General features: G+C 33.9%; 1 protein-coding gene across 1 annotated transcript; it reads right to left on the minus strand.

Moving 5' to 3' along the window:
- Positions 1-2,940: 2,940 nt before the first annotated feature.
- On the minus strand, positions 2,941-91,712 carry TECRL (trans-2,3-enoyl-CoA reductase like). Its single transcript, XM_037530391.1, has 12 exons — positions 91,479-91,712; positions 61,395-61,446; positions 46,710-46,754; positions 42,880-42,983; positions 31,364-31,479; positions 26,998-27,103; positions 25,641-25,713; positions 21,813-21,856; positions 20,997-21,054; positions 6,397-6,482; positions 5,824-5,869; positions 2,941-3,068 (listed from the first exon to the last, which is right to left on the minus strand). Exons 1-12 carry the CDS (start codon positions 91,710-91,712, stop codon positions 2,941-2,943), a joined length of 1,092 nt encoding a protein of 363 aa, XP_037386288.1.
- Positions 91,713-130,389: the final 38,677 nt, after the last annotated feature.

The raw sequence follows: 130,389 nt of genomic DNA on the forward strand, positions 1-130,389 counted from the left end.
AGTAGTTGGTCAAAAGTACAAGAAATAACAAAAATTCTGATGTTTAAGTTGCGCTTTTTGCTTTATTTGTTTGACATTTGCCAATATTGGAAGGTTCTCAAGATGAAATTCAGTATATATACCTGAGAAGGTAAATTTCATTTTTGGTAAACTTCTTTTTAATACGTAAATCTTATATGAGCAATTCTATAGGTTAGTGTATTTTTCTGTGTTTTTATTCTAAGCTTACTTTCTCCACAAATATTTTTCCTTTGTTTTATGTACATATGATCAATTTTGACATCCACTTTAAAATATTTCCTTTTTGGCTTTACTTTATATTTACAAAAAAATGCTCAGCTTTGGAAACCTTCTAAAACAATTTTCCCTACCCTACCACACACCCTAATAAATATGTTAAGACATCTATCACAAATCTGTGCTATTTCAAATTTGTTTCAAAACGATCCCATGAGTTGAAATTGTTACCTGAAATTAAGTTACCTGGATATGTGGATATGTGGCAAAGAACCACACACATTTATTTTGCATTAAACGACATACAATTTTTAAAACAGTAACTGATTCATTATTTAAATAGTTCTCATAGCATGTTTCATTTAGGAAGTGTCTTTGTATTTAACTCCTGGAGATATCTATCTATCTATCATCTATCTATCTATCTATCTATCTATCTATCTATCTATCTATCTATATTTATATAGATAGATATCTATATTTATATAGATATCTATCTATCTATATTTAGATAGATAGATAGATAGATATAACTCTATATATATATATAGTTCAGAGTCTAGAATGAAGACAATTGGACTAAATAAATTAGGGATAGCTGTCTTGGCAACACTGATGACCTCGAGAAGGAAAAAAAAAAAGTATAAAAGTGATTCCTAAAAAAATCTATGAATGAAGGATAGGTTGTAAAGACAAATAGATATATGTTGCTGCAGGATGACACTTAGAGAATAGTGATAAGCAGAAGATTTAAGTTTATAGGCTTTCTTTTTTTGATGTTTTTGGCAATGGCACCCCAGAAAATAAAAAATAAAAAGTAAAAATAAAGTTTATAATTGAGGTATGCATTAATGATGGTGTGTTTCCCAGTTATAAGGGAATGTTTGATATGGACAAATAAGAGAGTACAACGGGGATAAGGGAATGTAGCCCATGGGAAGTGACATGTCTGTCCTCTATGATCAACCATCATTCCTTGCTGTGTCAGAGATCTTCTGTCTAGTCCTACAAGAATATGCAAATGTCTTGAGTTATTTTCAGTCAGCATTTAGTGAATAAAATAGAAACAACTTTTTGCCTTTCAACAAAGGAAAATTTATCAGATAGGGAATTAAATACATTTATTAGGTATATGTGGTTTAATTCATTTGTACTTATTGTTAAGCAGTTGCTTGATTTCTCACTATTTTGGTGAATGGTTATTAGGGAGATAAATTTGTTCTTCTTTTCTTTTGAGATATTTTAATATTATCTATTTGAGAGTAAAAACAGCAAATCATTTAATGCAACAATTATGATTCCTGCTAAGCTATATCTTTACAACTTCCACTTGGAGTTGTTTTTTTTTTTTTTTTAATTTAAAGAACAGGTTTATTTGGAAGGGATAAAACAGTTAAAGACACTTGCATAGACACAAGTGGGCAGGAAGAGCCATCCCAGAAGGGACAGGATTGCTAAGAGAGGCCTGCATGGTTGCAGGCAGGTGGCCTTGGCAGGTCATGGGCAGGCAGGAAGGCTGCTTCCCTGCAGAGGGAGAGAGTTGGTGAAAAGGGACACCTGCATAGTCACAGGTGGGCAGTGGGAGTGCTTCCCATTTAGAGTTTTTTAAAAAAATAATTAACCATGTATGTTAGTAATAAACACCCACAAAATGTGTGTGTATATGTGTGTATATATATATATATATATATATATATATATATATATAACAAGAGCTTTAATGGGAATATATAAGTATCAGAAGATTGTAAAGTCTCCAGAAATTAACCTAACTAAAGAATCACATTTTAAAATAAAAAATCTCAGAATTTCTTTTAAATATTAATGTATACTTTGATTTTTGTACTCTCAGCCACCTTTCAAAATATATATGTAGGAATTTATGAATTTATGAGTTCAACTTAATATAGTATATTCACATACTTATTTTTAATGATGTGTATCTAAAAGTTATATAAGGTTTATATAATGCAATATTATTTCAATAAAAAAATGTAAAAATAGTGCATAAAGTTTTTCCACTCTAAATCTCAAAAACTTTCTAAGGTATTCTTTCTTCATTATTATGTATAATCCATTTGAAATATATATTTCCATATAAGCTAATTTAGAAATAAATATATTTCAATATTTGTATAGTTTAAAAATGTTTAATATTCGACTTGTTATAGTTTCATGAGAGCATACAATGTATATCTTGTGAATAAATATGACACATGACTTATTACAGATATTTAAATTTTATTATTGTAGGGTTTTCACAATAAATTGAATTAACATAAGATATTTAATACTTCTGAATAACACACTGAATAATAAATGAAAATTAAATTACCACTAGAATATGAAATCCAATTGATTTGTGTCAAAACATCAAAAATATTTATTTCAGAATTCATATATTTTTCATTGTATTATACTCATATGAATTATTTAATGAAGTACTACTTTGTTTAAGAACCAATTATTTGCAAATATAATGAATGCTATTTTTCCTTAGTCATGTCAATAATTTCTACTTATTTGCCTCAAGTTTATTACACTAAATTTAGTTAGGTTGTACCACTTTATATTTTTACTCAGTAAAATCATTGCTGTTTGTTAATTTCTGGAACATCATAATTAACCACCCTTAACTAATTCTGATTTAATGAGTTTACATATTGCTTTTCAGTATATGAAATAGGACCACTTATTTTTTTCTTACAATATAAATGGAATCATTGCTGATTTCCTATGCGTATAGGAATTGAATTTCTTCAGATAAAGCTTATGTTTCTTCTGTGCCCACAAAGACATCTGGATACTCATCAGAAGTGTGAAAATCCCAACTAGAAGAAAAAAAAGAAAGAATTATCTTCTGTTTTTCATTTTATGATGGATTTAGCAAGTTATATTAGAAAAATAAATACTATCATATATAGCTCTTAAAATACTTCTCAGATGTTGCATAGTTCTCTTAGTTGTCTTTATTCATATGCATTGCTAAACATCTATTTAATCAATGTTTATTTTAAAGTTGAGAAAACATAGAAAGTACATAGCAGACATCAAAATACATCTGTATTTTTATATCCCACAACTACAAAATACTCCCAAATATTTTTTCTTTATCAATTATAGTTTTCTGTATGCATATATTATACTTCTACACATACACATACAATCCACAATATTATGATTCAAAATTTATATTTAAGGGCAAAAATATATGTGAAATGGATATTTCACATGTCCCTTCTCATATATGGCATTCATTGCAGTTAAACTTCCACATTTAAACATCCAGCATTCAAGATTTTAAGCTTCCAAAGTAAACTTGTGCATCATTCCTGGTATATCAAGAGTATGAAGATTTTCTAAAGATAATCTGAGACTGATTAGACATCCTACATTCACCAAAGTAATTTATTTTTGTCTGTTTGCCTGCATTTTAACAAGAATTGGTTGACTAATCCTTCTAAAAGAGTCTTACCACACTTTGACATCATGATAATTTGTCACAATAGAAATGTGACAATGTAATGTGGTTAATGAATGCCAGTGAAGAGAATTGTTCTTGTCACTTTTGTTATCAGATATCTAATTTTAGATTAAGCAGCTCAGTCACTCAAAAAAAAAAATCTTTCTCCAATTAATGGTTTGTTTTTGTTTTTCTGTAAGACTTTCTACTCAACAATACTGTACCAGTCTCATTTAACAAACTGTTTACAGTTTCTAAAAAGCATTCAGTCTTTGCCCTCTGGCTCCAATGCTACATGATTTTAAACTCTTGCTTCTGAAGAGTAATGCCTTTTGCCATTAATCTGTTATTGAATCCACCACATTGCTTTGAAGTCAATTTCTGAGGTTCTGATCTGGGAAGAACTTTAGAATCATTTATAGACACAATGTCCCTTGGTAGATCACTTAGGCTACATTTCAGAATCTGATATGGCTAATAAAAACAAGTTAGGATGATAGGGTAGAAATGAGTTTTTATCTCACATTTACAACAAGATTTCACAGACTAAGGTTTTTAGTAAATTTCTTTATTTTCATTTCCTGCTACTCTGGATTTTTAAAATATGCTAACCTAATTTATGTATCACATGGTTTCACATCGTAACTGTTACATTGCTGTAGCTACATACACACTTTTCTTTTTAATTTGGAGAATAGGATTTCTGTAAAGACATGAAACGACTCTGAATCCAAAGGATACGATATATAGTGAAAATGCGTATGGTAATACTGACATTTCAATAGATTTAGACCTTGTTTGAAATAATAGTCTCCTAATCAGGAACTTCACATGTGACAGGAGTCCAAAGCTATGCTGTTCCTCCAAATCTTATTACAGCAGAAAAATTGGACCAATGTGTTACCCTTCATAGAAGGACTGTGAGTCTTCTAAGGTTCTGGAATTCTCACCCTGGATATGGTTTTGCACTATACTCTTAACAGATGTTTCATCAAATAGACTATTATTTTTGCCTGTTAAGTTTTATGTCTACCCTTTTCTGTTACTGTCTTCCTTCTTATACAGTGTTTTCCTATTTGCATCAATCAAAACACTATACATGTTACTATATTTGGTTCTAATGATTTTTAGATTTTGATTTCTTTTAAAGTTAAATGATTTCAATGTTTTATTGTCTTACAGATTACAGGTCAGTCCCCTAACCTGTAAACATAGTTAACTATGTTTCTTGATTGCCTAAAATGTGGATCCATCTTATATCTACATACAGTAACTGTTCTTAGTATTTGAGGAGCCTTTCCACTCTCATAACATTGCTATTATCAGCACTAGAAATAGGAATTTTTGTACTATTTTACAGTGTTTGGACTTGTTTACATAATTAAGTTTCTAAAGTCAGCCTTTCAGCCTTCTTTACCTCAGATAGTTTTACTAAGTTTCACTTTTTAAAACATCATTTGACAATATTCCTTCGGAGGTATTTTAATTTTTACTTTTTGACTAACTGCATTTATATAATAGAAGTATACATCTCCTAACTTTACCTGAAGACTTGAGATTATATCTGTTTCTAAGCACAGTACTTTCTTTCATCACCTTGTATATTTTATCATATTAAATACTTGTCAACTGTTTTAAAGGATTTTACAAGAACCCAATAAGTTTGTATATGTCCGTACTATCAATTATTCTTCCTAAGTTTCAAATGTCTCTAATAAAAAACATACTTCTAGATTAAATAAAAAAGAATTATGCACTCATGCCCCCAGCTTTCCCTCCACAGACACTCAGAAACACTTGGAGACACAACAGACACAGGTCTGTATGATGCAAGAGGAAGGTTCAAGTGAAGTGCATTACCACCTCTACTTTATAAAACAAAGCTTTGTTAACAAAGCCATTTGGACTATATTTTCTAACTTAGATTAAGTTACAATTACATAGAAATGCATTGTAAATGTTGTTCTTATGTATTTTATGAGTGCTAAAAAATAAAAGTTATAATAAAAATGAAAGCATAAAATCCATTTGCAAATACTATAAATTTTAGTATTACAGCAACATGTTCTCAGAAACTTGTTCTTCAAAATGTGCTTCAATTAAATATCACTAAGTGTTCTTACCAGGTAGTGTTTGTGTCATGACTGTGAAACTAATCCATGATCCAATCTGTAGCATTAAAACAGAAATTAACATTTAACTACAGTTAGTCAAGTAATTTGTTCACTTGTAAAATTAAGTAAATAACTTGTAAGTTTAAAATCCTGTGAAAAATTTTATGTAGAAATAATTTTCCTAAAAGTAATAATTTCATTTTCATCATAAGTTATCAACAATCCTATAAGGCATTATATTTACATAAAAACTGAATACATTAATCTAAAAACTTTTATAAAAATTAAAATTCTGATAAATATCACATTTTATATATAAATTGCAAAATTTTCTCTAAATTATACACAAATACACATTTTTTTCTGCCCAGAAAATTAAATTGTGGATGAAATGTTGCAATTTCTTACGCCTATAATTTGAATTATAATTTCTATTATAGTCTATATCTATGATTATACTTATATCTTCAGATAAAACATAATTGTGTCATTGCATATGTTAGCCTATAATACATATAAATACATAAATGTATGCATTTAGTATGTAATCAAGTTCAATTATTTCCTTAATAAGTAGCATACCTCATAAGTGTAATTTGGACATGAAACCAGAAAAAACATCCATGTGAAGGGGTTATAATTTGGACTTGGAAAACAGGCACTATTTCCTGTTAGAAAGGAGAATAAAAGATCAATGATGCTACGTATTGTTGATGTGATCATATACTTATTATATAATTCTAAATTCCCTAAAACAACCATACCACATGAAAAGTGACTATATAGTTATAGAAAACTGCTTCACAAGTTATTCTGAGAAGACCCATTTTCAAATGTTATGAACTTCTGATTCAAATAGAATACTTGTCATTTTCTGACTACATCTAAAGCTATGTTCTGTAAAATTACAGAATACACCGTGATCTTCAATTTTTAAGAGTTTAAAATAAACAATATATACACATTTTGCATATCTTAATAGTGGCAGCAGCATTGCATAATAAATAAATGTATTTTAGAATGTGTCTGTCTCTTCCTTTTCTTCTTTAATGTAAACTAAGATTAATACAATTGAGGTTATTAAATACTTCAAACCTCTCTGTATTAAATTAGTAAAAATCCAAAGGGAATTTTATAAGGATTTCATTTATACCAGAAAAGTATAATAATCTCTCATAAGAAGATTACAGTGAATATCAGTATAGTTCATATTAAAAAATGCCACATACATTATTTCTACTCAACAATAAAAAAATTATTTACATATCTCATTATATTTAGCATATTCTCACTTGATTTTTGTTAGTTTTTTTTTAGCCTTTGAATTTTTTTCAAGAAACTTTTTAGATAGCAGATTTAAAAGGTTATCATTATATTTTTGAATTATAAGAGTACTGCTTATTTGCCATAGCTGAATTTAATCAGATAATGTATCAACAAATCTTTTCATTATAATTGGAGTTATAATGGAATGTCAGTACGTTGTTTTCAAAATTGTAACTGTTGTTGAAATATCAAAGTGAAAAATACACTAGGTACTATGCATACTTCATGCACTGCTCATTTTACATTAAGGCTAAATATGTTTGACATTTAATATTACAGAGTCTCTTGGTAACATTTATGTAAACACCTTTGTATAATATCCATATATTCATGAAAATAAAAAAGAATAACTGAAACTTAACCATGTTACAGTCGTTGAATTCAGAATTTGAAGATTCATAGAGAATAATATGTGTTGAAGCCTCTATTTTATGTGATTCATCACCATGCCACCTCAAGTGGTAGTGGAAGGATCAGGGTCCACGGATACATATTTCTTCTAGATGTAGTTTATAGATAAATAACCAATTGAGTCTTCTCACCCAGAAAAGCATATTCATATAGACATTATTTCAAGGGTCAGTAGTTACTGTTAATTGTAATCATACATTAATTTAGGTGTTACTAATTTAATACCTACATTCCCCATGATATATTTTCTTAACATATTTTCACTGTAATATAGCTTCTAGCAAATAAAATTCTGAAGATTTTTTTTAAATTAAAATGCTAAGCCACAATGAATCTTCTTCAAGTATAAAAGCATCTATTCCTCAGCTTCAGGGAATAAAGTTGGGAGAGAAATTTGAATTTTTAATAATCCTATGAAGATTACCTGACTGAAAAGGAACAATCTTACTCAAGGTCATACTCATGTTTTTATTTAACCTTGATCCTATCTTTGATTTTATGATGATTTAACTCAGAACAAAGTTGTTCATTTAGGGTTTAGAATGTCCTACATATGGTCTCACCTGAGATTCTCTTTAAGAATGCATCACTTTCAATTTCCTACCTAAATTTGATTTCTTTATTCCCATCCATAAAATCACTACATAACAAACTTCCTGAATACTGATCTTATTTCAACATATAGAAAACTGAACCTGTAATAGTTTGAAATAAGATTAGCTTGAAAACAGACTATGCAGTGGGATTTTGGACTTAAATGACCTATTAAAGAGCCTACAATGAGTACCTCATTGTTGATGGCAGGTGCAGAAAAGATAGATGATGGTGGTTCAAGATTGCTGTGCAAGTGTCAAACCATTTACAGTGGTATACTGGTATATAAAATTGGTTCAAAGGAATGCTTTGTTCTGTTGAGTGGAATTAATCACTGTATATTATCAATGTTCTTGACAAATAAAGCTTAAAATGAAAATAATAGTTGACAATTAAAAGTCAACTGTGAAAGTTAGAGGATCTCTTTAGTAGCATACAAAGTGGCTATAATTTCCTGCATTGAAAAAGAGAGAGAGAGAAAGAGAGAGAGAGAGAGAGAGAGAGAAAGCTGAAGACAAAGTCTAAGACTTAATTGCAACAGTAGCTAAATTTCAAATATACAAAGCCAACTCAAATCAGATTTGCTAAATTGCTAAATCCAGGTTGGTGTCCATAAATCTTGGAATACATAGAATTTCAAGTACTTCATGAGTCTATAGATGTTGTCCATTCCTCCCTGTTTAAGTTAGTATACCCCTTTGCTAAAAGGTAATGCACAGAATACAATATTGCAAACAAATCCCCTCTAGGATTTTTTCCCTGTTGTCCTCTTATGTTAACTAGAGTTAAATACAAATATAAATAACCTGATGTTAGTCTGAGTCTGATAATGGTAGAAAATAAAAATGTCTTATTCCCCTAAAAAGGTTATAGGATCCAGATGACATTAACCACCAAATTATAGGAGAATACACATGTAATTAGATTGTCAGGGTGCTTGACAAGAAAGACAAAACACAAAATTGAAGGATAAGTTTATTATAACACTGGATATAGATAATTGAAATGACTTTTAAAGCGGTGAGGCCAGAGGTTTTTGTCTTAGAAAGTACTGCCAAGTCATATGTCCAAAAAAAGTGCTGATATCCAAAATCTACAAAGAGGATATGGATAATTGAAATGACTTTTAAAGCAGTGAGGCCAGAGGTTTTTGTCTTAGAAAGTACTGCCAAGTCATATGTCCAACAAAGTGCTGATATCCAAAATCTACAAAGACCTCATAAAACTTAATTAAAAATAACCAAAAATATTTAAAAATGGAAAGAGGACCTGAATAGACACTCTCCAAAAAAGACAAACATGGTCAATAGGCACATGAAAAAAAAAATGTTTATCATTCTTATTATTAGGGAAATACATATTAAAACAATAATGAGCTATCACATTACTCTTGTGAGAATGAATATGATTAAAAAGACAGTAAACAATAATTAGTGGAAAAGATGTGGAGAGAAGGGGTCACTTATACATTACTGGTACAGCCATTATGAGAAAGCAGTGTGGGGATTCCTAGAAAAATTGAAAATAGAATTCCATACAATTCAGCTATTCCAATTCAGCTATTTCATATCTGGAATTGCATTCCAGATACAATTCAAATATCCATATTTGGATATTTATCCAAAAATCACAAAAGTTCACGTTGAAGATATATACGTAGCCCATGTTTATTGCAGTACTATTTACAATACCCAAGCTATGAAAACAAACTAAGTGCCAAGGATGTTGAAAGAATAAAGATGTTACAACATTCTACACAATGGAAATCTACTCATCTCTTTAAAAATTTGAATTCCTGTCATTTGCAACAATGTGGATGGGACTACTGGAAATACACTTAGTACAATAAGCCAGGTAGAGAAAGACAAATATCATCTCATTTCATTCATGTGATATATCGAGGGAAAAAATGACAGATAAACTAAATAAAACAAAAATAAACTTAAGGACTATAAAAACAATTAGTGGTTACCAAAAGGGAAGGTGGACAAATCTTGGTGAAAGGGTCAGAGGTATGGTAAATGATAGATTTGGACATTTTAGCAGTGAACTTAATGTACCATATACACGTGTCCATTCTTAACAATGAATGTCTGAGCTTAGTAAGGTTATTATGCAACATTACTTCAATTTAAAAAATTATTTATACATAAGAACCTAGATGATAAATTTATACATGGAAAATTCTGATTAATATACAGTTGGCTACCAAAACAGGCCTGCAGATGAAAAAAGGAGAACATTTATGAGAGCTGGAAATTAATTATTACAAGTCAAAAAATTTGTTGTTGTTAGTGAAGTAAAATCCTAAATAATCTATATTCAAACACTTTCACTGAGAGGATATTTACATTAATGTCCCCACATTTTGCTAAAACCAAGAATTCATGAGCTTGAAAAGAGCAGAGATGCTCATCAAAGGGTATTTCATGTTTGGTTCTATTCAGTTTTATTCTTACATAGAACAACAGGAGTATTCAGTAGTCCTAAATCCCAAAGTCAGTTTAGAGAAGTATTATTCAAAAAGGGAATAGAGAGCAACATGGCGGCGAGGAGACGCTGCGAGTAAGATCTCCCATTAAAAAAAGTTAATAGGGAGGAAAAGCGGCAGGTCCCAGTGAGAAGTGGGACACGGAAGATAAACGGGTGACTCCAGCAAACTACCCGAAGAAGAAAGTGGCCATAAAAGAGGACTAGAAGGGAGGGAAGCGCAGAACCCTGCTCCCCTCCCCCGCCCACAGAGGTGGCACTCTCCCACCGGCAGAGAGGAGGAAAACAACAAACTAAAACGACCAACAAGAACAAACGACGCAGCAAGCGGGACTGTGAGTGGAAAGGAACTATGGCAGCCACCACATCCCGTGAACGGGAGCTGAGGCGAACCCTGCAGGATTCGCCGTGGCGGTGAGCGAACGGCTCCGGGCGCCATTAGAGAAGAACAAAGACCCCGGGAGATGCGCACACAGCCTGGGCTGCCGGTAAGCTTGCGCGGAAAGCGGTGCGCTCAGCGCGCTTGAAAAGCAAGTGCAGACTGGGATCAGAGCTGCCCAGGTCCCCGCGCCTGCGACCTAGGCTTGTGGGGAGACGACCTAGGCTTGTGGGGAGACGCGCGGAGGTCCTCACTGAGGTGACGGTCCCTCCCTGAGTAAGCAGGAACCAGGCACCCAGGCACGGGAGCAGTGCAAAAGGCGCCATTCCCGCGCCACTGAACTGGGCTACCGCCCGCGTCCTGGAACTGAGGGCTTTGAACTGAGACCCGGGGCACGAAAATTCGGGGCGTGGGTTCTCCACGACTGTGGGGCACAAGGCAGACACAGCACCCCAAAGCTGTTGAGGTGTACCCTACCATTCCCGCTCTGTTCCCTGTCCCACGGGGTGGGGGGAGGCGAAAAACAGCCCCCCAAGGACAATAGGAGAGATCTCTGGCGCCACCTAGCGACCAGGAAAAAAAAGTCACTAACACCCCATAAAACAGGAAATTTCTTAAGACTGCTTGAAAAGGGCAGAAGGCTTCTGGAGGACCCAGTGGCCAGCCGGGAAGTTATTCCATGCCAGGCCCCTTCCGACCAGCAGTCTGAGCCCACAGAGGGAGCAGGCACCCACGTCCGGGGCAGACCGGGTGCGCAGAAGAGTGTGCCTGAAACCGGAGGCGCAGGGACTGCATCCCGCTTCGCTATTTGAGAACAGGGACATTTCTTCAGTAAAAACTGCCTGAAACCAGCAGAAAGCTCCCCCAGAAGACAGAGATGGCTCCTGGAAGAGCCAGAGGGGAACGGAGAAGTTCACCCAAGATGTCAGTCAGTCCAAGCAACACAGTGTCCCAACGCATACGACAAATTAGAAAACAGACAGTAGGGAGTAGAAGAACCACACGCAACCTAACAACTCCTCAGGAAAGAAGCACACCACAAAAAGAAAACCACTCCCCAGATTGCAACGACAGCAACTTGGAAGAACTTCTGAGCCTTCCAGAAAGAGAATTTAAAATTGCCATGATTAAAAAAGTGATAGATCAGAAGAAGGAAATTGAGTCCCTAAAGAGGGAAAACAATGGTCAGAAGAATGAAATGAGTCCCTAAAGAGGGAAGTAAAAGAAATGAAGGAGATCAAAGAATTAATGGAGGAACTAAAGAACTCCAGGAAAAGCAAGGAAAGCAGAATAGATGAAATGGAAGAACGAATAAGTTCTCTTGAAGACACAGAAATAAAAAGAACCAAAACAGAAAAGGAAAGAGAAGTACGAAGGAAAAAGAATGAAGAAAGACTTCGGGAACTATCTGACTCCATGAGGAAAGGAAATATAAGAGTTATAGGAATTCCAGAAGGAGAGGAGAGAGATGTAGGAACAGAGAAAATATTCCAGGAGATAATTGAAGAGAACTTCCCAAATGTGAAGAAGGAGCTGAAAATTGATATAAAAGAAGCAAGAAGAACACCAAACATCCACGACGAAAGGAAAAACACAGCAAGACACATAATAGTAAAGCTCCCAAGAATCCAGGACAAGGAAAAAATAATGAAGCTGACAAGAGGGAAGAAACAGATAACATTCAAAGGAAAACCAATCAGGCTGACATCAGACTTCTCTGAAGAAACACTACGGGCAAGGAGAGAGTGGAGGGACATAGTCAACAGACTCCAAGAAAACAGATGCCAACCAAGAATACTCTATCCCGCAAAGCTCTCTTTCCTCCATGAAGAAAGAATATGGACCTTCCCAGACAAAGAGAAACTCCGGAATTTCATTACGAATGAACCCCCACTCCAAAAAATACTACAAGGAATCCTAAAGCCAGAACCTCAGAGGGACGAATAACAACGAAAGAAGACCAAAAAAAAAAAAAAGTTATTAAAAGAATAAATAAAATCAAAGGAAAGACAAACATAATGGCAAATACAGATGCTAACATATCAATATTAACTCTAAATGTAAATGGACTAAACTCTTCAATAAAAAGACACAGAGTTGCAGCCTGGATTAAGAAACAAAACCCAACCTTTTGCTGTCTCCAGGAAACACATTTAGCTACAAAAGATAAAAATAGGCTCAAAGTCAAAGGATGGAAAACAATCCTACAAGCAAATGGGCCAAAAAAGAAAGCAGGAACAGCTATACTTATATCAGATAAAACAGACTTCAAACTCAAAAAAATAAAAAGAGACCCCAATGGTCACTACATTATGATTAAGGGGACAATACTTCAAGAAGAAATAACACTCATTAACATATACTCACCAAACGAAAGAGCACCAAAATATATCAGACAACTGTTGTCCTCTCTGAAAACAGACATCAGAGAAAACACACACCTAGTGGGAGACTTCAACACACCACTATCAACAATGGATAGATCAACAAGACAAAAAATAAGTAAAGAAACTAAAGCTCTAAATAAGGACCTAGAGCATTTGGGCTTAACAGACATCTATAGAACACTAAACCCAAAAAAAACGGAGTACACATTTTTCTCAAGCGCACACGGATCCTTCTCCAGGATCGATCACATACTGGGGCACAAGACAAACATCTACAGATGCACCAAGATTGAAATCATACCAACCATCTTTTCTGACCACGAAGGCATCAAACTAGAAATAAATCATAAAAAGAAGGCAAGGAACTATCCTACCTCATGGAGATTAAAAGCCACACTACTGGAAGACCACTGGACTAACGAGGAGATCAAAGAAGAAATTAAAAAATTCTTCGAATTGAATGACAAGGAGGACACCAATATCCTAAATGTATGGGATGCAGCAAAAGCAGTAATAAGAGGAAAATATATAGCAATAGAAGCTCACATCAAAAAACAAGAAAGAACTCAAAGAAACAACCTAATCTCGAAGCTCAAAGATCTAGAAAAAGAACAACAAAAAAACCCCAAAACCAGTAGAAGAAAAGAAATAATAAAAACCAAAGCAGAAATAAATGAAATTGAAACTAAAAAAACAATCCAAAAGATCAATGAAACCAAGAGCTGGTTCTTTGAAAAAATAAATAAAATAGACAAACCCTAGCCAGGCTCACAAAGGAAAAAAGGGAGAAAGCACAAATACACAGGATCATAAATGAAAGAGGAGAAATCACAACGGACACAGCAGAAATCAAAAGAATAATCAGTAACTACTATGAACAGTTATATGGAAACAAGTTCAACAATCTAGTGGAGATGGACAAATTCCTACAACTCTACAATCACCCAAAGCTAGATAAAGAAGAAATAGAACACCTAAACAGACCAATTACAAGCAGCGAAATTGAAATGGTAATCAAAAACCTCCCCAAAAACAAAAGCCCAGGACCTGATGGATTTACAAATGAATTCTACCAAACATTCAGAGACGAATTAGTGCCTATCCTTCACAAACTCTTCCAAAAAATTGAGAAGGAAGGGACAATACCAAACACGTTCTATGAAGCCAATATTACACTAATACCAAAACCGAATAAGGACAACACAAAAAAGGAAAACTATAGGCCAATCTCCCTAATGAACACTGATGCAAAAATCCTCAATAAAATTTTAGCTATCAGAATCCAACAATGTATCCATAAGATAATTCACCACGACCAAGTTGGATTCATTCCAGGGGCACAAGGATGGTTTAACATCCGAAAATCAATCAACGTTATCCAACACATCAACAAAAAGAAATATAAAAACCATATGATAATATCAATAGATGCTGAGAAAGCTTTCGACAAAGTGCAACACCCATTCATGATAAAAGCCCTTGAAATTCTTGGGATACAAGGAACATACCTCAACATCATAAAGGCCATCTATGACAAGCCAACAGCCAGTATCATTCTCAATGGTGAAAAGCTGAAAGCAATTCCATTAAGATCTGGAACAAGACAAGGATGTCCACTCTCACCACTGCTTTTCAATATAATACTGGAAGTCCTAGCCAGAGCAATAAGACAAGAGAAAGACATCCAAGGAATCCAAATAGGAAAAGAAGAAGTCAAACTATCACTATTTGCAGATGATATGATAATATACATAGAGAACCCCAAAATCTCCACAGAAAAACTAATTCAACTCATCAATCAATTCAGTAAAGTGGCAGGATACAAAATCAACACGCAAAAGTCAGTAGCCTTCCTATACACAAACAATAAATCTGAAGAAGAAGAAATCAAAAAAACCACCCCTTTTATTATCGAAACAAAAAAAATCAAATATTTGGGAATAAATCTAACAAAAGAGGTAAAGGACCTATACAAAGAAAACTATAAAACACTGTTAAAAGAAATAGAAGAAGACACAAAGAAATGGAAAGACATCCCCTGCTCATGGATTGGAAGAATAAACATTATTAAAATGGCCATCCTACCAAAAGCAATATACAGATTCAATGCTATTCCAATCAAAATCTCAATGGCATTCTTCAAAGAAATAGAACAATTATTGATGAAATTCATATGGAATCACAAAAAACCCCGAATAGCCAAAGCTCTACTGAAAAAAAAAGAAGGAAATGGAGGCATCACACTCCCAGACTTCAAAGTATACTACAAAGCCATAATCATCAAAACTGCATGGTATTGGAACAAGAACAGACATACAGACCAATGGAATCGAATAGAAAATCTAGAAATAAACCCACAGATTTATGGTCAACTAATCTTTGACAAAGGAGCAAAGACTATGCATTGGAGCAAAGAAAGTTTGTTCAATAAATGGTGCTGGGAAAACTGGGTCGCTACATGCAAAAGAATGAAGCTTGACCACTACCTCACACCATACACAAAAATCAACTCAAAATGGATTAAAGAACTAGACATAAGACCTGAAACCATAAAATATATAGAAGGAAATATAGGCGAAACACTACGGGATTTGCACATCAAAGACATCTTTACAGACACATCACCCAAAGCAGTGATAGTGAAGACAAAGATAAACAGCTGGGACTACATCAAATTAAAGAGCTTCTGCACAGCAAAAGAGACAAAACAAAAACAAAGAGAAACCCCACCAACTGGGAGAACATTTTTGCACCCAACACTAATGATAAAGGACTGATCACAAAAATCTGCAAAGAGCTGATGAGACTCAGCAACAACAAAGAAAATAATCCAGTCAAAAAATGGGCAGAAGAGCTAAAAAGAAACTTCTCTGAAGAGGAAATGCAAATGGCCAACAGACATATGAAAAAATGTTCAACATCACTTGTAATCAGGGAAATGCAAATCAAAACTACCATGAGATACCATCTCACACCAGTGAGAATGGCACATATTAAAAAAACTAGCAACAACAAATGTTGGCGAGGATGTGGAGAAAAAGGAACTCTTCTGCACTGTTGGTGGGAGTGCAAACTGGTTCAACCACTATGGAGAGCTGTGTGGAGATTTCTGGACCTACTAAACATAGAGCTTCCATATGATCCAGCAATTCCACTCCTAGGTATTTACCCAAAGGACACAGAAACATCAATTCCAAAGAGCACCTGCACCCCTATGTTTATAGCAGCACTGTTTACAATAGCTAAGCTTTGGAAACAACCCAAATGCCCAAAAATAGATGACTGGATCAAGAAGATATGGTACATATATACCATGGAATATTACTCAGCATTCAAAAAAGATAAACACATGCAATTTGCAGCAACATGGATGGCGCTGGAAGGGATCATGCTCAGCGAAATAAGCCAAAAAGAAAAAGAAAAATACCGGATGGTCTCACTCATAGCAGGAATCTAGAAAACTTAAATAAGGGACCAGGAAAATGAATATAAGAAAGTGAAAATCAAAATCAACAAAAACTATGAACCAGAGACACTTTTTGGGGGTGGGGGGCGGGAGGGGAAGGATTGGGGTCAGAATGGGGCGTTTGCAATTGTATGGGGGAATATAAAAATAAAATTTAATATTAAAAAAAAACAAAACAAAAAGGGAATAGACACATATTCTACTTTCTCATAGGACAGGAAGAACCATGGTAACATTTTTTATTAAATAAGGTAATATCTGTTTAATCATCCTGTAATTTTTTTCCTTTAAAATGTTAAATTTTGATCTCTTAAGAACAGATAAAAATATAGCCTTAAAATTTAAATGTCCAATAATAAATTATTATGTGAGAGGACAGGAGGAAAATTATTAACTATAAACATATTGCTATATTTTTTCACAGTTTAATTTTGCTTAATTTCTTCATTAATTTGTTATTTATTTCTGACTGTCCATTGTTGTTTTGTTCAAATTATAGAATTGATATAATAGAAAAATAAATTAATAAGTCTTTTTTTTTGGTTCATAAATATATAGTTCTACTGAAAAAGTAAAAGAAGTCTCTGCTTCATAAACAATAGTATATGAAGGCAGCTAAAATGGAGAAGATGTATCTTGGAGGCTTAGAGGAAAGGCCTGGAAAGAGGGAAATAGTTCTGGGAACTAGCAATTTAGAAAACAAGCATGTCTAGGAATCTAAAGACACATTGAAACAATCCCCATCCCTTTTAGAGCAAGCTTTATTCTTTAGAGAATTCACTACAACCACCCCATCTGTAAAAATACTTTGTTATTTCTTTTCAATGAGATTCTGTACCTTTAAAAGTTAATATAAGTCGGTCAGCATTTATATAAGCCTTCTATGTGAATAAAATAGAAAGTGAGAATCTTTTTTCCTGCTAATGAAAGAAAACAGAAAAATTTCAATAGAACACACATACACAAAAGCATTTACAGATATCAAAGAACAAAAACATGAAAAAATTCCAAAATTCCAAGTAGATGTGCACAAAACAGGAAAGAAAAAAAAAAAGAAAAAAATGTCTATAAAATAGTGGAAGATATTCGAATTTTCCTAGAGTTTAATGGTATAGGGGATCTTAACAACATGAACAAAAATAGCCCTCCCAAAAATCTAAAAATAGTACATTATAGACAAATAAGATAGAGGCAGATGTGATATATGCATAACCTCACCCCACAACAGTACACAGTGGAACAAAACATTTCCTTGTATTGATACAAGAAACTCTGTACAACTGAAAAAAAAAAAAAAAAAGACATGAATCACCCTACTGGAAGATTCCATTATGTTCCCTGTGTAATTGACCTGGATATATCAACTTTAAGACACACTTTACAAAATTAACAGAATTTAGTGATAAAGAAAAAAAAATTGAGTCTCCAGGCAAAATGACAAAGTCCATTAACAAAGAAGAGAATATTCGATAGGTATCTGGTTTCTCAAAAGCGTCATAAAAAGCAAGAAATTTTCCAGTAGACACTTTAAAAGAAAGTCTTCATGAATGATTTTAGGCATGTGTGTTTTGAAAACATGGTGATTTAAAATTTTTATTTCATAATGACACCATGTTCCAGATAAATGAGAAAATGTGAACAAGTTCATGTAGTTAGAGAGAATCAAGTTGTAAGGCAATTGGAAAATTATCAGGCTTTTCCGCCCTTCTGCCATTAGCATTAATGATGAATCCTGGTGGTCCTACATGCATGACTAATGGTGGACACTTGGAGTAGGGTGTGAGCATGCATAGGTAGGCACACCTGGGCTGAGACTGGGCTTATAAGGGCGGCATCACTGGGGCATCTGCTGAGGAGGCCAGCAGAATGAGCAATAGAATGATAAGAACCAGCAGAGCAGCAAAGGAAAAGCGGAGACCACTAGAGAACAATAGAGAGCCCACAAAGTGAAGATTCGCCAGGGGCTGGGAGGCCTGTCAGCCTCCTGGCCCCCAGGACCCCCTGCCTTGTAAAGAGCTCAATAAAAGTCTGAAAAAGCCACACGGAGGGCTCCAGGACTCTCCTTTATCCATCTGCCTGGAACATAGAGATTCTGCCCTATGCCATCCTGCCCCTACACAAGTCTAAAATGTGTAATATGGACTCCACCCACAGGATGATGGAAGAGAGTCTGGAATCACCTTTTCCCAAAAAACAGCTATAAAGATTAATATGTGTTCATAAGAAAATTCAAATTGTTAGAACCAGCTATATAGCCCCAGGACTTCCCAAGGAGATTGAGAACTAAAATTGGTGGCTTCTGAGGTAAAAGAACAGGAGGAAGTGACAGGAATCATGTCTGGGATGACAGTCAACTTCCCAAGCTAAGATGGGGAAAACCCAAGGCTTTGCGAAGTTCTCTGGAGAAATTTTGCTGACTGAATGTGGTCCCAGACCCAATCTGTGCAGTGGGCAACAAGGCCTAAAAACTCTCTCCCATTCCAAAAGAGATCAAAGAAAAGCCAGGCTGAGCCAGGCCCACCTCCATAAAAGGCCGAAGAGCAGAAAGAAGGACTTTAGAGTGAAATCCTTTGGGAAAATAACCTGGGGGAATTTATACACCCCAGGCCTGCAGAAGCAGCAGCTGAGGCGAGGGCAGGGCCGTGATGGTCGTTGTGGGCAGCCATTGTGTTAAGTCAACACACGTGTGCCTGAGATACATGGAATGCCACCTCCAAATCAAGTGAAATTAATCTCAGAGTGAGAGCCTGGTGGTCCAGACATTGCCCTTCCCACTGTGAGGCCCAAGGTTCATAGCCATGGAAGAAAGGAACAATAGAGGTGGGGTGGTATGTGAGGACAAACTGAGCACAGAATACATACAGCTTTCTGTAAAATAAAGTGTAGGGTAAGGTAAAAAGTATCAGATTTTTCTGCCCTCCCGCCATTAGGATGGATGACGGAAACCTGTGGTCCCAAATGCATCCCTGATGGCGGGCACCTGAAGTAGGGTGTGGACATATGTACATGGGATTCACCTGGGCTAAGACTGGACTTTTAAGGGTGGCATCACGGGGACCCCAGTAGAAGCCAAGAAAGAGCAGAAACCTAGAGAAGAGAAGCAGAGAGAACACCAGAGAGCCCAGATAGAGTGAGGATTTGCTGGGGGCTGGGTGGACTGCCAGTCTCCCGACCCCCCAGCACTCCTGCCTGCCATATGCCTGGTAAATCTAAATAAAAAACTTGCAAAAGCCACTGAGGGCTCCAGGACTCCTCCTTTATCTGGTCTGCTGGATCAGAAAACCTGCACTGTGTCATTCCTGCCCCTACACAAAGCAAAAGGTTAATGTGACTAATGTCACTCCTCAAACAAAAATTGAATAATAAAGCCCCAGACTCCACTTCTAAATTCATTTCATAATGAGGTAAATTAAGAAGAAAACAGCAGGTAAACGCCCAGTGCCCCAACCACATACACACACAAATAGTGATAAATAAAGCAATATACATGCCTAAAAAGTAGGTACATCTCAACACGAGATGGCAAAGCAAAGTGAAAAAGACAGACATCCAGGGACAAATATAAAGGAGACAGAAACAGATAAACTATATGACAATTACTTCAGAACAACAGTATTAAAAATGTTAGATACGGGAAGGTCAGTCAAAAGCAGACAGACAGGCACAAGATCTAGAAAGGAGATACAGGAACAGAGTTCTTCACCAAAGATGAATATATAAAAAGATCACAAAAGGAGACTCTGAATGAAGTGCAAATTTAGAAAGTGCTTTAAATAGAAATAAAATGGCAGAAAAAGATTTTCAGTTGTAGAAGACTCAAATTAACAAATTAAACATTTAGAACAAGAGAGAGTATCAAGACAAAGGAAAAATGAAATCAGTAGGTTTCATACTACTTTACCTCTTAATCTATTTTTTCACATTGTCTAAGTTATATTGTTGTTTAGGGGGTGTGTGTGTGTGTACATATGTACATATGTGTACTTCATTTAAGAGAAATCATTAATAAGGGTTATAAGGAAAATTTAGACATAAAAGGACAAAAATCAAGTTCCCTTTAAAAATATTGATTTAGACATTTAAAATAATTAATTCACTCTATATGATATTAAAAATGAATGATTCTAACCTGTGTGATTTAGATGAGACAGCACTACATTAATGAAATGATTTCCAGCTTCACAAATCTGCAAAATATTTTAACATTTTAAGTGTAGTATATCTGCATCTCTTAAAAATAAATTGAACCAAAGTTCAATATAACATTACAAAGAATAGGTTACTTTTGCATGAATTCTAAGAATTTGTCAATGGAGCAGGGACAATATCATGGGAGTTAACCTATCAAAGACAGCAATGGGGGTAGAATGTGAACAAGGAATGGACGTATGGAATCATAATGGATATAAAGCTATGTAAATATTTAATAAAATAATGCATTTCAGAAATAATAAAAATCTATTGTGAATTCAAACAATACATATGTGAAGTTAAATAGAATGATCTAAATAATTTGACTAAGAAAAATTAGGAAAGAACTTTGTTTCAATTTTAAAAGACTTTGTTTTACTCACAATTAGTTAAATTAACGATGTCGAAGTGTTTTATGGAAGTGTGTCTGTTGAACATGTAAAACTTTTGCTCTTAGAGATTTATAAGTTAGAGCACAGACAATAGGAAGAAGAATTACTGAGTTTTTTTTTCAAATTTTTATTTAAGATAATTTTAAGCATTCCAATAATGCATAGAATATTATAATTAAAATATTTGGAGAGTTAATGATTTAATTATAGTAAATTATTTGATTAACTTAATTTAATATTGTTAGGTATATGATATAAAATAGAAAAATTTTTTCTGAATGACAAATTCTCAAATACAATCTAGTTTGAAGTCTTAATAATACTACAATTAAACATTAATAGGAAAAAATATAAATACACACCAGGAAGTTGACAGTAGCTACTGTGACTTGCCTACTTCCAAATGCTAGGAAAACAGAAACAAAAATATTATACAAACATTCATATTTTAGGCTTTAACATTATAGACATAATTCAGACAGTGTTTATTGTAGATTACTATCCTGTAAACAAAAGTACAATGTGATATGTTATTGACCTTTGAGAAGATACTTTTGTAATCTAAAGAAACAAAGCTGTTTTTTCTTTCCACATGCAATTTTCTTATAGTAATCTAATGTTATTTAGATTACAAATGGAATCTATTTTAATTTGTATTATTAAACTTTTTGAAATCAAATTTAATCTGTCATATTTGTCACTTTATAGCACATTACAATGACCTAGCATACTCAATCTCTTGCTTTCAAATGTTTAACAATAAAAAGAAAGATGCTTAATAACATTTTTTTATTTTTGTACTAAGGTTTTATATCAGGTTGTATTTTAATTATTTTCATATTAAAAATAAATATGAGCATTGTTGCTATATGAAAGTAAAGAAAATATAGGCTATATATGATCCCATATCATAAAGAGCAATGGATAAACTGGAATTTTTAAAGTACTCTAACATCACTTTGCTCACAGTAGAGATATTGGATTTAGAAATGTTCAAAACAAATGGAATTTTCTGAAAAGCTCATTATCCGTTTTAACATATAAACATATTTCACACACATATATATATATGTGTGTATATACATATATACATACATATACATATATACATATATATACACATACACTTCCCATAGGAAACAATGTTGCCTTGTTCATTTGACTCAATTGTCTAAACATAACAATTTAATGCAGTACACAATAGAAATAGAATATGTTAGAGAAGAGGAATTTCTAACATGTTTAATTAGCATGCTTATTTCATCTTTTGTACATAATTATCTAAAATTGGGATTATGTCTATTTTGCAACTGTAATAATTTTCCTCTTGTTACTTCAGTTTTTTTTTTTACTTTTGTCTTTTCTATAATGTTATTTTAAATTTCACACTTAATAATAGTTGTCTATGAATGTGTCTTCAAGTATATAGTTTTAAATTTGTTTTAAGTGCCCACAAAAATGGTAGTAGAATGTATATTTTACATTATAGGTTTCCATCTTAGTGATATAAATTTGGACTCATTTTTTTCCCAATATTTTCTGTTCCTAAATATTTTATGCAGGTGGTGAGTATAATAAAAGCTAACTTTAGAAAAAGGGAAAATAATAATTTTGGTGTGTTTTAAATTCATGTTTTTTGTGCTTAGCTATGCTTTTAAGGTTTCATTTTGTCTAAAGATAGTATATATTGTAGTTTGTATTATTTCTACTTTTGGGGGAACAACATTGAATTTTCATGCTCTAATATATAATCCACTTTTTTCTATAAAAATATTTAATCTATAAACTAATTAGTTACAAAAGGGAAGAATATAATATTTCAAAAATAATAAATTCCAAGAAAGATATTTATAGCATAGCATAGCTGCCAAAAAAGAAGTGAAATTGTAATGAATAAAGCAAAACCTAATTGATGTCATAAGCTTATGAGAAATTAGAAACAATTATTGGATTCTATTTATTTGCCTGCAGTGTGAACTAATTACCCTAGGCTCACATCACTATTGCTATTGACTGAATGTTGTCTCCATTCGGTCAAAAAATTAGAAGCCTGGATTTCTAATATAGTGGTTTTTGGAGATGGGGCCTTTAGGAGATAATTAAGTTTAGGTAGAGGGACAATAATGAGATTTGTGTTCTAATAAGAAAAGAGAATTTGCTCCTTCCATTGTAAGATCACAGAGAGAAAGCACTGCAAATCAGGACAGAACTGAGTCAGCCAGCACTTTAATTTTGACTTTCAACTTTTCATAACTGTGAAAAAATAAGCCTTACAGTCTGAATATTTTGTTATAGCATTCAACACTGTCTAAAACAACTATCAATTTAAGAATTAGAAACTTCTGCTTAGATGAAAACACCAGTCAAATCAATACGCTCTTTTTTTGTTTGTTTCAGTGGGGGTTGGCTAGCCTTTTACTCAGATTAATGCTTTCTGTATCTAAACTGCATATTTCAGTAATTTGCTGATTGTGAGTAAACTGAATAACAGATGATAGTTACCAATCATCATCAGATATCAGTGATCATAACTAATATTTGTAAGAGTGAAATATGGACTGAAGAGCTAACTGCAAAATTTGTAGGTTATGCAATTGCAATAACATAGGTGGCAACTAATTTGAAGCATGAGTTTGGTGCCTGGCATTATTTACCTAAGCCATAAAAACTGAAATCTGTATGGACAGCTTATCCAAGATATTCCCTCTCCACATGCAAATGCTCTGTATGTTTTCACAGAATTTAGGTCCACTAACATCTGATGCATTTAAGAGACATGAGCACAACAAAATAAAGCTTTTTCCCCCAAGTCTATAGGGAGAAAAAGCTTGTTTATAGCAAGCTATATTACCAATATCATAACATTTCTAATTATAAAAGAAGTTGTAATTTTATATTTCTTGATCTCTATTTAGTTTTCAATAAATGTTTAACATATATGAACACACTAAATCTGTTATTTTGTGCAAATTTGTGACTGCAGCATTTTTCAGAAGTTCCTCTTCTTAAACATAGTATGGAACAAAATTATTAATCTGTTAATGTTCTAAAATAAGTATATATTCTAAAATATATTTTAAATTTCTGTTGGAGGGCCTTCCTGGTGGTGCAAAGTGTTAAGAACCACACCATGAAGCAGTCTGCAGCCTCTGCAGCATGAGTTCGATCCCCGGCCGGCCAGGGAGCAACCCGCATGGTGCAGCAGACCTCTCCTGACTTGCCCGCTGCTCCCCTCAGCAGTGTACTTCAGTCAGTCTGCCTGTTCTGTTCCCCACTGTCTCTGGTGAATCCTCTCACCCCCTGCATTTCTGGCCTGTACCCCAGCTCTTTTATGCATAAATAAATAAATCTGAAAAAAAAAAGAAAAAAAATTCTGTCGGAGTTATATGAGATCAGGACCTGAGGACTGCGATTTTTATCTGCATTTCAATTGCTTGATTAGTTCAAGGGTCAAGACATTCAATAAAGTTATAAATAGGAAAATATATGTCACACAAAAATACCTGTTTTTCATGCCTAATTATAATTAAAATGATAATTAAATATATTTGTATATTTTTTAAATAATAGCTAATTGTATATGATTATATGATTATGAAGAGTTTCTTTTTAATCCTTAATTTCACTGTTGTCATTTGGAGACTTACAATAAACTCGTGTTTCTGCTACAGTTCCTATAGGTTAAAATTAAATCACAGATGTCAGTCAAATTTGATCTTTTAAGATTACAGAAAAATGGAATGAACTGGGACATGGAAATAATTTAAAATGGACATTTTTATTAGTAGTTGCTATCCCTTTTTTTTTAAATCTTTTTTTTTTAAGATTTATTTATTTATTTCTTTTTATAAGCACTGGGTACAGTCAGAAGTCGGGAGGGTGAGAGAATTCACCAGAGCCAGAGCAGAGAGCAGAGCAAGCAGACTGACGAAGTACACTGCTGAAGGAAGCAGCCGGCGGCAGGAGAGGTCTGCGCACCATGTGGGACACTTGCCGGGCGACCGGGGATTGAACCGGCGCTGCAGAGGCTGCGGGCAGCTTCGCAACCCAGCGCTCAACCACTGCGCCACTGGGAAGGCCCTGCTTAGCCCTTTAAATATGCTATGTTACATATAATTTCTATATAGTTTAGAGTAGAATTTTGATTCGTCACTTTAGTAGTGGATAAGTCAAGGAGAAATTCTACGTACATGGTGGTGTATACCGTGGGTGATTAATGTAGTAGGCAATCCAAGAGGTGAATCCCCAATAAAATATACAGCCCTACAAATAATACAAAATAAAAGTTATGTATACAAAATAAAATATATGTATGTATGTGTATGCATATATACACACACATGCACATGCATATATTATACGCAAATGCATACGCGTATATACACATGTTTCACATTATTTGACCACACCATACATTTACATGCCACACAGAAGCATTTTTTGTATGAACAATGGTAAGTTTTCTAAGTTAGAATGAATGGAAGTCTTCTTCACCCATGAAGTACCATTTTATGAGTAACTTTTTTCATCACTAAGGAAATGCAGTCCTTTGTTCCATTTTTATTAACAGAAATGAATATTTGGAATAGGAAAAACATACTGCATTTTATAAAGACTTTGAACAATTTTTTGTCTATCACTTAGTAAACTTGAATACCATAAAAATAATGCATATCTATTACATGATATACTAGTTATAATTTTCTAATGGTAAATAAATAAAATAACCAGTTATTAAAATAATTGCTAGTAATTGGCTGATTCAAAAGAGGAATGGCATGGGATTTAGGAGTGCTGTACTATAGAACTAATCTTGCACTAATATATTAAGTTTTAATATTTTCTGTCAAAAAAGCTACTTTCAATTATTCAGAGGACTCTAAGAAATCTGGAGTTCATTGTTTTATCACAATGACAACTTTGTTGAAATTTTTTGAAAATAGATTATATATAAAAACCAGGAAGATTTTAGTAAGAACAAAATTCCTATTGAAAATAAATTTTGAAATAGAAAAATGAAATGTAGCATTTCTTTAATGTGCATCTGTTTCAATGTTACAAAATTTTTCCCATTTTCCTGAGTTATTTGATGATTGATAACAACAGAATTCACCATTTTTTTTAAGAACAAAGACACTATCATCACACTGAGAACTATCATATATACGGGATATCATCATTTAAATCACACAGAAATACACTTATAAGAAAATTCATGCATAAATTTCTCTTCTGCAAGAGGTATTTGAGGAATCTGAAGGCAATGATAAACATTTCCAAAATTAAAAGGATTCTGAGCTTATATGGCTTACAACATAAGGTCAAGGCAAATCTTTCTATATAGGTTATTGATTGAGAATGGCACTAATTATACAGATCACCTCAGAAATGGCATTTCAGAAGCACAATACCTAAGCTATTCTAATATAGCTAAACAAAAAAAAAAAAAATAGGTTTCAGTGGGAATATGAGTGAAATATTTTACAGATGCTCCAATATTCAAAATTTCTTAATGATAGTAAAATAACAAAACATAGTAAACCCTACCTTTATCAATTTTTTCAAAGGTGTATGTCCTGCAGAAACTTTGTGAACAAATAAGGTTTCCAAAAGACAGCGAATATAGTGTATGCAATGACAGAAGCAGGCCAGGCTGGGAAGAAAATAAACACATTAAATGCCTTTCCCTGAATCTGGCTTCTCTTATTCATAAAATGCTTTATTCATTTTAGTTTATTGCAGTGCTTTATTTATTAAGAAATACCATTTTCAGTCACTAAAACAAAAGTGTTACAACATTTTTTTTAGAAATTTCTAAATTCATTTAACAGTAAAATTATTGTTACAACAGTTTCTCTAAATTTACTTCTGATGACATGATAGTTTGTAATACCAGTAATAAATAGTATACGCACACATGCCTAGTAATGTCTAAAAATATTAATTGCAATGTGCTGATATTGAAAATCCTCAATATTGAAGCACAGGTTTTAAACACATTCAAACCCTACATAGACTGCATTTGACATTTTGTGATATTCAGAACATTTTTTTTCATTTTCTTGTTGAACTTTAGCAAGCACTATAGATTTAAAAGTTTGAATTTCATTTTCTATGGAGACAATGCAGTTTTCGTTTTGTTTAGTTTGTTTTACATTTGGTTTTTTGCCTGAATAACATTGAAATATTTTGTCAATTTGAGTGATTGTTTTGTTGCTGTTCTAAGTTACCACCTTTTCTTGTAATTATTACAACTATTATAAAAATAAAAGTCAAGTGTTATTTACTGAAATAAATTTTCATAATTATACTTGATAACATATTTTCCATAAAATCTGTACTAAATTTGTCATAAATAAAAGTGTAAAATTTCAAAAACTTTGCTATTCAAAAAAATCTATATGAATCAATGATATTATATTTAAACCCTGAAGTTTAAGCATAAAACAACAATGTAATTTACTTTGAAAGTAATCCCTGACTCCCCACTGGGACTATATTTATGATTTCTGGTATTATTAATGGTGACTTTATGGAAAACAAAGACAAACCAAGCTGGTCAAGTAACCAGGAAATTCATAATTATCCATTAATTCATAAAATATAATGTGTACCTATTATATGAAAAACACATTCTTTGTGATATGTGCATTAATGGACAATAGGCAAATTCTGAAAGATGTGAGAGAACAACTGATGTTAATATCAGTTGGGAAAGAGCTTTCTAGACAGCAAGAGAAACAAAGCAAAGTAAGTATCTTAGTACAAAAAGTTGCCTGTGATTTCAAAGGAATAATGAGGGAATTAGCATCTTTCTGAACTTGTTTCTTTTGTAAAGATATTTCTACAACTACCTGTCATAAAGTTTTCCATTTTCTAAGAAAGCAGAAAAATTCTATTATGCACAATCTTAAGTGGGAAATTTAAGTTCAAGATATGACACCTCCAAATTAACTCACTTTATTTCATACTGTATTCTGAGAGCATAGAGGCCAGAATAGCATATACCACTATGCTTTATTATTGGTTACCAAGTTTTATTTAATTCCAAAATATTCTTCATCTATTTAATCTTTGGTCACTTCCTTTCAAACATTGACCCTTTCTCTGTCCAGTACTAAGAGAACTGAATATCCATAAGTAGAATTCTATGCAATTTTTTTTCAATCATATTTGAAAATATCTTATCCTTTATCTAATAAACTTCAAGATATGAGGGATGCAAAAGAAAACACAGTCTAAAGTTTATAGAGTTGCAACAAAAGCAATGTACTAGGTTTATGTTGAGGCAGATAATAAAGGCAATGCCCAAGTACAATGTTACAAATATATTTTGCTACTAATGGATTTTGAACTACAGAGAGCACTGTAGGAGTTCAGTATCTAGGGAGAGCTCAGTCGATACAATAAAAGAGACAGGTAAAGTTGATTGAGATTGTGGAGTTAAAGAGGTGGGTGACCCAAACAGATCTTCAAATATCTAAAGGATCCTCTTACATTCAAGGCTGATAGTGAAACTTTGAATTCTGAGTGAAGGAAAGATCTGAAGGTTATTTTTCCATCCCTGATGATAACATTACCTGTTCTAATGGAGGTGTGGTCCTAGCCACAGTGCAGCAAGCTCATCCTGTCGCTATGATAAGAGACCATGATGCTTTGGGGAATGTATCCTCCATCTTTATTGTTGATTAAATAAAGATCATCTGCATTACATCAACCTTATAACCGGTGAACCACCTTTTCACTATTTGATGTGGATAGAGATCTTGTAGTCATAGTGTGCAGAGATGTTAGAGAGATTCAAAGAAGTTCATGTAATTTTATTGATCTGACTTTAGAATATTTTTTGCTTCTGTGATACAACGCAAAGCAATTTTAGAGAGTTAAACCTGGACTATGCTGCAATCTCAGATGGCATTAAAAAATATATTTTCTTAACCTTGAAAAATGGTATCATCTATTACAGAATTGGGTTGCCTTAGAAGCTTTGTGATTATTTTATAAATTTTTTACTAATCACTTAAATTTCCAAGGAATTTGTGTGTATATACCCTGGAGTGATTTCATATAAAATTAATTGCTGTTTTGAAACAATGTAGCATAAACACATTTATAACTGAGATGTTATAAAACATTCTATATTTGCATTTAAGAATAGTAACCATGTGCCAGTTCATTCCTTTGAGAATGCCACTGGAGAAAAATTGTTCTTTTTTCATGCTGTGCTATATATCTGGTAGGACTTAAAAGTTGGGTCTAAAAAATGAGTGCAATTACACTCTCCTTCTGAACTCTTCACCCCAGACCTTTTTCTAAATAAATTGGACATTCCCTTCACTTAAGAAAAAGAAAAAACACCAAAGTCCTAAAAGGCCCTGAAAAACTTGCCCTCTACTGACCTGGTCATCATCTTTGAAGGTCTATCTCCCTCCGGCCCTTTTCTTCTACTACATTAACTCTACAGTGCACCAAATGGCTTAGCAGTGGCTACAAACAATTTCCATATGAATATTCCTCAAATTTGCTAGGTAAAATCTGACTCATCCTTCTGACATACACACACAAAAAGACAAATTCTGCTTTCCTAGAAAAGCATATCAAAACTCCTATCCAGGTCTGTTTCTTCTTTTTAAACTCCAAAAATATTCAAAGTAAAATACATAAGTATGTAATTGGTTTCATCAGCCTATTCATTCAGTGCATTTTCTTTGAGTATACCCTATAAATCAGATAATGTGTTAAACAGGGAAGTTAGACTATTAAAGTGCATTCATTATAGAGCATTAACTCTAGAGAAGAAAATATACAAAAGTTTCTGTGAATATATAGTTTTAAAGAAATGAATTTTATGAAGAAAAAAGCATTTTAGTAAGATCTTTGTTTAAAAGATGTAGGAAAGACTATCCTGAGTAAGGAATACTGAGTTTTTATTTGAAGTTTGAGTAAGAGATAAGGAAGAAGTAATGAAAATAGAGGAAGAAGAATGGCATGTGTCCATGTCCTATGTGACAGGAACATGGTAAGTATTGGGGAAAGAAAGGACAATTTAGCTAAAGAATAGAAATTCAGGGTTAGGGAAAGCTTGATTTGAGATGAGGGTTGGGAGTCAAATTTGTTCTTTATATTCTAGTATATCTATCACCTAAGTTTTGTTTCTTAATTCACTTAGAGTTCAGTCATTAAATCATATTCTTTTTTCTTTTAAAGCAAATGGTAATCATACTTGTCAATGTGAAATCTTGAATAGTTATCCTCTCTGTCTAACTTTCAAAGAGAGAGAGACAGAGGAGAGAAAAAGAGAGAAAGAGTCAGAGAGAGAGAGGAAGAAAATTTTCACACTATCTTAACTGCCACAGTTATATATACTGCAATGCTTTGATAATTATCCTAGTCTTTTCTTTTTTCTTTTTTGCTTACGTCAAAGGAAAATTTAATTTTGGATTTTGAACTGTTCTCCTCCTTGTGTATTAGTTAGATCATTATTGCTTTCCTATAAGAGATTTTCCATGTTTTTAGAGAAGTATGTATTTCTTTAGCCTTATACATGTCCTCTCAACTGAATAACTTTAAACTTTTTTAAACTTATAATTTCTAAATTTCTTTTTAAAAATTTGATAACTGTTAACTTAAATTACCTCTTTCTTTATATATTAATATATATAGTAAGTATAGTAGATATTATACCTACTTTAAATATTAGATATTTAATATATTATATATATACTATAATTAAAGTATAATTAGTAGTCTTTTATTCAAAAATTTGCGAGTTGATGTATATACAGTACTTATGGTAACCTCAAATATATTTCTCTAAAATTCAATCCATTTAGTTGAGTTTACAAACAATCTTTTAAACATATATCTGCTTACTAGCTCATCTCAAACTATTCGCACTAAACAAATTACTTACTGTACCACTGGATGGCGCATTCTTCTAGCACTCTCTTTTGTGTCATATATATAAGGGGTCCTCAAATAAAACAGTAGATATATTAGCAGAGGTCCTGTGTATTCAGCCAAAAATACCTGAAAATAAGAAGTAAATTTAGATTAAACAATCAAATCTTATAGATGCTATTAAGTTTTAGATATGGTCATAGAATGATCACAAAGCTGGCTACTCTGTGAAATGGTGAAAAAGATCAGCATCTATTCTTTTGTGTGCATTAGACTGAGTGCTAATGCATATAACAAGAAGTCTTCCTGGAAAAACTAGCTGGGATTTAAAGAGAAAGTAAATTTAAAATATATTTAATTTAAAACAACAAACGTTGAGTTTAATGTAAGGATTTCTTCATAAACAGTATGGGCAAATTTTATTTGACTAACAAAATTATTATAAACAAACTCTTCCGATCTCCCCAGCCAAATAAATATATCTTCTATCTGCATTATCCATATTACCAAATGGAATTAGCTGCACTGCCTTTCGTTTTCCATCTTTTGTTTTCCATCTTTCTCCTTCCTTCCTTCCTTCCTTCCTTCCTTCTTCCTTCTTTCCTTCCTTCCTTCCTTACTTCCTCTATTACCTTCCTGCTTTCCTTCATTTCCTTCCAAACCTCTCTCTGTCCTCTTTACCCTCCCTCCCTCTCTTCCTTCTGTTCCAGGGCCATATCATTTAAACTCAGTTGATCTGACCCTATTCAAATAGAAATTTTGCTTTTGAAAATTTTATACTTTATCTCTCATTTTTGAAATGGTATACTTAAACTCAGGTTTGTGTGAGTGGGTAGTTTTAGCTTGCTTTCTAAATTCTAAAGCTGAGGGGTAAACATATATGTAGAGAGAGATAGTCAATTTGTGGAAAAGAAATGAAAAGATTTACAAAAATAATCAGAAACAAAACTATGCAACTGCAAAAAGATTAATTGGCTAACTGGTTTTCTGAATTTGATGGCTGTCCATTATTTGGCTTTACTCTGATGCTAAAATCAAGTTGAAGCCAGTCTGTGGAATTTTCACACAGAGAAAAGAAAATAATTCACCTCTGAGAGAACAGAAAGAATACAGACATGCAAAGATAAGTTTGACTACCATTGCTTTTTGCATTATCTCTGCAAATTTCTATCATTTTCTAATAAAGAAAACTGCATGTATTTGCTCAAATACGTGGGTGTAAATATTGATTAGAAATTATGTTCTTATTTCTAGTGAGAATTTTGTATAACTATATGGTTACTATATGTACATGATTATACACATACATATATGTATACATATGATACTATCAACATAGACATGATACACATATACATGTGCAATCATATATGTATATGTGCATGTATATATAAATAACTGCTTATACATGTAGGTTTCTTTAGTTATTCTTTTTTTTTTAAAGATTTATTTATTTATTTATGTATTTATACAAGCACTGGGTACAGTCAGAAGCGCGGGAGGGTGAGACAATTCACCAGAGCCAGAGCAGGGAGCAGAGCAGGCAGAGGAGGTCTGCGCACCATGCGGGACCCTCCTCCAGTGGCCGGGGAGCAGCCGGGGATTGAACCGGCGCTGCAGAGGCTGAGGGCAGCTTCATAACCCAGTGCTCAACAGCTGCGCCACCGGGGAGGCCCTCTTTAGTTATTCTTTAGTTCACAATATTATGATCTCATAAGCCAAGAAACATTAATGTGAGTGCAAAATAATAAAACATCTGATAAATTCAGTATAAAAGTAGCATTTTTTATTTAAAGACTATTTTAATGTGTAGTATACAACAAGCCCTATTATTTAGATACGAGGAATAAATGTTTGTACTTTTTAATGCCTAAAAGTAGATTCTAGTTAATATTCTAGAATGATGAGATTAATTCTTTTATTGAAATTAAATATGTAAAAGTTTATCTCAAAGTCATCTAATCAAATCAAGCCAAATTTAACAAATTATCTAGTAGTATATTGGAAATAAAAATTGATGTGGAATATAGTTAATCTAGAGCAAATTTCAATCCTTATTAAGTTGAAAAAATTATATCACAAATATGAAGTTTCCTTAGATAAAGGAAATTAAACCAGTCATTTCCATCATCTATAAATAAATTATTGTCTTCTTGTTTATAGTAATATGTTCTTGGAGGTCCAATATTTTATTAGAAGTATTCTTCATGCTGAAACATGGGGATCAAAAAATATGAAAACATGAAGGGTATCTCATGACCAGAAAATCATAGAAAATAAGAAATAATTTTTCATTTGAAGGTGTATAAACTGCTTTTAAATTTTAATTTATTTCCATGCCAAATTGTTTTTGTTTCCCTTTAATAGAAATATCTTGGTATTAAGCTAATGTGTTGTTTAAATGTAAAATTCACTACTTCTACTAGGCAAACTAGGTAAATGTGATTTTCTTTGAACTTCTGTGGAATATTCAAATTGGCATACTATGTCTAAATTGAAAATGAAAAAAATAAATTGAAACATATGACTGCAATCATTGTAAATTGAGTAGGACCCTTATGCTTAGGTTGTATTTAATGTATTTTATACTTTCTAAAAAAATAAAAACCTTTTAATCCTGTCATCATTAGTGTGGTGTTTGCTTCACTTATTTCCTGAAATTGCAACTGAAACATAAAACAAAAATAATTGCACATTTCACACTTGTTGAAAATTAACCAGAATAAAGTAGTACCAAATTTAATCTTCTAAAGATAAAACCACTAAATAAAATTATAAGAGCATTTCCCAACCATCATATATTGAAGCTAATACCATACTGGATGAAGTTTTTTTCTTCTTTTTTAGTGTAATAATTATGAGAATAACATATAATGGAAAATTCTAATTCTGTTTTTTAGACCAACTGACCTAATGGCTCAGTGAAAAAGAAATGATCAGAATTGCTTTTTATTGGGGGTGGAGGGGGAGAGAGGAAGGACTTCTAAGATCCATAGAATTTTTTAATAATTAGGTGGTTAAGACTTTTTTATAGAGCTCCAGAATAGTGATTGAATTTGGGACATGAAGACTGATGAGAACCTAGTAAGAAGACCAAATCCTTAGAGGTGCCTGAGGCTAGAAGGACAAAATCAGTAGCTTGGCATATATATAACCATTTTTTTTTTCTTCTTTTATATAACCATTTAAACTCTATAAACCAAAGCAGGTTACATAGAACACAATCATAACTGTGTACACAATACTCAAATTGCAAAGAAAATTCTGAAATAAGCAAGAAAGAAAGCACATTAATTTCAAAAGTGCATAAAGAATTTTGCTTGTGAAACAATGGATGCAAAAATTCAAAATAGGGCCTCCCTTGTGGCACAAGGGGTTAAGATGCAACCTTTGAAGCTATTCGCAGCCACTTCAGCACAAGTTCTATCCCCAGCTGGCCAGGGAGCAACACACATGACACAGCAGACCTCGCCTGATTCGCCTGCTTCTCCCCTCAGCAGTGTACTTTGGTCAATCTGCCTGTTTTGTTCCCCACTCTGTCTCTGGTGAATCCCCTCACCCCCCACACTGGCCTGTACCCCAGTTCTTATATGCATAAATAAATATTTTTTAAAAATTCAAAATAGTGAAATTTTGTGGGGATAAAAATAATTGCGGATATAAAATTATTTTTTCGTCAAAAATATCCCCACAAATAAAAGTTAAATAAGTGCAAGTTAATATATACAAGAATTGAGGTAATTCATCAATGACAGAACTAAAATAAATCATGAAAAGTGTTCTTCAGGCAGAAGAATAATGATAACATGTGATGTCAGCATTAGAAGAAAAAGCTATATTGCAATAAAAAAGATTAATGTAGGGGGCCTCCCTGGTGGCACAAAGAGTTAAGACACAGCACTATGAACCTGTCTACAGCCACTGCAGTTTGAATTCCATCCCCAGCCAGAAGACCTCTCCTGTCTTGCCCACTGCTCCCCTCAGCACTGTAATTCAGTAGATCTGCCTGTTTTGCTCCCCACTCTGTCTCTGGTGAATCCTCTCACCCCCTGCACCTCTGGCCTGTACCCCAGCTCTTATGTACATAAATAAATAAATCTTTGGGCCTTCCTGGTGGCGCAAGTGGTTAAGACGCAACCTATGAAGCTATCCGCAGCCACAGCAGCACAAGTTTGATCCCCAGCCAGGGAGCTACCCACATAGCACAGCAGACCTCTCCTGACTCACCTGCTACTGCACTCAGCAGTGTATTCAGTCAGTCTGCCTGTTCTGTTCCCCAATCTGTTTCTGGTGAATCCTCCCATCCCCCCACCTCTGGCCTGTACCCCAGTTCTTGTATGTATAAATAAATCTTTTTTAAAAAATCTTTAAAAAAAGGTTTAATGTAAATAAATATTAGCTATATAAAATTACAGGAAATTATAACATACAACAACAATAGACAATGAGTCAAGGGGAGCTCAAATATCTATGTATCCTGCTTCATAGCTCAACTAACTTTGTAGTACTTTTAAATCTGTAAACTTAAACAATTCATACTAGCATTTAATATCTTAAAGGTACACATCATAATCTCTTGGGCAACCACTAAAATTAGTAAATATAAAAGAATTAGCTACCAGGCCAATAGAAAAGAAAGTCTGACAATTAATTAAATAGTGGTTGTTATGGGTGTCTTGGTGGTGGGAACCGTGTGCTGCACCTGAGGAAAGACCGCCTTTCTTCTAGTACACAATAATGTGAACAAATGTCACCTCATTTAAAAAACAGAGAGAGAGACAATAAAAAAAGGATTATAGAGCACATGAAACAAATTAAAATGATAAATTTTACTATAAAATAGATTTTTTTTTACAACAAAACATCAACTATAATTAACATATAAAGCATAAAACTATTAGTAGGAGACAACTCTAGTACATAGTGCTAGGTGAGGATTTTTTATATTACAACAAAAACAAAATTATTAAAACATTGATAAATTGAACTGAATTTAAAGTGAAACCATTTTTCACAGCAAATAACCTTTATAGAATGAAGACAAAATTTCAAAAAATATTGCAACCCACACATCAGAAAAGTACTTGTATATAAAATATGCAAATAATTCTTAAAACTCAGAAATATCCTAGATAAATAAAAACAATTTCAACAGTAAGTATAGACAGATAGTACCTTTATTTGTAATAGAAAAACACAGATGGTAAAAGGTAAAATAAATTATTACATTGATACTCACCAATAAAAAAGAATAAAAAAATAAAGGAATTGAAGGCCAGGATGGATCCCAAAGGCTAACTTACAGATCTAAGTTCTGTGCTTTGAGAAAATTAAGTATCAATCTAAAAATGTTTGACTCTCTAAGAGTGCATGGATATAGAAGGGCAATGGAAGGGAGTTTCTATGTAGGAATGGAACAATTCTGTATTTGATTTTGGTGGTGAATACATAAATCTATGCAAAAGATGAATTGCATAGAACTATGTGCACACATAAATTAATGCCAAAATGATGAAAATTAGTGACATCTTTAGTTAATAATATTTATATGATGTGGTTTATTATATTATTATATTACCTATGCTAAGTCTTTTAACAAGTTCAATGAGGTGAGAATTTTCTCTATATTCTATGACAATACATTCTGGATGAAAAAATATGGATATTTTAACTTTCATCTTACTAAGTTAAAGATTATTTCTTAAAAATTCACACTATTATGGGAACACATTTTAATATTTTATAAATGTACAAGAAAATTATGCAAAAATACTGTCTTTGTTTTATAATTTAGTTTATAAAAATTGGTTGTGACTGAAATGTAATGTGTATTTTTAGCATTTAATGGGACTGACTCATTTGGAGAAATAGGGTGTGTGAACCATAGGGTTGATTTTAAAATATCTAGCCTATTTACAGAATTCTCTTTGTCACCTAAATGACTTTCCTCTCAAATAAGCTATAATTTTCTAGTACAATTGTCATAGAATTCTACCTTAACACTTTTCTTTTCAGTGCTTATCCAAAGGATGCAGCTAGAATTTCTAATGGACTCACATTTAATGCCACTCACTCTGACACAATTTCTGTAAACAGAATTCCCTTTTAATCGCAAATATGGAATAAGACAGAATATTTTAACCTTTGAAGATCAAAATATGTCTGGATAAAATCTCTTTTAGCAATGGTCCATGGCTATCACATCTAAGTATTAAACCCTTGGCTTACACAAAGCATGCATTAATGAGCTGTTTTGCAAACAACATATATTTGAAAAGGATTTAGTCCATTCTGAACTCAGTTTTTAGTGTAACAAATTATTATTCAAAAGTTCAACAAATGTTGCACTGTAAAGCAATTATTTAAACAAAAACACTAAAATGTAAACATTTACCTAAAAATAGAAGATAACAAATGTTTAAGGATAGTTAGAAAAGTATAGGATATGACAGTATTTTAATTAATGAACATAAAAATGAATTTTTATTTTTGAAAATCAAATAATAATGCATAAATCATCCTGTGTTTCTGATAATTTTAATTGGATTGTTTAGCTATAAAAGGAAAACACAAAATCAAATGAGTAATAATATTGTTCATTAATGCTGAAAAATATTACAAAATATTAAAAGTAAATGCCCCTAAAATGGACTTGAAGGTAATCAAATATATTTAAAGTCTAAATAATACAATAAAAGAGGTTTAATTTAACTGAAAAATACAGTGATTGCACTATTCTTTTTGTCTGTCAAATTTATCAGAATGACTTTCACTATCTCTGTCACTAAATATCACATAGCAACTTCTTCACTCTGAAACATTCACATCAGTGTCACCTTAATCTAAACAAATACCCTCTATTTGATGAATTATAAGTGAGTCCGACATAATCACTGCTGACTTTTTCCCATTTTCCACACAGCATTTAGAGTGAACTGCTTTGAAAGTTTGGTGAATTTAATAAAAAAGACATCTTGTCCTGGGCTTCTGATTTTGGGGTACTTCTTATCATTGTTTCAATTATTAATGATTGATCAGTTCAGCTTTTCTATTTCTGCTGGACTCAGTCTTGGGATATTTCTAAGAAATTTTCTATTTCTTTAGGATTATTTAATTTGATACTACATAGGTATTCATAATACACTCTTATTTCTGCAATAACTTGTAACCTCTTTTGCTTCTGATTTGAATTTTTCTCTCTTCTTTATGTGAGTCTGGATAAAGATTTGTCCATTTTGTTTATCTTTTCAAAAAACCACTTATTGTTTTCATTAATCTTCTGAATTGATTCTTTGGTATCTATTTCAAAACAGTCTATTTCTACTATAATTTTTTTTTAAGATTTATTTATTTATTTATGCATGCATGCATGCAAGCACTGGGTACAGTCAGAAGCGCGGGAGGGTGAGACAATTCACCAGAACCAGAGCGGGGAGCAGAACAGGCAGAAGGACTGAAGTACACTGCTGAGGGGAGCAGTGGGCAGCAGCAGAGGTCTGCACGCCATTTGGGACCCTCGCCCGACGGCCGGGGATCGAACTGGCGCTACTGAGGCTGCGGGCAGCTTCGCAACCCATCTTTCAACCACTGTGCCACCGGGGAGGCCCTACTATAATTTTTTTTAAAGATTTTTTTTATTTATCCATACAAGAACTGGGGTACAGACCAGAGGCGTGGCAGGGTGAGAGGATTCACCAGAGACAGAGTGGGGAACACAACAGGCAGATTGACTGAAATACACTGCTGAGGGGAGCAGCAGGTGAGTCAGGAGAGGTCTGCTGTGCCATGTGGGTTGCTCCCTGGCTGGCTGGGGATAGAAGTCGTGCTGCAGTGGCTTTCAATAGCTTAATAGATTGCGTCTTAACCCCTTGTGCCAACAGGGAGGCCCTATTTCTACTATAATGTTTAATATTTCTTCATTTATTATGTTTTGATCTTTTTTTTCACTTTTCCCAGTTAATTTAGGTATAAACTTATTTTTTTTTCATTTGTGATTTTCCTCAGGTAGAACTATCTTACTATAAATTTTCCTTCTTGTATGAAAGACTGCTACATTCTATAGGTTCTGTAATATCATGTCATCAATTTCATTTGTCTCCAGCTATATTTTTTATTGTTCCTTTTGATTTCCTTATTGTTCCATTAGTTCTTCAGTAGTGTATTATTAAATTTCCACATATTTGTGGTACCCCCATCTTTTTTCAGTTTTCTTGATTCATAGCATGATCTGAAAAGATGCTTGATGTCATTTCTGTTTTCAAATGAGTATTTCAGAATGTTCAATATACACTTGAGAAGAATGTGTATTATTTTATTTTGCAGTGCAAAGCTCTGCAATATGTTATGTCCACTTGATCTAATTTGTCACAAAAAAAAACTTTGTTTCCTTGTTAATGTTTTCTGTTTGTACTTATTCTATTACTATTTATCACCTTGCTCAATTTTGTCTTTTTTTTTTTTTTCACGTCGAAGAATTCCTTTGAACCTTCTTAGTAGGGCAAGTTTGATGGTAGTAAACTCCATTAGCTTTTACGTGTTTACAACATGATTCCTTTCTATGCCACATTTGAATAAAATTTAACAGTAAAGAATATAATTGGCTGGCAATTTTGTCTTTAAGGATTGTAAATATGCCATTCCACTCTAGCCTAGACATCTACCTACTGATAAATATGATGGACTGATCAAAGTGCCTTTATATGTGCACAATTTTTTTTTACTAGTAGCCATCAATATTTTTATATTACTAACTTTTGATAATTTAAAAAGAAATTATTCTTTCAAGATCACTTTTCATTTATAAATTCAAGCATTCTTTCTCTTTCCCGGAGGCCTGTGTTCTTCTCAGAATGAGGTTCCCAATGACTCATTTTGCAACAGGTAGCTGAAGCCGAAAGAATGTTATAGGTGGTGCCCCCTGGACGGGGGTGCTGCTGAGGATAGATAGCCCCAGGAAAAATGCTAAAAAGTATAGCATTTTGGGGTGGGGCAACTGATAAGTAATATAAGTGACTGCAGAAGGGAGTGGATTCATTCAGTCTTCATTCAGGATTCAAGTTTTTGGATCTTCAGCATTTGGGGTCAGCACATTCTGCCCCCACCTCACTGATCTTCCAGAAGGCAGTTGCAGGCCTCTGAAGGTAGAGGCCTTGGGCAGCCAACCTCACAGATGAAAAGCTTGGAAGCTTTGCAATTAGCTGAGTGACTGAAACTGTTCCTGGTTTGGCTGTGTTTGCAGCCTGACAGAGAAGGTGAAGACCTGAACCAGGACGCGTCACTTAGCTGCATGAGTTTTGCCATTTGTCAGTTTGTTCAGCCACTGAAGCTGTTTAGTGTCTCTCTTGTCTAGTGCTGCTCTAGGGCATCCCTGCAACTCAGAAGCGACTCTGTTGCATCTTCTGTTCTCTTCATGAGTGAGAACCTGGCCTGGAGTCTCCCTGCTGAGAATTCCAGGTGAACAGAGGTGGGAAGATGCCATATTGGAGAAGTGGCTTACTGTTCAGTAGGGGTCCTCAGTGGGGTGAGACACCATTTTAACTGCTTTTGTTTAGAACAGGAAAACACTGGACACTAATTTGGATGAGGTAAGGGCAAAATGGTCTCAGTAAATCTTTACTTTTCCCTGCTATGTTAAATAAATCCCTTTGCTATTGTTCCCAGGAGTGGTCTGCAATTATGTGAGTGGGTGAAGAACTCAGACTGTGATGAAAACATTATTTGGGGGGCCTCCCCGGTGGCGCAGCGGTTGAGGACTGGGTTGCGAAGCTGCCCGCAGCATCTGCAGCGCCGGTTCCATCCCCGGCTGCTCACTGGCCACCAGAGGAGGGTCCCACATGGTGCGCATACCTCTCCTGCCGCCCACTGTTACCCTCAGCAGTGTACTTTGGTCCTTCTGCCTGCTCTGCTCCCTGCTCTGGCTCTGGTGAATTGTCTCACCCTCCCGCGCTTCTGACTGTACCCAGTGCTTGTATAAATAAATAAATTAAATAAAAATAAATAAATAAATAAATATATAAATCTTTAAAAAAAAAACAAACATTATTTGGGAAGTGTCATTGCACAGTTTAGTGCTACTTGCTGCCCTGTATCAAGAGCTCCTCAGTTTTTCCTAAAAAGAGTCATGCAAATTCCACAATATAGAGACCTAAGGGTCATTGCACCTCAAATTTCTCTCCTCAAATGAAGTTTTCACCTCAAAAACTGGTTCCCATAGACTCATATCTCTAAGATTTTGCTCATGACAGACCTGTATTCTCAGACAATTGTACCTAAAGAGTCATTTGTCCTCAGATATTATTCCACACAGACCTGCTCTCCACAGACATGGTTTGCAAGAACTATTTCAATTCTCCTCAGATTTGACTCCACAGAGACCAGTCTCTAACACCAGTTCCCAAAGAGTCATTTCTCCTCAGATTAACACCTCAGACCAGTCTTCTCCTCAGACAACACTTCCCAAAGGGTCATTTCCCTTCAGATTTGCCTCCTAGTTGCCAAAGGATAATTTCTCCCAGATTTGTCTCCTCAGAGACCAGGCTTCTCCTCATACCTAATTCCCAAAGGGTCATTTCTTCTCAGATTTGTCTCATCAGAGACCAGGCTTCTCCTCAGACACTAGTTCACAAAGGGTCATTTATCCTCAGATTTGCATCCTCAGAGACCAGGTTTCTCCTCAGACACTAGTTACCAAGGGGTCTTTCCACCTCAGATTTGTGTCCTTAGGCACCAGGCTTCTCCTCAGACTAGTTACCAAAGGTTCATTTCCCCTCAGATTTGTATTCTCAGAGACCAGGCTTGTCCTCTGACACTAGTTCCCAATGGGTCATTTTTCCTCAGATTTGTGCCCTCAGAGACCAGGCTTCTCCTCAAACACTAGTTACCAAAAGATCCTTGCCCCTTACATTTGTCTCCTCAGAGACATGGCTTCTCCTTAGAAACTAATTCCCAAAGGATCATTTCTACTCAGATTTGTCTGCTCAGAGACCAGGTTCTCCTCAGACACTAGTTCCCAAAGGATTATTTCTCCTCAGATTTCTCTCCTCAGAGACCAACTTCTCCTCAGACACTAGTTTCCAAAGCCTCATTTCACCTCAGATTTGTCTCCTCAGATTCTAGTTTCCAAAAACTCTTTCTTCCAGAGATTTTTATCTTCATACAAACCGTAATTAACCTCACCAAATGTAACGGAATCTTAGTACTTCCTTCCAATTTTTCAGAATATTTCTTCCCTCTTTTCTATTGCATAAATTTCTCCATTTTTGTAAGAAAAACAGATCTCCCTTTTTTCCTTATATATTGGATTAAAATGTATGGCACATCATGAACTGGAAAAGCAATGTGTGAAGCATGGGTTTTTCCAATCTGGGATAAATTGAGTTTCAACTGTATATTTCCCTTGTTTTATTTCTTCAATATATTTTTACTCCGATTTTAGTTATAATGGAAATTTTCAAATACTGTTAAAGACAGTATTTTGCTTGAATTGAGTTAATTTGATAGAAATTTTCCTTTTGTCAAGGTGATACTTACTGTAATCCAACTGACCTGTGGTCCTAGGTCTGTAAAATACAGTGTAACAATTGAAGAGGAGGCAACACTTTGAATGGTTATGTAGTCCTTCAAATAAACTCCACCTTAAAACATAAGGAAATGTCATTTTAGTACAATTTGATTCAATTGTGTTAAATAAATTTTAATGTAAAATATGTCATGATTTTTATATAGAAATTATTATGTACAAAAAAATCTTTAATTTAATATATGTAATGATGGTCCTCCCTTGTTACACAGGGTTAAAGACACCATGCTATCAATCTATTCCCATGCTATCAATCTACCCCACATGGCACAGGAGACCTCTCCTGTCCCACCTGCTACTCCCATTAGCAATGTATTTCAGTGCATCTGCCTCTTCTGCTCCCTACTCTGTCTCCTGTGAAACCTCTCACCCCCAGCCCCTCTGGTCTGTACCCCAGTTCTTGTGTACATAAATAGATCTTAAATAATTAATAAATAATAATATAAAATGTAAACAAATACACTTTATATCTAGCCAACTTCCAAATACATGTGGTTTCCCAGTGCTATCAACCAAAGCACAAGCTTACACTTGCAACTATCCTATTGTGTTTTGATAAATGTAAAATTGGATAATAAAATCAACTATAATATAAGATATTTTTAACTATTTTGCAAACCATGTTTTTTATATGCTAAATTACTTAGTGGAATGTGGAAATGAATTTCAATGTTGTTCCTACTCCCTAGAGTAATGCCTGGCTTAACTTTTTAGAAGATCACCATAGATGTCATGTGAAAATGGGAAGAAAGAAAGCAATAATTACTTAGGAGGAACTTAAAATTTCTCAAATAGAGGATGTTTGTTTAGATTAAGGTGACAGTGATAGAAGTGTTAAAAAATCATGAATTCTAGATTTATTTTAAACACGATCAGGTTCCTACTTAAGAAAAGAATATTCAGTGAGATGAAGTCAGATCTTAATTTTGGGGCCTGATCATTTAGGTATATTACAGTCTCATTAACAGATGTGAAATAAACTGTGACAGGAACAGGAATTGAGGGGTTAAAATTGAAATTTCTTTTAGTGTATGTTAGCTGTATGATATCTATTAAACAGAGACCTTGGCCTCGGCCTTTCCTATCCTTCCATTCACTTTTCCTAAGGGAGAATATTATGTGGGGATAAGAGAATAAGCCTACCAGCACCCTGTGCCATCTTTTTCTATATAATGCTTCAAGCATGTGAGGTCCCTGAATTTTTTGCTCAAATTAACTAAAGCAATATCTTTCCATTAGGCATTTCTTCTCAAGAATGGAACAAATACTAGGATGTGTGCATAACTCTAATCTAGGACTCTGGGGAATATAAAAATAAATACATAAATAAATAAAATAATACTACAGTAAAAAAATAAATCTAGGACTTTGGCAAAGTTGTACAAAAAGTGTGGGTGGTTGGAGCCGGTGATGGGGAGAGAAAAGGGCTAGATACCCATCCTTTGCCTATCTATTGTAGAAATCCAGTAATTCTAAGAATTTTAAGTCTGTGCTTCCAGGGCATTGTAAACTTTATTAATCAATGTAGGAAGGAAGAACACATCTTAGTTAACACTTTTATTATAGATTTTTGAGCAATCTTTACTATTTTTTTATTCATACCATTGCCATATGACTTTTAGTTCCTCCCATTAAGAGTTGGTGTCCGTCTCTCAACTCCTTGAAATATGGGCTAGACTTGTGATTTTCTCTGGCTAACAGAATATGAGAGAAGTAATCACATGATGTTTATAAGTATGGACCTCAAGAATTAAGTACTTGTGTTCATTCATTTATTCCCCTAATTTAAAAAATACAAGAAATCTATGTAAATATTTAGAACTTGCTTTATTTTGGCGTTATCTTTTCCAATAATATTAATATTATAAATATGATTGATGAAATATCTAATTGTGTGCTAATAATTTTATGTTTTATAAATATAATCTTATCAGTTTTTATAAATTTCTATAAAAGAATAAGTTTTAAAATAATAAGAATTTAAATACTATTAAGGGGCCTCCCCGGTGACGCAGCGGTTGAGCACTGGGTTGTGAAGCTGCCCGCAGCCTCTGCAGCGCCGGTTCGATCCCCAGCCACCGGCAAGGGTCCCACAAGGTGCGCAGACCTCTCCTGCCGCCCACTGCTGCCATCAGCAGTGTATTTCGTCAGTCTGCCTGCTCTGTTCCCTGCTCTGGCTCTGGTGAATTCTCTCAACCTCCCGCGCTTCTGGCTGTACCCAGTGCTTGTATAAATAAATAAATAAATCTTTAAAAAATAAATAAATAAATACTATTAACACAAAAACACATAAAAATAATAAGTTTGGGTCTTTATTAGCTCCACTAAAAAAAGAAGACATTATAGATAGTTAAGTAGAAGATCAACTTTAAAATTCTGAGTTACTCCAAATAACATATTCTTTGTACCGTATCATACTTATCTCACTAAATTAGCTATATTTTTCCTTCAAAAATATCATTACATTTTTCTCTAAGGAAACTTAGCTATACTATACTCAGATTACTAGAAAGCTATTCTTTATTCATATCACAGCCTGATACAGTTAACCAGGTAAATATATGTGAGTGGAAAGTAAAAAGTTTTAGTCACCATCAAAGGCAGAACTAAGAAAAACTCTATAACAGCCTGTTATAGAGTCCTTCAGATAAAAATTGATGCCTGTGGCACTCTCTGAGTAGTCTTCATAAAAGAGTCAAGCTCAAAAAAGAATATAATTATGTAACTTTATGTTACTAATCATCCATGTATTCAAAGGTGTTTACGTGGTTGCCATATACTAAGCCCTGAGGAGACAAAAATAAGCAATAAAAGGATTCTTCTCTTTTAAAATCTGACCAGATGTGAATTTGTCTTGAATATTTTAATTGTAAGTATTTGAGACCATCAGCAAAGTATGACTTCTAAGAATGCCATAAATTTCTATGTTTTCAACCTAAAGGTCTAAGAGAAAAATGGAATGTATAAGTTAGCAATGAGAACAAACATAGTATTGGATATCCAAGTAAATTATCATTTGTCCTTAAAGAGAATGTGATATCTGAGAAAAGACAGCCTGAATATTAACAAAAGCACCAGGAATGATGCAGCATGTCATTGAAAGGAAAAATTTACTAACCAAAATTCTTTAATAGATGCCTTTTATAGATTTGTTATTATGGAATTTGACTAAGTATTCCTTCAAATTTACATATTTTACTTATCAAATTGAATAAATTATTCAAATTGAATAATTTATTCAAATTTCAGGTCAAGTTGATGTAATGTCAATAACAATTAGTAGGAATAATTTTTAGTGTATCTATATATTTTATGAATGATGAATTGGGTTTGAAATTTTGAGAAACTTGAGACTTAATAAAGGATATAATATCAATACTTCTTAAAATCCAGTCACTCCTGTTCCTTCTTGCCTCACTTATTCTGATTCAAATTAAAAAAAAAAAAAGAAGGAACTGAGAATTACCCTTGAGAATATAGTTGGAGGCAGCAATAATAAAGAATATAATAGTAAAACCTTAAAGAAAGCTTAAAGAAAAAGATGTTAGTTCAGATTCTGCCTTCAATATGCACTGATTGTGAATATGGAAAAAATACCACTTTCAGGACAAAATTACTTATCCATAAAGCTGGAACACTAGCTTGTTGGGGTGATTAATTGTAATAATATATTTACAGCAGTTACCACAGTACATATCATTTAGCAAATGATAAATACACTATTAATGACAGAGAAAGGATTCCAAATTAAATAGACAGATCACTGAAAATTGGTTCTTACCACATTCTAGCTGAAAGCCAATTCTAGAAGGGTACCACTTTGGACCTGTTTGATGAAAAGTAATATCATTTGTCAGCACAAGTATAAACTCATTTTAAAATCCAGCAGTTTCAATTGGATTTGAATCTTATAAAGTGATTCAATCTTATGAAGTGAATAAAATGGTTATCATATTTGAGAATGGATATAGTAGTTAGCTTTGGCAGAGTACTGATGAGCAGCAAAGAATAATGAGAGGAAGAGAGCATGATAGGAGCTTAAAGGGTGCTAATTATCTGCTTTTTCATTTGGGAAACTGGTTAGGTAGGTAGAAATGTGCAAAGTAGGTGGCCTCTGAAGCTTAAACATCTTCATTTAAAATTGGAAAACTGGGCCTCCCCGGTGGCCGCAGCGGTTGAGCGCTGGGTTGCGAAGCTGCCCTCAGCCTCTGCAGCTGCTCCCCGGCCACCGGAGGAGGGTCCCACATGGTGCGCAGACCTCTCCTGCCGCCCGCTGCTCCCCTCAGCAGTGTGCTTCGGTCCTTCTGCCTGCTCTGCTCCCCGCTCTGGCTCTGGTGAATTCTCTCTCCCTCCCGTGCTTCTGACTGTACCCAGTGTTTGTATAAATAAATAAATCTTTAAAACTACATAAATAAAATTGGAAAACTTACCTCATTTAAAATTTTTTTAATATTTACAACTGAAAGTGGGTTATTTTCTCTATAAGGAGTAAGGCACTCTATCAGAATAATCTGTATAATTTACTCAACGTCATTGGTGCACTGATCATGGTAAAACATTACTTTTGATTGTTACCCTAATATTACCAAAGGAATAATAAAAATTCTAAAGAGTTCCATTTGGATGGGAAATTCAAAATGTCTTTACTATCCAATGCCATAATAAAAATCTTGGTCACAATCACCAAAATAAAATTATTTTTCCTTAAATTGGATTCTGTTATTATTTTAGTCTATTGAAAACTAATTTCATAACTTTGAAATTCAATTTTAAACAAATTAACTTGACATCTAAGAAATTAGATGATCATTTTCAAAGGAGTTTTCAAAATGATCATTTTCAAAGATCATTTTCAAATCTTTCATTTTAAAGATTTGAAATCTTTAAATACTTTAAATCTTTAAATACTTTAAATCTTTAAATACTTTAAAGATTTCAGAAAAATCTTTAAAGCATATGTGAGAGTGATGAAAACATGATATAACTATACCATTTCAATTAATTCTTAATGAATTTACTACAAAAAGACAAATTATCCATGCAAATTCTCATGGATAAATACCTTATAAATCAAAAGTTTTAATCACAGGTTAAAAGTTATTTATGATGATATCTAATAGTTTAGAAATGGCAAGACAAATTAGGAAGGCACATTTAGTTCTGGCATTGATTTTTGAAATTAGAAAATATGTAGGTAAAACTACTTTTAATTTTTTATTTATATTTACTAATGCAATTGTTACTATTTATTTAACCATTTATTATTCTGGAGTGTATGCTAATATTATTTGTTAAAAAATATTTTTATATAGCTACCCTTTTGCTTATAGTGAAAATCTCTACCTAAGAAGATATGATGTACCTTAAGATTGATAGATATGTAAATATTGTAAATTGTTGTGTTTTCCTCTTTCCTTCTGATTCTCAAATCAATAATCACTCAGGGTCAAACATTTGGGAAAATGGGGTAAAGGGTGGAATGGAAATAATCAGTTAGTATGCAATCAATAAATATATCATTTCTGAAAAAAAAAAAAAGAAGATATGGTGCAAATGAATGTAATATAGACCTACACAGTTTTGTTTCCAACTCTGGATATTGGATAAAATATAACTTTATGAATCCATTTATATTTGACAAATGTCACTGAGCATCTATGATGTGTGTGCATAAACTGTCAAGTTCTGTCTATTTAATAATATCTGCATAAGACATCACTTTCAAGAACACTTTATGATGCTACCAGTGGTAAATATGACCAAGTAAAACTAACTCTCATTCTAAAGTAATCTGTCTATGAATTAGATGAGCAGATACTGTCAAAATCCATAATGATGGATCAGGGAAGTGAGAAGCTCTAAACATTGTCAATGAAATCCATGTTCTCCCTATTTTCTCAACTTGGATAAACTGTAAATATTCTTATAAAATAGATTTGGAATTTATAGTTTGTGACTTTTACACACTCTGTACTAGTGAAAAAAATTGTATAAACCACAAATGTATAAACCATTAGATTCATCTCAGTTATTTTTTCATAAAACAAAATATATGTTTCCTTAAATGGTCTATGCTTGTTGGAATGAAGTGGGTTAAACTAGAAAAATATCAAAATGAAATGAGTTTATAAAGAACCAAGCATATATGTTGCATGAAGATTTTTAGCATGTATCTAAGTTATTTATAATACTGAGTACATTGAAGTTGGTCAACTAGACTCTAACCAAGTAGTAGATACAATGCATCCAATGCATCTGCCTGTCTCTTAAATTATCTAAGATGTTGAACCTGATTTGTGTAACTCCATATCCTAAAAATACCTTAGAGTTTTCCTTGATGATTAGAAGTGTTCATGTTACTGTATATTAACATTCTAATAAGTAATGGCTTCATATAAGTGAAATATATTGCATCCAGTGATCATACTAATAGATTTTTACATAGCAACAATAAAATGTATCTGCCAAATAACTTCCAAATGGAGTATTTTGTATAGGAAATGCAAAATAAGTATATTATTAGTAATTCTGACAAATCTTAAACTCAATAAGTTGAATAGCTGAAGGATCAACTTTGAAAAAATAAGTTGATCATAAAAATGAGATTAATTAAAAATATTGTACAAAGAAATTGGCATTTATGTGGATAATTTTATATAAAATAGCAGAAAATTAATATATTTTACATTATAATATAATATATACAATATTTAGCAATAACAAAATAATAAAGATAGCTAAAAATTTACTTGCATATTCAAAAACTAAATACTGGACAAAAACTACTTACAAAATAAAAAATATTCTTTGGCTATAAAGAATTCTAAATGTCTTGGCTTATTTGAGAAAAATATAAAAATATTGGTTAATCTCATATTTTTATTAAAAGATTTGAGTTTTTAAAATTTGGAACAGTTTTATGAGTAAAACTAATACTACTCTAAAGCCAAACTTTTATTAACAACTTCTACCTATTCTCCTTGTTATTGCACCCAAAGCTGTAATCAACGTTTTCTTTCTATGGCAAAGCAAAAGACATGATCCAGTGGGAGTTCTCATGTATGCAAAGCATAATTCTGGGACAGGAAGTGACAACCAGAGACAGGAACAAAAAAGATGAAGGCATGATAGAAGGTTCTATGCACATTGAATTATTCTTTGTATATATTGCTGTATTGATAAATAGTAGTATATTCTTTGTAAGGGGGAGAGAGATCTATAGGCCTCAATAAAAAGGTAGGTGCATATATTTGGCTTCATTTTTTTTTTCACAAGAAGTGAGCATTAAGTATTATTACAGAAAATTCTTCCTTGATGTACTAAAATATCAGCTGCTGATTTAATATTGTTGAATCAGTTGTTTCATATGTTAGAAATGATTCATTCAGTAAAGTACTTTACTAGAACTGAATGAATCATTTTATTCCCTGTAGACCATTTCTTGGCAATCTTATAAATGCCACCTACATATATCACCATCATTATTTAGTGATAAAGCTAAAATGTAATCAAAGAAGTAAGTAGGATATGTAATGTGGGAAAGTGTTTACATATCTGGAAAATAAGAGAATCATTTCCTCTCTCATTCCCAACAACAACAAAATGTTTTAACACTCAGGGCTTCCCTGGTGGCACAGAGGGTTGTGCACAGCGCTGTGAAGCTGTCTGCGGCCTCTGCAGTGTGAGTTCGATCCCCACCTGTCTGGGAAAAATCCACATGGTGCATCAAACCTCTCCTGTCTTGCCCGCTGCTCCCCTCAGCAGTGTATTTCAGTCAGTCTGCCTGTTCTGTTTCCCATTCTGTCTCCGGTGAATCCTTTCACCCTCCCACCCATCTGGCCTGTACCCCAGTTCTTGTATAAATAAATTAATCTCAAAAAAAATTGAAAATTTTAACATTCAAATCAGAACCAACTAATGCGTGTAACTTTGCTAACTTGCACAGTTGAAAAGAAAATGCATTTGCTAGAGTTTATTATTAAGTATTGCTCAAGTAAGAAAGACAGTGTTGCAACATTGTACAATAAGCAGTGGCAACGTAAGTAGTCTGTGGGAAAACAGACATGGCACTAGAAATCACAAAAATTAAAGCTGCACAAACAGGTTTTAACATTACAAAACAAAAGGAGTATGAAAGCAAAAAGCACAAAATAACAAGTCAAGTTCCCGATAAAAATAAGTCACAAGACAAGGATAATGTGAGATAGAAAAATAAGAATATAGGAAGATAGATAAGAGTCCAGCTAAATGATATCTTTATCTTCACTGATAAAAGTTTTTAAATAGTTTTTCCATTCATCTAATTATCCATCATGCTTTTAAGGAGCTGCTAGAGTTGATCTTCATGCCTCTATTCCCATTCACATTAGACAACATAATATGTCCCATGTCAGAGAAACCATCATCCCAATGAAAATTTTCTCAATGTTGTTATGTGCACCATTCATCAGACCCTTTGCCCCTTCCCGCTGACTTCTCAGACTTCCTTTTATAATTTAGGGCATCCATAGTTTGTCATAAGCAAAAACTTCTAAATCATCACTTCTGCTTTCCCCAAAGTTTTCAATCTTGTCTTTGTGTCTACTTCAACTAGTGTTTATTCCTCACATCAAACCCACTATATTGGCTGAAGGTGTGTTCGAAATGTTTTTTGATACTACATCCAAAATATTTATTCCCAGTTTTTCTCACAGAAAGCATATCATCAAACTTCATTATCTAATATTAATTTTTAATTGTTGTTATGTGTCATGAGCTGGCCATTCCACCTAAAAACACTTGATTTTTAGTTCAGAACATCTTTCCCACCACAACTCAGTTATCATTTTTAGTGATTTTAAAATCACTTTAATTTTGTCATTTAGTTCCTCTACCCATATATAAATATTCTGTTTCTACTGTCTCACATTTTCCCAGCACAACTCCAAAATACAAATAAAATACATCTACCAACTCCAAAATTCAAATTTCAAACATCATATTTTCTCACAGTACCATATTTCATTCCTATGTACTTAAACTAGTATTTCTAACTCAATATTCCTTGATTCTTCCATAATTTTCTAACAATTATCTATTTTTACTTGATAGTTTCCTTATTTCTCCCATGTTTTTGTTCTTCTCTTTGACTCCATTATAGAATACATAGCTGTAATCATATCTAATCATTACTCTTAACCACTTTACCTTATTATCCTTCCATCTCACTACCTCTAAGTCACTAACCCTAGTTATACTTAATGATTCTATTCATTTGATCTGAATGTGAGTTTCTGAATGACTCTTTTACAGAGAGAATTTTCTTGATGCTATTCAGTACACAGATCCCAGCAAAACTTTCCCATTATTTTTTCCATTACCCTGTTTTGATATCCTTATCTGAAGTTATTTTGTGTCTTTTTAAAAAGCTAAGGATGTATTTCTCCTTACCATTGTGCAGCCTTCATAAGAACTGGTAACTTTGACAATTTTATTACCTCTATATGTGTGAAGATTACAAAATTTCCTGGTATAGAAGAATGCATAAATTTATGAGATTTAAATAAATACATGACTTCATATTGAAGAAGAATTCACTGGAGTTATACATACACTATAGTTTTAATAAAATTTCAGAGTAGATATTTTTAATAAATCTTTCTCTAAGTAAAATATCACTGTTTTATTTTTAGTTAACTACTGTTTGTGGAAATTCAATGTCTGGTCTTAAGCCCTGGGGATATAATGTATTATTTGTCTTATTTATATTGGATGAGTTACTTCTCTGAATCTTATTTTCCTCACCTGTCAAAAAAATAATTAGGAAAAAGAAAAAAGGAGAAATAAAAGAAAGGGGTCAAGTTATTAGGGATATTGTTAGACTTAAATGAAGATGCATGCAAATTACTAAAAACTATTAGAATTAATTTAAAAGGTGTTATCAACTTAATTTTTAAAGTTCAACAATATAACATCTTTTAATCCTTTGCACATATATTAAGAATTTCTCTTAAAACAAGATATATGTATTCTTGAAACACCTCTTCTGTGGAATCACACTTTGGAAATAACAGGTGTTGTAGAACTATTTTTAAAGTAAAGAAATTTAGCCAGGGAAGATTGCTTAATTCACATAGATGCATCTGATATATTTAAAAATAACTAATTTATACCATATATGTACTTTCTCAGCTCTATAACAAAAAGCTGAATGTTTTAAATATGCAATTTAAAATAATGCCCTCCTGTACAGACAAATCCATACATACACATTTGAGGTCTGCATAATAAAATGCATATAATACATACATAATACAAATAATATTGTCTTGTTGTGATTAAGATGACACTGCAACTAAAAGATTTGTCAATTTATGTAGAAAAGGAAGCTATAATTTGCTTATATTTCAAAATAAATTATATATTTGCTTATAATATAAAACTTCATTGTTTGCATATAAGGCAAAGATGAAGATTAAAAGACAAAGTAGTAAAATTGACTAAACTTATAATAAGTAGTCAAGGGATGGACATAAAACAAAAATGTAAAATTAAACATGAATATTATAAAATTTGGGAGTCACAAAATGTAGTTTTGGATTATGCCCAAATTTAGGTACCAAACAACAGCAACTTAAAGCAGAACATTACACAATACAAGAAGTTATATCTTAACCTTATGATAACCACAAAGCAAAAAATCTACAGAAAATACACAAGAGAAAATTTAAAGGGAATCTAAACATACTACTAAAGAAGCTATTAAAATGTGATTGTGAATTACCTAAAGTAATATGCAGATTCACTGTAATCCATATCAAAATCCCAGTGGTGTTCTTCACAGAAAATAAGAAAAAAAAAATGCTTAAATTTGTTTGCCATGAAAAACCTTGCACAGCCAATTCTATAAATAAAATATGGACGTTTCAGACTCCCTGACTTAAAACTATATTAAAACCTTTAGTAATAAAAACAATGTGGTGTTATAATATGACAGTTTAGAGTACAGAAATAAACCCACATACATGGACAACTGATTTATGACCAAGGAGCCAACAAAAATATAATGGAATAAAGAATGTCTCTTCAAAAAATGTTACTAAGAAAATTGAACCACTGCATAGAAAAGGAATGAAGGTAGACCACATCTTTGAAAATACATAAAACTTAATTCAAAATGAGTTAAAGACTTGAATATAAGATAGGAAACCATAAAATTCATAGAAACAACATAGTAAAGGACTCTTTGACATCAACCTTAGAGATGTCTTTGTGGAGTCATCTCCAACAGCAAAGAAAACAAGAGCAAAGACAAAAAAAATGTAGGACTACATAACAGTAAAACACTTCTGCACAGTAGACGAAAACCATCTTCAAAATAAAAACACAATCTACTGAATAGGAGAAGATATTTGAAAATCATATATCAGACAAAGGATTAATATCCAAATTTACATACAACTCAATAACAACAGAATTTTATTAAAAAGTGATTAAAGAGATGGGGGGAAGCAAATATTGTTTAAAAATGAACGATGATGTAAAATATAAAAAATTAAAAAAAAAAACTAAAAAAGGAGGCCCTGAAAGTCTGCCAAATGATGCTATTAAAATAATAAACAGTTATAAAGCAGTATGATCAGGGTGTAAATTTTGATTAAAAGCTATAAAAAAAAAGTGAGTAAAAAGCTAAATGGACATTTTACCAAAAATACATACAGATGGTCAACAAGCACACAAAAAATTATTCATCATCACTTATCATTAGGGATGCATAAATTTAAAACACAATAAAACATCATCTTGAATCTGTGACAATAGCTACTTATGAGACAAAAACTGCTGGCAAGGATGTGGAGCAAAGGGAACCTTTGCACACTTTTAATGAAAATGTACACTGGTGTAGACACTATGAAAAGCAGTATAACTATTCCTCAAAAAATTAAGCATAGTATTACCATATACCCAGTAACTCCACTTCTGGGCATTTATCCAAAGAATACAAAAACACTAATTGAAAAGATATATGCATCCTTATGTTCATTATAGCATCATTTACCATTACCAAAATATGAACACAACCTAAATGTCCATTGATGGATAAGTAAATAAAGATGTGTTATATATATATATATATATATATATATATATATATACACACACACACACACAATGGATTACTACTAAACTATAAAATAAAATGAAATCTTGCCATTGATTACAAAATGTATGCACCATGAGGGAACAATGTTAATTGAAATATGTCAGACAAAGAGAAATACTATATGATTTACTCATGTATGGAAGATAAAGAAATAATGCAAATGAACACATGAAACAAACTGAAGTATTTTGATAACACTTGGGGGTTACTAGAGAGGGAAGGAGAAGGAAAATGGGTAAAACTGGTAAATGGGGTTAATTATATGGTAGTAGATGGAAACTAGATTTTTGGTGAAGATCATACTATAATATAAACAAATGTGGACGTATAAAGCTATACAACTGAAACTTAATGCAATGTTATAAACCAATGTTACCTAAATTAAAAAATAAAATCAATGGAACATAATATAGATGTTCCATCTGGCAAAACACCCTCAACTGGACTTAACTGTGACACATCCTGGATAAATCAGCTCACTCAAAATATATATGATCCATATATCCTAAGTAGATTCTACTACCATCAGGGACAGATTTTATAAACCTAGACACACAGACTGGGGAATGACTCCATTCCCTCACTGGATTTTCCTGATATTTCCAAAAATAATAATAAATACTTTTATAAGGGGTAAATGATGCTTCAATATATTTTGGCATAAAAGTTGTAAACAGGAGAATTTTAAAACAAAACTACTGGAAGGTAAAAAAAAAATTATTAAACTTCCCGTTTGACAAAGTCATGGGTAAAGATCATAAATGGGCAATTTATAATAGAGATATTATAATTTGCAGTTAAAATAAATATAAATTTGAAATAAGAGAATGAAGAGTTCACTAGAAAACCATTAAATGGACCCTAATTCCAAACGAAATGTTTCTCATTAATCAATTATCAAAAATCAATTCTGCTAATATCTAATAATTTGGAGGAACAGGGTAAACAACATTCTGAAATACTGTTTGAGAATATAAAGGAGAGAAAAATTGGCAATACACATTAAAATGTGTATAGAATGAGCATTTTTTGTTCCTTTCTTTCAAATATGAGTAAAAAGTTCTCAAAGATGAATTATTCGGTGAATACCTCAATATATGACACATGGTAAATGTTCAACAAATATTTTTCAATATTCAGTATATATTGCTGAATGAATAAGCATAATATTGATTTATTTTAGAAGCAATTAGACTGTGTATCCAGGGAATGTGAGAAATACATATGTAAGCAAAAGTATATCTCCAGTAATATTGATTGTGAAGGTCAATATATATTTATGTAAAAATATATCTAGAAAACATATTGAGAGGAAAAAGCTATTACACACCAGCTTATAAAATATGTGAAATTATGTGTATTAGCACAAAAAGGTATCTCTAGCCAGTAATGAAAATATTAGTAATGGGTAGATAATACATTACTGTTTGTGTCCACATATATGATATTTATATTGTATATTCATCAGTTTATTACTGTAAAAAGTAAAGCTAACTATTTTCCAAAACTAATCTCATTTATTAAATCTGATGCTTTTTCAACTAAGTATATACAAATAAAAAAAATTCATGAAGATGAACTGTTGGAACCTTATTATCTTTGGGATTATGGAAAGCACTGTGATCCAATTTAGCACATCTGAATTCAACATAGAGATTATTTACATTTTCAAGAGACTTATAACAGGATCTGAGCAACTATTTGAATATAACTTTTTTTTTATGAAATGTGAAAAGTGAAATAAATTTTCAGCCAACTAGATAGATAAGGAAATATATAAGAACAAATAACCTACTTTATGACATTTTCTTGCAATAATGAAGTGCTTGCTTTTCTTGTTTACATAAAATTCCACTGTAATGCATTCTGTGTCTTGTGAAAATTTCTTTAAGGAAGAAAATCCCAGGGAAGAGAAGAGAATAATGCTATGTCAAATGCTTTCTTAAAAAGCTCCTTTTCTTTTTTATATTATTTTTCAGACATTATATTGCAAATTCTGGTAATGACTGCAATTTAAACAGAAACAGTAGCTGCCAAAGTGCAAAATAAAGATGAGGGGGAAGAAAAAGAGAATTTCATGTTCGTTAAAGTTTGAGAGATTATCTTTGTATTTGCATCTTTGGTTTTACTGCTTTCTGGACTTGTTATTGAAAACATTCCCTTTTACAATATGACAACCAGTCTTTTACTATCCATATATCCAATTTCCTTTAAAATATAAATATCTCTGCACCATCATATATGCAAAAAAATAGGAAACCAATCATTTGGTTTAGATAGACTATTCTAATACTTGTTGTATCTACAATATAGATATTTGCTCAAGTTCAAATATTGCTAATTCAACCATTTTGGTGCTTATGGATTATACAACAAAATTGCTTTGAGATATCAGAATTGAAAAACATTACCATGTCATGAAAGATAAATCAAAATAAACTTGACATTGCACAGCTATACACAGTTTAAAGGCGGTATCTGAATGAGAACGAAAATAATTTAGACAGAATCACATCATGAACTTTAGGAATTGTTATTAGTTATGACAGTTTTATTATATGAAACTTTCCTGAAAAAATGACCATTCTTTTCTAACAGTTTTGATCTCCTAATATAGTACAAAAAAATTCATATACCAATTCCATAAGGAGTATTCTCAACAGTTACGTGAGTATCAATATAAATTTGACCAGTATTTTAAACATTCACAGTGAGGAGAGGTCCGTTTTCAGTACTTGAGACATTATTACATACCAGTATTTTATATTTTGGTTTATATATTGAAGTCACAAAGAAAATATTTGCTTACATAAGAAATTTAAGAAATGTATTAGTAAGGACCTTTAGTAATTTTAAAGACTTAGAAACAATTTGGAGACTAATAATCATACCATTCTACATATTAACTGAATTTCAAAATAGAAAATATTAATGATATATCAAAGGAAACTATGTTTTGGAGAGTGTACACTTTGGGCTTCACAGCACGTACTACACAGTATGAGTATCCAGATTTAAATTGTAGTTTCTTTTTAATATAGTAATATCTCAATATGTTTACATCTTTAAATATTACATTGGTAGATAATACATTCCTTAAATTTTCTTAAGCTAGCCTTCTTACTTTAAAAGCAAATGAATCATTAATGAATGATTAATCTTCCTAAAATTTAAACATTAGGAACACCATCCCCTTAAACATTACTCAAATTTCATATTTGACATTTCTCTCCACTAACATACCTTTTGAAATATGCTTTAAAAATAAGTTCTAAATATACTGATAACTACTTCTGTGACTCAATAGAGCTTTTGTGAAAACACAGCGCATACTGATTAATGTTGATACCAAATTAAATTTTCATAATTTTCAACCCAAAGAATTCAACATTCATCACTTCTTGAATGTTGTTCTCAATGTATGTGTGTCAGAAATTCTTGATGGCTACATTATGGATATTTATATTTCAGTAGTATAGCTAAGTGCCTTATCATTGAACTTGATTACTGACGTTGATGAATTATGTGGTATTAAATAATTAATTTTGCTATTAAAGTAACAAAAGATTTTTGGATAAAAATGAAATCAGAGAATTTAACTATTATCTTGTCAGCTAATAATGTAGAAATTTATATAACATTTTCTATGAAGTAAAATTTCATAAATTGCCAAATATTCTTGAACATCAAAATTATGATGATCTGTCTTCTAAAATTGAAGAAAGGGGCCTCCTTGGTGGTGCAAGGGGTTAAGATTCAGCACTATGAAGCTATTTGCAGCCAATGAGGCATGAGTTCGATCCCTGGTCAGGGAGCTAACCCACATGACAGAGCAGATTTCTTCTGTCTTGCCTGCTGCTCCCCTCACCAGTATATTTCACTCAATCTGCCTATTCTGCTCCCCACTCTGTCTCTGGTTAATCCTCTCACCCTCTGCACTTCTGGCCTGTACCCCAGTTTTTGTATGCATAAATAAATACATAAATCTTTTAAAAAAGAAAATAATAAAATTGAAGAGAAACAAATAACATGTGACCTGAAATTGTTAATTGATATATGCAGTATACTATATAGAGGATAGAAATTTTGAACATGTTATTCAGTTTTAAATGGATGATAAATCATTCATGAAATTTCCCTCTTTTCTTTAATATCTAAAGTCCCTTAAGGATACTTGTAACTACTGGATTTCTTTTATTTCCAAATGACCATAAAATTAACACAATTGACAGATATTATTAAATTATCTTAATCCTGAAATGTAAACGTAATATGAAAAGATTGGGGATATTGTTGCCCGCCAGCAAAAAGGTCTCATTGGAACTCAATGATAAAATTCTTATAAGGTGAATTGTTACTTAATTTCCATAGCTTTCTCAAAATGTAATGTTGATGCTACCTCAAAAATTATTCCACTTATTCATCTAAATCTTTGGCAACATTCATAATTCCTTTCAGGCAAAGAAATTATTAGGAAATAATTGTTAGTTACACCTTGTATTAGTAGTATAGAGCTTCTTAAAGAAAAACAGGCTAATTTTTCTTTGGTTGCATTTATCATTTTTCTAGCTGCTTGTGTTGAGAGATCAGGGAATTCTGAAGCTTTCTTAGGTGGCTCCTTTCAGATTACCTGGAAAAATCCTCATTATTCTTTACTATACATTATAAATCCTTCTACTGTGTTATCTTTGTTTTGAATTACTCTCCTTGAACCTTTCAAAGTTTAGCATTGTTTATATTCCCCTTGCCTATTGGCAAGGATTTATATGCATTTCAACTGTCACAACAAATTATATAGCCTTTCAGGAGATTGAAACTACAATTGGCCACCTAACTCCATCATTCCTTCTCTTAACTTTTTTCCCCATAGCTCTTTCTAGGAACTGCAGAGACAAGAAATCCAAAAGATTTTAAGCATAATTGAAACTTTTTATTGCATTTTATCAACTAACAGATAATGTGTGCATCATCATCAAAGTGATTTTGCTTTTTCTTTCAGTAACTTATTTTATGACACAATGCCATTACACAAATTATACTTTAGCTAGTTGTCATTCATGTGTTACTTTAGTTCATATGCTACTAATTGTTAGATCAGTCACACAAAAGAAAAGTCCATTAGTAATTTCAAACCATTTTGTATTCTTTCCTTTATTCATATTAACTGTTGTTCCATTTTAATAGTTGGTTTTCAGAAACCATATAACATTAGAGAACAATTTCACTTAGTGTGAAAAAAAAATGAACTATGCTTAGATTTGTAGAACTGTTATTCATTATATTATAATTTTTAAAGTTAATTTTGTATTTTGTTCTCTACTTGTAAATTGAAGCTAATGATAGTTTTCTCAATTTAAAAAACAGGTATTATTTGGATTTCTTATTTACTCATTGAATGTTGATGGTGGAAAAGACTATGACTGTGTAGTGGCAGAGATAAATGGGCACTGCTCATTGTCTGTACAACTTCGTTACCGATTTACAAGAACTCTAAAATATAAAATCTAAAAAAATATATTCTTCCTAGTAGTAACAGACATGTTAACTATGTTCATCAGTTATGACTAAGCTTTATTAAAAAGCAGTAAAATTAGTAATCTAATTTAAACAAACCTAATAAACATTTCTAAATTAATAACAAAATATTTTAACAGAATATATTTAGCCATTAATAAAATAAAACAATATAATTTGGATGTACTATGTAAAGAATTTACCACATGATCCAGCAATTCCACTTCTAGGTACTGACCCAAAGAATATTAAAAAAGTAACCTGAAGGGATATATGTACCTCTTTGTTGATTGTAGCACTATTTACAATAGCCAAGCCAATCTAAGTGCCCAAAGACAGAAGAGTGGATTAAGAGATGTGCTTTATATATTTATACAGTGACATGCTACTCAGCTATTAAAAAGAAGATAAACTTGCCATTTATGATAATGTGGATAAAACTGGAGGAATTACATGAGGTAGAATAAGTCAGAAGGAGAAAAGCAAATATAGAATGGAGTCGCTTATATGTAGAGTATAGAGAAATAGAGTCAGATAAATACAAACCAATAACAAATTTGAGAGATTTGTATGTAGAACTGAGTTGCCAAGAGGGAAAAGGGGAAGGGAGAGACCAAAGTAAGGAGAGTACACAGAAGACTATGGTGGAGGAATTATGGGAGATTTGGCAGTGGGTGGTAACAAAATCTGGAGGGGAAGATCCTATATCTCCAAACCATATACTATGTTTTAAACTAGTGTTACATCAATTAAAAAAGAATAATCAAAAAATAAATCAAAAAAGAATTCTAAATTATTTATAAAACTTACATGCTTTGTGAAATTTTTGTTTAACATCATGGATAGTAGAAGTTTGTGACACCTGAAAAGGAAAAGAAAATAGAATTATTAGGAAAAAGGGTTCCTTTGTTTGTTATAGATTTGTTTAAGAAAAAAGCATAATTTGGGCTTTCCTGGTGATGCAACGGGTTGAGCACAGCACTGTGAAGCTGTCCCAGCCTCTGCAGTGCCAGTTCAATTCCCGGCCAGCCAGGAGGATTCCCATATGGCGCAGCAGAACTCTCCTGTTTCCTGCTGCTCCCCTTAGCAGTGCTTTGTTCTGTCTGCCTGTTCTGCTCTCCACTCTGTCTCTGGTAAATCCTCTTACCCTCCCTCACCTCTGGGCTGTACCCCAGCTACTGTATAAATAAAATAAATCTTAAAAAAAAAAAGAAAAGAAAAAAACATAATTTGTTCAATGTACATCATTACAAACTTGCCTTATTGCATTATTTAAGTAGTTTAGTCATTAATGCTTTAACAATCATGAAACATTTCATCTAAATACCTTTATATTATTTTTTTTTGTATTTCCAATAATGTTGTTATGAGTTCATCCTAACTTTTATCCCCAATATAATCATGTGCTGGTATCTCTCTATCAATGATCAATATTGTGGGTGGACAGTCCAGTGATTCTTTTGATTACACGACAATCTTTAGCAATAACCATCAGGTAATTCTGAAAAATAGGGAGGGAATTTATTTCTCACAAGGCCTACAAATTACATGGGACCACAAAACAAAGTGTTAAAAGAGAGAGAGAGAGACAGAGAGAAGCAGGCATGCATGTGGTCCCAACCATGCATGTGGTTCAACTTTTATTGAGACAAATGTTGAGAACCTAGGAATTTGTGTACTCACTTTATTGGTGAATTTAAAATACAAAAGCATAAGGCCATGTATTTATTACATGAATAAAACAAACAAACAAAAAAACATATGCACCAAATGGCCTATTATTGAAATCAACCAAGATATCTAAATCAGATGGTTCAAGGTGGCCTCACTCTATGTAGTTCTGTGAGTGGCAATGTTTTTATTCAAGATAACCAATTTTGAAATGGATGCCTGGCAATTAAAGCTTAAATTAAACACTTGTGTGACTAAAAAAAAAAAAGGAAAATAAATCAAGTATCAGGGCTCACATTACTATATATATAGTAGTAGCTCACACTTCTATATATATTTGTGTATATATATAGCCATTAATAAAATAAGTAAATATATAAATATATATATTCTTTTTATTGAGGTAACATACTATATGATTGGAGTCATCACCCTTTCAGATGTTATAAATATCCTCACCTGCCACCAAGATACCTGTAGCCCTACACAGTAGTCCATTGTGCTCCTCCCCCCAAAAATTCTCCACCTACACCTCTGCCAGATTTCTAAGGTTTGTTATATTCAATTTCTTGTGAAAAAATAAACAAGGATCGTAAAAAATAAAAAAATAATAATGAGCTAAAATGTAAATGTATGAGAAATATAATCGGTGAAATAGTATAACACAAAGTAGCTGATGATATAGAACAAATTTATATGTTCATAAGAGGACAATGTTTACATCATAATAGCATGAGAAAAAAAAAAACACCTATATAGGCACAAATATTGTGAGTTCTATTCCCAATCACTATACCAGTGTAACTACTATAATAAAGTATCACATTAATTTTTTAGTATGCAGTGCATATACAAGTTATATTTACAATAAACTGTAGTCTATTATGTGTACAATAAATAGCATTGTTTCTAAAAAAATCTGCATATATTTTAATTTAAAAATACTTTATTACAAAGAAAAGTGGTCACCAGGGGCCTTCCTGGTGGTACAAGGGTTAAGACACAGCACTATGAAGCAATCCAAAGCCACTGCAGCATGAGTTTGATCCCCAGCCAGGGAGGTGACCCACATGGCACAGCAGACCTCTCCTGTCTCACACACGGCTCCACTCAGCAGTGTATTTCAGTAGATCTGCCTGTTCTGCTCCCCACTCTGTCTCTGGTGAATCTTCTCACCCTCCACACCCCTGGCCTGTATGCCAGTTCTTGTATGCATAAATAATCTTTTTTTTAAAAAGTGCTCACCATCATCTGAGAGGTAAGGGAGTAAACATAAAGGTTTTGCTGATGAAGGATCTTACCTGTTGATAACTGCTGACTGACTATGAAGGTGATTGTTGTAGTCTCTTTGGCAATTTACTAAAATAAGAAAACAATGAAGTTTGCTGCATCAACTGACTCTTCCTTATATGAGAGATTGCATTATACCATGATACTTCTTTTTTTTTAAATCTTTTTTTTTTATAGAGGCATGTTTTATTTATTTATTTATTTGTTTGTTTATTTATTTATTTGTTTGTTTGTTTGTTTGTTTATACATGCACTGGGTACAGTCAGAAGCGCGGGAGGGTGAGACAATTCACCAGAGCCAGAGCAGGGAGCAGAGCAGGCAGAAGGACCGAAGTACACTGCTGAGGGGAGCAGCGGGCAGCAGCAGAGGTCTGCGTGCCATGTGGGACCTTCCTCCGGTGGCCGGGGAACAGCCAGGGATCGAACCGGCACTGCAGAGGCTGCGGGCAGCTTCGCAACCCAGCGCTCAACCGCTGCGCCACCGGGGAGGCCCTACATGATACTTCTTAATAACATTTTATGGACAGTAGGATTTTTTTGTTGTTGTTGTTGGAGGAAATAGGTGCCTTAGTAGTGTGTGTGGTGTGATAACACACACATGAAGAGTGTGAACCTGTATCTTTAAATGGTATCCTGTAATTCCCCCCCAGTTAGTTTATTATTATAATTCCTATGCAAAAATACTATAGATCCACTGAAATCCATGTGAAATATACTATTTGATTTTTTTTTATGAATTAAAGCAGTGTGTATATATATTTTTAAAGATTTATTTATTTATTTATACAAGCACTAGTTACAGTCAGAAGTGCAGGAGGGTGAGAAAATTCACCAGAGCCAGAGCAGGGAATAGAACAGACAGACCGATGAAACACACTGCTGAGGGGAGCAGTAGGCGGCAGGAGAGGTCTGCGCACCATGTGGGACCCTTGCCAGGGGCCAGAGATAGAACTGGCGCTGCAGAGGCCTTGGGCAGCTTGGTAGCCCAGCGCTCAACCGCTGCACCACCAGGGGAGGCTCTACTATTTGAATTTTTTAAGAGAAGTTTGACCAATTATTTTATCCTAATTTATTAAAATTAACTTTTCTAATATTAGAAAAATGAAAAAAGAAATATTTTTAACCAAATTGAAAAATTTATGAGCCTAATTCCCATTCAAATAGTTCAAACCACTATGGTACTATTTTGACTTTCTGATTTTGTTCATATCAAACTTGCAAACTGAAAGGGATCTATAATCACTTTCATTGGGTTATAAAAAACCCAATAATCCTTAGGTGTATACCTCAAAACAGATTTTCATGATCATGCAAGAAAAATGTTTTCATTCTCTAAACTTGCTTATAATATTTTCTGCATGATTTAGTTTATTGTTTTGTTATAATGAAATATCCCTTTATGGCTACTTTGTGAGGATAAAATGAAAAAAAAATGTATAAAGTGCTGACATGTAATAATCCCTCAGGTAATTTTAATATAATATGTTTAATATTTTATTACATTTTAAAATGTTCTATTTCCTGATTAATAAAACTATAACCACAGGGGAACTTCATCATTCAGAGTTGTTTGTTTTTTCTGATTTCTTCTGTATGCATGATTTACTAAATAAGAAAGTTCTAAGCCAAACTCAGGAGAATGATATTAATTCCCATCTGTGTTATGCTTAAATAACAAAAGGATCCCAAAGGATTATGTGAGTATGAAGTTTGATAACATAGTTCTTATGTAGATGAGAGAGAGCAATATGCATTCATGTATTTGCACACTTTAATTTTGATTATAGAAGTTTGATATTTGAGTTATATTTTAAAACTATGATAGTTTAATAGTGCTCATTGTTTTCATTGTTATTTAATTGCAAAGTAATTAATTTGTTTCCTCTATTAAGGATGTTTAAAATGCTCATGCTATTCTTTTGCTTAATATATATTTACCCATTTATCATTTCAAGAGCCATCTAATTTGGGAAAAAAGGTAAAATTTATTGTTAACACCTCTTCAAATTGAGCTTGCTATGTGTTCAGCTGTCACTTTGTGAAGGCACATTGTCTTGCTGATTGTTCCAACAATCTATGAGAGCCTTGAGAGCAATGACCTAGTTACTGGAGTATGTGTGTCAACATGTAGTATACCATATATCATATGATAAAGCTTTTTTTAAATTTATCTTTTTATTTATGCATACAAGAACTGGAGTACAGGCCAGAGATGTGGGGCGTGAGGGGATTCACCAGAGAGAGAGTGGGGAGCAGAACAGGAAGATCTACTGTAATAAGCTGCTGAGGGGAGAAGCAGGAGAGAAAGGAAAGGTCTGCTGTGCCATGTGGGTTAGCATTTTGACCAGAGATGGAACTCATGCCCAAGTGGCTGGCAATAGCTTGATAGCTGAGACTTTACCCCTGCACCACCAGAGAGGTCCCTAATAAAGTTTCAATTAACTTTTGTGGAAGTCAAAAATAAAGTTGTGAGTTCAAATTCATATGAGAACAGAGTAAAATAAAAGTTTCTTAATCTGCTATGAGAACAGAGTAAAATAAAAGTTTCTTAATCTGCTATGAAAAGTCCTTCACAAGTAGATTGTGAAAAAGCTTTATGTTTTTCTTCAAACTATAATAACTTAAATGGCAAACTTCCAACTTGACATACATTTTTTCTCTGAATTTGCAAAATTTCAAATTTAAGATCATGATCTCCTGAATGAAGCCTTCGAGTAGAAGTGTGTTGTTTTAATAAGCTTTTAGCAAAGTTTTTTTTCATATTTTCTTTTTTCATATCTAAAATTGCATGTGACTTTCACAAGTTAGAAAAGTGCTGATTTTGAATAAATCTTTGAGAACTATCCTTTCTGGAGCAATTTTAGTCAAATACATGGGAAAATAATAACCATTAAATGATTCATACAGCATTGCTCAATTAGCCACAAGACTCTGCTTGATCAACTCTTTTAGTTCTTTAGTTATACTCAGAGCACAAAGAGAAGAAAGAATGATAATTAACAGAGAATGCAATATTTTCTGATTACAAAATTAATGTCTCTGTAGCATCATCAGAAAGTTTGTTCACAATGATGTCTACTTTTTAGCCACTTTTACAACCTCTTTAAAAGGAAAAACTATCACAATAATTCATTCATTTTTGTAAATCACCAATAATTGTACAGATGGGAGAAATAAGTGTTCCACATCTGAAATCCTAAAATTCTTTTCACTAATAGGGAAATTTAATCTTAAATGTTAAGTAGACAAGGTAAATGGTGTTTGTTAGTTGAACAAATTTACTTCTAAATTTTAACTGATCATAGTTGAAATGTGGACCTTTATTGCTTTTCACATTCAAGTGATTAATATAAGATATGCTTGAATTTGTCCCATGCAGAGGTAATGCAATATTTCACCCAAAAAAAATTTCTTGTACCATTGTTAATTTTTCAAAAATTATATTTTAACCACTTTCACAGCAACTCCTTAAATAAATAATATTTCCAGGATACTGTCTATCCTGCTTAGTGAAATAAAATTTAGGTGGTAAAGAAGACCACAACTTGAAATTCATTTGACAGAATAATAATATTGTGGGGCCTCCCCTGGTGGTGCAGGCTGTTGAGCGCCATGCTGTGAAGCTGTCCGCAGCCTCTGCAATGCTGGTTTGACCCCAGCCAGCCGGCAAGGGCCCCACATGGCGCAGCAGACCTCTCCTGTTGCATCCGCTGCTCCCCTCAGCAGTGTATTTCATCAGTCTGCCTGTTCTGGTCCCCGCTCTGTCTCTGGTGAATCCTCTCACCCTCCTGCACATCTGGCCTGTACCCCGGCTCTTGTACAAATAAATGAATAAATTTAAAGAAAGTTAAAAAAAAGACTAATAATATTGTGTAAACCAAATAGTGTCAGTAAATTCTGTGAAGAAATGTCTCTACCAATAAAGACACAAAGAGAATCAGGATAAAAAATAAGTTGAATAGAAATGATTAGATATAGAGTTATGGATACACACACACACACACTAAACACAAACACAAAATACCCAGTGAATGGGGCCAAACTGGCAAGAATTCTTTCTCTCTATTTTTCAGAGCACAAAGAAGAGTACTAGCATAAGAATCATATTTTAAGGTTGATTAATTCAGAAAAGTGTGAAAATATATGAGAATTTCCATTAGAAAGTTATATCTTGGCAAGCAGAATATGCAGCTCAAATATTTCATTCAGAATGTAATGGAGTTTTCTGAGCAAGCAAATATGATTTTACTAGCAAGTATTCCTCAGATTATAGCTAAAATAAACCTAAGCAATCTAAATTAAAAATTTTAAAATAAATTCAGATTATGTTAGGTATTTTATAGACTATCACTATATTTAAAATTGATATTTATTGCATAACTATCAGATTTAATGAGCTTTAAATATTTTAAATTTAACTGAATTTCATGTATTTTCTATGAAATTGGAAAATTGCTGAGGGATTAGATGAAGATTGAGACAGAGAAGTTTCCTTACTTTGTTCCTGGAAGAATAAGCTATAATTTAACCAGACAAACACCGCAGCCAGAGAGTGGTGACTTGGAACAAAGCAGGAACACTTCTTGGAGATAAGATATCAGCACTGACAGCATCAAATGGAACATTGGCGAGATGATGCTTCATTAAACAATAGGTGGACAGAGAGAAATACCAGGAGGCTGTGTGCTCCACAGACCAGAGGCCCTGGGGAAGGTAAGAGCTGCGTGGTGTGGAGTCACATACCCTTGCTGAAGGGGAAATACAAACAGAGGATCTAGTTTAGTACCAACAACGAAAAGGAAAAGGACCAACATTTAGGGACTAGTTCAGACCTCCTAAGTGCACTGACAGTGTGCCCAAGCAGAGATCCTTGTCCAGCAGAGATCCTTAGAGAGGAGGGATTTTGGCAACACCACAAACAGGAGTCAGCCCCCCACCCCATCTCCAGCACATTTCAGTAAATGACTGGACAATTCCAGGCCCTTTTCACTCCTTGTGATTCCAGTTAGAAGAGTAGGTCTTGAAACCAAAATAAAATAACTACAGAACCACCAGCTGAAAAAGCTTGCAAATATTAGATCTTCCTACTTTGAAATGAAGAAACAAGAACTCTTCTCTAACTAAAGAGAAGAAAATCTAAAAAAAAAAAAAAAATTGAACAAGGTTATAGACTCAGAAAAAAACAACAAAGTGGCAGTAGCAAATCATTATATATAAATACACATCTAAATATAAATGAACTTAACTTACAACCAAGAGGCAAAGAGTCTAGTTGGACAAGAAAATAAAACTCAACATTTTGCCATTTCCAGGCGACCCATGTGAGTTCCAAAGATAATCATATGATCAAAGAAAATAGTTGGAAAACAATCTGACAAGCAAATGGAATCCAAAATAATGCAGGGCAACCATACTTAAATCAGAATATATAGACTTCCAGCTAACAAGGTACTAAGAGACAGGGACAGACATTATATATTGATTAATTGATCAATACACCAAAAGACATTACACCAATTTATATAAATGGAATAAATGAATGCACATCAAAATATATAAGGCAAATATTAACAAATCTGAAAACAGACATTGTGAGCAATACAAAGGTGATGAGGGACATCAAACCCCATTCTTCTGCAAAGACTATCAACCAGAGAGAAAATAAGCAAAGAAACAATAGCCTTAAATGAAAAACTAGACCCATGGATTTAACAGACGTTTATAGTTTCCTGCACTCACCAAAAAGCTGAAAACACATTCTTTTCAGGTGAATATAGAACATTCTCAAAGAGAGACCACATGTTGGAAGATAGAACAAATGTCAAAAATTCATGAAGACTGAAATCTGATCAAATACCCTCACTGATCACAATGCTATCAAACTAGAAATCAACCACAAACAGAGAGCAGGAAAAACCTCTACTATATGGTGACTCAAAATACAACACTGAGTTACCTCTTGGGTTAATAAGTAAATTAGGGGGAAATTAAAAAATATCTGTGGATAAACAAAATGAAGACATGAGCTACAGGAATCTCTGGGACTCAGCAAAGAGCAGTACTGTGATGGCACTATGTAGCAATGCAGGCTTACATCACGAAACAGGAAAGCACTTCAATAAATAACCTAATCTTACACCTTAGGGAACTAGAAAGGGAACAAACAAAACCAAAAGCCAGTAGGAAGAAAATAATAAAAATTAAAGCAAAAAGAAAAAAAAAAGAAATAAAAAAGATATACCAAAGGATCAATGAAACCAACTCGTTCAAAAAACAATAACAACAAAATAGGAAAACCTGTATTTAAACACAGAAAGAAAAGAGAAGAAAAAATTCTAGTAAATAGAATCAGAAATGAAATCAGTCACAATAGATATGTCAGAAATACAAAGGATCCTAAGAGACTACTACAAACACAAACATGCCAATAAATTAAATATCCTAGAGGAGATGAACAAATTGTGAAATGCATACTACCTTATGAGACCAAATCAGGAAGAAATAGAAATCCAGAATAAATCAATAACAAGGAAGGAAATTAAAACAGCAATCATATGTATCCCCAAAGACAAAAGTTCAAGACCAGTTTCTCGTTTATTCTACCAAACTTTCAGTGACAAGCTACTACCTTCCTTTTTCAAATATTTCCCCCAAAAAATGGAATAATAGGAGATACTTCAAAACACATATCATGAGGCTAACATTGCTTTGATTTCAAAAGCAGACAAGGCCACTACACTACGCCAGTTTCCCTAATGAAAAAAGACATAAAAATCCTGAACTAAATCTTAGCAAACCAAATTCATCAAAGTGTTAAAAGAATCCCACATTATGACTTCATACTTCTTATTCCAGCTATGCAATGAAGTTTCAATATCCAAAAATGTATAAATCTTATTCACCAAATTAAAAAATGGAATGATAAATCACTTGATCATATTAATAGATGCAGAGAAATCATTTGGTAGGATTCAATATCCTTTTATGATAAAAATCCTTAAAAATGAATATTGATGGAACATATTAAACATAATAAAAGCCATTTATGACAAATCCTCCATTAACATCATTCTCAATAGTGAAAAAAATGAAAGTTTTTCCTCTAAGATCAGGTGAAGACAAGTTATTTTCATCACTAGTATTCAAAATACTGTTGTTCAAAATAGTATAGGAAGTCCTAGATAGCAATTAGACAGGGGAAAATATAAAGGAATTAAAATTACATATATTTGGAGTAATTCTTAACTTTATAAAAGATGAACACTCGTTATTTGCCACAACACACATAGGACTGCTGATTTTGCAAAGTAAACTGCAAAGACAATTACAGAATAATTTCACTCATATGTGTAATATGCAGAAACAAAACAGAATCAGACAAAACTAAACCAAAAGCAAACTCTGGAAACTGAATTTAAAACTTAGGCTAACAGGAGTGGGTGGAAAAGCAAGTTGGGAAGGCACACAATGGACTGTGGTGGAGGTCTACCGCGCCTTGATGACGGGTGTCGTGTGGTAACATACAGCTGAAGAGTTGAGAGCCTACATTTGGATTAGGGCCCTTATAAACAAGACTCCAGAGAATCCCTTCACTTTCTAGATATAATAAAATGGCAGTCTTTAAACTAGAATAGGATCCATACCAGACTTGGACCATGTTGGCACCCTGATCTTGGATTTGCTCTCTTCAGAGCTGTGAGAAATAAAATTTATGTTGTTTATAAGACACCCAGTCTGTGGAACTTCATAGTAGTAGCACAAATTTATTGACGTAGCATTTTGCTATGTACTGTATTTGAAAGCTAGTAGTGACAATGATGAGATGCTTCATCAATCTGGTTCCAGAATAGAAATAGTAGCTCAGAGCAAAGTCCCATTTCTGTCACATTGAATATGCCATATGAATGAAATTTAACCCTTATTATGGTATCATCGATTACTCAGAGCCATTACTTAGTCTAACCTGAGAAGTGCTGTCATTTATTGCTATATCGTTTACATTTAAAATGTGGTAGGACTTTTCTTAATTAAGTACATCAAATCTATTGATATGAAAGGATCTTATGTCCTATATTGATGATAGAGACAGATTTAAAGTGATTGCCAAAACATCAGTGATCACTTCAGATTTTGAAATGATAATCACACATTTCTTTTTGCCTACCTCAGGATTTATGGCACAGTTTTAACAATAAGGTAATGTGAAATGAGTTTCAAGCAAAAATAACTGTACAGGAAAATCAACCTTAGAAAGTTTATATTATTAATGAATTGTTTGACATCAACCACAAACATAGATGCTAGAATTATCTCTGCACCACTGATTCATTGCCTTCATAAATGCTACTATATAATGCAAGTCTTTGAAAGTGATTGCATTACTTTTCAAATTTCATGTTCACGGAAGAATTCATCCTCAACAATGAAACAAATTCAGAATATTTCTCATCTTACGGAACAATGAAAATTTTACTACTGATTGCTTCTGAAATTCTGAAAAAAAAAATTGATCATTAAATGAGTCATAAGTTTCAACATCTTCATTATATTGTTTTGGTAAACCTGTGTAAAAATGTAGCATTTTTATCTAGAAAGCTACTTCCACAAATTTGAATGCCATAATTTTCATACTTCCAGTATATATCCCCAGTATCAAGTTGTTTTCACAGCTATAAATGTTCAGATAAAACTGAATATTTGACATGTCTACATTAATGTTACACAGTGATCACAAATTTCAACTGTCAAAACTGAATGCTTATGTATTAAACCAAGAGCTGCTTCCATTCCATTAATGACACCAATATTCAGTTTTTCAAACCAGAATATTTAAAACTAATATTTTATTGAGGTAAATTGCTTTGTAAGATACACAGGTTTCAGATATGTAACAACACAAATAAACATCTGTCTACATATGCTACTTTATATTTGCCACCAAAACTCTAATTTCCTCTTGCACCATATAGTTGACTCATTTTATTCAATTTATCCAATTTATTCTTGCCCATTCTTCTTTCCTTGGAGTGAACACTGGTTTGCTATATTTGTCTATATCATACCTCCTTAGGTATATGTCACTACACCCCATAAACCACCAAGGCACCCATAGTCCTCTACATTAGTTTGTTCTTAGAGTCTGTGTTTTATCTGTCCATATTTTTGTTTATTTTGCATATATGAGTGAAACCAAACAATGCTTGTCTTTCTCCATCTAACTAACATCACTTATCATAATATATCCGTCTGTATTGCTGTAAATGGCAGGATTTCATTGTTTTACTTTGTTTTTTCAGCTGAGTAATAGTTCACTCTCTCTATATACAACATCTTCTTTTCTAATCATCTGCCAAAGGGCACTAGGCTGTTTCCAACTCTTTGCCATTATAAATAATGCTGTGTGAACACAAGGCTACATATATCTTTTTAATTATTATTTTCACATTCTTTTTTTAAGATTTATTTATTTATGCATACAAGAGCTGGGGTACAGGCCAGAGGTGTGGGGGATGAGAGGATTCAACAGTGGAGAACAGAACAGGTAGATTGACTGAAGTACACTCCTGAAGGGAGCAGCGGACAAGACAGGAGAGGTCTGCTGCACCATGTGGGTTGCTCCCTGGTCGGCCAGGGATCAAACTCATGCTGCAGAGGCTGCAGATCGCTTTTTCATAGTGCTGTGCTTAACCCCTTGCACCATCAGGGAGGCCTTATTTTCACATTCTTTAGATAAATATCCAGCAGAGAAATAGCTGGATTATATGGAATTATTTTAAATTTGAAAAAAATCTCCATACTGTTTTTCATAATGACTACAGCAATTTAAATTCCCACCAAGAGTGTATGAGGGTTTCCTTTTATTTTCATTCTCTCTGATATTTGTTGTTTCTTGACCTTTTGGTCACAGCCATCCTCAGTCGTGAGTTGATGTCTCATTGTTATTTTGATTTTTATTTCTCTAGTAATGAGAATTGATGAGCATTTATTTTTGTTCCTGTTAGCCATCTACATGTTTTCTTTAGAGAAGTGTATATTCAGACCCTCTGCTCATTTTCTTATCATGGGAAGGGTTATAAAATAGGAGGAAAGACGTGGAATGTGTTTGAAGTTAAGGAGTTAACACAAAACAAAATATTATATACATAAGATGTTTCAAGTGAAATAATTCAGACAGAGAAAAGTGCATACATTATGATATCACTTATGTGTGGAAACTAAAATCCAAATTCATAAAAACGTAGAACAAATTGATGGTTGCCACAGGTATGAGTGTGAGGAAAATGGGTAAAGATCGCCAAAATGTACGAGCTTCCTAATTATAAGATAAATAAGCTGTGAGGATATGAAAGGACCAAAGTATACAACATCTTGACTATAGATAACAATACTGTATTGTATATTTGAAAGTTGCTTTGAGAGTAGAAATTCAAAGTTCTCATGAAAAAAACAAATGTGTCGAACCTACAGGAGTGGAAAATATGTGTTGACGTGGACACACACACAAATCTTACTTCCTTTAAAATAATAGTGAGAAAAAATAAAATAAAATAAAATAACAGTGAGCACTTACAAAGGGACTTCTATGTACCAGGTACTCTTCTAAACAGTTGACTTATTTACTACTCCTAGCAAATAAAGGAGTTAAGTACTGTTTTTATCCCCAGATGACAACTTGGAAACTAATGCACTTAAATGTCAAGAGATTTGAGCCCTGCCACACCAACAATAAGCTGCTGAGTTGGGTTATATACCGGCAGCCTTGTATCTGAATTCACTTTTTTTTAAAGATTTATTTATTTATACAAGAACTGGGGTACAGTCCAGACTTATGGGAGGGTGAGAGGATTCACCAGAGACAGAGCGGGGAGCAGAACAGACAGACTGATGAAATATACTGCTGAGGGGAGCAGCGGGCAAGACAGGAGAGGTCTACCATGCCATGAAGGACCCTCGCCCTGGATCAAACCGGCGCTGCAGAGGCTGTGGACAGTCTTACAGCGCAGTGCTCAGCCGCCTGCGCCACCAGGGGAGGCCCTGAATCTACTTTTTAAATCATTGTGACACAATGGCAGAGAGTAAACTCATATAATAGAAGAAATGAGACAGCAAATTAGGAAGTTGTAATATATTATATGTCTAAGAGTGATTAGTTGTAAGAAGAAAATATAGAAGAAGGTAGGAGAGCAGGAATGATGGAAAGAGACATTATTCTAATAGGAGGTCAACATATATGGACAAAAGACTAAGGTTGTGAGATAACTATGCAGATATTTTGAAAAAGATTCTTCCAAAAAGAGAAAAAAACATCAAGGGCAGAAAGATTAAGGGATCATCATATCTGAGAGTTGAAGAAACAGCAAGCAGGCCAGTGTGCTTGGAGCAGAGTGAGTTAGGGACATAGTGACTTAAGATATTACCAGAAAGGTGATGGTGGAGAGATGAAGCACAACCTGTTAGAATTTGAGAGAGCAGCTTGAATTTTCATCTGCGTGAGATATGTAGCTGTTGTGGGATTTTGATCAGATGTGTGACATCAAACAACAGAGGTATTAAAGGAATCACTGTGTCTGCTACAAATTGAACATATTCATATCATGGAATAAAAAAAAGTTCACGTGCAATAACAAATTCCAAACTCTATTCACACCCGATAACATTATGAAGCCTCTATAATTCTAACTACATTTGAGAAAACTCTATAGTATATTCACCCTATATTGCCTATGAATATTATGGGTGTTCAGAGAAGACCTGTATAGATCACTCAGTATCAGTTATAGCTGAAGGCGATTTAAACTAAGGTTGTAGCATTTCAATGAGAACATGTATTGTGTATAGAATAAAATGATTTACTGATTGATTGGATATGGTACAAACTGGGAGAGATTCTGGAGTCAGCAGCTTTATAAACTAAGGTAAGTTTTCCATTATCAGTTTGTTCAAATATTAACTCTGACAAGTGAATTATCTATAGATGGGGACACTTTGATCATATTACAATCGCTTGCCGAGTCTCAGCTTCTTCAATATTCCGAATGAATAACCATGTGGGAACAGCATTAGAACTTCTGGAAAAAAAAATGTACATTTTGGGCCTCCCTGGTGGCACAAGGTGTTAAGCACAGCAATGTCAAGCTATCCACTGCCTCTGCAGCATGAGTTCCATCCCCCACCAGCCAGGGAACTACCCACATGGCAAGACAGACATCTTCTGTCTCCCCTGCTGCTCCCCTCAGCAGTGTATTTCAGTCAGTCTGCCTGTTCTGTTCCCTACTCTGTCTCTGGTGAATCCTCTCACCCCCCGCACCGCTGGCCTACACCCCAGTTCTTCTATTTATAAACAAATAAATCTTTTAAAGAAATTGCACATTTTATCATATATACATTATATGTACTATAAAACTCCATATATTGTCTCTTACTTTAAGCCTGATGTGATAGTGAGTGGTAATTAGATGAGACATAATCAGGCAGAGGACAGTGGGGTTGTATGTGTGCAGAAGCAAAGCTAAACTATGAGTTTACATTTTTTAAATCATAGCTCCAATAACAGTATGCTTAAAAATTAGCACTTAAGTCAAACTATATTTACTTTTTAAAAACTGACATACAAGAACTACTAAGTTGTAGAGATTCTATTATCAACAAGATCTAAGAAGATATTTTACTGACACAATGTCAAAAAGGCTAATTAAAAAGTAAAAACAGGGCCTCCCCGGTGGCGCAGCGGTTGAGCGCTGGGTTGCGAAGCTGCCCGCGGCCTCTGCGGCGCCGGTTCGATCCCCAGCTGCTCCCCGGCCACCGGAGGAGGGTCCCACATGGCGCGCAGACCTCTCCTGCCGCCCGCTGCTCCCCTCAGCAGTGTACTTCGGTCCTTCTGCCTGCTCTGCTCCCCGCTCTGGCCCTGGTGAATTCTCTCACCCTCCCGCGCTTCTGACTGTACCCAGTGCATGTATAAACAAAAAAACAAAACAAAAACAAAACAAATAAATAAATAAAACATGCCTCTATAAAAAAAAAAAAAAAAAAAAGTAAAAACAAATAAGTAAATTTATGGGTCTATGTTTCACACTTATAATGAAACTACTTTGTTTATTCCTCCTACTTTGAAATGAAGCAGATTTTATTTTAGCAACTTATCATTCAGGATTTATGGCTGTTCTTGCTCTTCATATTTTTGTCATGTCGTAAGTTTAATATATATATATATATATATATATATATAATGGTCTTTATGAAAAAGATATTTTCTTGGGAATTATATAGAGAGAAATTTTTGAAAATTTTATGCCTGCTAAAAAGGAGTAGCATATTCTCTGAATGATTGACTCAGGACTCTATGTTAAAGACCTGATTAAATTAAGGTCAATTTATAACAGGCTTTAATTAAATGAGGTTTATGAGAAACCGATTATAAATCCACATTCAATGGCATACAGACCTGTATTGAGAAATAAAGGATCCAGCTAGACACCCAGCAATTCATCAAATGTCTTTCTACAATAAATCACTAATTATATTACATTTTGAATATAAAAAGTCAAATAACCAATAATTGCAAAGCTTGAAACAAACAAATATGAAGCAACATTTAACGTTTATTTTTGAGGCAGTGCAAGAGAACACTTAAACAGCAATAAGAAAAAAGAGACAGGTAATAAGTCAATTTTTCACAAAATGATGTTAGAAAGATGAGTTTATAAGAAAGCAGAAATACAGCATTCCTTGATTTAAGAGATCAATTCTCAAATAAAATATCTGTTATCTAGATATAGTAGGAAGTTCAAAATTAATCTATCTAAAATAGAACAACTTTCTCATAGGAAAATAAATGAGTGTGGTATTCATACGCCTTATGTGATGACAGGTTGGTCGGCTCAGGTTACTCAGTTGAATCCTGGTAGATCAACAGGGATTGAAAATTACTTGATGACTGTCAGTTTAAAAACCCACTAATAAAACATAATATACTAATGGTATGGAGTCTGAAACGTTTGCACATTTGAAACTCTTAAATTAATCTTTGCCTTCCTTCTAAATTCTCAAGAGGAATCTGTATAACAATATTCCTTCACTTAAAGCCTGAAAGGCAGAGGATGTAAGGCATTTAGAAAAGATAATTTCTACTTTCGGAGTTGCCCTTTCCTGTTAGATATATCCCCTTGATGATCCTTCAGTGTTCTGGAACTGTGTATAACTGAAAAAGACTTTTATAACTGTTCTCAATTTCTTCAATAGAAACAAAATCATTTGGGGGCCACCCTGGTGGCACAGGGGTTAAAGACACAGCACTATCAAACTATCACCAGCCACTGTAGCCAGGGAGATAACCCACATGGCGCAGCAGACCTCTCCTGTCTCCCCTGCTGCTCCCCTCAGCAGTGTATTTCAATAGATCTGCCATTCTGCTCCCCACTCTGTCTTTGGTGAATCTTCTCACTCCCCCACACCTCTGCCCTACACTCCAGTTCTTGTATCCATAAATAAAAAAAGAAAGAAAATCATTTGGGATCAAATAGTACTTTTTTATACCTCTGTTTTGGCTTACACATATTATCTTATGTTGGGTTATTTACATGTGATTACCCATCACAACACTCAACATCCAAATACCACAGAACATATTTTGATAGGTTTAGTTTGATTCCTTACACATAATATGGTTTCTAAATCTTATATATTTTTTTTTAAGTTTCTTAATTTTTTATTTATTTATACAAGCACTGGGTACAGTCAGAAGCATGGGAGGGTGAGAGAATTCACCTGAGCCAGAGGGGAGAGCACAGCAGGCAGACTGACAAAGTACACTGCTGAGGGGAGCAGCCAGCGGCAGGAGAGGTCTGCGCGCGATGTGGGACCCTCGCCCAGCTGCCGGGGATAGAAGTGGCGCTGCAGAGGCTGCGGGCAGCTTCACAACCCAGTGCTTACCCACTGCGCCACCAGGGAGGCCCTTATAAAATTTTTTTTTTTTTTAAATATTAAATTTTATTTTTATATTCCCCCATACAATTGCAAACGCCCCATTCTGACCCCAATCCTTCCCCTCCCGCCCCCCCACCCCCAAAAAGTGTCTCTGGTTCATAGTTTTTTGTTGATTTTGATTTTCACTTTCTTATATTCATTTTCCTGGTCCCTTATTTAAGTTTTCTAGATTCCTGCTATGAGTGAGACCATCCGGTATTTTTCTTTTTCTTTTTGGCTTATTTCGCTGAGCATGATCCCTTCTAGTGCCATCCATGTTGCTGCAAATTGCATGTGTTTATCTTTTTTGAATGCTGAGTAATATTCCATGGTATATATGTACCACATCTTCTTGATCCAGTCATCTATTTTTGGGCATTTGGGTTGTTTCCAAAGCTTAGCTATTGTAAACAGTGCTGCTATAAACATAGGAGTGCAGGTGCTCTTTGGAATTGATGTTTCTGTGTCCTTTGGGTAAATACCTAGGAGTGGAATTGCTGGATCATATGGAAGCTCTATGTTTAGTAGGTCCAGAAATCTCCACACAGCTCTCCATAGTGGTTGGACCAGTTTGCACTCCCACCAACAGTGCACAAGAGTTCCTTTTTCTCCACATCCTCGCCAACATTTGTTGTTGCTAGTTTTTTTAATATGTGCCATTCTCACTGGTGTGAGATGGTATCTCATGGTAGTTTTGATTTGCATTTCCCTGATTACAAGTGATGTTGAACATTTTTTCATATGTCTGTTGGCCATTTGCATTTCCTCTTCAGAGAAGTTTCTTTTTAGCTCTTCTGCCCATTTTTTGACTGGATTATTTTCTTTGTTGTTGCTGAGTCTCATCAGCTCTTTGCAGATTTTTGTGATCAGTCCTTTATCATTAGTGTTGTGTGCAAAAATGTTCTCCCAGTTGGTGGGGTTTCTCTTTGTTTTTGTTATTGTCTCTTTTGCTGTGCAGAAGCTCTTTAATTTGATGTAGTCCCAGCTGTTTATCTTTCTCTTCACTATCACTGCTTTGGGTGATGTGTCTGTAAAGATGTCTTTGATGTGCAAATCCCGTAGTGTTTCGCCTATATTTCCTTCTATGTATTTTATGGTTTCAGGTCTTATGTCTAGTTCTTTAATCCATTTTGAGTTGAATTTTGTGTATGGTGTGAGGTAGTGGTCAAGCTTCATTCTTTTGCATGTAGCGACCCAGTTTTCCCAGCACCATTTATTGAACAAACTTTCTTTGCTCCAATGCATAGTCTTTGCTCCTTTGTCAAAGATTAGTTGACCATAAATCTGTGGGTTTATTTCTGGATTTTCTATTCGATTCCATTGGTCTGTATGTCTGTTCTTGTTCCAATACCATGCAGTTTTGATGATTATGGCTTTGTAGTATAGTTTGAAGTCTGGGAGTGTGATGCCTCCATTTCCTTCTTTTTTTTTCAGTAGAGCTTTGGCTATTCGGGGTTTTTTTGTGATTCCATATGAATTTCATCAATAATTGTTCTATTTCTTTGAAGAATGCCATTGAGATTTTGATTGGAATAGCATTGAATCTGTATATTGCTTTTGGTAGGATGGCCATTTTAATAATGTTTATTCTTCCAATCCATGAGCAGGGGATGTCTTTCCATTTCTTTGTGTCTTCTTCTATTTCTTTTAACAGTGTTTTATAGTTTTCTTTGTATAGGTCCTTTACCTCTTTTGTTAGATTTATTCCCAAATATTTGATTTTTTTTTGTTTCGATAATAAAAGGGGTGGTTTTTTTTGATTTCTTCTTCTTCAGATTTATTGTTTGTGTATAGGAAGGCTACTGACTTTTGCGTGTTGATTTTGTATCCTGCCACTTTACTGAACTGATTGATGAGTTGAATTAGTTTTTCTGTGGAGATTTTGGGGTTCTCTATGTATATTATCATATCATCTGCAAATAGTGATAGTTTGACTTCTTCTTTTCCTATTTGGATTCCTTGGATGTCTTTCTCTTGTCTTATTGCTCTGGCTAGGACTTCCAGTATTATATTGAAAAGCAGTGGTGAGAGTGGACATCCTTGTCTTGTTCCAGATCTTAATGGAATTGCTTTCAGCTTTTCACCATTGAGAATGATACTGGCTGTTGGCTTGTCATAGATGGCCTTTATGATGTTGAGGTATGTTCCTTGTATCCCAAGAATTTCAAGGGCTTTTATCATGAATGGGTGTTGCACTTTGTCGAAAGCTTTCTCAGCATCTATTGATATTATCATATGGTTTTTATATTTCTTTTTGTTGATGTGTTGGATAACGTTGATTGATTTTCGGATGTTAAACCATCCTTGTGCCCCTGGAATGAATCCAACTTGGTCGTGGTGAATTATCTTATGGATACATTGTTGGATTCTGATAGCTAAAATTTTATTGAGGATTTTTGCATCAGTGTTCATTGGGAGATTGGCCTATAGTTTTCCTTTTTTGTGTTGTCTTATTCGGTTTTGGTATTAGTGTAATATTGGCTTCATAGAACGTGTTTGGTATTGTCCCTTCCTTCTCAATTTTTTGGAAGAGTTTGTGAAGGATAGGCACTAATTCGTCTCTGAATGTTTGGTAGAATTCATTTGTAAATCCATCAGGTCCTGGGCTTTTGTTTTTGGGGAGGTTTTTAATTACCATTTCAATTTCGCTGCTTGTAATTGGTCTGTTTAGGTGTTCTATTTCTTCTTTATCTAGCTTTGGGTGATTGTAGAGTTGTAGGAATTTGTCCATCTCCTCTAGATTGTTGAACTTGTTTCCATATAACTGTTCATAGTAGTTACTGATTATTCTTTTGATTTCTGCTGTGTCCGTTGTGATTTCTCCTCTTTCATTTATGATTCTGTGTATTTGTGCTTTCTCCCTTTTTTCCTTTGTGAGCCTGGCTAGGGGCTGTCTATTTTATTTATTTTTTCAAAGAACCAGCTCTTGGTTTCATTGATCCTTTGGATTGTTTTTTTAGTTTCAATTTCATTTATTTCTGCTTTGGTTTTTATTATTTCTTTTCTTCTACTGGTTCTGGGGTTTTTTTGTTGTTCTTTTTCTAGATCTTTGAGCTTCGAGATTAGGTTGTTTCTTTGAGTTCTTTCTTGTTTTTTGATGTGAGCTTCTATTGCTATATATTTTCCTCTTATTACTGCTTTTGCTGCATCCCATACATTTAGGATATTGGTGTCCTCCTTGTCATTCAATTCAAAGAATCTTTTAATTTCTTCTTTGATCTCCTCGTTAGTCCAGTGGTCTTCCAGTAGTGTGGCTTTTAATCTCCATGAGGTAGGATAGTTCCTTGCCTTCTTTTTATGATTTATTTCTAGTTTGATGCCTTCGTGGTCAGAAAAGATGGTTGGTATGATTTCAATCTTGGTGTATCTGTTGATGTTTGTCTTGTGCCCCAGTATGTGATCGATCCTGGAGAATGATCCGTGTGCGCTTGAGAAAAATGTGTACTCCGTTTTTTTGGGTTTAGTGTTCTATAGATGTCTGTTAAGCCCAAATGCTCTAGGTCCTTATTTAGAGCTTTAGTTTCTTTACTTATTTTTTGTCTTGTTGATCTATCCATTGTTGATAGTGGTGTGTTGAAGTCTCCCACTAGGTGTGTGTTTTCTCTGATGTCTGTTTTCAGAGAGGACAACAGTTGTCTGATATATTTTGGTGCTCTTTCGTTTGGTGAGTATATGTTAATGAGTGTTATTTCTTCTTGAAGTATTGTCCCCTTAATCATAATGTAGTGACCATTGGGGTCTCTTTTTATTTTTTTGAGTTTGAAGTCTGTTTTATCTGATATAAGTATAGCTGTTCCTGCTTTCTTTTTTGGCCCATTTGCTTGTAGGATTGTTTTCCATCCTTTGACTTTGAGCCTATTTTTATCTTTTGTAGCTAAATGTGTTTCCTGGAGACAGCAAAAGGTTGGGTTTTGTTTCTTAATCCAGGCTGCAACTCTGTGTCTTTTTATTGAAGAGTTTAGTCCATTTACATTTAGAGTTAATATTGATATGTTAGCATCTGTATTTGCCATTATGTTTGTCTTTCCTTTGATTTTATTTATTTATTCTTTTAATAACTTTTTTTTTTTTTTTTTTTTGGTCTTCTTTCGTTGTTATTCGTCCCTCTGAGGTTCTGGCTTTAGGATTCCTTGTAGTATTTTTTGGAGTGGGGGTTTAGTCGCAATGAAATTCCGGAGTTTCTCTTTGTCTGGGAAGGTCCATATTCTTTCTTCATGGAGGAAAGAGACCTTGCGGGATAGAGTATTCTTGGTTGGCATCTGTTTTCTTGGAGTCTGTTGACTATGTCCCTCCACTCTCTCCTTGCCCGTAGTGTTTCTTCAGAGAAGTCTGATGTCAGCCTGATTGGTTTTCCTTTGAATGTTATCTGTTTCTTCCCTCTTGTCAGCTTCATTATTTTTTCCTTGTCCTGGATTCTTGGGAGCTTTACTATTATGAGTCTTGCTGTGTTTTTCCTTTCGTCGTGGAAGTTTGGTGTTCTTCTTGCTTCTTGTATATCAATTTTCAGCTCCTTCTTCGCATTTGGGAAGTTCTCTTCAATTATATCCATGAATATTTTCTCTGTTCCTACATCTCTCTCCTCTCCTTCTGGAATTCCTATAACTCTTATATTTCCTTTCCTCATGGAGTCAGATAGTTCCCGAAGTCTTTCTTCATTCTTTTTCCTTCGTACTTCTCTTTCCTTTTCTGTTTTGGTTCTTTTTATTTCTGTGTCTTCAAGATTACTTACTCGTTCTTCCATTTCATCTATTCTGCTTTCATTGCTTTTCCCAGAGTTCTTTAGTTCCTCCATTAATTCTTTGATCTCCTTCATTTCTCTTACTTCCCTCTTTAGGGACTCAATTTCCTTCTTCTGATCTATCACTTTTTTAATCATGGCAATTTTAAATTCTCTTTCTGGAAGGCTCAGAAGTTCTTCCAAGTTGCTGTCGTTGCAATCTGGGGAGTGGTTTTCTTTTTGTGGTGTGCTTCTTTCCTGAGGAGTTTTTAGGTTGCGTGTGGTTCTTCTACTCCCTACTGTCTGTTTTCTAATTTGTCGTATGCGTTGGGACACTGTGTTGCTCGGACTGACTGACATCTTGGGTGAACTTCTCCGCTCCCCTCTGGCTCTTCCAGGAGCCATCTCTGTCTTCTGGGGGAGCTTTCTGCTGGTTTTAGGCAGTTTTTACTGAAGAAATGTCCCTGTTCTCAAATGGCGAAGCGGGATGCAGTCCCTGCGCCTCCGGTTTCAGGCACACTCTTCTGCGCACCCGGTCTGCCCCGGACGTGGGTGCCTGCTCCCTCTGTGGGCTCAGACTGCTGGTCGGAAGGGGCCTGGCGTGGAATAACTTCCCGGCTGGCCACTGGGTCCTCCAGAAACCTTCTGCCCTTTTCAAGCAGTCTTAAGAAATGTCCTGTTTTATAGGGTGTTAGTGACTTTTTTTTTCCTGGTCACTAGGTGGCGCCAGAGATCTCTCCTATTGTCCTTGGGGGGCTGTTTTTCGCCTCCCCCCACCCCGTGGGACAGAGAACAGAGCGGGAATGGTAGGGTACACCTCAACAGCTTTGGGGTGCTGTGTCTGCCTTGTGCCCCACCGTCGTGGAGAACCCACGCCCCGAATTTTCGTGCCCCGGGTCTCAGTTCAAAGCCCTCAGTTCCAGGCCGCGGGCTGTAGCCCAGTTCAGTGGTGCGGGAATGGCGCCTTTTGCACCGCTCCCGTGCCTGGGCGCCTGGTTCCAGCTCACTCAGGGAGGGACCTTCACCTCAGTGAGGACCTCCGTGCGTCTCCCCGCAAGCCTAGGTCGTCTCCCCGCAAGCCTAGGTCGCAGGCGCGGGGACCTGGGCAGCCGCGATCCAGGTCTGCACTTGCTTTTCAAGCGCACCGAGCGCGCGCGTTCCGCGCCAGCTTACCGGCAGCCCGGGCTGTGTGCGCGTCTCCCGGGGTCTTTGTTCTTCTCTAATGGCACCCGGAGCCGTTCGCTCACCGCCGCGGCGGATCCTGCAGGGTTCGCCTCAGCTCCCGTTCACGGGGTGTGGTGGCTGCAATAGTTCCTTTCCACTCCCAGTCCCGCTTGCTGCGTCGTTTGTTCTTGTGGGCCGTTTTGGTTTGTTGTTTCCTCCTCTCTGCCGGTCGGAGAGTGCCGCCTCTGTGGGCGGGGGAGGGGAGCAGGGTTCTGCCCCTTATAAAATTTTTTAAAAACATGCAAGCCTATTAATTTTCTTCTTCCATTTTCTTTCCTTCTCAATGGGAAAAAGGCCTGTTTTTAATTGTATAATACATCCCTCTTAGTTTATTTTGACTCATGGTTAGCTTTTCTTCTTTTGTGCCATGTATAAATTTCCATGGAAAATAGTTTTTATGTACTTTCATTCATTTACCTAAAATCTTAATTACAAGATATCTCTGTATTCATAACACAAATCTTTGAAGGTTACTATTTTATCTTGATTGTCAAGAAAATGTGATATACGGAATGAAATCCAAGAGTTGCCTGGATATGACATGCTCTAATTTTGCATCCAAGAAATACTTATATTTATAACAGAATCAAGGCCATTTGATCAACTTGAATTATAACAATAAGGAAAAGACCATTTCCGTATCATCTATGTAATTTCACTGTCTTCCATATCATAGTGCTTTAACTATATAGGACAAATTATCACTTAAACAAAATTGACCATATTATGGACTAGGAAATTTGTAATATACAATGAATACCAATTAAGAGAAAAAATAAAATACTTATTTATCAAACACAAGCCTTGTTATTGTTTTTTTTTTAATCAAACAAGCACAATCTTTTTCTTTTAGATTTTGATGATAGCTCACAAATACCCATTTCCAACTACTAGATTATGTAATGTATATAGTGGAGATTTTTAACAAATTGTTATTTACTGGGACAATAAATACATCTAGGTAATAGTAAATAGCATACAAAGGGGTTGTCATGTCTCTCAATTGCCCCATGAGAAATTAATATGAATTGAACATATCCTGAAGGAGCATTCTGGGGTGAAGAATAAAATTTGTCCAAAACTCATAGAATGGGAACTACAAAATGTGATTTTGAGTAGGTGATTAAATTATTGAATGATGGAATAATAAAAAATCGTTAGAAAATAATCCCAAGAATATGAATTGAACTGAGTCATTGTAGAGTCGAAGAATGAAAAGTTTGGAACAAGCATGTTTGGAAGTCTTCAGTTACCTACAAAAGAAAGGAAACTTAATTCTCCTATGATTATTAGTTGTCATTCTCAAATACAGACTGATTTTTTTCTCCAAAATCTTTCTGCTAAAAAACAATCTAATTAAATTCAACAATGTGCACCACAGAATTTAACACAAGGGATACTTTTAGTATTTCCGTGTCCTTCTTAAATGAATTTGACACCACTGATATCTTCTTTCTCACTCAAATATTCTTATAAGCTTTTGTGCTTTTCTTCCATAAGATGAATAAAATATATGAGGATAGGGACTGTATTAGTTTGAGCTTATGCATTATCTTTAACTCCTAATAGAACAGTTGACAAATATGTGAACAAATATCTCTCAATTAATACTCTAATTTATTGTGGTATTCCAAATTGTCAAAATAGAGAGTTGGAGAAACACTAAATCTGGTAAATTTCAATTTCTCTCTTTCTAAGTGCAATCTCTAAAACTTATTCATCTAGTTCAACCTTCTAAACGGTGATGGTGATAAATTCATATGGGAAAATGTAAATTTAAATATAAACAATAAACTATGTTTGTTTTACAAATATTATTCATGAATTGCTTTATAGATATATTTATTCTTCTCTACTATTACATTGATTATCAATATTTATATCTCTACTGGCATCTTTCATTTCCTCTATAAAAGGCAATAATAATTGTTTTATAGAAAATAGTAAGGGACAGAGATATTGCATCATGACCAAGAAAAAGAGAAGGCAGTCAGATTTATATTAAAATTCATTTCTATCTGAATCCAAACTCAAAAGTTTGTTTTAGTATATCACACTACATAATAAGTAGGAGAAAGGGAACCTGAGGAGGAAGCAGGAAAAATGGGACATTTATGGGAGGATGAGGGATAGAGGAGGAAAGATGAAGAAAAAATAGAAAGGAAGGAGTGGTAGACAAAGACGAATAGAAAAAAAAGAATTTATTGCTATTTACATATATATGAAAGCCTGAAAACTGCCATGAGACTATTTTAAAGCAAGTGTCATTCTCATTTTACAGATGAACAAATTCAGGCATAAATATGCTAAGAAGCATGACCAAGGTAAAAGTGACAAGTAAAAAATGAAAGCATCTCAAAATTTCAAATTACCATATTAAAAGAGCAATTTTTATGCAGTTCTACTACTCTGTAAATATACTATTTTTTGGTAAAAATTGGTATTTTTGAGATTAGAAGGGCTAGAGAATTATTGAATGCTTAAATTTTTTGTAAGTCTTTGAAAATGCTTTTGAGAGTTTTGACATAGAAAAAATAAAACAATAGAAGAATGAAGCTCTTGAGGTCAAGTTTCTTGGAGAAAAGATTAAAGAAAAAAGAATGGGCTGATACTGGAAACATTCATCAACTTTAGCTTTTAGAGTTTTTGCCAGTGCTCTTGAATCATCGACTTATCATGAGATAAGCGTCTGACATTTTACACAAAAGAAGTGAGACAGGGATAGTTAGTAACTGAAAACATTCATAGTTCCATTTTTTAATGTATTTTCTATATATTTTGATGTTCCAATAAAGGCTTAAGAATGATATATAATAATATTTTAAATCTGTTATCCATTTGATCACCCTTGATAATCATTTTATTTTAATTATTAATGGGAAATACCTAAATCGGTTAATTTAATATCTCCATCTGCATTGTTTTATTATCTGTTAGTAAGTTATATGCTAACACAATGTTAAATTTTATGCATCTTTCTGGGGACAACCAGGAGGAATTTAGCCATTCGATGGAATGGTTTAATTAAATGTCTTTTTTTGTAATATATTTACATTTATTCCATTGATAATTTCATTTAGAAAATGTAAAAATGTATACTCAAGCATTGTAGTCAAGACTATCAAGACTATCGCTGCTAAGCATGAGTGTATTGTCAAGACTATCACTGCTAAGCATGATTGTATTGTCAAATCCACTTATCACTCGATTATGCACCAATTTATTATATATGTTACGTAATACAATGAATTATATCGTTAAAATCTTTGTGTCGAGCACAATCTTAATGTTGGAGATAGAGCAATGAAACAAAAAGTAGAGTTGTCGTACAAGGAGTAGGCCAAACAAAATGCAAAATAAAAAGAGGAACGTGAACAATATGTTAAGTGATGATAAGTACTAGTGAAATAAAAATAGAGCAGGGACAGGTACAAGATAATATTGGCATATTTTTCTAATATTAAATAGATATCTGGGAAAGGTCCTCAAAGAAGATGCTGATTTGTTTTGAGGAGGGAATATTATCCAACATCACTTAACAGGTTGGTTCTGGTTGCTATGTAGGGAATATTTTGAAGGTACTAAGGACAGAGGCAGAGAAATGATTTAGGAGTGCTGGCAGTAGAGGTGGTAAAAATTTGTCAGCGCCGGATATATTTGAAGGTATCACTAGGAAGATGAACTGTATGCCAAGTGTGAGACTAAAAGATGAGTCATGATTCCTGTAAGTGTTTGGCCATATACTGACTTGGAAAACTCTGTGGAAAATTTTTTTGGGAGAACAAATGTTTGGTTTTAGATTTACTAGGAGTGGTATGTCTAGGAAACATTCAAACAGATAGACACCTGATACATAGATACGTAAATAAAAGGATTTGGAATGAGGAGAACAATGTGAGTTGAAATTATATGTTTATCAGTCATCAATAGGCAGATGATATTTAGAGTTTATTGGTCTCAATAGGTAAATGACCAAAGATAGTGGAAGTTCTGATGACTGAATTGGTGACAGGCCACACACAATAAGGCAGATGATGAAGTAGCAAAAAGACAGTAAAGAAAATGAAGTAAGCTTTAAAAAAAAAAAATGATTGTGTTATCCTGGAATTCAAATAGCAAAAATGTGTTAAGGAGGTGGATGTGATTAGTTGTGGCAAATGTTGCATATACACAGAATAAGATACACCTGAAAAATGGTCTTTGGATTTAGAAAGATATTCACCACCAGCTAACAGGTGATGTCATCGAGTTCATATTTTGAGAAGTGATGGGAAACGGGGTGGATTTAGGAGAAGGAAATGCAGGCAGAAAATATGAACTGTAGCTGAAAATAATGAGCAAATATTACTAAACTATATATCCTACTCAAGATATTTGGAAATTTATATCTAAAGTAAGCATGTCAATGGATAATTATTAAGAAGTTAAGTATAGGGTCTCCCTGGTGACACAAGGGGTTAAGATGCAACCTATGAAGATGTCTACAGCCACTGAGTTAGATTCCTGGCAGGCCAGGGAGCACCCCACATGGCGCATCAGACCTGTCCTTACTTGCCTGCTGCTCCCCTCAGCAGTGTACTTCAGTCAATCCGCCTGTTCTGTTCCCCATTCTGTCTCTGGTGAATCCTCTCACTCCCCCCACACCTCTGGCCTGTACCCCAGTTCTTGTATGCATAAATAAATAAATCTTTAAAAAAAAGAAGTATAAATTTTGTTCTATTATCACAAAGTTAATCATTTCATATTTTTCCTTTGATTTTGTGGATTTTTATCTCACAGAATGATTTTAAAAATTAAATGTACATATGTATACACATATATACATGTATATGTGTAAATGTATAAACATACAAAAATTGTATGTATACATATATACAGTCTCCTTTATGTCCAAGGCACTATGATATTATATGCTTTATATACATATAAAATTGTAAAATTCCTTATTTCCATATATATGTATATATGTTATATATAATTGTAAAATTCTTTATCTTTCATATATATATGAATTATTCTTTTCACTGTAAGCTTACAGAATAGATTTTATTAGCCTATTTCTAAATAATTGTTCTGGGGACCAGCAATTATGAGTTTCTTGAGCCTTGATAGATATAATTGATGTAGCAGGGATTCATTCTGGATATGCTTAGTTCCAAAGTACATGACATTTAACTTTTACTACTTTATAATACTGCATTTATTAAAAAACAGGGACTAAGTCACAAGCAATATTTCTTTTGCATGCTAGGTAGTACCAATTCCAATAAAAAGCACTTAATATGACTTTAATAAATAGCTGTTAATTTGTGTAAGAAAAATAATATCTAAACAACTAATAAAATTATTGTTTCTCATGTTTACAGATATGAACTGCTAGGAATCATGAAATAAAACATTGCAAATTAATCCAGATATTTTCCTTCAAATGTCTTGCCATACAATGATACAATTTACCAAATTACTAAACTAAAATAGGACAAAGTAAAATCCCAAATCAAATATTTGATTATCGTAAGTTGCAAATCATATGATCCTGATTGTGCAATAAAGAAAGGTGTGAATTCCAAAATTAATCCCCTAACTAGCTACTGAATTTCCCTCAAGGTTTGCCATTTGAGATGCAAATACCAGCACTTTTAGAGTTCAAAAGTGAGATTCCTAAGTGAAATGCTTATCTCTAAAGGATACTGGCTCTCTACATGCTTAATATTTTTGCAACTTAATACTAGAAATGGAAAATGCCATGTTTTCGCTTTAAATACAATGTCAATAGCAGAAAATTTAATGAAAATAATTGGGAGCTCATCAGTTTCTCCTTTAAGGTGTGGGTGGCTTTATTGTCAACATTTAGAAATTTATCACAAAGGACACAATAAGTAATCTCATTTTATAATCGTGGTCTTTGGAAATTCTTCACTAATTTATATCCACACATGCATTGTCTTGTTTCTCAATTTTTATTTGTATTTTCTAATAAATTCTAAACTTTCAATAGTGAGATATTATAAACATCAGCAACTTCTGAATGAGATTTTTATTTTTTGTCTTATTCTTGTTAATATAAAAAAGTAAAAACTTTATCGATATACTAAAATACAGATAAATGATAACATGCTTGAAATTGATGTTAACATTATAATGCATGTATATAAATTACATAAACCACATTGGTAAAATAGAAAATTAATTTGATTTAGAGTTGCTCAAAAAATGGTTTTGTAGCTCTATGTTTCACTTAGCACCTATATGAATTGTAAAATTTCTTATCTTTCATTTTGATCTGCAAATAAAAGTCTATATTACTCAACAAACAGACTGGTCATAGTGGTATATTACTAAATAAAAAATAAAATTATCTTCCTGGTAATTGAAAACAGTATACAACTTTCTCCTTTGCTTTTCCTCTAACCTCTAAATTTCTGAGGCAATAAGGAAATACATATTTATCTTCCCTAGTGAAAAATAGGAAATATGATTATTGATAGGTAACATTAAGCAAAACATCCTTTTTAGGAAATTGAACACTGTTGTTCATATAGTAATCTTATCATAAAAAAAGAAATGTGTGTTTTCAAGACAAATTAACCAATTCTAAATAATTTTAATGAGTAGTTTTGATCATATATGCTAAAAATAATTTCTAGTAATTTTGGTGGCTTTTTGTCTGATATTTTCCACAAACACTATTAAATCACTTTGATAATTTGAATATACAATGAAGTGCATAAAGATAAAATCCTACAGATATTTTGTCAAGTAGTTAAGTGCATAAGTACTGGAAGTTTTACCTCTTGCTAGTGACCAACATAAGAGGAAAAGAGAAACTAATAATTATTAACTACTATATAAATTGAATATGAAAAATGAGTGAAAATCTTCTACTAGAACAATGTAAAAAGCATCTATCCTACTTATAATAAAATTAGCATTAAATTTAGGAATATCTTTAGAAAACCCTCATTAGTACATAATTAAATGTTCAACAATTTAGGTGTAGATGAGATAAAATTTAAATAAATAAAACTCACCTTATCCACAATGCATATCTGCTTTCTCGTTTGAGCATCAAGTATTTCAATCTCAAAGTGAGTAGTTTTTGAATGTTTAACTGCTGGAGTTGATTTCAGAGGGCCTGCTGATAGTACAAGTTGAGACAAAGAATGAAAATTTTTTTTATCATTCTTCAATATGGACCATGTAGCTCCTTGGGAAAATAGTTCTTTCTTGCATTCCGAAGCAAGAGACTTATCCCTTTTGAACATTGTGTGAACTACCAGGAGAATCTGTCATGTCAGCGGGAGACACTTGCAAGTGTATTCCCTTGCACCAGTTAAATTACTGCTGGTGAAACCAGGAAAGGTCAAGTGGCATGCCATTCCAAGAGTTAAGTTTTATTTAGCAGGCTTAAAATAATAACTGATCTCCTTTCTATATATAACACTATTGTGAATTGCTGCATTTAAAGGATTATTCTACCAGCAGGGTTAAAATTATTTTTTGTTTAATTCTTTTTACACTGTTTCTTTTTTATTTCTTTTTTTTTTTTTGAGTAACTTTTTTTTTTAAAGATTTATTTATTTATTTGTTTGCTTATTTATTTATTTATTTATTCAAGCACTGGGTACAGTCAGAAGAGCGGGAGGCTGAGAGAATTCATCAGAGTCAGAGAGGAGAGCAGACCAGGCAGACTGACGAAGTACACTGCTGAGGGGAGCAGCGGGCAGCAGGAGAGGTCTGCGCGCCATGGGGACCCTCCTCCTTCTTTCCTTGCTTTATAATTTCGGATACAAGTTCCTCATAAGAAGAAGCAGTGTAAGGGTCTCCCCGTTGGTACAGCGGTTGAGCGCTGGGTTGCGAAGCTGCCCGCAGCCTCTGCAGAGCCAGTTCGATCCGGGGCTGCTCCCCGGCCACCAGAGGAGGGTCCCGCATGGCCCACAGACCTCTCCTGCCGCCCGCTGCTAGCCCGCTGCTCCCCTCAGCAGTGTACTTCGGTCCTTCTGCCTGCTCTGCTCCCTGCTCTGGCTCTGGTGAATTCTCTCACCTTCCCGCGCTTCTGATTGTACCCAGTGCTTGTATAAATAAATAAATAAATAAATCTTTAAAAAAAAAAAATTTCCCATTCCATTCTCTTCCCTGCTCCTGTCTCTATGAATTTGACTATCCAGTTTATATATAAAGCAATCTTATAATGTATGCCCTCTGTTATCTACTTTACTTCATTTAATTTAATGTCTTTAAGTTCAAGTGTTACACTTTCATTAGTTTGTTTTTTTTTTTCTTTCTTTCTTTCATTAGTTTTTAAGCCTTTTAAAATAATATTCCAGGGCCTCCCCGGTGCTACAGTGGTTGAGCGCTGGGCTGCTCTGAAGCTGCCCACAGCCTCTGCAGCGCTGGTTCATTCCTGGCCACTGGCGAGGGTTCAACCTGGCATGGAGACCTCTCCTGTAGCTCCCGCTGCTCCCTTCAGCAGTGTATTTTGTCAGTCTGCCTGTTCTGTTCCCTGCTCTGACTCTGGTGAATTCTCTCACTCTCCCAGGCTTCTAACTATACCCAGTGCTTGTATAAATAAAAATAAATAAATCTTTAAAAAAAAAAAACATATTCACAATGATATGTATTTAAAATCAGCATATGCTATCCTCTTAGGGGGAAAAGGATGTCCTAAAGCTAATTCCATACAGGCTTTGTGGACTCCACCCCCACTCTAGATCAAAGCCAAAAGACATTGGGAGAGACAAATCCCATACCACCAAAGGGAAGGTGCTGGAAACTGAGGGTGGGGTTAAGCAGCCAGGTTTGGTATAAAACCAGACACGTGGGCTTTGGGGAAATACCCTTTTTTTGGCTCTCAGCCAGCTCACAGCGCACGGCCAGCTCTGAGAATGCCATTGGGTTTCCAGGTCAGTGGATATGGTAGGACACATTAAAGATTTTATTTCCCCATTTTCTCCCTGAGTTGTACATTTCCTCAGTTCCCTTTCCCTTGTAAATAAACCTTTTATTAACCTTTTGTGCATGCCTGCAGTGGAGTATTAATAAGTCCCTTTTAAGCGCGCTGGTGAGGACCCACAGCAACCCGTTTTATATCGGGGCTGCTCCGTAACAATCCTATATAGTTAAATTTAAAAACAGTACTTTATTATGTAATATTTTTAAGGCTGACTATGGTAAAGACTTGTGTCATGCTTTGCTTATGTAATATAAAATATAACATCTGACACAAAATGATGACTTTTTCACTTCATATAGGGACTATATAGAAATAATTTTATAATTTAACAGGTCTCCCCTGGTGGCGCAGCGGTTGAGCACTGGGCTGTGAAGCTGCCTGAAGCCTCTGCAGTGCCAGTTCGATCCTCCTCCGGCGAGAGTCCCACATGACGTGCAGACCTCTCCTGCTGCGCCTGCTGTTCCCCTCAGCAGTGTACTTTGGTCCTTCTACCTGTTCTGCTTCCTGCTCTGGCTCTGGTGAATTCTCTCAGCCTCCTGTGCTTCTGACTGTACCCAGTGCTTGTATAAATAAATAAATAAATATTTAAAAAAAAAAGAAATAATTTTATAATTTAAGAAAAAGGAAATAAATCTTATTTTAACACTTCTACACATTTTATATCTTTGGAAAATCCTTTATTTTATATTCAAAAACAGCACTAAACATCACATTTACCATATCACTCACGTACAGCAAATGTAAATAATCTCAGAATGAACAAATAAAAAATAATAACTGAAAAAAGAGGATTATGAAAGATAATATCTTAAGTGCTTATACAATAAATCTTATACAATAAATACAATTGAAAGGAATTAAAAAATATATCATGACTGATTCAAAAGTATGTTATAGAAAAATATTCTGGGAAGTTGTCAATGAAAAGATCAAATATAAAATGACTGAAATTATAGAGAGGGAAATCTATAAATGTGTATGAGGTTTTAATTTTTATTTTTGTAATTAAATATTATTTAATTTCTAACTGCATATAATGCACTAAAATGAATTTGCACATTGTTCAGTTATTTTCATGCACGGAACCACTTCATACTTTTAATATTTAAAAAAATATTATTTAATATACAATATGTATTATAGCATATGATATGTGAATGCATTTACACACACATACTCACATGCAAACACACAAAGTTTTGTGCAATTTTATGGTGCCAATTGTTCAGGACTCAAAATTTGGAGTCAGTTTATATCTCTTTCTCCCAGACCTCAAATCTTACACTCAGATCTAGAAAATCAACTTCACATTTACGAACCCCATAGCTGTTTTCAAATCATCAATCTCACTTATATTTTTTTCCCCACAATGATCTCCCTGTATCGATAATGGCAAATATCTAGTATCTTTTAATACAGGAACTAGAGTGATAAGGCACTATATTAAAGCAGTTAATGCAATAATCTGTTCACCATAACAGTTTCTGCTTTATCTAAAGAAAAAGCCAAACTTTTCTACAAAAGTCTACAAATCTCTGAAACATAAATCATCCTGTTATATCTGATCTCATTCCCTAATCTATCTATAATGTCTCAAACAGAGTGTGGCATACAGTAGGTAATCAATAAGCATGTATTAAATAAATAGATGAAAAATCAATAAATGTGTCTTGAAGGTGTGAGCAGAATGATGTGACACTAATTGCATGTGGAAGTGAACTCTGATTATTATTTAAAATGACATAATTACAACCAATATTACTACTATTTAGGAATAGTGTTAATGTTTTTAAAAGAATTGTTGCTTTATCTTCAAGGCAAAGTATAATTTCTGGCATATAGTAAGTACTCTAATTGTTTTTGCAAGAACAAATAGTCACTTGAATGAATTATCCTCCGTAAATTGAAACAATCATACTGACTTAAAAATTAATAGTCACGAATATATGGAGGTAAATAAATTTATTTTTAGAGTCAAATGTTGAGGGCTAGCATAGAGAAAAACAGACTAGTACAAAAAGTAATACAGACTAGTACAAAGCAGCCAGTCAGCTGCTTTCACTGCCATCCAAAATAAAAAGCCCATCTTATATACCTTTATAACATGCAGGGTTTTGGTTTTTTTTTTTTTTTAATAGAAAAAATAAATCACACTAAAAGGGCAATTAAAGTGACAAAATAGTATTTATGCGTGCAGGCGTATGATAATTTTCTAACACCTCTGTGGAAAGGGACATGCAGGCTTGCATTCAGGAGATACTTATCTTTAAGCCAGACAAAACTTATGTGTGAAAAATGCAAGAACTAAGAGATAAAATTCATCACAAGAAATGTCTCCTTTTTCATTTGTTTGTGGACCTGTAGGCATGCTTCTCTAGGTGGTGTCAGCATAGACAGGGTGCTAGAACAGGGCACACAAAAACTTCAGGGCACTTCACAGTTGATAACTCTTCCTACTTTTCCTTGGGAAACTCTAAACTTCTGCAGGTTATTTTATCTGTACCCAAATTTGCAAATTTACTTCCATATTCATATATTACAATAAAGTAGTTACTAAAATTTAAGAACATTTTAGAAGTAAGAAGGAACTTATGATAAAAACGATACTTTTAATCTGTGCTTAATAAATCCTAGAAAACACTGAATATTGGGATTGGATGGGTACATGAGAATAAGTAGTCAAAGACATACCACTTGTACAGGATTTTTTTTTCTGTCAGTGCATATGAGAGAATCTTATATATACCAGGTACAGGGAATTGTAATTTAGAAAATTAAGAACAGAATAGCAAACTATATATCAAGGGGTGCTATTCTTGGACCCAGGCACATATGTTATAAAAGATGTGTTTAGGAAATGGCATTATTTATTGGAAATAGTAAGGGTTCAAATGTTCCTTGTCATCTCAAACTTCCCATTACCTGTCACATTTTGATAACATTATGAATTTAACACATAACTTATGAAATCGAATAGGGCAATGAATATATAAAATAAATAGAGAAGTTTCAAAAAAATAGAGGCCATTCAATATAAAGCTATAATTTAATATATAAATGTTGGCCTCTAACATCAGATCTATACCTTTTTTCACTCCATCAGCCTACTCAAGCATTTGAAGTATTCCTTCTCTACATTTTCAAACATAAATGGTTATAATACTGGTTCACAAGGAAATAAAATTTACTCATAGTAACTACACTGATGAGCAGTCAGAGTTCTAAACTAGTTCAGTTGAGTCCCCAAACAATCTGCAAGAATATTATCCTTTACTTATGTAAAGTTCATGTAGTCTTATTTTTCTCAATTTTCTCAATTTTAGTGATACCAATGAACTATGAAATGGACTCTGAATCAGCAGACTAAAAGCAAATAGGGGCCTCCCTGGTGGTGCGAGGGTTTAAGATGCAACCTATGAAGCTGTCCACAGCCACTGCAGCACAAGTTTGATCCCCCCCCCCCCCCCGCTAGGAAGTAACCCACATGGCACAGCAGATCTCTCTTTGGCTTGCCTGCTGTTCCCCTCAGCAGTGTATTTCAGTCAATCTGCCTGTTCTGTTCTCTGCTCTGTCTCTGGTGAATCATCTCACCCCCCACACCTCTGGCCTGTACCCCAGCTCTTTTATGCATAAATAAATAAATCTTTAAAAGAAAATTTAAAAAAAATAAAAGCAAATAGAAAGGACCTTAGTAATATAAAAATAAATTATTTCCTGGGTCTCTAGAGGGTATACTATTTCCTCAAAAATATTATATTTCCTGATTTATTATAAAAGCTACTGAGAGTCCTGAAATTACTAGGAGGTTGAAGTCACTGATGTTAACATTTCAACTAGTATATAATTGAAAAACTATGTAAATTATTGAAAAGTTATTTTGGTTACATGAAGTAAATCACTTGGAATTGTGGAAAAGGCAGAGAAGAGGAAAACAGGTATTCTTACTAGGATAAAGTTTCAGTTTATATTTTCAGTCAAAAAATTAGAATTGTTGATCTAAAACAATAAGTGAAATGATAGTTGTAATAATAAAGACAACATGCTAAAGTGTAGGTTAATAAGCTTTATTGTCCAAGTCAGAGATATTAATTCTTGTTTTAACCCTACCACTGTGTGCTATGTAATACTGTATAAACTGGGTAAACTCTCAATACTAGTTATATTATTTGTGAGATGACCACATTCTCAAAATGATCTCTAATGGCCCTTAAAAATACGACTTCCTGGTGGCGCAGGTGGTTGAGCGCCACACTGTGAGGCTGTCCGCAGCCTCTGCAGCATGGGTTTGATCCCAGCTGGCCTGCCAACAAGGGTCCCACATGGTGCCGCAGACCTCTCCTGTGTCGCCCGCTGCTCCCCTCAGCAGTGTATTTCATCAATTTGCCTGTTCTGTTGTCCACTCTGTCTCTGGTGAATCCTCTTACCCTCCCACGATCTGGCCTGTACCCCAGTTCTTGTATAAAAATAAATAAATCTTAAAAAAAAAAAAAAGATGATGTCCAGGGTCTCCCAGGTGGTGCAGTGAAGCTGCACCACTGTGAAACTGTCCGCAGCCTCTGCACCGTTGGTTCGATCCCCGCAGGCCACAGAGCAACCTACATGGCGTGGCAGACCTCTCTTGTCTCACCTGCTGCTCCCCTCAGCAGTGTATTTCAGACAGTCTGCCTGTTCAGTTCCCCACTCTGTCTCTGGTGAATCCTCTCACCCTTCCGCACATCTGGCCTGTACCCTTGTTCTTGTATAAATAAATAAATATTAAAATAAATATATGATTGCCAAGTAATGTTTAAAAGTTTGTTTGGGTCCTCCCTTATGGCCTAGGGGTTAGTCTCAGCACTATCACCATCATGACCTGAGTTGATCCTGGTCAGGGCCTAACCTACATATGGCACAGCAGACAGCTCCTGTCTCACCCACCCTGGTCCCCTTAGTAGTGTATCTCAGTAAATCTGCCTAGTCTACTCCCTACTCTGTCTCTGGTGAATCCTCTCACCCCCCACACCTCTAGCCTACACCCCAGTTCTTTTACAAATATATAAATAAATAAATAAACAAACAAATAAATAAATAAATAAAATACATTTGCTTTTTAAAATAAGCCACATCAAAAAAAAGTTGAAATAAAACCTATATAATTGTCCTTCTCTCATAAGGTTATTTGTATAGTTACATAATGTATGTGATAATATACTTTGAAATACCCTATGATGACATTATTATTAGTTAATAAATTAGACTGGGGTAGAAGTCTTTGTATTTTGCCAAGGCTATGATAAAAGGCAAAGGTTTTTTGAGAAGCATATCAATTGGACTGAGATTAATCTTTCTTACAGAAAAGGAAAACACTTGCATAGAAAATTTTGTGTAGAAAATTTCATTTCTTATGAGATTAAAATATTCATGAAAGAGGAAAAATTAAAAAGAAGGGGTCAGACATTACATCATGATCAGTGTGTATTATATATATCTATTTATCTGTTATATATATCTACTTACACTTATGGGGGACTCTCTACTGGTACAAGGGATTAAGTCTCAGCACTATGAAGCTATCTGCAGCCACTGCAGCACGAGCCGGATCCCTGGCCAAGAAGGTGACCCACATGGGGAAGCAGACCTTGCCTGTCTTGCCTGCTGCTCCCCTCAGCAGTATATTTCAGTCAATCTGCCTGTTCTGCTCCCCCTCTTTCTCTGGTTAATCCTCTCACCCCCCCCCCACACACACCTCTGGCCTACACCCAGGCTCTTATATGCATAAATAAATAAATCTTTAAAAGAATTAAACACTCATATGCCATTTTATCTCTAGTTTGGTAAATTATGGAGAAATCACAATCATACAAAAACTTAAGGTTCATCTTGAGAATCAATAACTCTATTTTTTGTTTTATGTAGGTTTTTTTTCCATTGGCGTGAAACATTCCTTTGTTTTTTAGATCTCTAACAAAACTTAAAATTTATCAGAGATAAGAATAAGACAGTACAAATACACTGAAGGAATTAGCTCCTCTTCATAATTTAAAGTTTTGTAATATTGTTTTCATCATGTTTTTAATATACAATTCAAAGAAATTTAGTAAATATGAACTGAGATGGTTGAAAAACATTTTCATCTGGAAGCAGAGTGATTAACAATCAGTATTTGAAATAACATATTGTTTTATGATTCTCTAGGACTTTCATTTTGATAAATTTTATTCCATAAGATTTTCATAGTTTATACAGAAAAAATAAAAACTGTTTATATTGAAATATTTGGCATTGACATAATATTAGCCAATGCTCATGTGAGTTTTGTTCTCACCCAAATAATGAACACAGTTCTTGTCCACATATCAACTCTAAGATAGATTTTTTTACAGAGGAGGAAACTGAGGCAGAGAGTTTAAGTAACTTAACCAGAGTACGCAATAGTCAAAAGTGGAATAACTGGACACAAACCATCAAATGGGCTTCCATCTTTACCAAATCTAATTTCTGGGGGACAGCCCGAATCTGTTCTTGCTGATTCTTAGCTCACTTCCTCTCGAGCCAGAGAAGACATTATAAAATATTCATACATATGCACCCATGAAAAACCCCAGAAGCCCAAGCCCTAAATTAGAGTTTGTAAGTGAGCCCCAATTAAATGTCCATCTAATCCCCAACAACACAAAAATCAGCTACCTTATTAGATCCATCAAACCAAAACCTATGATGGAAAAATTAAAAGAAGCAAGGGAGGAGGGGAAGTAGAGCCACCCAAACCGAACGTGTCTTATTCAAAATTACCCCAGATCAAATCTTCCACATGTTTTGCAATTGCAGTGCACTTTAAGGTGGCCAATGCAAGGAAAGGACCCTGGTACTTGTCAACCATGGATGTCCAATACTTTTGTGTTGTCAACTAAAATGTTAACACAAACAGTGCCAAAGCTGGGTGATGGGTCACTGTCTGTGTGTTGTCATCCATGCACTCACAATTGCAAGACACCACTCAGGTTTATGATGAAATAACAATTGGGTTTATTAACACATGGGAGATTGAGAAACAGGAAAAATTTCTAAGGCCATATATGGCTGGTTGTCTCACCAGAGAATCTCTGTAATGTCCAATAGTCAAAGGGCCACTCATTCAAAATGGTGTCATTCCTTCTATAAGGTCCTGGAGCAGCAGCTGGAATTGCTCACAGGCAGTGCTGCTGAGGTGGTACCACAGCAGATAACATCTATTTGAAGGATGTTGCCACCAAGCCAGGCAACACAATATGGAGTTGTCCTCAAATTATTAAAAGTAAATCTACCATGTATTCAGCATTTCCATTTCTAGGCACCTATACTTGAAGGACGCAAAAACTAAAATTTGTGGGATACGTTCAACTCATGTGCTCCTTGTAGCACTATTTATAATAGCCAAGTCATAGAAACAACCTAGTACCCAAGAACAGATGAGCAGATTAGGAAGATATAAGACACACACACGCATGTATAGTACTTAGCTATAAAACAAGATGAACTCTTGCCATTGTGACAATATGAATTTAGTTAGAGGGGATAATGCTAAATGAAATATGTCAGATGGAGAAAGATAAACACTGAATTGTTTCACTTTTATGTGGAAGACAGAGAAATAAAATAAAAAGGTCAGACAGAACTAAGGAAATAACAAACCCTAGAAGTCTAACTGTAAAATTGAGGCTACCAAAGGTGAAGTAGGTGAGTGGAGAGCAGAGTATGGATGGACTAAAAGGAATTTGATGGAGAACTATGGGTGTCTTGTGGTGGTAAGATCTAGTAAAACATATTTGAAGTGGTATGATCTTATACCTTTGAATCATATGCAGTGTTGTAAACCAATGTTATTTCAATTAAAAAATGAAATATATACAGATCTTGATTTATTAAGCTATATACTGAAACCTTTTTAATGTTATAAACCAATGTTACTTCAATTTTAAAAAAAGAAGTAACAACAGATGTTTGGACTAGATTCTCCAAAAGTCACAATATTAAAGAACAATCACTCTTTCAGATAGAGAGTAAGGAAATATGAATTACAAATAATGTTTAATTTTTAATTGGATCCAGGATCAAGTAGAGGTTTCTGTAATGCTGTGAAGGATGAATCTGAGCTAATTGAGAGAAACAGTGAACTGTACACTAAATAATATTACCGTATAAATACTTATTGTGCTAAATTAAATGATTTTATCTTAGTTAAGTAAAAGAATGAAGTTAGGAAATGAATAATTAGTACTATTATGGATGAGTGGATTGATTTAGCTTGTAAACCTAAAAAATAAGTTTTTTAAATAAATGAAGAGGCAGATATTGCCATATACTTATTGCTTTTTTTTTTAACACAGAGTGTGTAAAATTGTTATTCACTGTGATCCGATATTTCATTTCAGATATTATTCTTGATCTTGGGCTACTTTCATAGATATTTTAAAATACTTTTCTTCTTTTAAAATCAGCTCAAGACTGCTTATTCACATTTTCCTATTAAACCATTTGTTTCTTTCAAATTATTTGTAGACTCTTTACATTTTCCATATTTAAAACTTTTATTAATCACATATATTATTAATATGTTCACCAAACTTTTGACTTGTCCTATCTTGTTTTTATAATGAATGTGTTTAGTAAATACAAATGATTAATTTCAAGTTAGTCTGGTTTACAAGTTTTAATTTTCTTTCTCTAACTGCTTTTAAATTAAAAAAAAAAGTCCATTAGCTGAACTGAAGATGCTTTCTCTATATTTTCTTCTAAAGGTTTTCAAAGTGGGCCTTTGTAATATATTTCCTAATTCACTAGGAATTTGTATTTCTATGTTTTAATGAAGGCTTCCTATGTTTTCCCATGTGGATAACAAATGGACACAGCATCATTTATATAATAGTTCACTATTGCCCTACTAATCTGAAATACCAATTCAGTATATATGAAGTTTGTATATAAATAGGGGTGATCTGATTCTATAAATTGATGAATTGCTCATTACCATTACTGCAGTATACCATTGCTGGTATAGCCTTGTAAGTAGCCATTATATAAACACATATCATCCCATTTGGTTGTTCTGTAATGTGTATGTTTTATATGTTTGTCTCCTTTCTCATTTATATTAATTTATGAATTATGTTATCACATTCCTTGAAAAGCTATAGGTTTTGATTGTGATTAGTGTATGAATTTAATAATTTTCCTATGACTTATTTTTTCCTCTAATTTGTCTGCAAAATAATGACATTTAAAGTTTCTTACAAGATTTTTTCTGATCTTGCTGGTTAGGATTTGTAGCTCAATTTTAAATAGAAAGACATCATCAAGAAGGTGGAATAAGGGACCCCTGACTCTCTTCTCAAGGACATTCCAAATAAACAACTAAATTCAAATAATTTCCCTCCTAAAGAAATCCAGAAGTAGTTGAGTGATTCCTGCACATTGGGTGACTGAGAAAATGCCCACACTGAAGCCCTAAGAAAAACTGAGATGCACAAGTGTACTATAAGCCCTACCCCTAGTGAAGTTTTACAATAGGAGGAAACCCCAACTCACAGCTTCTTCCTGAGGAGCAAAGGCTTTGGACTGCAGACATGTTATTACATCTGCTACAGGAGGGAGGTGCTCCCAAATCACCTAGCTCTGAGAACTGAAGAGACTCAGTATTTGCAAAACCCCTGGCACCTCATTAAATAAAGAGGCAATTTACCTCCTCAACCCTTCTTCACTCCTCACCACGCGTGCAGAAGGAACAGTCAAATACACAAGGATCCCAGTTAATCCCTGAATGGGATTTGACTGTGTCCTTTCCCAGCTGCTGCCTGAAGATCAAGTTTCTGATCAGTCATTCTCAGGCAGTCAACTGGAACCCTCTGGAAACCTGAAAGAGCCCATGTACACTTCCCCTGCCTTCTCCCATGAGCTCACTGCTACAAAAAAAAATGAAGTCTCCAGATTCTCCCTGGAAGGAGCATGTTCACACAACTAGAGTCCCAATTTCTAAGGTTTGCTAACCAAGGGGCTGACTTCTAAATCACCTAGCTCTGAGAACTGACAAAATCAGTGCCTGTTAGTCTCCTGGGGCACAGAGAAAAAAAGAGGCAGACATATATGGATGCACAAGCATTCACAGTGGATTTCCTCCAGGCTCAGCACAGAGCTTGTAAGCAAAAACCCTGCTCCCAGCTTATCCCTCAATGGAGTTAGACTTCATTTCTGACATCCTGACTATTACAGCTGTTGTCTGATAGACTTCCAATTAGCTTCTATAAGTGGGAGCTAACAGGATAATTAGTATTCCTCTGGGAGTCTAGTGTGGTGGAAATCCTCTCAACATCTTGGGCATGGCATACCTTAATCTCCTGGAAGGTCACTAAGAACAAAGGAATGGATTTGGAAAAAGTTAGACTTCAGAAGCACCAGAATCGGGCTAGTATGAGAATTTTTCTATACATATTCATCAGGGATATTGACCCGTAATTTTATTTTCTTGTAGTGTTGTAGTGTCAGCAAGCACAGGGCATGCTCACTATGGATTCAGACAGAAGGATAAAGGATACCTGGGGACCTCAGTGGATTTCATAGACTTTAATGTTCTCTCAGGGAGCAAAGTATGCAGTCACACCAGGCAGGAAGGCTGGCATTCAGGGAGGCAAGCACGGGCTGAGCAGTGGGAGAATGGGAGACAGGAAGGAAACTGAGCCTCACAGCACCCACATAAATCTTTATTTCTGGGCTCTCTAACATTATCTCATGGTCTGGCCTCTCTGTAGCCATGCAGCTTGTGGTCTTGTAGCTATCCTCCATCTCTGAGTGACTTTGCCCTTATATCCCTGGCCTCTAGGCACTGGTGTGCACATTTGCGCAGCCCACACCATACTCCAGGTGTTCACAATCAGCACATGCCCACCCCCATGTTCCCCAATGCCTCCTGCATCAGCACAATAACATTGGAAGTGATTGTGATTTCCCTACAAGTGTCCTTATTTAACTTTGGTATCAGGGTAATGTTGGCCTTATAAAATGGGTTTGGAAATGTTGCTTCCTGTAAATTCTTTGGAAGAGATTGGTATTAATTCTTTTAAAATTTGGTAGAATTTACCAGTAGAGTCCCCTGGTCCTGGAATTTTCTTTGTTGTGAGCTTTGTATTTTTAGTACTGCCTCACTCTTTTATTGGTTTGTTGAGATTTTCTGTTTGCTCATAATTCAGTCTTAGCAGGTTGTATGTGTCTAGAGATTTATCCCTTTCTCCTAGGTAGTCCAATTTGTTGATGTATAAGGATTCAAAATACTTTCTTTTATTGTATCATTTATTAGGTCTCTACTTCCATTCTAATTTATGTATTTGAATGTTCTCTTTTTTCCAGTAGTCTAGCCAAAGAATTATCAATTTTGTTTATCTTTATAAAGAACAACTCTTGCTTTCATTGATCTCACTTTTCTGTTTTATTGCTTTCTATTTTTTTTTCCTACTACTAACTCTGAACTTACTTCATTCTTCTATTTACACTTCCTTGAGGTGTAAAGTTAGATTATTTATTGCTTTAAGTCCTAATAGGTAAACTCTTTATACCCCTTCCTGAGGCCAGCCTCTTTTGTAATTTAGATCTCATCCCTTCTTGCATAACAAAGACATTGCTCCAGGAAATATATTTTCCCTGTTATCTACTGTTTTGTTTACCTACTTTATCATTTTGCTTGAACAAATTAATGCTAGATATAATAATAAAAGGTAGTATAACTTCAATGTATAGGGGAAAAAAACAACTTTCCTTGACCTCACATTCTCCTCAAACAACTATCTCCTATTTCCCTTGCACTTGAACCAAAATTCCTAAGAAAACATTGTCACAGTAGCCGCCTTCACTATTTCACTTCCAATTATTTCCTGAATTCACTAAACCTTACATAAACTTTACACTAAACCTTTCACATGTTCACTATTTCAAAGACACTTTATATTGAGGTCACTAGTGTGTTCTCTATTGCCAAATTCTTAAGCACATATTTTACTGAATCAGAAGCATGTTAGAGAACTGAACAACCTCTCCTTCTATATTCATGAAATTTCTGTAACATTTGCCTCTTTTGTTTTCCTTCCAATCTCATGGTCACTTCTACCCAATTTCTTCTGTAAGTCCCTATCTAACTTCTAGAATCTAGGACTCTAAATGTTACAGATGCCTAGGGCTAAGGAACAGGTCCCTCGTTTATTTTATTTATAGTCAACAATGTCAATATTTTGTGATTCATTACTATAAGTATTATTAACATGCTGAGGATTTCAAACATTTATGCTTCAATCTACAGTCTTTTCCTTTAAACCTAGGTTAATGCACATATCTCCTTTGGATGTGGTCAGTTTAGCTCTTGTTCACATTTTTTCTATTGGTTGCTTGTTTTATTTTTGTTGAATTGTATAAATTATTTGATTAAAATCAGTCCACCGTTAGATGAATGATGTGCAAATATTTTCTCCTATTTGGTAGCGTATCTTTTTCTTTTAAAAACAGCACCTTTTGGGCCTCCCTGGTGGCACAGCAGATTGAGCGCAGTGCTGTGAAGCTGTCTTTAGCCTCCACAGTGTGGGTAGATCCCGGCTGGCCGGGGAGATACCCACATGGCACAGTAGACCTCTCCTGTCTCTCCCGCTGCTCCCCTCACCAGTATTTTCTGTCCATCTGCTTGTTCTGCTCCCCGTTCTGTCTCTGGTGAATTCTCTCACCCTCCGTGCCTCCGTGCCTTGTACCTCAGTTCTTGTATAAATAAATGAATCTTAAAAAAATAAAATAACAGCACCTTTCACTATGAGAAATTTTTAGTTTGAAGTAGTCATGTTTGTTTATTTTTGCTTGTTTCCCTTCCTGTTGAAGCTATTCCCCAAAGTCATCTGTGAAGCAAATATGTTGAAGTTTTCGCCTATTTTCTTCTACTTATTTTATAGTTTCATGTCTTGTATCCAAGTCTTATATTCATTTTGAGTTAATTTTTGTGCACAGTATGACAAAGTTGTCTAGTTTCATTTCATCTAGTTTTCACAATGTGTATGTAAATCATCTAGGAAATGTAAATCTGAACTAAAATGGGATACCACTTCACACCAGTGAGAATGGTCCATTTTAAATACACCAGAAACAACTGTTTGCAAAGCTGTGGAGAAAAAAGAACCTTTATACATTGTTAGTGTGAATGTAGATTGGTCTAACCGCTGTGGAAAATAAAACTATTGAAGGTGGAGCTATATAATCCAGCAATTACACATCTATGTTTCTACTTAAAGAATACAAGGGCCCTAATTTGAAGGGATATGTGCACACCTATGATTTTGCCAAGTAATGGAATACACATATATGTATTCCACATGAATGCACACACAGTGGAATACTATTGAGTTATTTAAAAAGATAAACTTTTGCCACTTGTAACTACTTGCATTGAACTGTATGAGATAATGTTATGCAAAGTAAATCAAAACAAGAGAGAAAATATGAAAATGTGTCACTTATATGTAGAATATGGAGGAAAAGAAAAAAGTGGTCAGACAAAACCAAACCAATAGCAAACCCTAGAATCTGACTCTATAATGGAGGCCACCAGAGTGAAGTGAGGAGGAAGCACAGTGGATTGCGGTGGAAGAATATGAGTGCCCTGGTGGTGGGTGTGATGTTATAACAATAAATGGAGGGAGTGATCCTCTACTTCTAAATCATATACAGTGTTGGAAACCAATAAAAATACCTCAATAAAAATAAATAAGTGAGCCAAAATACTGTCATATTTAACAGGCTTCACATCCCACTGCAATGGCTTCCCATCTTATTCAGAGTGTAAGTCAAAGACTTTATGATGGTTGAAAATTGTATGTGATATTCTCCACCGCATTTATGGTGTTCTGATTTCATTTTCAACTTTTTCTTGTTTATTCTCTCCTAGTAATATTTGTTTCTATTCTGGGTGTTGAACACATGAAGCAGTTTCTCATTTCAAGCCCTCTGAATTTGTTCTTTCTTCTCCCTGACACCCTCCTCAGCCACCACAGATGCTCACTTCCGCATTTTTCTGTTAATCTTTCATAAAGACATTTACTGATTGATTTACCCTGTATGCATTAGTCAGATCCACCCAAAGTGCCCCACCCCTTTAACCAGGCATTATATAACTGTATAGCACACTTGATGTATTGATTTATTTCTTACCCCTTGTGAACTTGAGACACATGATGTTTTGTATAATGTTGTAGTCAATGTACAAGGATTATTACCTAGTACTACATTGATGCCTTATAAATTCTGTTAAAATAATAGGTAGGTAGACTAATGGATGGATGGACAGAAGGATGGATGGATGAATGGATGAATGGACAGATAGATCAGAATTACACTGAGATATCAGCAATGCAATTCTTTGTACTGGAAAGGAGTATGTAGCAGTTTAGAGAGCAATAAGCCTGAAATGAGAGTAACATTATAAATAGTGCATTTGCCCACTAAAAGAAAATTGATAGGTTGTTTTATCTCACAAAACAGTTAACTAGAATATTTTACCCATATATACAAAGTTTATGTGATAGCCTGTGCTATAATTTTCACCAGATATTTTTCAATATAATTAAATACGTGAAGTAATATGGCTTCCTCTACTTTATAATTTGTATTTTCTCAATTATACTGAAACCAGGGGAGTTATAAACATATCACATATTGTTTTTCAACATTCTAGCCACTCTTTAGGGATAAAAAGCCTGTCATCTTGAAAACTAAACAAGATTTTATCCAGAGTTGTTTGATTTCACAATAACATAGATATATGGGACAGTTTAATGAATGGAATCTGACTAATTAAATCATCCTCTTCATCTTCAAATTCATACAAAACTCCCAGCCCGTATTAGACAAAAATTAAAGTTGTGTAAGGAGAATGGGAGTTTATGATTCATTTCATTTTCATTGATTAATAGATTTCTCATTTTTGCCAGGAGATAGCTATAAAATTGCAATCTATGTGAGTAATTAATTAGATAGTCTTGTTATTTTTTCATATAACAAGAAGGAAAAAGTGACACCTAAGTTCCCAAGTTGGATAAATAGGTTTCTTTTTATCATATTGCTAATATTTTTCCACTATTTTCTTTTCAATTAGCATGTAAATGAAAGTAACCTCCCTAGTGCTCTACAACAGATTTTATACAGAAGAGAAGGGTTTAACAGATTTCTGGTGTGCATGAGAAACACTGTAGTTTTTGCAACTTAGACAAAATAAAGGTTATATTATATATTCCCCATTTAATACAAAGACCAAAGTGCAGATCAATAAAATTGGCTTGTGTCAGATTCATTTAGAAATGATATAATATGGAAATTTTCTATTTTCTCTCATTTAATTGGCTAATACAGATAATGTAAAACATTTTCCTGAAAATTTTTTGATAAAGTTTTGTTAGAAAATTGCTTTATAAAATATAATAAATGCTTGCTGATTTAATTTAAAGGGATACTTTGTAATAATTGTGGCGTAAGCTACATAGAAAATTAATTAGGTACTACCTAGTTATTTCTAATATTTAATCCTTTCCTATTAAAATATATTTTTGGTCTGTACAATGTATGTGTGTTTTATAAACACATTTGCCAGTTTCTCATATTAAATATGCATATATAGTATATAAATAATCAAATACACACACACACACACACACACATACATACATACATACATCCCATGCTATAATTGTCAGTAGTACAGGGTTGCTTGGCTAAACATAGTTGAAAATCACCTGTCAGAATCTGAGTCTTTAAGCAAACTTTGAAATATTATCTTTTTGAATTGCTAAGAGTAAAAATGTATTTATGCTCAATATTTTCTTGATTAAATATGCCTAAAAGACAAAGCCAAAAGCTTTTGGTGGTTGATGTTCTTGTAAATGAATTGATCTATTTGTATTTTTAATATTTTCGTAATTGCATGATACTTACATAGTAGCATAAATATTTTTTCAGTCTTCAAATTTTTAGGAATTTTTTTCAAATTATTTTTATATAAAGTGTTGAATTTATGATTTAAAAAGAATGGACTAATAGTATCAGCATCAGCAATAACATCATCAAAAAATAGCACAGCACAAGTCATGTGAACATCCATTCTGAATGAATAACTTCCCATCTGAAGAAAAGAGTATTATGATTGCTCTTAATTGCCACATGATTGCACTTTCTTTGTGTTCTATTTTATCACACCTATTTTCAAATTTATAGGTACACAGCAAGAAATATTTCCAGGGCCTATTCTTTATAATTTATTCAACAAGAGAATGTAAACTTGTTTCCACTGGGGCTATGCCATTTTTTTTTTCATTGCCTTCTGGCATAATGGAGAAGAGTGATTACATTCTTGCATTAACTTCTGTGTGATAGCAATGTGAGAAGAATGCTGACATTGAGAGACAAAGTAGTAACAGACAGTTGCCATAGCACGCTCTGAAAAGATCTGGACAAAACCAATACATAAGCAAGCACTGCCAAAAGGAAGCACTTGACACTTGCCATGGGAGAATAACAGCATGTTAGTCAGCACCCTCTCCTAGGAGTAGAAATAGGACATCTTCTAATTAGACACTAGATCAATTTCATTCAGTTGTAGAGTGACATCAGCAATCCCTAAATCTGAGCAGGGCAGGAAAGTTAAGAAAAACAAAAACAAAAAAAAATGACAGTGCTTATTTTCTTTGCCTTGCCCAACCCCTGGACAAGATGACAGTTTGAACACATGCATATCTTCTGCTTTATCCGTCAAAATTTCTGTGTAGAAATTAATCAGCAGATTTTTCATATACTTCGATTCAGAGTCATATAATAATTGAGAAAACTCTTTTTGAAATAAAGTGAAAAAATAAATTTTTTAAAATATCTAATTTATATTATTAGAAAAATTGAAAGTAAATATAAGCAAAAAGTACTAACACAAATACATGTGCATGTACACACATACAAACACACATATCCAGAGCCTATTCAAAGTAACAATAATATCATATGTATAGAGGGGAAATGTAATCTATATATAGAAGATAGGAACAAAGTTGCAAAGCATTCTGGAAGTTAAGAGAAAAATTCAATAACATTTAATTTTTCCTAAGATGCACCATTTGTGAGAAAACATTTTTCTATGTACTACCAAAATCATAAAACCCAAAGCTAATGAAACTGATATAACCACTTTTAAATGCTTCACTCTATCAAAGTGTTATTTACAAAAATGTCTTAGAATCAGTTTAATATGATAAATGAGGAAACATACCATCTTCTCTATAAAGAATGATATAGCAATTAGATCATCTGCTTTCACTTTTGTATATATATGACTGTATTTGTTGACTTGAATTCCCTATTAAAACTCCAAATTTTTTGAAATTATAGAAATTCTTAGGTAAGGATGTAATATAAAAATAAAACAACTTCTTAATACAGAACAGCAATGAAAGCAAGTTTATCCTATTAGGTATTAAAAAGACACAATTTTTAGAGGATGGTATTAAAAATAAGTATAACCAATGCAAGTTAAAACAGAATATATGGTCAATTTCAATGATCATGAAATAAAAATAATTGGTATAAGAAATAGATACACAGAAATGTAGCATCAACCTTCAATCAGAAAAAAGATAAATCATTTAGAAAAAGAGAAATAATTGAAAAATTTGTGAAAGAGGGTTTCATCCAGAATTTTAGTGGTTCAATGTACAGTGCAGAATGTTGGAGTCAAGTCTACTTTTTTGAATATTCCTTTCCAGTTTATTTTCCAAGGTTATCTATAGTAACAAACATTTTTTATTCAATATTTCATTATTCATAAGGTTGGATCACTGGTGATAATCTGCATTCTCTTATCTTAATATTAATACTTTCTCATAACTTCTGTATTAGTTGTTTTCCTACCCTTTCTCACATGACTTTCTCTGTGGTGTCTCTATGTCACCTCTGCAAATAAAACCAGGGTCATCTTAGCAGAACTCCAGACAGCCCAGGCATCTACCATAATCAAAGAAGCTCTGCATGTATCTATTTTATACCCTTGTTTTAAAAAGGTAGAGAAAATTATCTGTTCATGAAGATTTAAGTATTAAGATTGAACAAAGTAGAATGTCTGAATTAAACTATATTTGGAGAAATTAATTGGCAGTTGTCTTCTTTTCTTAACCTAATAGCACTTAGAAATTTCTTAAGTCATAAATTTTCATACAGAATCAGGAAAGGCAACTTGTTAATGAATAAATTTGATAATACAGAAAAAAATACTCTAAAGTTACAACTAATAAACCCTGTCTGTGTTCATCATACAGTAATCTTACATTAGATAACTTTCTTGTTTAAAAACCTTTTCTGATACTAGTGACAAAAATCCTTAAATGGCTTAAAAATGCCCAGATGATCTGCTCCTTATCTTCTCAATATTCTGGTCTTGTGCTATATTTACTTTTATATCTATTGCCAGGGAAACTGTCTTCGTTCCTTTTCTCAAAAATGCCATCTTCAATATGTGACTTTCAAACTCACATTGGTAACCATTTATGGCTCTTCCTGACTTGAGAACTTTAGCTATATGATCCTATCTAATAATTACACTTCAGTAACTTATCTTAGAACATCCAGCAATTGGATGCTACCAGATATCATTTTCCTCTTTTGTGGGTTTTCATGTTACTTTTGGTTTATTTGTCAATGGAAAATGTTTAATCATTTAATTAATTGGAAAACATCTATCTCTTACTAAAATATTGTAATGTGTATTATGAAATTTTCTATTCTCTAGTCAAATCTAGAAAAAGATCTAAGATGTAAAAATTCAGATGTTGTTTTTTTATATAAGAAATTTGGAATTGTTAAATATATATAAAATCATGTTATCCAAACAATTAGATATTTAACGTATTTACAACTATTAAATACTACACTCAGTGTGGACTTTATAGATAATTAGCATTGCATCAGACAATGCAAAAACAAATACTTAAAATATAGCATATGCTTGTATATTTATATTCATTATGTAGATACAATAAAATAAATATTCAGACAACCATCTAAGTTACCTTTTACATATAAATAATTTCAATGTTCCCAAATGGTCAACTTTGTCTCTAGTATTTCACTTTTATTTGGTAGGACATATAAGTAAATAAAGCAACGCCACTTTAAGACCATTAATAATATCTAACATTTTCACTGCACTTATTACAAGCTGTTCAAAGAGAAAGAGAACATATTATTAGCTAGTATACTGATGAATGTATATTCTAACCAATATAATTTTGAATTATAACCATCAGTCTTTCCAAATCATGTGTATATTTTTCCACATTTCAAGCACAATTTAGTAAGAGAGAAAAATAATTCAGAAGCAAGAAGGAACCAGTAGGAATTAAAACCTCATTCAATTAACTTGGCCTACATGGCAAGATATACTTTTTTTTAGGAAGCAATAGGGAAAAATAACACTCAACAAAACCAATTACATACAAACATACACACACACACACACATCTCCTCTCTGCTGAGGTGATAAACAAGTTAATACATTTCATTTTGATGACTGACACTTCACTTTACCTTCCTGCCACACTCAAATAGTGAGATTATGGATTTGGTAAAATATTTAAAGTTAATGGAGAAATCCACCAGATGGGCTTATTTCAAAAAGTGAGATGTGCATCCTGAAAGAAGTCAATGGTAAATCTTAAAGTCTTTCTAAATTTGATTGTGAAATAAAACAATCTTCTAAAATTGTGGTCATTAATGAATGACCACCACAATAATCAGTTTTACTTGTTATTTCAGAGGAGAAAACACTTCTAAGGAGGCAGATGTTTCAAATTCATGAAGAATTACCAAGAAAGAGGGCCTCCTTGGTGGCTCAAAGTTAAGATGCAATCTATGAAGCTATCTGCAGCCACTGCAGCACGAGTTCAATCCCCGGCCAGGGTACTACCCATCTGGCACGTCAGACCTCTCCCACTGCTCCCCTGCTCTTTGTAATTTTAAGGGAGGGAACACCTAATTAAAGTGTGTACTAATGCTTATTTCACGCTATATAATAGAAACAAATATTTAACAATTTTTTAAAATAATTTTAGAACTCATTGCCTGTAGTCATCTTACAATTAAAAGAATGTAGGCAAGCACATCTTTTAGAAAGATTATAAAAGAGAGGCATTTGAATGGTAAATATGTACCTATTTTTTTGAAATAGCGAAGATTTGATGACCATTTCAAAACACAATTCAAATCATAACATGTTATCATTCACTAAATATAATAACTTCTAGATCTATAAATGTTCTTGAAATGGCAGGATTTCATATTTTTATAGTTGATCAGTATTTCATTGTGTATATGTCCCACATTTTCATTATCCACTCATTTGGCAACTAGCACTTAGGTTATTTCCAGTTTTTGGCTGTTGTAAATAATGCTGCAGTGAACATGGACATACATGTTTACTGAAGTTTTAATGGTGAATTGAACATTTTTTTAAAGATTTATTTTATTTTATTTATATAAGCACTGGGTATAATCAGAAGCGTGGGAGGGTGAGAGAATTCACCAGAGCCAGAGCGGGGAACAGAATAGGCAGACTGGCGAAACACACTGCTGAGGGGAGCAGTGGGCGCTGCAGGAGAGGTCTGCGTGCCACGTGGGACCCTCTCTGGTGGCCAGGGATCGAACCAGTGCTGCAGAGGCCGCAGGCAGCTTCGCAGCCCAGTGCTCAACTGCTGCGCCACCAGGGGAGACCCTGTATTGAACTTTTAATGGTGAACTTAATGTACAATATATACATACTGATTTTTAATGATGCAAACCTGAAACATAAATTACACTTCATGTTACTTCAATAAAAATAATTTTAAAAAGGATAAATATGAAGCAAAGCGTATTTTAAGTTATTTTAATGAGCTATCTGAATATAGAAGTACTTGCAGAGAGTGACTTATACTTATTATAGGTCTCTTGTATATCAGCCACCATTCAAAACATATGCTATATTTTACCTTATACAACCTTTACCACACCCATACAATTTTCTCGTCTAAGAGCTGAGTCTTTGAGATGTATAACTATAAACTTACTAAGTAAAAACATTTTTCAGATTCTATCTCAAAGATCTTTGTATAGGGGACCTCCCTGGTGGTGCAGGGGTTCAAGTGTCAGCACTATGAAGCAATCTGCCACACTGCAGCACGAGTTCAATCCACCGGCTAGCCAGGGAGGTGACCTACATGGTGCAGCAGACCTCTCCTCTCTCTCTGCTCCACTCAGCAGTGTACTTCAGTCATTTCGCCTGTTCTGCTCCCCACTCTGTTTCTGGTGAATCCTCTCCACACCCTGCACCTCTGGCCTACACCCCAGTTCTTGTATGCATAATAAATAAATCAATCCTTAAAAAAAATTGTACAATATACTATGTATTATCAAATTATGAAATATATTGAGATTTACTATTACATAACTTTATGTAAAAACCTGTATTGCAATTTGAAACTGCTTTAAAGTTAAAATCATTAGCAATAAACTTGGAGGGACAGTATATCAATGCTTACAGAATAAAAAAAAATAAATTTACCAGATGTAAATAAGAATTTTAGCACAGGTATGTTTTTGTCCCCATATATTTGATACTGATGTTTATATTTAAAAACATAAAATGTGTTCTTTCCAGGAAGAAAAACTTTTATTTTATTAATCTATGTAAACCTTGGCTTTAGATTAAAAAATTCAAAGGGTCCAATGTGGAATTTAGCACATCAAGTGTTAACTTGGAAACAGACTATCTGCAGCAGCATGTGCAATAAAATGTCCCTTTAATAGTCAATAAAACTGGCAAGAGTCATTGCTTACTACCTGATAGCTGTTTGGGATTCAAATTATAGAATTCATTTGTCACACTCCACTTAGCATATCTATAACTTTCGAACAAGAAATGCCATCTTCAAGCAGTTATTTTAATGAGTGAAGGATTAAATGTTAAAATAAGAGGTGATGGAAAGAAAACATGAAAGGCAATTATATCCTATCTCTTAAGACAGAATGGGGATCACCTGCAGTCTCATATGCCTTCCTGAAGACTTTATTTAGGAAAATGCATAAAAACAGAAAAATAAATAACACTGCGCTTAATGTAGACATGGTTTCAGATGAATCTGTGGATAAGATCTTTGTCAAGGTAGTGAGTATTTATTAAAATTAATCTTAAACATCATGCACAGACAATAGATGTGTTGATTATGATTCACCAGAGAAAATCTACATCTCAACAGAACTGTAACTCATTTAATCTGAAACAAATCTGCCAAAAATCTTCAGTCACATTAAATCCTATGAGCATTTGCCTTTTTATTCAATAATATTTGATTAAATATTTTGTAGTTTATAAACATTGTTTCAGAACAATTTTATTCGTCTCTGGACCCTGAATGAGACAGAAATAAATCATAGTGTTGTGATTGAATACAACAAAGTTGAAGAAATAATAAAAGTGGTTAAGCACTAAGAGTACACTTTGCTACCAGTTCCAGGAGAGAAAATTCTGAGTTGCCTTACTGTGACAAAGTTGTCATCTCATGATAAAAAATAATATAAAAGAGAAATTTGATATGAGATGGGCACTGGCACTGTGGTAGGACTTCTTAGTGTTTCAGACATAAAATTTACCCGAATTTAAAGATGGTTACTTAAAATAGATTGCTTCTCTATGATGCTGAAACATTTAATGGGTTATTCTTGTTGTTTATTTCATTAAAAAATATATATTTAAGTTTATATTTGTGTCAAAATATTCTATTTACAATACCCACACTTTCCCTTTATATCTATTTTTTAAAAGTTCTAGTATATAGTGCTGTCTTTATGCTTAGCATTCCTCTGAGTTAGGAATTCAGAAACTAAATAAGACAACTTTAGTGTCTGAAAATACTTTGACAAGAGGGCGTCTTTTACTACGGACGTTTATCTATGACAAGAGTTTGTTAACAGATACATCATTAGTAATTTGTCTTTTGGGGCATTTGATCTTGTTTAATTCATCACAGAACCTTACCTTTATAGTCAAGCATAGCAAGAGAATGAAGAGAGTTGAAATAGCAACTAAATGAATGTCAGTAATAGAATATTTTCTATATTTTCACATAAGAGATGGATGATAAAGCACATTGTCTGGGCATCCCTGGTGGCCTAGGTGTTAAGTCTCATTCCACTATCACCCCTTTGGCCTGAGTTTGATCCCCAGTCAAGGAGCTAACCCATGTATGGCACAGCAGACTTCTTGGCTGCTGCACCCCTTTGCAGTATATCTTAGTAAATTCTGCTCCCCACTCTGTCTCTAGTGAATCCTCTCGCCACCCCCACACCTCTGGCCAGCACCCCAGTTCTTCTATGCAATCAATCAATCAATCACATTGTCTAAGGCCAGATTAAGTAGGTAAAGTTGGAAATTGAACTGAATGACAATCAAAGCTATATCTGCCCATAGAGACAAAGAAACATTTGAGGAAAAGATAAGGTGTTTATATTGATATTCTTAAACTTACTTGCAATTCTTCTTTTGATTTTATAGTACAGTTATATTGCTCCACCTTGACTCTAACAGAAATTATGAATAATGGCACATATTTGCTTCTCTCAGAAATCACCACTATTAAAACTTAGCAAGAACACTTTCCTCCCACAATTTCTAATTATTATTTAAAACTTGAAGTTATCAACTAGAATAAAAAAGATGGTTCTTTTCAGTGCAGAAACTTGTTTCCATAACTCTTTTGTTCTCTAAAATTTCCCTGTTAGCTTGATGAATTTTCAAATCCACACATGTAGCTCCATCTACTGATTGTAGATAAACTGCATTCTTTTAAAAAGGAAAAAAGATTGCTGGCTCTCTGTAGGCCTCTGACATGTATATTGAAAAGCATTTTAAGATTTCTATAGATTTGAAGTATATGAAGGAAATCAAACTAAAACTTTTATTAAAGTTATGACTGTGAGAGATAATTTGGGGGTTAATTTATTGAATAAATATTCCTTTAAAACAAATTTATGTTATTGTGCACTCTTGCTCAGTCCAGTAATTTTGGACTTGAAGCTCTCAGAGAATAAACTGTATGTTTAAACCAAACAACAACAAAAAGCTTATGACCTTGTCTCCACATAATGCAAAAGCAAATGACACATTTCATGCAAAAATTAAATTCCGTGGTAAAATATCATTGTGTATAGATCTGGAAGCAAGGTACCCTGAAGAGTTTTACACATGACATCTGACTAAGAGTGAATTTTATCATTCCTTCCTCTATCAATTCAAATACACTGTCAACTAAATATGCTCCAATCTTTTTAACTGAAATTAACTCATTTCAAATCATTTACTTTGAAATTGTGCACAGATAATAAATATTTATCACTGAATCTGTAAAGTATGTAAACATTTGGCAAGTTTATATTAAGAATCCATGTATCATGTTGCAATCCAGGAGTTGAACCACTGAAAGACTTTTAATAAATAAAATACAGAATTTGTCACAGAGCTTTCTGCTTACACAATTGTGGAAGCTGCCTGGACTTTCTTTGTTGCTGTACTAATGTCTGATGCTGGAGTGCCTGGAAGTTGGAATCTTTCAGTGCCTGGAAGTTGGAATCTGCAGGGCAAGCAATGAGAAAGAAATGATGCATATAAAATGGGGGAAGGGACAAAAGTAAACAGGTCCCCATAAGTGTGGAATGAAACCCATTTCACTTTTATCAATTCTTGTATTGATGGTAAAGGTGTCCCTCAGGAGAAGGTAGCACCCTTCCACATGGAGTTAAATGTCTGGTCCGGAAGTTGAAATATCTGAAGGACCCAGGAGCTGATAACACAATGTAGCCATGGCTGCAGCCTCATGCAAAAATGGCAAACCAGCAGATAAATGACAGCATATGTGAACTATAGCACACCTGCTGTTTTACTTTTCTAGCATGCAATCAAAGGGATTGCATACCCAAGGATCCCCAAACTTGAACAGTCTGCCATTCATCACATCAAGACAAAAGAAACTGGTAGTGTAAAAGCCTTTTTATTGTGCATAAGGAAAGATAAGAAAGGATGTATTATTTTCCCAATAACCCCTTGAATTACTCATGCCTTCACAAGCAAATTCCTAACCAAATAGGATTTTCCTGAAGTGGGGCAGTGAGTCCCAAAGTCTTGCAGCAAGTCTAAGATATCTTCTGATGGAGATTCATACAGAGGAAGGGGTTCTGAAGAAGGTCCCAGAAAGCAGGGACAAAAGAAGATACCACATTAAGATAATTGCTGCCATTTTCGGCCTCTCCACATGTCTCTCATTTGTGTGTCTCTTTCAAGGGTCTGTACATATATGTCCTTCTCATGTCTCCTCCAAGTCCTCCCAAGTTCCTGGGTTCAAGTCAAATCAGGAGAAGTGAAAGCCCTTCCTTTGAACTCACCTGTCTTCCATGTTATGTAGCTTTATATGGCTGCTCAAGTTCACCCTTTATTCCCAGTACAGCACAAGGGAGCCTGTAGCACAAGGTGGTTTGCATGTAAGTTGTGGTGAGAAACACATTACCTCCCCTAACAATTTCAGCTCTCTCTTGCACAAGTACCTATTGTGTGGTCCATCTTTAATTAAAACATACAGAGAAAAGAAATCTGGAAAAATCTACATCAACATAGCCAAATTAACCCATGATATACTACAGCCAATTAAATTTCTCATTATACTTCTTGGTTCCTGAATTTTAACTCCGAAGTCATCTATTTTATTATTGTGTAAAATAATCTATTTTGTTTCAGATAAAAAAAGTATGTACTAACATTTTTATTAGTTATTTTATGTCGTGTGTAAAGATGGTTATTGTTTTGACTGTGAAATTATCATTGAATATAATGTCACTAATATTTATTAGGTAAAGATGATTTACACAATGTTTGGATAAGCATGAGATGAAAAGTAATCATGGTTTCCAATGATTCGTGGGAGAGGTAAAGACAAATATCTCCTTTCTGGTACAAGGAACAAATTTAAATAAAAAAGAATCTTAGAAGTTAAGCATAATGTAGCAGAAACTTTATTATGAATATCTTAAATGATCTGTAAAATAAATTCTAAAACTGTACTACTTCTGAAGTTCATAATTCTCTCTGAATCATATATGCCATAGTTAATCACTTATCATTCTTAAAAAATAGAAATTAACATTTACTGTATATTTGTGGTAATTTTAAATTGTAGAGTATGAAATGTTACCATAAGTTACTCACTTATTTCATGAAGGAAATGTCTATCATTAACTAAGTACTTACTCTATATAAAATATTTGATATATATCATAGAAACTTAGTAATAAAGTAGGAACTCATTTTTTGAGTCTCTGGACCACTTTAAAAAAATCCATCAAGGCTAATGTTCATAAATTCTCTTTAAATTTATCAAAAATTATAGCAAAATTTATATGGTAATTCTGATATTTGGGCAACCAGATAAGAATGATATTTAAAACTAATACCATTGAAATTATTTGAGGTTATCTTTGGTGGTGGATATAAGGAAAATCAAATGGCGTCTGAGTTCCAATATAAACCTTTGCCGAGAATTTTCTCCTACCAATACATAGACAACCAAAGAGTCTAATGTGATCTCAGAAAGCAAATTTGACTTCTGACTGGTTAATTTCTAGCCTCAATTGTTTCTGTGTTTGCCATTTCACATCTTCTGTCGCCTCTACTACCTTAAAGCTTTCTGTCAACGCTGACCCTCAACTCAGTGCTCTGATCTCTAACTTCATCAAGGTGAAAATGTCCTTTACAGACTCAATGAGAAATAAGCTCATTGTGCTGCCTCTTAATCTTTATGAAACCAAGTAGACAGTTAATAAAGAGCCATAATGAACAAAGATTCATATAATGTATGTGTTTCATATAATGTATGAAATTATATAAGTACACTATCTAACAAATACTTGAAATATAACAATTTTTTAACAATGTACTTTTGGTATTTGGAGTAAAAGGACTCAACATGTTAGAAACACCATAGTTCCAAGCTAGTTTCTCCACTGTGAAGGCATTTACCTGATATGAAATTTGCAGTTCTGTATTAACTAGATTTAAATTTTTGTCAAATCTTGCTAATAACTTTATATTTCAATCAATTTACTTTTATATCTCAGTGAAATTTACTTGATGAGCTCTATATTCTAAATTGGTACTGTTTTATAGCAAATATTATGAATTTGTCACATTTTGTTATTGAAATATATATTCATTCAAATGAAAACTAACTGCCAAAACTGGCTGAAAGAGACACCAGTTCAGTTGCACAATAATAAGCAATTAAAATAACAATGACACAGGGCCTCCCTGGTGAAGCAGCAGGTTGAATACAGCGCTGTGAAGCAATCCACAGCCTCTGCAGTGTGGTTTTGATTCCGGGCCCATCAGGGAGATTCCCACATGGTGTAGCAGACCTCTCCTGCCTCACCCTCAGGAGTGTATTTCAGTCTGTCTGCCTGTTCTGCTCCCCACTCTATCTCTGGTGAATCCTCTCACCTTCCCGGGCCTCTGGCCTGTACCCCAGCTATTGTATAAATAAAAAAAAAATCTTAAAATAATAATAATAATAATGACACAGTGATAAATATTGATACGGTAAATTCAAAGTACTAGGAACCATTCTCATCTGAAAAAAACTCAAACCATAGTTTAGGAAAGATAGCATTAAAGGCCATGAAATAATAGGGAATGATATAGCACAGCATATAAATAAGCTGGACTGTGTTTAAACCTCAATTGGAAGAAGTCTTCTTGTTTTTCTATTTCTACTTTTATCCATTAACTCCTGTTTTCTTTTTCATTTTTTAAGAACCAAGCAAAAGTATGTTTATCTATAAAATGGCATTAGAATCTAGATGCAGATAATCATAAGCAGTTTTTCATTTTCACAAATGTTAGAAGGGCCATTTGGAAGTTCTCAATTTTTTTCTTTTAATTGCAGTAACATTAGAATCCTCCCATCGCCACAGAGGGATACCTGCCACCAAATCCCCTGTAGTCTACCACCATAGTCCATTGTACTTCTCTTTGTTCTTGCCTTTTACCCTTCCCCCCCGCCCAGGGTGCTTCAATTCTATAGTGTTTTCTTAAACTCCAGCTATAGAAAATAGCAATACCAATTTTATGAAATGATTTTTCCCCCAAATTTTTCTGATTAGTTTTTGTTTCCTCCCTAGCCCACTCATAACGCAATCACCCATATGTGCTTTGTGCCCTGGGACGCTAACTCTTCAAGATCTCATTCTCTGCCAGTTGGATTCTATTTGAGTTTAACAATGGAACTCAGTAATAGAAGTCTGGAGTTCAGAGAAAGAGAGGGGTTTCCGATCCGTTAAGGGAATATTTTCTGGTACTCTGTACCCTGTCATGGCAAGCAAAACATAGTCATTGACAAGTGTTCCTTGCAAAAAATCTCACATACTATCTCCCTCACCACCAGTAAGTGTTCCTTTATTAAAGTTGAGTCACCTGAATTGAATTATGTTTTCATCTAGAAGGCTTACTCCTCACCATTTAACACTCTTGAATGAGATTATCATCTCTAAAATAAAATATTCACTCATCTCTTTTTGAATGCCCTAATTCCATATCATGGCTATTGCAAAAATGACTGCAATGAACATAGGTGTATATACACACATTCAAAGTAGTGTTTTTTACCTTATTTGATCATATACCTAGGAGTGGAATTTCTGGATTATATGGTAGATATATTTATAATATTTTAATAAGTCTCCATTCTGTTTTCCATAGGGCAAAGACAGATGAGTAGATTGGGAAGATGTGACGTATACATACACAATTGGAATACTACTCAACTATGTAAAAAAAAAAAGATAAACTCTTAACTTTTGTGACAACATGTATAGAATGGAGAAGATTATGTCAAGCAAAATAGGTCAGAAGAACAAAGACAAATAAAGGATAGTGTCATTTATATGTAGAACATAGAGAAACAAAACAAAGGGTCATATTAAACCAAGATAATAACAAGCCCTAGGCTACCAGAGAGGGAGGGACAAAATGTAGAGCAAAATGGGGAGGGAACACAGTGTACTATGTGGAAGACTTTTGGTACCTTGGTATAAAGTGTGGTGTATAACATATATCTGAAGAGTATGATCCTGCACCTTTAAATCATATATGTAACAAATGTCATTCAAAATATATGAAATAGGTCCTCCCTGGTGGCACAATGAGTTAAGATGCAACCTATGAAGCTGTCTGCAGCCTCTGCAGCACTGGTTCGATCCCGCAGCCAGCCAAGGAGCAACCCACATGGCGCAGCAGACCTCTCCTGACTCGCCCGCTGCTCCCCTCAGCAGTATACTTCATCAATCTTCCTGTTCTGTTCCTCACTCTGTCTCTGGTGAATCCTCTCACCTCCCACACCTCTGGCCTGTACCCCAGCTCTTGTCTGCATAAATAAATAATCTTTAAAAAAATGAAATATATATAAGTATTAATGAATAAGTATTAATGAATAAGATATATAAATTAAATATAAATATTAAATGATATATATAGTCATATCATTTTAAATCAGATTTTGCATTCTAAAATTACTCAAATGTGACAATTACATATTGCAAAAGCACTGCATTCCTTTCTGCTTTCATCATCACTAACAGCAGTATAACTTGCCAATATATTCACTCAAATATAACTTTCAAATACGCTCTTAACTTTTTCTAAATGCATGATAGGTTTTTGGTAAATTTGTGCTGTGCAGACAAGACTTCATTTACTGACTACAGCAGTTGAAGATGCAGCAGAAAGATGTTCTGATCATTGAAGCCTGAAAAGCTCATGCAGCACCTTTAAAACAACATGGTTCTCTCTGCAGAAAAAGCTTTCCTTTCCTTTCCCTAGTCAGTTAAAGCAAAATGCAATTAGGATAGAGAAAAGAAATCTGAAACTCAAACAAAAGCTGTATTGTTATGAAGTTTAAAGGTGAGTTTGTACAAATATCAAAAACTAATTAAGCAGAACAGGTGATATTTAACTACTTTGAAACTTTGAAAAAGGAAAATTGATTTTTGTCTCATTGGATTAAATTACATTTTCATATTGATTGACACAAAGTGCTTCTGTTACTTTTCTTCCAGACAAGGTAAATACACTAGCTGCTATTTATTCATGAAATCTTGTCTCTCACAATTTCAGAGAATGTTATTCTAGCATTTTATTATTGAACAAATATTTTGATGGATGATGATATTTTAGAAGATAAACAGAAATATGCGTCTGACCACTTCCACTATGTAATTTAGACCTAGAAAAAAGACACAAAAGTGGTGGAATGTATTCATAGGTCAATTTTATCTGTCTGATGTAGATTCAGATCGATGGAATTAATAAAGCTTAATTAAAACTTTGACCATTTAGTATTTTTGTCAGTCACAAACGAAAGTGTTGAGCTAAGAACCGATAGCAGTTCAGCAATTGTTTCGTTCTTTTATTTCCCAAAGATATTAAATGACCCAGGACATAAAGACATAAGCCTCACTGAACCATTAAACTGCCGGAGAGTTGAAAAAAGTTTCCTACAAAAATGGGACGCAGAGAAGCTTATGAATATAGGTAGAATCTCACTTGATGAACCGCAAAATACTTGATACAATAGAAAACATGAGTTTTAACTTCCTTGTTTTGCATTTAGTTTTTGTAAGTAAATAATGTGACACAATGCTTGAAATGAGGAGTTATAGTGAAACTGAAAGTTAAAAACTGGAAAGCAAATTAATGTCGATGACCACATCAGTTCTAGGTTTTATGTACTGGTGGGAAGTATGAGTTTAAAAAAATGGCATGGGATTCTGGGGGGCAGAGGAAGTTCTATGGAATGAGATCCTAAGGACAAAGAAAGTAAATCTGTGAAGAGATCAGAACTATCTTATAGCATAGGATAGTTCTATTTTGCATCCTCAAGCTAAAACTTCAAGTGATTTTTCCCTCTTACACTAATGAAATGCAAGATACTTAATACTTAAGTATTAAGTCTACAACCCTCTTTCTAAACTCAGTTCTTAACCCTTCTTCACAATTATTTATCATGATCTAACCATGCTGTGGCTATCTTGTAAACAGCAAATTTGCAAAATTTTGTAATTTTATAAATATTCCAATTATACTCACAAGCCCATTGTGATATCTATATCCTATATCCCAGATATCATATGACCTACATTCCACTTCCTTCAGCTCTCTGTTCAAATAACAGTCTCTATCTAATTTTATCACCTCTGTGATGCTTTTTTGCATTGCTTTACTTTTGTCAAAGCTATTAACCACTTTTGCAATGTAAATTTATCAGTTGTTTAGTGTTATTGTCTATTTTCCCATATAAAAATGCCCACTATCCTTTCTAGAAAAGAAATGAACTATTGAGCCAAGAAAGTACATGGAGGAAACATGAATGTATATTACTAACTGAAAGAAGTAAATGAAAAGGGTATATACTATACGAATCAAATATTATACGATTCTATATCATATTATATAATACTTGGGAAAGCCAAACTATGGACACAAAGATCAGGGGTGACCAAGGGTGGAGTGAAAAGAGAAGTAGACACAGAACACAGAATTTCAGGATAGTGAAAATGCTCTGTAAGATAATACAATGATGCATATATGTCATTGTACATTTGTCCAAACTCATGGGATGTACAACAGCAATAATGAACCCTGATGTAAACTTCAGACATTGGGTGATTATGCTGTATGCATGTCAATTCATCCTTGGTAAAAACAAATAAGAAAATAATAGCATTTTTGGAGAGCAGTGTTGATAATGGGATGTTGTACATTTGAGAGGGAAAAAGGAGTATATGAGAAATCCCTGCACCTTCCTTTCAACTTTGTTATGAGCCCAAAATTGCTCTAAAAATATGAAGACAAGGTTGTTTTTTTTTTGTTTTTTTTTTAATTTTGAAGTTTGGACCGTTGCATTCATGTGAAAACCTAAAATGCTGCTTATCAGCTCTACTTAAATTTCTTGAATTAAATGAATAAAGAGATCTGACCTGCAATTTCAAGTAATATTCCACTGATACTTTATAATCTGTTTAAATAGTGATAGCCAACAAATTTCGAGTTATTTCATATTTACACTATAATCGTGCATCATAGTAGAAACATTGTAAAATTATAAGGGAGTGGTCCAAACTATAATGTTTCTTAAAATGTGATCCATAGGCTAAATATACTGTGTATAACTTGGGAGACATTTAAAAATGCTAAGTGTTAGTATAATTGTGCTCCTAACCTGGTCGTATAACACATGAAGTGATTCTGTAATAGCTTAAATGATCAAGTTTGCAGTTGCTGGAAAAAAGAAAGATTATTTTAATCATCTTACATGTTTAATATAATTATCATGGAAGGGAAGACCTCTGACACAGCTTAATGTGAAATGAGATCAAAGCACTTTCAATTAAGTGCTTCAGCCCAGAGCATCATAGTTGTCACATCTGATTGGTTAGAACCAGCATGACATTACATAATATTCAAGTGATAGAAAGTATAAATCTTCATGTAACTAAAATGGAGGAAAAGGAAACATTGAAACATTAAATACCACACCTATAGAATCCAGATATTTTGGGAATGGAAAAATCTTCCTTTTAAAAAATTTTAATGAGGTCTGTAAGTACAAAGACATTGGGTGACCACTGCTGCAAATCATTATCTATTGTAAAGGTGTTAGAGACATTTGACTTGAACTGCATGCCTAATTTATTCGCTAATTGTGTTCAAGCTATTCAGCCCTGTTTCACTTTGTCACATGAATATAATGATCTCCCATCAATGTCCCATTAATGTAAGTAGAAGAAAAGTTAAATATACCCATTTCCTAGTTCATAACATTTAGCATTTAACATCAATAAAACTTATCATTAATTTTCAACTGTGCTGAAGGACTGAATAAAGAGGCAGAGTAAATATCTAAGTGCAGAGAAAATGCATTTTGTTTATGAAATTCCTAAAAAGTAAGCTTTTTACACAATCTACCTGTGGAGTGGGTAACAAACACCAGAAGTCAACTGAGAATCCTATTCCCCAGTCTCTCCCGCCCACACCACTATTTTGAGTCTTCAACATTGATATTTTCAAAGTTGTCTCTGGAGTTAAAAAAAAAAAAAATGAAACCAAAGTGTTTTGCATATCTCTCATATCTGAATACTAAAATTCAATAGACCTACCAAGCAAATTAGTCTCAAAATAAATAGGGCCCCTTAATAATTTAGCACCATCTGTAAAATAATATAATGGGTCTGCTATTAAATAAAAGAAAAATGTGAAAAGTGTCTAATAACTATGAAAACGAGCCTTCTATAAATCTGCCATTTCTAGATGGCTAGAAGAGAAAGAAAACATGGTATGAAAACAGCTTTATGTAAATCACCAGAGGGGATTACAAAACTTTGTGACTTGAGGCATTTCTTTCAGTGAAGGGTACAGCACATCATACTGATTTTTTGATTGAGCCATTTGACAGGCTAGATGGCAGGTCACAGCTGAAAAGACAGCTGGTGTTAGGCATTACCCATCACTCATGTGACAAAAAATATTGTGAGCTTAACTTTGCAGTGCTCAAGCACATGCTGATCAGGTTCTGCATATAACAATGTATCAGAAAATAGAACAGGATGTTTTCATGGAACAAAATAGTGCATGTCCACATCCCATATGGGGTATTTTGAGTTAGGTTGTCAGAAGAAAGTTTCCCTCAGTGACTTGACTAGTGCTGACAATCAACTGAATAATTCAGATACTATTTAATATGAATGAAGAGAGAATATTGAGGTATCGAATTTAATTGATTTAATTAACATGATGATTGTCAATTTTCCACCTCAATTTATTACTTCATCTGAGCAATTATAGCTGAATGAACACTAATTTCTGAATCATAAAGACAAAACACATATATTAAAAGAAAAAGCATTAGCATGTAATGATTTTTTTACTAACATTAATATCATCTTCATTTTTTGCATTTTACATAAGTTTTAATATATTTATTGATTAATTGATTTATTATTTTCTTTTTCTATAATGATGGCCAGAAATTAGAAAAATTTTAAGAAAATAAATTTTATGGCTATTTGATATTTTTACTTAGAATAAAATAAGGCAATGTTTTTAATGGATACAAAGCTTATTTACAAAACACATTTAAAATATCAAAAATGGCTTATTATGAGCCATTTCCTTCTGCAGGTTATCCTAATGTAGTTTTCCAGCGTGAAGAAAGGGAGAAACAATGAACTTTTTTGTAACTTGAGTTTTCAAATAAATAGATAAACAAGCTGTCGTAATCTGTCATTTGTTGTCAAAATTTAGAATAAAATAGAACCTATTTTATGCCATATGGAGATATGATTTTAATCACATATGGGAAAAATTAATGTATAAATTTCAGTGAAGAATAAAATATTAATTTAGAAGCTGACCTTTATCACATTTTAATCAATGCTTAATGCAACTAACTGACATTAATTCTATAACATATTTATTATATAAAACCACTTGGAATTAATACACCTGTATTTTGCTGAGTATGTAAATATTATTGTTTACAAGTTTGAAGAGAGCATCCATTCAAATATATTGATTAGATGATTAATTGAAAAATGTACATAACCATAACAGAGAAATTAATGTTTTAATAAGAACTAATGCAATGCCATTTATTTCTAATCTGTAGCAATTACTAGTGCACATTTAAAATATAGGCATTAGTGTTTGATTTATAGTTATTCTAAGAGTGTGGTACAGAAATTAATCTAGTTTTAAAATATGAATTGAGGCTATTTTGAATTAATGTTGAAAATCATTGTTTAGTTGTAACAATCTTATATTTTTTTCCTATAGTCTCAAGATTTGCAATTAGCCACTCTTATTTTCATGTGGTTGGAGACTATACTCCACTGTGATGACAGTACTTTAGTACCAGTTTTGAGGTGTGTAGCATTCATATCAAAGTTTATTTGGTCTGAAATATGTGTGGCCTTCATTAATGATAACCTGGTAAATTTCAGTGTGATGTGATTTCCTCTTCACAAGTTATACACTGGAAAGGAGATTTGGAACCCCTGAGAGGTGCATTCTTCTTACTCACTGAATTTCACTTCTGGTACTGCATGAAATTGTATCATTTTTAATTCCTGTGGCTTGATATACACCAAAATTTTTTTTTTAAAGATCTATTTATTTATGCATACAAGAGCTGGGGTACAGGCCAGAGATGTGGAGGGTGAGAGGATTCACCAGAGACAGAGTGGGGAACAGAACAGGCAGACTGTCCGAAATATACTGCTGAGGGGAGCAGAGGTCAAGACAGGAGAGGTCTCTGCAAACTGTGGGTTTCTTCCTGGCTGGCCGGGGATAGAACTCGTGCTACAGAGGCTGTGTATTGCTTCAAAGCGTGGTGCTTAACCCCTTGTGCCACCAGGGAGGCCTGAGACTAAATTCTTTTTTTTTTTAATTTATTTATTTATATACACAAAAACCAGGGTACAGGCCAGATGCGCAGGAGGGTGAGAGGATTCACCAGAGACAGAGTGGGGAACAGAACAGGCAGACTGGCGAAATACACTGCTGAGGGGAGCAGTAGGCAAGACAGGAGAGGTCTGCCAAGCCATGTGGGACCCTCACCAGGCAGGCAGGAATCAAACCAGTGCTGCAGAGGCTGTGGACAGCTTCACAGCACTGTGCTCAACCGCCTGTGCCACCAGGGGAGGCCCTACACCAAAACTTTGTAACACATTCTGCAATAAGTGTGACTAGACAATTAATAGTATTTATATGAAGTCATTCTACTAATTATTTTCTTAAAGTGTTATTTCTTTTTTCTGATTGATGATGTTTTTGTTATAGAATTCATAAATTAAAGACATTCATATTTTTACAATTATTCTATAAACTAGTTAAGAATATCTTACAACATTATGATACTCTTCTCGTAAGTACATCAATGAATATTTTCTAAGATATCATTATTTATAAGGCTATGGACAATAAAATGGGGGAAATACAACCTCTTTGCTGGGAAAATTGTAAAGTCACACATAAAAGAATAAAGTTGGATTACTCGCTGATATCATATACAAACAAAAGATCCAAATGGTTTAGTGATTAGATATAAGATCTGCAACAGGGTCTCCCTGGTGGTCTAGGAATTAAGTCTCAGCACTATCACAGCTAAGGCATGAGTTCAATCCTCGGCCAGGCAGCTGTCCCATATATGATGCAGCAGACTTCTCCTGTCTCACCTGCTGCTCCCCTTAGCAGTGTATTTCAGTAAATCCTCCTGTTGCGCTCCCCACTCTGTCTCTGGTGATACCTCTCACCCCACATACCTCTGTCCTATACCCCAGTTCAACGCAGAAAAAAAAAACTGCAACAATAAAATACATAGAAGGAAACATTGGTGATACATTCCATGATATCAATAATAAAGGTGTTTTTGGTGACTCAACCCCTATTGCAAGGGAATCAAAATCATAAATAATTTGAATTACCTCAAGTTAAAAAAGTTTCTATACATCTAAAAAAAGTACATCTAGACAACTTATTGAATGGAAGAACATATTTATACAACATGTAACTAGTAAAAATTAATATTCAAGATATACAAAATATTTTATACAATTCAACAATAAAAAAGTAACCTACCTAATAAATGGGCAGGAGGTATGAAGACACAAGTCATAAAAGAAGCCATCCAAAAGGACAGTAGACATATGAAAAAATGTTCATCATCACTTCTCATATGAGCTATGCAGATGAAAACTACAATGAGATCCCACTTTATACCTATGAGAAAGGCAAATACTAAAAAGCATGTGAAGAAAAATGTACCCTATTACACTTTTGATGGAAATGTAGACTGCTGCAA

Source organism: Talpa occidentalis, unplaced genomic scaffold (genome assembly GCF_014898055.3).
Source record: "Talpa occidentalis isolate TD23 unplaced genomic scaffold, MPIMG_talOcc4v2.1 talOcc4.6, whole genome shotgun sequence".
Lineage (NCBI taxonomy): Eukaryota > Metazoa > Chordata > Mammalia > Eulipotyphla > Talpidae > Talpa > Talpa occidentalis.

Bases quoted from the DNA above. Each gene is read 5' to 3' on its own strand.
- TECRL (XM_037530391.1), bottom strand. From the start codon at position 91,712: ATGTTCAAAAGGGATAAGTCTCTTGCTTCGGAATGCAAGAAAGAACTA. The intron at 42,984-46,709 runs GTAAGAACCAAT...TTATGTTTTAAG, and splicing joins TGGCTTTCAGCTAGAATGTG to GTGGAGTTTATTTGAAGGAC. The intron at 25,714-26,997 runs GTAGGGTTTACT...TATTATTTGTAG, and splicing joins CTTTGAAAAAATTGATAAAG to GGCTGTATATTTTATTGGGG.